The sequence below is a fragment of the Plectrocnemia conspersa genome, unplaced genomic scaffold (genome assembly GCF_051122295.1).
Source record: "Plectrocnemia conspersa isolate PC_06_02 unplaced genomic scaffold, ASM5112229v1 ptg000011l, whole genome shotgun sequence".
Lineage (NCBI taxonomy): Eukaryota > Metazoa > Arthropoda > Insecta > Trichoptera > Polycentropodidae > Plectrocnemia > Plectrocnemia conspersa.
Genome location: NW_028277175.1, coordinates 19,460,814 through 19,602,266, shown reverse-complemented (window position 1 = coordinate 19,602,266; position 141,453 = coordinate 19,460,814). Strand labels below are relative to the sequence as shown.

At 30.4% G+C, this 141,453-nt stretch overlaps 10 protein-coding genes and 3 long non-coding RNA genes across 17 annotated transcripts in view; 7 read left to right on the top strand and 6 right to left on the bottom strand.

The window, feature by feature from the left end:
* The first annotated feature begins 32,829 nt into the window (after nt 1–32,829).
* On the top strand, nt 32,830–43,990 carry LOC148229844 (uncharacterized). The gene is made up of 4 exons (XM_088197994.1): nt 32,830–32,986; nt 40,223–40,382; nt 43,182–43,416; nt 43,484–43,990. Exons 1-4 carry the CDS (start codon nt 32,968–32,970, stop codon nt 43,586–43,588), a joined length of 519 nt encoding a protein of 172 aa, XP_088054120.1. The 5' UTR covers nt 32,830–32,967; the 3' UTR covers nt 43,589–43,990.
* A 726-nt stretch (nt 43,991–44,716) lies between these two features.
* On the bottom strand, nt 44,717–47,953 carry LOC148229843 (uncharacterized). Its single transcript, XM_088197977.1, has 5 exons — nt 47,773–47,953; nt 47,329–47,580; nt 46,700–46,832; nt 45,433–45,590; nt 44,717–45,364 (listed from the first exon to the last, which is right to left on the bottom strand). Exons 1-5 carry the CDS (start codon nt 47,875–47,877, stop codon nt 45,128–45,130), a joined length of 885 nt encoding a protein of 294 aa, XP_088054103.1. The 5' UTR covers nt 47,878–47,953; the 3' UTR covers nt 44,717–45,127.
* Nucleotides 47,954–49,104: 1,151 nt separating this feature from the next.
* Nucleotides 49,105–51,728, top strand: RtcB (RtcB RNA ligase). The gene is made up of 6 exons (XM_088197934.1): nt 49,105–49,539; nt 49,601–49,731; nt 49,794–50,027; nt 50,457–50,927; nt 50,989–51,153; nt 51,221–51,728. Exons 1-6 carry the CDS (start codon nt 49,248–49,250, stop codon nt 51,446–51,448), a joined length of 1,521 nt encoding a protein of 506 aa, XP_088054060.1. The 5' UTR covers nt 49,105–49,247; the 3' UTR covers nt 51,449–51,728.
* A 1,750-nt stretch (nt 51,729–53,478) lies between these two features.
* Nucleotides 53,479–54,529, bottom strand: LOC148229841 (peptidoglycan-recognition protein 2-like). The gene is made up of 4 exons (XM_088197990.1): nt 54,449–54,529; nt 54,182–54,383; nt 53,999–54,117; nt 53,479–53,930 (listed from the first exon to the last, which is right to left on the bottom strand). Exons 1-4 carry the CDS (start codon nt 54,507–54,509, stop codon nt 53,743–53,745), a joined length of 570 nt encoding a protein of 189 aa, XP_088054116.1. The 5' UTR covers nt 54,510–54,529; the 3' UTR covers nt 53,479–53,742.
* Nucleotides 54,530–56,390: 1,861 nt separating this feature from the next.
* On the bottom strand, nt 56,391–95,685 carry ine (solute carrier family 6 member inebriated). Of its 4 annotated transcripts, none has more exons than XM_088197912.1 (11): nt 94,929–95,685; nt 64,373–64,563; nt 61,848–61,982; nt 60,526–60,748; nt 59,404–59,671; nt 59,084–59,312; nt 58,898–59,010; nt 58,693–58,833; nt 58,013–58,213; nt 57,763–57,939; nt 56,391–57,359 (listed from the first exon to the last, which is right to left on the bottom strand). In XM_088197912.1, exons 1-11 carry the CDS (start codon nt 95,495–95,497, stop codon nt 57,162–57,164), a joined length of 2,445 nt encoding a protein of 814 aa, XP_088054038.1. In that variant the 5' UTR covers nt 95,498–95,685; the 3' UTR covers nt 56,391–57,161. The 4 variants fall into 4 exon arrangements, with proteins under 4 accessions (XP_088054038.1, XP_088054039.1, XP_088054040.1 ...); XM_088197913.1 differs by lacking the exon at nt 94,929–95,685 and adding an exon at nt 79,032–79,231; XM_088197914.1 differs by lacking the exon at nt 94,929–95,685 and adding an exon at nt 76,781–76,814.
* Nucleotides 95,686–99,582: 3,897 nt separating this feature from the next.
* Nucleotides 99,583–100,352, bottom strand: LOC148229839 (uncharacterized). The gene is made up of 4 exons (XR_015811415.1): nt 100,222–100,352; nt 100,110–100,153; nt 99,764–99,864; nt 99,583–99,692 (listed from the first exon to the last, which is right to left on the bottom strand). It is a non-coding gene; the product is annotated as an uncharacterized LOC148229839 (long non-coding RNA).
* A 9,078-nt stretch (nt 100,353–109,430) lies between these two features.
* Nucleotides 109,431–112,322, top strand: LOC148229838 (uncharacterized). The gene is made up of 6 exons (XM_088197951.1): nt 109,431–109,568; nt 110,305–110,451; nt 110,517–110,759; nt 110,821–110,934; nt 111,276–111,594; nt 111,787–112,322. The coding sequence occupies exons 2-6, from the start codon at nt 110,320–110,322 to the stop codon at nt 112,065–112,067; spliced, it is 1,089 nt and encodes a 362-aa protein (XP_088054077.1). The 5' UTR covers nt 109,431–109,568; nt 110,305–110,319; the 3' UTR covers nt 112,068–112,322.
* Nucleotides 112,323–119,887: 7,565 nt separating this feature from the next.
* On the top strand, nt 119,888–126,993 carry Dronc (Death regulator Nedd2-like caspase). The gene is made up of 6 exons (XM_088197944.1): nt 119,888–120,097; nt 123,764–123,962; nt 124,814–125,112; nt 125,174–125,403; nt 125,476–125,624; nt 126,673–126,993. Exons 1-6 carry the CDS (start codon nt 119,954–119,956, stop codon nt 126,897–126,899), a joined length of 1,248 nt encoding a protein of 415 aa, XP_088054070.1. The 5' UTR covers nt 119,888–119,953; the 3' UTR covers nt 126,900–126,993.
* Nucleotides 126,994–127,607: 614 nt separating this feature from the next.
* On the bottom strand, nt 127,608–128,912 carry LOC148229836 (U11/U12 small nuclear ribonucleoprotein 48 kDa protein-like). 2 transcript variants are annotated; one of them, XM_088197978.1, is made up of 5 exons: nt 128,665–128,912; nt 128,435–128,600; nt 128,149–128,365; nt 127,919–128,078; nt 127,608–127,853 (listed from the first exon to the last, which is right to left on the bottom strand). In XM_088197978.1, exons 1-5 carry the CDS (start codon nt 128,791–128,793, stop codon nt 127,686–127,688), a joined length of 840 nt encoding a protein of 279 aa, XP_088054104.1. In that variant the 5' UTR covers nt 128,794–128,912; the 3' UTR covers nt 127,608–127,685. The 2 variants fall into 2 exon arrangements, with proteins under 2 accessions (XP_088054104.1, XP_088054105.1); XM_088197979.1 differs by having other exon boundaries at nt 128,435–128,589; nt 128,665–128,814.
* A 452-nt stretch (nt 128,913–129,364) lies between these two features.
* On the top strand, nt 129,365–130,107 carry LOC148229835 (uncharacterized). Its single transcript, XR_015811413.1, has 2 exons — nt 129,365–129,474; nt 129,549–130,107. It is a non-coding gene; the product is annotated as an uncharacterized LOC148229835 (long non-coding RNA).
* Nucleotides 130,108–133,137: 3,030 nt separating this feature from the next.
* On the top strand, nt 133,138–136,337 carry LOC148229834 (uncharacterized). Its single transcript, XR_015811414.1, has 2 exons — nt 133,138–133,467; nt 133,555–136,337. It is a non-coding gene; the product is annotated as an uncharacterized LOC148229834 (long non-coding RNA).
* abs (ATP-dependent RNA helicase abstrakt) lies at nt 136,265–139,488 on the bottom strand. Its single transcript, XM_088197927.1, has 11 exons — nt 139,224–139,488; nt 138,809–139,159; nt 138,553–138,742; nt 138,151–138,287; nt 137,769–137,866; nt 137,531–137,694; nt 137,195–137,400; nt 137,013–137,129; nt 136,710–136,903; nt 136,528–136,645; nt 136,265–136,455 (listed from the first exon to the last, which is right to left on the bottom strand). The coding sequence occupies exons 1-11, from the start codon at nt 139,435–139,437 to the stop codon at nt 136,367–136,369; spliced, it is 1,878 nt and encodes a 625-aa protein (XP_088054053.1). The 5' UTR covers nt 139,438–139,488; the 3' UTR covers nt 136,265–136,366.
* A 1,084-nt stretch (nt 139,489–140,572) lies between these two features.
* LOC148229832 (putative RNA-binding protein 18) overlaps nt 140,573–141,453 on the top strand; it is a 2,207-nt gene continuing 1,326 nt past the window's right edge. Inside the window, exons 1-3 of the mRNA XM_088197987.1 lie at nt 140,573–140,648; nt 140,831–140,919; nt 141,025–141,235. Of these exons, the coding sequence (XP_088054113.1) occupies nt 140,637–140,648; nt 140,831–140,919; nt 141,025–141,235 (312 nt within the window). The 5' untranslated portion in view covers nt 140,573–140,636. The remainder of the gene's footprint in view (nt 140,649–140,830; nt 140,920–141,024; nt 141,236–141,453) is intronic.

The following is a 141,453-nucleotide window of genomic DNA, read 5'->3' as shown; positions in this document are numbered from 1 at the left end:
TTATAAATGTTTGTAAACATTACAGCTGTTTTTAACAATGTTCTTATCTACTTTCCTGCCGTGGTTGTGATATAGGGTGACCGGTCGACGAATAAAAGGTAACAAAATTATATTTTATAAAAGCAAATATGGAAAATTGTTGTATAGCAAAGTTTCGATTTATGGAGAAAAAACAAAATTTGTAACACCGGACAAAAATACGCATCGCCTACCATATAAGCTTGAATCGTCCATTAGATAGCGATACGGACTATTCGATTCAAACCTTGTTTTATAGATCTTCGTAAAATGCTGCGAATGTTGAGAATAAAACGAATCATCTCTACCTTAATTTTACTATTGTTCAGTGCATCGTATTTGCACAGATATGCGTGTTTGTGCTAAATTTTTGTCTTAAACTATTTTATGTATTTAAGGTATGAAAACGCCTGATCAATTGTTCACAATTCGTTTATCGAAGCCCATTTTACTCTTGATAAAATGGGCTTTGTTTTATAATTACAGTATCTAAACAATTGCGTTCAGGCATTCAAGAATAACAAATATGTTTTACGACAAAGCATTTATTATTACTCAATTCATCAAAAGTAACTATTTTATTATTATATAACAATTATATATAAGATGATTTTTTATGTAACATATGGCGTGCAAATCTAGCGTCACCAAAGTCAATCCCAAAGTAAGTGATTTTTATATAAATGTTTATAATACTCGGATTATATTTAAAGTTTTTCCAGAGAAAGTACTACCATTTGGGAAATTATTAGTGTAGCTAAGTTATGTTCTTGCCTACTTTAGAGCTAGCTGCATACGAGTATAGCTGACCATGAGAAAATCAAGGGATTCCAAATTTACTCCAGTGACATTAAGATTTATTTGTGGTCATTGTTAATATAATTCTTGCGCGAAATCGCAATATTTTAAAGTTAAAAGGCACGTCGATCGGTATTTTCTCCTTTAGATTATATTTAGATTATAACTTTTTTTTGATTTTATGATATCAAAACTAAGGGCGATGATGTGTTCATATTATTATATATTGAATGAGATTGAGTGCTTAGTTTTTTAATTATATTTCTAACTTTATCAATTTCGCATTGATTCAACAAACCAGAGCTGTGTTACGGTTTGTTGTTACCTTGTCTATACCGAGCCTTTCAAACACAGCCAATCCACTTTTACCAATTAACAACAATAGTTTTCTTTATGCTATGTAACTCTTCCTATCTTTGATGATGAGTTACTACCATTCGGATAATAATAAGTCAGCCTATAAGTAAACATCGCATTCCTTTCATGTACGTATAGCATTTTCAAAACAAGATTCGTCGAATAAATTGTTGTAGGCTCGAACATCAATAATTACGTTACGCAAGTAATTTATACGTAACCCCGTGTAATTTCTTCTTCATATCTTTCAGGCCTAATCAGTATGCAAAGAGCTCCGTGAGCCCTTTCACAATACGAAATGACGAATTACTGTTCCATTTAAAATTTATCGCTTCGTTATATACACATTTATTATTTCATGGATATGCTGTAGAATAACTTTCATAGCTTTTCCTTATTCAGCGCGTGTGCTCCACAATTAATTGTTGAATCCCTAATTACACACTACAAACACGACCGTTTGTTAACATCCATGTTTCGCAATAGGTAACATGCGTTTGCGTTTGTCCGCTTTGGATTTTTACAAGCTTGCGTTTTTTATTCATTGGCGAATTGTATTTTATTGGGATAATTAGTTTTTATTCTCACCGCAAACCTTGGACATTGTTCGAGCTTATGGACTGAATGTGTGAACAATTGCATTGGCATTCACGCGGCGACGTTACATTTAGGCAATTTTACATTTGCTCTTTTTTAAGCCTTTTCTTTTGAATGGTGTCCAAGAATTATGCCCTCGATGGATACGAGAACAAATAATGTTTGCAAACTCTTAACAATGTAACACGAAACATACATTATTATATATCTACGCGGTAAATGGATAAAGAGACCATAGTCATAATTTCCTACACAAAAGTGGCCATGTTTAATTTATTTATTTAAATAAATATTTCGGGTTTTGGACCCGAGGGGTGTGTCGCAGCCAGAAATAGACGCTGGAAACTATTTATTTAGTATATCATATATTGAAACAAACTATTATGGAAAATTATTGCTTTTCTCCGGGCTCTGGTGGAAGAGCTGGCGTAGAAACAATATCCTAGAGATGGTCCTCTGAGGTCTCTGGTAGCAAAATATGCTCGTGATCGATCGTCTAGGTGTTTCTCGTGGGCCGCTCTGCAGTCGTCTCGTAGTCTCACTTTCTGCCTATATGACGTTGGAGACCGGCCTTATGTATCGTAGGTTGGGAAGCTCTCCAACGAATCGCACGTTTATTAGACCGACGAAATGTCTAATTTCACTCTCTAGAGAGTGAAATTTGCTTGATTGACATTTTTGAGCAGTAGTTCTCACTAAAACTTGTGTGTGGACCACACAGCTGATTTTTAATTCTTCCTTGGACTATAATGTAACTCGGAATTTAAAATCTAAACTCGGACAAATTTTCAGTAGCCTTTTAATGCACAAATTAAAAAATGATTAATTAATTAAAAAAGTTTATGTTGATTAATTAATTAATAAATTTAAGATATTTTTTATCAAAAAGCTGTTGCTTTTTGTGTAGCAAGCGTTTAATTGTATGTTAATTTAATTATTAATTATAATTTTACTTTTATATTTTACTAATACATAATCATGTTTCTAATAGGATGGGCGTGTTTGTGCATAAATATATTGTGCTCATTAAATATATTTTAATTCAATAACATATTAAATGGCATATTGTAAAATGTAACAACAATAAAAACATACATGTCTTAACCATTCCACCATGAAAAAAAGCTTGTTAAATACGTAATAAATCAATTGGTTATCAGTCTTCATCAGTCTTCACAAGTACGTTACGCTAACGCGCGTGACGATCGGAGATTAGGACGAATTATGTAAATGCATCCCTAAATGGACAAATGTCAACAAGCTGGTGAAATGCGTTTCCTGGAATAACATTTGCTGTCGCTAGGACTGTCGCGCAAAAGCGTTCTTTTGAGAAAGATTGCGAAAAGCGAATCCGATAGAAAAATTATTTCAGCGGGTTTCAGAACGTAGTTTATAGACTACAGAAGTTAATTTAACTCCTAATATAATTCTACAAAATTTAATTACATTTAAAATACTACAGCTGTTATAAATAAACATTTTCGCAATGAAAACAATTATTAGATATACCGTTATACAATTGAATGCTATACGTTTTAGTGTGTCGAATATTACGAAATGCTTCTTATTTTTTCTTTCTATTTTATTAATTTCAAAACATATTATGTATTCTTTTTCGCGACAATACATAATGAGTGTCAATTAAAAACAGCACAAATGCCCATCAGCCGTGCGACACAGCCTTCAAGTGCATGAGTCAAGAGCGTTAAAACGAAATTTTATGCATTCACCGACGGGACGTTTTCTTAGAAAAGAAAAATAGTTCTATTGAATTTTCGCAAATAAAAAAGGTCGAATGAAATTAATAATGTAAAATTACACAATTATATGTATAGAGAACGCCCTTGGCTTCCATCTAACGCGAAAAAACACATGCTGTGGAAGATTATAATTTTGTTTATCAACATGTGTTTTCTCGTTTCGCATAATTTGTATTCAGCTATGAGTTCAATCGGTCGGTTTTCACTAATGGTTCGAAAGGTACTCGAGGTCGTGGCACGGTTCGATCTGGTCTAATGAAGAGGTTCAAGAGTTTCTCCATGATGTGACCGCGCGGATGGTGCAAGAATCATCTTCCAATTAATTCCTTTCGCTCTTCGATTGCGTGATTCTGCTCGATTATCGGTAACGATTTGCACTGTAAAACGTAAAAAATGAAACTATTACGCCTAATGGATTGAACGACCTTCGGTGATCCCGATTGTGAAACATTGGAATTAATTAACATTTATCTGTTAAGCTGCACATATCCCGCTCGTTATTATTTTTGACGGAGAGAAAGGAAGTATTGTGCGATTGGGATATTTTGAAATTTAGTCAATCTGATCTGGCAATTATCTACCTTTTAATAATGTCAATTTCCGCTCTGAAAAAAATTTTGCCTTTCTTATTTAAATGAAAATCTTTGCTCATAATAAATTATACATATTATATTATATTATTATTAAAGCGATTTCCTATAGATATTTAAAAATAAAATGATCAAATAATTGTCTAAAATAAATATTTATATTATATTTTTAAATGCCTTTTTCTAGACTTGAATATTACATATTGACCAAGCATTTTCATATACTATTGTCGCCCGTGCAGATTCATTTATTAAACATGTAGAAAAGACAAAATAAAATATTCAAACTGTAATGTGTTTCGCTGGTCTTTCGAAACCAGATAAGATGACCTTACCGCGAGAGTCATGGTCGCGCGCGAATAAGAAGATCACCGAGGGAAGAAGTTAAACAACCAGTATTGAAATCTCCAAATTAAATGATGTAGCTATTTACACATTATTGCCATAAATAATACATTCAACTACAATATAAAAGCGTAGTTAATATATTCTTCATATACTGAATACCGAGCTGTTTTTTGAGTAGTGTACGTGTTCATGTGAAACAGCATATAAAACTTATGCTATAGTGAGATCTTCTTGAACTTCTATAATTTCTAACAACTAATTAAAAAAATAATAATAAAGGTAATGTTTATTGATTGTTCAAGAAGTTTGAAAACCACTGATTCATTTTATTTATTTTTACCTTAACGAAACATAAATATTATATTAACAGTGTTCCTAAAAATGAAAATTATTATTAGTGATAATTATTTTGATGTTTTATTAAACAAGATAGCACCTTCTTCAAAATCATGTTTTAGCCCTTTTAATTTATTTTCCGTCAAGGTGTACAACCTGCGAGTTCCTTGTATGGCAAGCAGTGACGTCCATTCATATGACGAAGTGCAATGAAATATAGTTCTTTATTACAAGAATAAAAATATAAATTAATGATGATGGATGTTATTGTCAAGAAAGGTTGTTGATGGGTGACATTTAGATGTTTTGAACGACAGACAATAATTTCTCTAAATTTCGCACGTTTAATTGGCGTCGGTTGTGAAGAGAGACATTGGCAAAGAAAAAAGAAACGAGAGCGGCAATTAAATTCGTATTATCGCCATTGCTGCAAAACGGTCGAAATTTGGCAACGGTCATATTTTATGCAGCTCTTGCATGGTTCCGATTTAAATATAAGAAGAGGACGCAACTCTGCGAGGTGTACAAAATCAGGGACGCAAAACTTAGAGTCGAGTTTTGATAAGTTGGTGTTTAAATACATACATATATTCATCTAAGCAGGCTCTCTCACCTCGGGATAAGTTTTTTTTTAATTTCTGTCCGAGTCGTTAAAGCGCGCACGAGATGGAAAGTTATGAAAGAGGTTCGGTCGGAAATGACGTCATTTTTCTTTTGACGAAAACAATAGTAACTATTCCGATGGCAATGCAACTTTTCCGACACAACAATGGGGCAATGGCGCAAGTTATTAGCGTCGTCGAGTCGTGAGCCATTTTGCGGAAGGAAAGAATTACTGGCTGTGCAATTAATTTATTTTGGCCAAAATCATATTCTAAATCTAGATTGTCTTCTTTCAGCAACCCATTGTAAAATGAGAATTTTTTATGTTTCCTATTAGGCAAGTAAAGATGTAAGGCTAGTCAATTTTTGTGTTAAAAAGTTAAAGTTGGTACATTGCTATTTCCGCTAAGGTTCGTGTGACGTAACAGAGATTAACAGAAGTGGTAGCAGTAATGTATAGTTGGTATAGCCCTATACAGGCAGCTTTTATCTCTTTTGTTTTTCTCTTTTGTATATATCAAATATTTTTGTTTTTGTTGATGATGATATCTCTAAAGATTTTATTTATCTAGCGTTTTTAATTATTTATTGATTTTTATAAAACAAATGTGAAACTTTATAAATTTTTACTTTGCGTCTTGAAGCAAGAAATATAAAAACTTAACACGAACTTCACAAAATTTTGCGACGCACACCTGTTTTTGAGATATGCGCTAGACGATAATATTTGAAATGTATGTCTGTTAATAGGTAGTCATGAAACACGTCATTCATCAAATGTTCCATATTTTTATGTATAATTTGGTTTCCTTCCAGATCATTTTCTAATACAGGATTATGATAAATTTTAATGTGTAATCATTGTCGAAGATAATCTTGACATATAATTATTTTTTTAAATATCTTTAAATATATTTTATTGGCTTGTAAAAAATAAATATATATTGATGAAATAGTCTAATCAAACCGGTCTATCTTTTTGAGAGATTCGGTCAGTTTTAATAGCTTTTCAGCAACTCTACCTGAGCGTTGCGATTGCGCGTTTGCTTTTTTTTTCTCTCTTCTCCTCACAAACAACTTTTTATCAGGAACCACTTGCGTATGCAAACGATGTCCATCAATCAGCTGAGCCGGCCCTGGCGTCTGATAAAGAAGCTTGTGGTGCAACTGCAGTCCATCTTCCATTCGCACGCACCGTAGTGGCTTTACGCAACTGAAAGCTATGCCGTTTTATAGATCTCTTACCACGGAACGCATGCTATGCAATTAAATTGATTAATATTTTCACAGCGACTATTGTTACGGTCTGTGCTATGGTTGCATCATAGTTACTTGATTTTATTAACACTCTTATACAAAAATAATTTGAAAGCAACTCATTCAATACTTTGGTCATTGAGAAACACGTTCATCTCCAAAAAAATCATGGTTCTAGAAATGCATCATCATCCTAAAAAAGTAATTGTATTTTCGAAGAAAAGTAACAAAAGTCTAAAAAAATATTCTTGATTGATCTGTTTCATCATATTATTACATTTGATGTAAACTCATGAGTTATAAGTACTTAAAAATATATATTATCATACCATATATATTCAACAAAAACTCTTTGAGAACGTGTATTGGTGATAAACATGCAAAAGCAGTTAAGAACAACAACATTTATACCAGACACCCAAAAAATTATGAGTGATGTCAAACAATTTCACTTTAGCCATTACATTTTGATATATATAAAAGTTGTACATTTTGAGAAAATATTTTGTTTTAAATTTCACTCGTCTCGATTAATTTAGTTTTATATAATATATGATTCGTGTATTGATTAAAATTAAAAAAAAAGTTTTTATTTTAAATCCATTATTTTATTGACTATTTTTTTCTTTTGTTCAAAATTTTATTTACCTCTTCATGTATCGCACATTATAAGAATTGTATATACGAAAAAAATGGGATACTCCTCAAAAATTAAGTAATTCTAATATTTTTTAATAAAATGAAAAATTAATGTAAATATCATTCTTTCAATAAATTGTATTATGATTTTATGATATGCAACTGAATGTGTTGTTGTAACGATTAATATATAGTACCTATATTGAAATTTTTTTCAACATTTTCAGAAATGCACATTTTGTTAAAAATCCGATAATAATGTTATTTTTTGTATAATACAATTTTTGGTATAACGTCTTAGGCCGGTTTCACACGTGCCGGATGGATTCACTCGGCACCGGGCCGGCGCCGTGTAGTGGGGATGGTGTTGTATGGGCTAGTACCTACCATTTCAGACGTGTCGGACGAATCCATCCGGCGCCGGCCCGACGCTGGTCATACAGCACCACCCCCACTACACGCCGCCAGCTCGGTGCCGGGCAAATCCATCCGGCACGTGTGAAACCGGCCTTACTGCTCTCGTAAAATCCCAAATTTATATTTCTTGTGGCCTGCGCCGCATTGTGTTTCTTTTTTAACTCTGTTTATTTATTACAAACGTCATGTTGCAATCAATCTGTTTGCGACTGAGTAAAAATCTATCACTTTGATGTGAAACAACATAATACTTTTAAGTCATACATCATTTGAAAATTTGACGTGATTCATAAAACAATTTCTAAAGAATTAGCATGTACAAATTTGAGTTATTTAACATTAGCTAATAAATAATAGCTAATAAATGTTTAATTATATTTAGCACCATATCGTTAAGCACTAAGCCATCTTTGGCACAGAAGCAGCAATAGCTAAGAAGTACGTAATAAACTTTCAAGTTTCAAGCATGTTTCCAATAATCGAGCTCTTCCTAAACAAAAATGGAAAAAACGATTTTTTGCATTTTTTTCAACATATTTTATAACCTACTTTTGATCAATAAAACGACCGTATGTTTTGCACCATTTTACGGTGTGTGCATACTAAAAAATATTATAAATGCTAACAACATTAATAAATCAATTTTGTAATAAATTATGTAATATTTTCATATTCTAAATTTTAATTAACTAATATAGAACTGATTTAAAAAAAGTCTTATTTTTGGTAAAAATAATATAACATTATTGATTAATGTTATAATTAAATTCACATTACCAAACATTGTTAGATGATAATTAGTTATACAAATGTATTTCATTTATTAAAAGTATCTGATTTTACATACTTGATTTATATTACATATTAACATATGGTCAAATATTTTAAATTAAACTTTTTATTATAGTTAGATATAATTAAAATGGAAAGTAATTTAATAACAAATTGAAACAAACATGGCTATAAAATTTATAAGGTTAGATGATTATAATGATGTTTTATTTATTATAGAATTTCATTTATCAAAGATAATTGGGTACTAATCAAACGCCATCAATTATGAATATTGTTTCTATATATATTATTTGAATAATACATTTTGTATTGCAATGATTATAATTTAAACGTTATTTTTAATTATAATAGGCATATTAAATATGAATGTCATAATATTTTTTATGAAATTTAATCTCACTTCTAAATATATACAGTTCAGAATTAGTGAAATTGCTTATATATAAATAATTAATTGAAACCTAATATTATTACAACAAATATTTATTACATATCTGAAGCCTAAATATTTTACATTATACGTTGCATAATTTATATTTGCAATTCGCTGATGTGCGAAATATTTAGCTATTTATTACGTTTAGATATATGATACACTTCAAAGAAATCAAAATATAATTTCCATATTCGTTGCGTAATATATAAGAAAAATCATTAGACAGCTGTTTAAATTTAGCGAATAATCGGTTATTATGTATCAACCGCTCCAAAACCGATGGTCTTAACATTGACATTTCCGGCCATAATTGATTAATCAACGAGGCGTTTCTATCCCCTCGGGATTACTCATGAAAATATAATGATCGATCAGATCCGTTCGAACGGCGAATCCCATTATGTCTTCCACAGTATCGGGCGCATTTTTCAAACGGCGCCCGGGGCGCGCCCGCCTCGCCACCTGTGCGGCCCTAATTAAGTACTTTCTACGGCACACTTTATTGATAATAATATCAATAATGCAATTTTGCCGCGGCGTCCATTTTTTACGCCTCGTCTTCGTTCGTTAATTGAATTCTCGCATCTCTATCGAGATGCGAGAATTATCACAATATTGCAGTGACGCCAAACACCAGTAGCCGATTTGCGTCCAGATTACGTCGTTATTTATTGATTTTTTATGCGGCGCTGTTTTTTCGCCGAAAAATTTCTCAATAAGAACGCTCGGAATGCTTAGGTAATTTGCTTGAAACCAATTTCGATGTGGTATTAATTAGTTTATAAGATATATGCTAATAAGAGATTTGAAAGGGGAGTTTAGTCGGGGTTATACCGAACAGTTGATTGATGCCAAAATTGAAATTTTAAAATATGTATTTATATAATTCAGGATTTTTTTGATTGAAAATAAGTTCCGATAGTCTTAACATTGACATTTACGGCCATAATTAATAAATTAACGAGGCTTGTCTCTCCTTTTGGATTTATTCACAGAAATGTTAAGAAGCATTAAAGGAGTTTAAAATTAAATCATTTTCGTATACTTGTCTAAATATAGACTAGTTTGGTATTTATAAGCAATAAATATATTAAATCCTCAATTTTAGTGGAAAATATATTGCTTTCATTTAATAAAAACGAAACTTGTAAAATTTGTGTTATGTTTGGCTTAAAATTTCAATAGATTTTCGAAATGTAGAAATCTGGAATAAAAGTATAAAACAATAGAGTAATACATATAGAAATTTAACTTTAAGACGTCAGTCGTTTAAAAAAGTCTTTGGTTTGACCTAAAGATATTTTTCCAGTTGCAAATGCAAAAGAAATATTAAAATAGAGAAAAGACATAACTATAATTTAATTTTAGCACTTTATATGAATTTATTAATTATACAACCAGGTCATAGAACCATGTCAACGGGAACGGCAGACGTTTTTATATTTATTCCCTTATGACATCGTCTCAATGCGTCATTTTAGGATACCTCAAAAACCTAAAAAAACTGAATTTTTAATTTGTTGCCAAAAAATAGACGTTAAATTAAGTAATTTAAAAAAATTTTATTAACTCTTTCACCGCGGTTGAAATTTTTGGTACCCATTCATGGCATATTAAAAAAAATATGGTTCAATAAATTCTAGTAATTTTAAGCCCTAAATTATACTAAGTATCCATATTATTAGGCTCAAATGTTTATGGCATCTTTAGGTGCCCAATGAGTACCGGTGATTTTCTTAATGGTCATTAAGAAAATCGCGGTGAAAGGGTTAAGAATATGCTTTTCAAAAAAGGTAAAAAAACACATAAAATACGGACCATTACTCATCGGGTCAATGTCGACACTTGTAGAGTCACGTTCACTAAATTAACTACGTTCGATATTGTTGAACCAAAACTCGCATACGTAATATGCGCCGTTTTAATTCAGTGAAAGCAAATTCTCAAAACGCAGAAGATTGCGCTTTGTATACGAATAAGATGATATGTTAACATGCGAAAAATCTCATCAACGAAACGCCGAGATTTATAAAAAGTCATATAACCATAATTTATCACAATAAACGCAATAATTTATCGATGTACCTATTTACAGAGAAGCATCCGCATAACTAGCGACAAGTTGTCGCACTTACAACACTTGCGTAACTCGGAGCATCTCCTGCATGACTATTTGAAGCGTCGGTGATCGACATTTTCACTTTTAACTTGGACATTTTATATTCCGCTGATGTATGTGTGTGGATACCTATGGATCAGTGTGAGACACGCACACAATGGAATTACAACATCTCAGGTAAATCTCTAATCCAATCCTTTCACCCAACGTCCAGATTATAGTTGGGCAATAAATCATATTAAATACTGTGAATCTACAGCGCTTATTACAAAATATTCCACACGGAACGTTTTACGTTACAAAATAAACTTAATGCACTATTTTTTAATTGAGCTTATATTTTTGGGTCAAACTTAATTGAGATTCCATCTTTCACGTCGGGGTGCTGCTCATCGCTGGCATATTTTGTTACTTTTATCGCTGTCTTCATTTTTTTAATTAACGTGTATAACTAAGTAATAGTTTTTTTTTCTTATTTATATGACTCTAATTGTGGGATGAACGGCTTATCGGATAACAAATTGGAGAAAGATCATTTGAATTCAAGATATCTAGTTGGACAATATAATGAAAACATACGTTATGCCAATAGGCGTGTGTTGAAATCTTAAATGGTAGTAATTTATTATTGTTTTGGTATTTAATAGTTATTTATCCCTGTTAATTAAATATCGTTTGTAACACAACGATAAAAATAATAAAAGGAAATCCTTATTGTCCATATTAAAGAACGATTACTAATAGTTCAATAAAAAAGACCAATAAAGTTCAGTTAGTAAAATTTTCACTTTTGCGCTGTGATTATTTCTAACCACAAAAGTGATTTTAGATATTTTTATAACTTATATAAAAAAACATCCACTATTTTAAATGCCGTTTAAATTGTTGTCATATAAAATTTATTTATATAAATAATCCTTATTTTGTATGTTTTCTATACTTAAATTAGTTGGTGAAATATTGTTTCATTGCATATAAAATATATCGAAGAGCTTTATATATTTATTTTAAACAAAAAATTTCGTCATCTTGAATGCAACATCTCAATTGAGAGTTAAAATACTACAATTATTACATTAAGATTTAACTATATACAATTAAAATTTCTAAACAATTAAGTTTTTTGCATACATTAATTAAAGCTGCAACTATTCGGCCAGACAAATTTCGCATATGTTGTCATGTCAAATTTTCTGGAACTAGAAGTTTTATTCAATATTTACGTATTTTTTATTCTATAATATTTACATAAACATTTAGAACTCAAATTTAAATAATATTACTTTTAGCATGAGTAGAAATATTTAAGTATATGAGAGATAAATCTTCGATATTCTAAAATAATTATTAAATGTGAAAATTATAATAAAATAATATAGATAAATCACAAAAAGATTACAATCATCAATAATATGATGTACTGTCACCGTATTATTTTTTGGGTGCAAACTCAGTTTCGTAGCATGCATTGGAACTTTTTTCTTGCCTAACCATTGTTCTAATATCTTCTGATAATTACAGAGAATCCACTTCTTTTCTCTATTGTTTCTAAGAACTTATGAAGACCATACTTTAAAACGTCTTATTTTTTACTTTCGGTCAATTCGTGCGGTACCCAATTGCCTATTTTTTCACATTTTTTGTGGCATCTAGATGTCGCAAAACAGTTCTTAGAGAAACTACTCAGTCGGCTGCTAGTTTCCAAATAGTTGTTTGTAAATGAATTAGTTTCTCAATATTTTTATAAAATATTCTCAAGTCCGATTTTTAAAGTACGATTTTTTAAATCAACGCCGTATAAGAGTGACAAGTTTGACAAGAGTGCTGTTAGTGCTCTGACAAACAGCACTCTTGTCAAAAACCAAATAGATATTTTTGTGGTCTGCATTGTATTGTGTTTCAGTTTGAACTACGTAAATATTTTCCCCAAGTCCCAAAAAATAGGAAAAAAAGTTTGAATGAACACTACATTTTTTGTATCGTGTTTATGTCCGTTTTACACCATTTGACGTGAAACAACATAATATATACATACATAAAAAATCAGTTAAGTATTTAATTTTAATTATACAAACTAGACCAGTTCATTGTAGCTGTAATTAAATATAATAACGTACAATCCCAGCGTATTAACCGCTTAATTCCCATGAAATACTCGCCAAAAATATGTGAGACAATTTCCCCATGGACGAGTTAACTCGCACGTTTTATTATATTGAATAAGAATTTGGTTTTCAAAATAAATATATGTATATTTTTAGTCATGCTTTTCACTTCCTATAGCTATTATAATTTTTTTGCGAAAAAGTCAGTCGTTAAACAAGGAGCTGGATGGTGATAGCCACACTCAAATGTCATATAGGACACGAATAACTGACGGATCAAAGTAAAACGGGTTTCTCATTTCTCATCTCAATAAAGCAGAGCATCTTGGAATATTGTACAAGGCACCTCAATTTGCTTTTAAAAGTTATCCCGAGATCTTTAGCGCCTCTATTATATAAACATCGTTATATCAAAGCTAAATCTGCCAGAGTGAATGTCTCGCCCAATCGTCAAATGTACAGTCCGGTGTTGCAGGGACCGTTCTAGTTTTATCGTTTAATTATTTTTTTAAAAGCTACATAATAATTTTAAAATATTTTTTAAGGAAATATTAAATTGCTCTAATAATTCTGGAGTACCTAGATATAAAGTATGACTTTTGAAGACATATAATATCTTTTTAATTTTAAGTTTTTTTTTCTAAATTTACATCACGTGTGCAAATTTCCAAGGAATATAATAGTTACTTTGACCACATATTATAAATTTCGTTGGCTAAAAAATTAAATATAAAAGGATATTTTTGCAGAAAAAGTTTGATCCAATATCCACTACTTTACATCATTTAAAGAAAATGAGAGTCAACGTATTAATATTCGTACGTTCTTTGCCATTCACCTCAATAAACATCACATGCTTTAATTTATTACATTTACTCATTACGAGTCTATCTCGCAATTCTCGTTTATGCTAATTCGATAATAAATATCTTTAAGCAACTTTTTTTCTCCGAGCTCAAAAGACGATAGTTGTTTTGGTACAGATAACAAATTGAAAGTTTTAATACCCCAAGATCATCGGATGATAATGGAATAAGAAAAAAAATACCCAATCACGATAATCAGAGTTCGATTCCACGAACCGATTAGCATTTTAATTGATCTAGAGAGAACAAGTTCACGGTTTTTGTCCGTGACAAATTACCCAACGTCTACACATCTTCCCTATTAAATATATTACGAAACTTATATATAAATATAATATATAAACAATGCATTATATGTATGTCTCCACGATGCGTGAGTTAATTCTGTGTGTACACACACAAGGGCTGTTAAAAAAGTTTTTAAACTAATATATTTTTAAAATTTATAGTATACGTGCTTTTTTATTATTTTTAAAGATTTATTTCTATTCTTAAAGTACGTTTTCCATAATTGAAAAAATAGGGTATGTTAAGGACAGTGTATATAATATATTTATGTTAATAATGTTGATGACTTTAGCCAAGGAATTCGAACAGTATATTAGACACTCTATAGTGTTGATAATACATCGTTATAAAAATCATATATTATATATTATTAATATATGTTATAGTGATTATCAACAGTGAAGTTATATTTTTACTAGCGTTTCATATTCTACATTTTCATTAGTAGATATCATTTTTTGAATTTTTAAATTAACTTATTCTGAAGATGTATATGTTTAAAAACTACGTATTGTATACAAAAGGAGTTGTACAAGACCCGTTGAAGGGGTCATAAACAGAGCAGTCTCCCCAAATTACACTTCTAAGGCTAAAACAGAATCTATCGCGCCGATAGATTCAAGAAACATCTTAAAATACAATTGATAGATGTAATTCAAAGATCCAAAATATCGTCTTCAAGCGAGCAGGTATTGAACCACTGTATCTAAGCTTATACAATATTCAATAAAATGTATCTGATTTAATAAGTATCTGAAAAGCAAACATTTAAATTTCACCCAAAAACATCTGGATTGGTTAAGGGATTATGTGAGAGTGGCGACGTTGGTCTCTTCCCTTTCCCCCGATTGTATAAGCCAGCACACCGTCACATAACTTCACTTTATTGAAATATTATATGGAATATTAATTCCGACTTTTAATATACGAGAGTTCAGCGTCATAAATCTAAAATGTTTTCGATAATCGCTTTGACATGCTATTAAAAAAGTTCGGATACTTTTTTAACAGTCCATGTATTTTTTGTCGTAGGCGAGAGATGATTGTGCGTGTTTGTCGGGTGGAAGAACTTGAACGTGAACCAAAAAAAAGGCCCAAACGAGAGGCTTTCTTCCGAGCACGTTCCCCGAGTAAATTTATTCGAATCGGTAGGCCGGTCAGCCGGTCACTTTCCATTTCGAAGTGTTCAAGGTTTACTAGAGACGGTCGCTTCTTGCGCAACGAGCGATCGGATGAGCCCATCGCAGCGACATGCAACTAACTGCCTACGAGACTAATGTGCAATTGAACCCAATGACCCAGACGGAGGGATGTCTCCAAACGAGCATTCCTCACTATCCTATTCGGCACGAGCACTAGTAAAAGTATGGTCACGGATCATGTACGTGTTGTACATATTGCAATAAAAACTGCACTACCGGACTTTTCATTTGCGAATCGCAAAAATGATAACTAAGTGTTGTGAGAGTGATGCTCTGAGTAAATGTTTAATATTGAAGAATGTATTGATATAAATATGTATATAAAGATTTTAAATGCTTTATTTTTCAACCCCTGATAATGAGTTTGTGAATTATCACCTCTAGCACTAGATTAAATACCATGATAGACAATAAGTCTTCTTGCTTAACTCCAGATTTAATTTCAATACACGCTTAGAGAATATTTTCTATATTTACCACTGCTTTTGAGTCCAACAGTGTGCTACCTATCAGTCTTATCTATATTATTAAGAGTCCCTATAGCTTCAGACACAATGGAATCTTTTTTCTATTCAAGCTATCGAACGCTTGCTTGAAATCTATTAAAAGTTGATAGAGTTGCGTATTATATTCATGTGCTTTCTCCATGGTTTGTCTCATGATGTGTATGTGACCTATGGTGGATCTGTTCGACCTGAAACCTTATTAACACACAGAGCCGGCCTGGGTCGCCAAAAATCAAAATAAAGGTGTAACATTTCATTAAAAAATTTTGAAACAATCTAAACTTGCTTGGTGAGCATATTTGCAACCACGTGCACACGATCAAAAATCGCTAATATATATTATTTTATTTTATTAATTTATTTAGCTAATATAGTTAATTGTTTATACACTAAACGGGCGACTATATATAGATTAAGCCGCTGCAGTTTATTAAATGTATATAATTATTAGTTGCATGTTTTTGAATCAAATGCTATTTTACAATAGCTGGTGGATGAGGCTCAGCCGGCCGGCGTATTCCCGCCGTGGTCCACCAATGATATGACGCATTCGATGCCGTTACGTCAGTGTGCTCCTAATATAAATAATATAATAGTTTTTAAATCATCAGTTTTTTGGCTACAAACACAAACAAATTTATTTGATTTTTAATAATTAGAGTACGCTCGGGATAAGGATTCCGGTTTGTTATTGTGTGCGTGAACTGTATGGCGCAAAACAATTTCGCTCATAATATTTATTTTTTTTATTTTAAAAGAAAATATATGTTTATTTAACATAAATACATCTGAGCTAAGTTGGAAATTTCAACGGACAATTAAAAATATATTATATAATCGAAGAAACTAGTCATTGATGTCATTAATTAAATATTTGCAAAATTCAAAATCTTTCACTAGTCAAAAAAATAATGAAGTCTTTAGCTATTCTTCAAAAGCAAAAAGATATAAAATGGGGAAAGAAATTATTCGCAGATTGTTTAATGGCTCGACGACTCTATTAAATCATTAGAATATATTGAATAAATTAAAAAAATATCATTGGCGCAACGATAAGAATAATAACTTTTTTAAGTCTTACAGAGAATAGTGTAAAAAAACCAACATCGTACGGATTAATGGAAAAATAATTAAAATATTTTAATCCACGGGTAAGAGAACGAATAACTTACAGCTTTGAAGCCTTGATATCAATTAACCCAGATATGCCCAAGAAATTTTGTTCTCTTAAAATTTTATTTATAAATAAAAAAACAGTGCCACGAGTTTAGTGACCTACGCATGGGACATTGGTCATATCTGGGATAAACCAATATCAACACAAAATTATTTAAAATAAATCACTAGAGAAGATCGAACTTCTGTGCCACACTGCACTTTAATTACGAATACCAGCGTTGACGAATCAGCGACTGTCCTTAAAAGAGAAAGCGAGACAACGAAGTACAGTCTACATCGCTTCTCCCTCTCATATACATGTACACGCAACAAACCGGCATCCTTATCCCGAGCGTACTCTACACAGTTTCATATAAATTGCAAAATATTGTTTATAGCTATATTTTTCGTGAATATTATATATTAAAAACCACAATAGCAATACAAAAGTTACAACGCAATTGTAAATTGCCATACAATAGTATTTAGAATAAAAGCAAACCATGCATGTCTTAATATAATAATTTATTTAGCATAATAATAATAAATATAAATAACATTGCTTTGAACCATTAGTATCATTTATAAAAACGAATTCCATTAATGTATTAAATAACACTTATTTTAAATGTAGCGTAACGTATTTATTATTTTATAATTGCATTATTTTTTATAGTTTGATGATTCAATTATCGATTTTACTTATTTATGTACGAGTATATATAATCGAATTTACTTTACAGTAACTTATGATATACTTGAAGATTAAATTACACTTGAATCTCATTTTTTACTGTTGAAGATTGAAGGTTTTGATGCATTATGAGGTCGAATAATTGTAGGTTCTACTGGTAACCTTCTTATAAAGGACACTGCAATTTATTTTTGTTATTATATCTGATATTTAATATAGCAAAAATCGCAATATTTACTTTTCAGAATATTAAACATAAGATTTAAATTAAACATACATATAATAATATACAGCTAAACTATAACAGTTAAATAATAACTTACATGTTTAATTTGCTTGATTTATATCAAAAGACTAAATAAATTCATATGAAGTATATAAACTATAAATATGTTCAGATCTAATTTAGATTATTTCGATTTAATGAACATTATATAATATGTGTTCTAGAGCTAATAATCTAGCTTAATGTTAATAATTATTATAGCAACATTTCCTCCACAAAATTGATGATATCTATTATATTTTACGATTTGGGAAGTGAATGGGCGTATTATAATATATTATATAATAACAAAAATTTGTCTGTCTATTTAACCCAAATTTTATTTCATTTACTAAATTAAACAATCATTATGCATTTTATTATTAGGTAACAATAGTTTTTAGTAGCACTTAGTTATGTAATTTAGTAAAAATATATACAACGAGTTCAGATTTTTCTGAACTATATCACTCATGATCAATGTCTAATTTTTGGCAAAATAAATTATCTTTATATGAAAATACACATTTAGAAAACAAGTAAGCTTCACATTAACTTTCACTGAAATACACGCTATAATCTCGTGCTACTCGCTCATAAGAAGGCAACAATAATAGTCTTTTTAAAATTAAGGTGCCCTTGCTCTTGAATTATTTCTGCGTGATTTGTACATTTGATATTCTATTAACACGATAGATCAATAGGATTGATAGGTCAGTTATTAATTACTAAGGGTTTGGTTCAAATTGTATAAGTAGCATCGTGTATTTTTTAAATTTATATCGTGTCTGATTAGTGATTATTATTCAAATATATTTCCGATCGATCATTACAGATTAAGTTTTCCTAGATTTTTCTAATCTCACAGATGAATATCATGGTTGTGCATATTTTGATTTAAGTCTGATATTTCACTACTTACTTAAAATTTGTTGATTGTGTCTAGTCTGTTGTAACACATTGGGCTAACGTCTGTCATGTTACAATAAATAATAATCGAGCTATTCTGTAGATTTTTGCAACTCTTTGCATTTTATTATAAACAGGAGGGGGATAATGTTTATTTATTATTCAATAATGGCAACATTGTACAACGCAGGAGCGTGCAAAAAACTACCGCTTGCCCGCCCTCCGCTCATCCCCGGAACCGGTGGCGCAGGTGAGAGAAGACAGAGAGAGAGTGAAAGTGGCGTTGTTAGGAGAGCCGAAACGTATGTCATCTCCGACGGGTTCCGCTCGCGACACACACGAAATCGTCGGCCATTGCCGTCGAGAGACGGTTCCTCATACCATGCGCAGCATGTGGTGTTTCTCTCGCCCATTATAAACCCACTAAGTATCCCTGGAAAAACGTAAATCATGGAGACACGCAATCCACGTCGCTTTTGTGGGCGCATTCCGAGCGTATTTTTTGTCTGTATGTGCTGCAATAGTTTCAGAGCGATTCAGTTTATGTCTTTGGGATGAATGGAAAAAATGATGATTAACAGATTAAGCGCACGCAATGATGGTCGTTTATAAGAAACAATGGATGAGTAAAATAGAAAAATATTAGTTTTTGACAAAAAATTCTAGTAGCTTAGTAATAGTTCTTCTTCCAGGTGCAATGTTTTGATATTTAAATAAATATGTTTTAAATTAGGGAAACTTTCATATGGCTTGGCATGCACTTTATATTAAACAAGCGGTCATCTGTTTGGTGGCAAAATTGATCAAAAGTTAAAAAGTTCTGTTTCTACCAAAGAGAATACATAATTGTCTATTATTATTATTTATCATTTATTTTGTATGAAGTACGCCCAGGTATATAGCACTCAATTTCCATTCAATACTGCTACCCTGTTAAAATTTTATAACAAAATATATTTTATTGAGCTAATAAAGTATTTTTTTATGGTTATTTTTCCAACTTATTACTTAAACAGTTTACAACAATGAAGTAATAAAAACATATTTGAGATCATCACATAAAATAAATTGGAATATCATAATTTTTTCAGTTATTGAATTTACAATTTTCACTGATTCAAACTCACTTGCTCAAAAAAATATGCAAAATATTACTATAAAAATATAATATTATATTTTACTCTTTACCTTAAAAGTTTGTGGGAACAACACAGGCTTCCATTTGTAGGGGACCCTATTCTCAATACTCAAAAATTATCATTCATCAATAATGATAAAGTAGACAATAGTGGATTCTCCGGTGCATTGAATGAATATTTCTTTGTTACTAAGCGGTAACGGGAAACAATATATCACCGGAAGACAATATTACACAATTCTTTTACCACAGTGATATCCACCAAGCAAATGTCACTTTCTTAAAGCTAAATATTTTATTAAAATCAAAACAGATTTTAATATAATATTTAGCAATTATTTTATTAAAATTTGTTTTGTAAGATCCGCTCAATCTGAGATATTTTCTCTGAGAAAGTTACGATTTTAAATAGATTTTTATTATTTTTAATTTACTGAAACCTCTTTCAGCAGAGGCTACAGCGACAAATAAAATTAAAATTATCCAAATTCGGATATGACTGTATTAGATTGTATTTATTTATTCGGACGAGAATGAGTGAGAGATAAGGGCGTGCGTTACATGCGTTCCGCACGCCCTTATCTTTCACTCACATAGCCATAAGGCTTCGAGGATGCTCCGCTTTGTTATGCGGAGCGCGTGTCACTTTAATAATTGATTGGCGATTCAGGTTCTGCATCCATGTCGGGATACAATTCATTGCATTCTTGGCGTAGCGTCTATTCAATGAAGCACTTTTTGTTAAGCGTCGGTGTCGACAAACCGTCAATGCTCTGTGACTTTCGGCTGCGGTATTTACAGTGTCCTAGAGAGTTACGATCGCGTCCATTATCCTTGCCCTTTGTGGCCAGGGCGGCAGTGCTATAGAACGCTGCTTTTACACGAATCATCCAGTCTCATGTCAAAAATGTAAATATTTTTAGTATATGTGTTACTTCATAATAAATTTAACATTTTGACATGTTGGGTTACATATAAATCAGTTTATATTATTTACTATTAGGCATCATTGTGTGGAAACAAGAATCTCACATTTCTATATCTAGATATTTCACATTTAAATATTTTTCTTGTGTTTCTTACTACATATTCTGGAAATATATTACGAAATTATAAAAAAGAGCAAAAGGACATTTTAAAAAAAATTGAAGGGTATATTAGTATGTGCATTTTTAAATGTATTCATTGAGCCCTTGAAAGTAAAGATGCAGTCGACCTTTGCGCCATTTTCGAACTGAAGAAGCGCAACCTTAAGCCATTGTACAATATAAACTTTCAGATCTGGTTTTGGCATTCCGGATCATGTACTTATATATTATATTATTGGCAATCCTTGATAAGACCTGTATAATGACAGTGAAAACGAATTTAAAATCAAGTGGCTTTCAGTTAATAATTCGAGTGTTTATTTTTTAACAACTCGCACAATTTATATAACAATATTTTTATTATGCGGTGACCATATCAATTACTGACACATCAACGCCGGATTAATTACTGGTAGTCATAAGGCAGAAATCGTTTTCTGATCGGAACAAAAACCGGTGGGCAACTTTCGATCTGCGTGAATATATTTTTTTACGAGCGATACCATTTTTTCGCAAAGTTGACAGCAGCGATAAATCTAGAAAATATTCTACAACTTGACGTTTATGTTTTTTACAATTACATTCGATGGGATTTGACGTGGCTTAGGTCAGATTTGTTCAGAGGTATATAACCTTCGACATGTCCATTTTTATGTAAACACTATAAAAAATCTCGTTTGATGATTGAGATTTTTAGAACGATAAACTTGTTAATCTTCTGATTACATTATAAGATTAATCGTTATGGGGTCATCACGGAGATTCGCATTAGATAGTTTGGTTTCGCACAATTACGACATCGCTACCGAAACGTTTTATTAAATCGAAGCATAATAATAATGCTACACTTTCGTTTTCACGCATTGATTTGATTGATAATAAAATTTTAAGGTTAATTTAAATCTGCCACCATTACTAATAATTACGAACGTAGCGCTAATTAGTCGGGCTATAAAAATCGACACGACCAATTTAAATATTTAAATTCAATATACATTTTTACGTAACATTAGCTATAACACTTTTTCATATAATCGATAAGAGTTTACAAATAATCGTTGTTTTCAACTATTCGAAATATACTTTGTAACTGCCGAAATTTCTCATATTTCCGAGTTAATAATGTGCAGCTCCGGATAACTCTAAAAAATAAATTAAATTTCTTCTTAATACGTATATTGTTTAATTTTAAGTCTATCTAAAGTAATTGCTTATTTTTAAATAAATGAGTACAGTCTTAGATACTTAAAATTAATCTTCGTACTGAATTAAAGTTTAAAACACTAAATTCTCTGCTATTTTTTAAATTAATATAAATAGTCTTGATACTAATTTGTTTTTTTATAACATTCATTATTAAAAAAATATTTTTTGATTTCGCATAACTTAAAAATAGTCAACCCAACGTTCATAGATTAAAACCAAAAAATGTGAGAAATTTTATACAGACATTGATACGATGTTGATTAACAAATTAATCATTTTAACACTGTATCTAATCATTGAATATCAATTTTATTATAATGATGACATGATCGTTTAAAATATGTTATATAAACCTATCCCCGACACTATCATATTGTCAATAATAAACACTCTCTCTTTTATAGCCCCGGATAATAGAAAACATATTTTGAGACACGATTGAGAAGAGAAGTATCACTTTGAGGAGTAGATATATTTTTCTGGTACAAGTTTATTACTATCTGGATCTATTGCGCGAGATCGATAAAGAAGCCCGATACGTGTCCAATTCGTTTATCGGTATGTCGCCATCGAACCGTTGGAAACGTTCCCATTGTAACGTAACAAAAACGTAGAAACGTATCACCCGGTGGGGTGTGAGGCAAGGTGGCACATAAATTATTCACGGTATTATTTCCCTATCGGTCCGACGTGAAAACGCGTAATGGAGCCATCATCCGATAATGACAGAATGGAAAGTTTAAGGTCTGGTGCGGTCAGATTTTTGTGACCGAACGTGACGAATCTGACAGAGCGCTCTCAATGTCGACCGCGAGATTCTCTATGACTTAATCGACGATTATCGACCGCTCAGGGAAAGCTTAATTACTCTCGAGGCTCGAACGATGATGAATGGTCTCAATGTATATATACAACGGTAGGGCCTCGACATACTAAAACCATTGAAAAATGCCTCGTGCGACAATGTTTTGCCTTTTTGAGGAGGAAAAATATTATGCTCTTGGTGTAAATAGCTCGTTTAATGTTTGATAATTAGTTGGTACAAATAAGTACTATGTATATTTTGTTTTTTTCTGTGGTTAAATTCTAAGGATAATGGATCTGAAATAAGATGATTTTTGATTGTTTAATTATTAATTTTAAGTAAATACGTAAATCAAGAATTTCACGAGAAATGTGCAAAATGATGATTTATTATTTCTTATAAAAAGTGTTTTTAGTAAAAAATACTATTTTCAATAACCTTTGCATTTTTATAAATAAGTAGTAGTTTAAATCTGCTAAATTCACAGCTGTATTCAAAGCAGGTAGCGATAAAAGATACAGGGATTTCTCATCAATACTGAAAATATTCTGAAATAAAATAATTTTCGTTTATTTAGTTATTAATTTACGGTTAATACTAATTTAGTATTTATTCTCAATGATTTCTTGAAAAAAATGCAAAATTATGATTAGGGTTTTCAATAATCTTGTAAAGCATTTTTTGTTGAAAATCAAATTTATACGAATATTTTTAAATAGTTTTTAACTGCTGCAATTAAAAGAAAAAGTAGTTGCTAAAATCTGCTAAATTCACAGTTACATTCAGAGCAGGTAGTGAGAAAAGAGACAGGGATTTTTGATAAAAATATTGTTTTACAGTATAAGTTGTAAAACTCTGACTTTCTTGAATGACAATTTTATCTACATACTATTATAAAAACAGATGATTTAAAAAAAAACAATGGAACAAAAAAATGTAACGTGATAAGCTTTATTTATGAAAATAGAGTAATTGTTTTTGTTGTGATAACATTTTAAACTAAGGGTTCAAAATTCATAATTTTCTAATTAAAATTGATTATAACAATAATTTGACACAAAAGAGGTTGACATGATTTTTATTCAATCAGCGCCTATTGTCGTGTAAATAATTTTATAAGCACTGTTTTTCATTTTAGTTTGTAATTAAATTCGTTCAAGAATCTCATATCTGCAGCAAACGCTCATTTCCAGAGTCGTTCAGTATTTTATAATAATAGCCGAGGGCGGGGTTTTCCGTTGAGAAAAACTTCAAACGCTCTTTTGAGTACCAATTTGTTCAATAAAACTTTACATTGACAGCCATTAAACTGCTGTATAGTATGAAAAAGAATATTCGGCTTTTATTTCTGATGAAAAAATCTGACAATGGTTAAATTTACAATAGCGAATATAGTTTAACTGGTTCAATAACACATATTTTCCACAAAATACTTACTGGTGATTAATACAATGAATAAACAGAGCGTTTTCGCTAGCTTAATTAAGTTTTAAACCACTTAATTTGCCTCGTTATTTAATTGCCTATTGATGTTACTCACAATGTGCTCAACCTTACAAAAAGCTGATACATTGAAATATATATATTTTCCCCAGGACATATTTATTCGGCAACAATCAAACCATTAGTACATGGCTTTCCTTTATTAGTTACTAAATTACCTACTCCTGAACTCACTTTCCTTTTTATATTTTCGCAAAAAAATGCGCTGTGATGAAAAATTCAGTTTTAAACTTCACAACTTTTCTGATCGTTGCTTTGTCTGATCATGTCGAGTGATTAGTTTAGTGATTGCAACGTTTATAGTATTATTTTAGTACAGTACAGATCAGCGCACAATAATAATAAAAAACATTCAAACTTCCCTCTCCTTCAAAAAGTTTTGCCAGTGACATGGTAAAAATTCACGGGTAATGTAATGAGAACAAAACATAACAAAAAGCGTTACACTGAAGACGCTGCCAAATTATAACTGCGTAACGTCACAGTAGAATGCAAAGCAATAGGAACACCACATGCAAGCATATCTCGCAACTTCTCAACTCGACGATTGGCCGTTATACAGCGCATACTTTAAAATTTTAGTGAGTTTGAACATATAAAATCCATTCTTAGTCTGTGGGCCGGATTAAAATAGGCAGCGGTAGTTAGCTCTCATGTTCTTAGATGTAAATGATTATATTATATTATATATCCTGTTTTTATGACGAGCAGATTTTCATCACTACATCAAGGTACATACTGAGAGATATGTTTAGCAAAAAAGGTTAAAAAAACAAGCTATTTTTAGAAGATTACTAAACATTTTGCAAAAGTGAAATTTTCATAGAAATGTATCAAAAGTGGCAATAATAAATAATTTTCACCCAAAAGTGAAGTCAATTTACACTTCAGTTTATCGATATATGCATTTTTTTATTAACACATAGACTCCTATTTAAACAATAAATAATACAATTATATAATATTTAGATCGTTTAACACAATTAGGTGTTTTTGTGTTAATAATTGTTACTATTATATGTAAATAATAATATTATATATCAGTTATTACTGATATTTAATAAAGGACATTTTAATAAAATTAAGGAAATTTTAATAAAGTCACTCAACAGTATCCGAATATGTTTTTAAATAAGACGTGTACAAAATATATTCGTACTATTTTTTATTTTGGAACGATTGCTCAATGGAACAATGCATGAGCGTGTTTCGGAGCAAAAAGCTGCAATTCAGCTAGAAGCTCGTGAGTGCTTTTAAAGTATTTACAAAGTTAAATACAAAGATTTTAATATAGTAAGGAGCAACGGGTCATCAAATTTAAATGTGAGGTTCGCACACCTCAGATTTTTCGATGCCTCCCTAGAAAGATTGTTTGTAGTTGTTTCCCTTTAATCATATGGGCCCTGTGTATCAGCTTTTATGCATATGGACAAACTGCAGAGATTTGTTTTTGCGTCCTTTTATTTGTTAGCCCACATTTTGCGTTCTTTTATTTGTAAAGATATATAATATTGTAAAGAAGCAAAGTTCAAGTTTATAGAATCATTTTATTATAAACAACAGTCGTTTTAAAGAAACATCATAGTCTCATACAAGATTATTTTCCACATTACTGTTCTTGCTACGCAGCGACAATTAATGATGCCGTTTACAGTTTTTGATAAAATATACAATAAAAAATTATAAAACTCTAAAATATGATTAGTACAGTAAAAATACTAAGCAGTAAAAGAAAGTTCATAGAAGATGTCAGCATTTAAAGCATCGTTCAGTTTTTTTGCCAGCGTGGGAATTGTTAAAGTATGTCATTATCTGAATCATTAACTAATATAATACATATTATTTAGGTATACATATACTTCAATAAAAAGAGTTCATTTTTCAATGAATAAATAAGCAAGTGTCAACATAAAATAAAAAAGTCCGAATGAGTAATTATTATGTTTATGTCATTTATAAACAATAAAAAACAGCAGTGGGCCCAGATCTTATCTTTAAAGCTTTTTCAGTGTATATTTATTACTCTTTTAAGTATTGCAAATCATTAATGATAAATTGCCGACTATATTCCATGTACATAGTTACGAAAAAAACTTGTTGTCATCGAAATAGCTGTTCAGTTAAAATTAAATGATACACGATAAATACTATATAATATATCTAATTGATAAATAATTTCTAGAGATTTTATCTTATATTTCGTGTGTGATCAACAAGAAGTTGGTTATAGTGATTGTGAAATATACCTATATAAATGTCTTATCTCATCTTATACATTTCCAAGCATCTGGAAGTGCAGAATTCTGCAAGGAAAGATTAAACCTGAACTATGGAGTTTTAGGAATACTTTTTGATTTTAATTTACTCAGCTCAAAGTTGTAAATCAAGACTGATATTTTCACGATAATTTGGAGTATCATATACAGTTTTATTGTAATCTAAAAATCCGATTACATCACTGTTAACTATGCGTCTCAAATAAATGTATCAAAATTGTTTCGGATTACTAATTATTGATTGCTTATGCGAAAGATAAAACCCACAAATAAAAACATTATAATCAAAAGCTTAGTTATCTAGTGCGATATCGGCAACAATTAAAACGAGTGACTTGAGAAGCGTTTGGAATCTCCTCACCTGTTTGAGAATAATGATTTGTCGAGTCGGCATGAGCTCGCGAGCGCAGGAAAGTCGCTTTGGCGCCATTGATTAACAAGCCGAGGTCGCGACTTCGTATCCAACAAGGTCGAAGAAATTCGGCGTCCGGAAAAATTAATTTACACACCGTTGCTCATGAAAAATTCCAAGTGACGCGCATACCGAACAAGTTCGGTATCACATAATAAAAAAAATATATGGGAGGTGGGACGCGATATTGAATTACACGAATGTGACGTTTTTATCGCATATCTTTTATCTTCATCGGCTTGTCGGTGTAATTACAGAGCGATCAATAATTTTTGCGCGCTTTCAATCATCATTAAGTTGTTTGCCAAAAAAAATGGATTAGAAACGTTTGAAAGTGCGTTAGACAAAAATGGAGTAGTTTTATATTTTACGGTGGCGTAACCGCAATGATGCTCTTTTTATTCCGGTAGTGCAATAATTTCTCAAGATAACAAATTCGTGTGAGGAAGTCGTGAAATTTAACAAAAAAGGATTTACGACAATTTTATACTACGTTATATAACCTAGTGTTAGTTATGTGTGTGTAAAACGTTGATGACGACCGTTAAACGAAGTGTTATATTATATTTACTTGTTATAATGTCGGTGCCCATTTATATAATAGTACAGTCCTCGACTTGATTAATTGCTTCCTAAGGTTTTTCTGAAAGTCGAAAAATCGTATTGATTATAATTCATTTAAATACGTACATAACGTAGTATAGGTGTATGTATATACAAATATTTAAGTACAAACCTTGTAGACATTTTCTTTTCTTCTTCACTTAATCCATAGCATACGATAGAATCATTCACTACTTTTGAAACTCTTGCAAATCATTCTTGCTCAGATTTAAAAATTAAACATATAATAAAAAGTTGTTGATAGTTCTCAGGTTCATTCAAATCTTCACTGTCATTTCCGTTGAAAACGTTATTTACTTACATATTTAAATTAAAGTAAGACACCGTGAGCTAATAAGTACCTTAATGCATCACAATGGTTAGAAAACATTACATAGTTTTATTATAATACACAAAAAATACAAGTAAGATAAAAAATAATACGAACCGGACCAGCTTCTCGTGGCTGACATTAAATGTGCAATGCCAGATTATTAGGGAGCCGGATGGTTGTCGCCATCCGGTCGACTAGCTCTAACAGACATTAAAAGAGGTCGTGATCATGGTTTTCATAGACGTTCCAAAACGTATTGCAACGCTCCTAAAAGAAAGGCGCTGAGATACAAGAACGGATTATTCCTAAATGAAGGTATCTCAAGAACCTTTTCTAAACTTTCCGATTAAGAGGGAGTATTTGGTTATTCGGGGATTACAAATTATAGAATGCTGCGAATTAAAGTGTCATAGAGACATGTCCGCATAGCCGACTCGCCTATGGCTGTCGCCATCCGGCTTAATGTCAGCTACGAAGAGCTGGTCCGGTTAGTATAATTTAATTTTAATATTTTACGATTTTTTTTATTGCTTCTTTCTATGTATTATTTTTATTAAATTTTTGTGTGCTCAAATAATACTACAATTTTTTTCTGGGGTAACCTGTTAGGTCACGATGTTTTAATTTAATTTAAATACATAAATAACGGATCGGCAGAGTGAAAGCCGAGCATCTTTGAAGATTTTTCGCAAATGTCGTTACGGGTAGAGAGAAGCTCTATTAGCTCTCAAAAGTATAATTTGATAGTGAACGAGATCGAGAATATACCACAAATATCACTCCATACAGAAGAGTCTGCAATAGATAGAATGCATTTAAACCATTTTAAATCATGTATATGTAAAAGAAAAGTCTAATTCGTAACTGCAATATTTTTGTTATTAATTAATAACATAAAAAGCAGAGGGTCCAGGTTTCCCTTGAGAGTCTTCGAAGGGGTGAAATATTATTGGATGCCAAAGGTTTACCAATAGCCGCGCATCCGAGGTTAACTAATATCCCATGACATACACTGTCAAAGGCCTTCTCAAAATCCGTATATTTGTATTCTCATCGAGAAATTTTGATACGATTTTGGTGAAAGACAAATGATAAAAAAAAGTATGTATTTGTAAGATGAAAGATTGTTTTTTTGTTTTCATTATAGTCAACAGCAATTAAAAATAGAATATTAAATATCAGCTTATTATCTTTGCAATAATTTTTCACATCTTACAAAAATGATTTAAAAAAAGATGTAGTCAATTATGTTCTTTAATTAGATTTTTATATAACAGGTAGCAATGTTTTGAAAGTATTATCTAAGGGACACAGGGTTTCACTGAAATAAATTAGAAATGATTTGATTTTGCAATCACAAAAATAATTTTGTAAGTGGGATATGTATGTATTTTGCTCTCTAATTCTCTAATATGCAATTGTTTTAGGGACATAACGTATTATTTAATGTTAAGTCATATGCAACGAAATTTAGGTTAAATACTCACTCTAACAGAGTTTCCCAAACTATGTTCAGTGGAACAAAATTCAAACATGTTTGACTTCATATTAACAGGCGAGTACTACAAAAGGACTATATATTTAGCAGATGGCGTATATTGTTTTTGTTTGACGCGTATATTGACACGACAGCCGATTGTCATTAGTCTGTCGACAGTTGCCAAGATTGCCAAGTCGGTAAACCGCGCTGATAAATTCGTATTCCAGAAATAAGTGTATTGTTTTAATGATTAAAATTTAATCAAATTTGAATCTAAACTATTTGTAAATTAATTACATGCCATTAGGCTTATATATAGGGCATCAAAATACCCGCCCAAATTCATTACCCGGTTATCGGGTAAATGTTATAAAGGATCCGGGTACCCGGTTCTTTTTCGGGTAATTTTTGTATACTGTTACTATTATATTTTACCCGGAATTCAAATTTATGTATTTTGAATTTTATCTTGAATTATCTTGAATTTCAATCATAATTCATTTTACCTTTTCGACCCGCTTATCACTACCTACTCTGTATGCAGCTGTGATTTTAACGGACTTCTTGAAAGCACCGAATATAGGCCTTAACCAATCTCTAGATCGGTTTTGCAAAATAGAAAAAAGACGGAAAATTTTGCTTCTTTAAAATCGTATGACAACAAATGTTTAATTAAAAAAAATTAAACATTATATTAAAATGAAAAGAACCGGTTATCCTCTAAAATCTACTCCTTTAAAAACACGCGAGTACCTGGTGGCCTGGTTCCGGTTCTTACCCGGTTTGAAATCCCTACTTATATAGTTTTAGAAGAATAAATTGTTTAAATTTGCGTAAAAATTACATTTTGACAAAATTGTATTTTTTATTGTATCTATAATAATAAATAATATTAAAAAATGCAACTTTAATAAATGGAAGACGTGTTTATTTAACTGATATAACTACGATTGTACAATAAAATGGTTAACTATAAAATCTATGATAAAATTAAAAAAACAAGTATCAAGTGAGACTTTAAACCGACCACTAATATACGGACTTTGTGCATTAACCCTTTGAGCGGTATCGCCGTACATGTACGGCGCTCGAATTTTTACTGTTTTGAGGTTCCCCAGATAGTTATATATTTACATACTATATAACTGAAGAAATAATAAATAAAAATATTTTATAATATTTTTTGTAGTTCGATTTATTGTAAATTATTTTTATAAATAATAATACCAATAAATTATAGAGTGCGAAATAAACAAACATACCAAAAAATATTTTATATTAATTTTAAAAAAATATTGAAAGCCTCTGAATTGATAAAAAATACACATAAGCTGATTAATATATAAAAAATATTTAAAATAAATAATAAATAAATAAAAATGTGTCTAAATAAATTATTAAAATATACTAATACAAAAAAGTAGTAAGATAAATCAAAGCAATTAAACAATCAATCAATTTGGAAGTCATTCATTTTTTTATTTAATTTAGTATAAATATAATATAAAATAATAATAAAAAAATAGCAACAGAAATAATTTTGGAAAAATACGTAAAATTAACTCACCCCCAGCTTAAATAAAAAATGTGTGTAAATTAACTCTTTACTGAAAGGGTTCATGCGTACACAAAAAATACGAATTTTAAGTGTGTCTCATTTGATCTCTGAACGTGACATAATAAGCAATGGATATTAAGTTAAAATTAAATAATATATATATTTTATTAAATATACTTTTATATGTTAGATATTAAATTAAGAGTAACAAGAGATTAGAATAATTATTAAAATATAATATAATTATCCCATCGATCATCACGGATTAGGTTTTCCTAGATTTTCTCAATCTCACGGATCTGGATAAATAGATTGCACATAGTGACATCTATTAAATGTAAGCTTAATATTTATATAAACATTCTGCTGACGTAAAATACTCAATGAGAATAATATCACCAGATGATGCTGAAAGAGATCCATAAAAAAACACTACGCTGTAAAATTCCGTATCGTTTTATATTCAATACTAGCCATTAAAAACGTGCACAGCTGCACAATATTAACTAAGCAATTTATGAAATTTCTGCAATTAGAATGTGTTTTTTTTTTCTATTATTTTGTATAATCAAGGCTGTTATGATAGAGTGGGATCTGATAACGGAAAAGTACCATAAAACAAATCTCGTAGGTTTAGATCTATTCGATTTTCTTGTGATACTTATTTTTTACATAAATTTTTGCTTGTTGTATTTTTAAAAGGTAAAGAAGTACATATGCGTACTTAAATACATTTTAATGATATGCAAAAACAGAATTTTTAAGCCTAAGCTTAATTTTATAAACTAACTATCAAACCATTTAACTAATTTTTAATAAGTTTTATACTGTTTGGTATAATTCCAACGTACAATTATCACTATAATGGTATTATTATTTATATTAACCATTGGTTCTATTTTTTTAAATGTATCTAAAGATGTGTTTCAATACGTTTGATAACATCAAAGATATAGTATGTTACACAATCGGTCAAATAATTATATTGAGTTGCGGTGACTCGCATATGGTTCGATTTGACCGACATATTTTTAAAAAATTGAGTCAATTTTCAGCGTCCTTGGTGGCAAAAGCGACCGGTCGCCTCGGGCGCCTTTGTGTAAACTTAACCTTACCACTCAATCAGCTATTGTGGCGACTGATGACCGTTTCTAATCGTCGCCATTTTCCACGGGATGATTTGCATCTAAACGCCGATTGAGCAACTGTCGCTGTACGGTTTCAAGGAGAAGTCTGGAACGTCTTCGATAAAGATGCGTTTTTGCTCACTTCCGGTCTTGGAATACTGCAAAGGTCCGAACCGTTGCCACTGTTGATGTTTTCGTTATCAGCTGAACGCGCACAGAATGGTAAATGCGGGGATAGAGCCGGTGGCATCACGCGCCGGACCGCCTCCCCCTGTCACCGGCTATATAAGCAGACTTCTTCGCCAAGAGTGCCATCAGTCGGTGCCAGTGTTCTCTCGGGTGTTCGATTTGTCGCCACTTTTCCTTTCGTCGCGATGCAGCTCATCCTGGTAGGTACAAACAGTTACGACCGGTACCGAATTCACTTTCGCGCGATCTAGATTTAAAAATAAAAACGAAATACGTACACGAAAGCTTCCTTTTTTTGTATTATACAGTCGTTTTGCGATTATCAAAATATTCGGCGTGACCCACTTTTGCAGTATTCTATATTATTGATTTTATTCAAGACATATTTAAATTTATCATCTATCCCATGATATTTTAATTAGCTTATAAATAATCATAATTATATTTTTTCAATTGTTTAATATATAAAATATTCAAAATGATTTATGTAAAATAAAATAATACATAAATAATTTAATTTCATTCTAACCCTATTATTGAAATATATTTTCTTTTTGTTAAAATAAATTCTTACAACTTTCGCACAATACAATCAAAACATATGAGCCAATAAATTAGGTAAACAAATAATTCTTCGTTGTATTATAATTTTTTTGCAAATAAATTATTACAGCATTGTGAAACAATTATTTTTAGTAATTAAAAACATGAGTCATTTCTATAAATAATAACTACAAGATATTCCCAATAATAAATTAATATTGTTAAGTAATTAAATGTCACAAATTTTTGTACATATATTCAAAGTGCAAATATTTTTTTAAATCAGTTTCATCACGATTGAGACTTACTTTTAGTCTATATTTCAGCAGCGATAGTCCAACCACGATTATGAGTAACTTTTAAATTTTAAATTACTCAAAAGTCTAGATTATCATAAATATGTATGTATACAAATTTTATATTTCAATTATACATATTTTTGAAAATTCGATTTTATCCCAATCGCGACTTATTTTTAGTCTAAATTTCGGTAGCAATGGTCCTGCCATGATCTTTAATTATTTTTGAGTTACTTAAAAGTATAGATAACTGCAGAATGCTGTCGAAATAAATACTTGAAGTATGTGATGCAATGAAATTTTATTTGCAAAAACAAATTTATTTTTATGAATCTTTAAAAATATACATATATATGTATATAAATGTTATATATATACATATATTTAAAGTATAAATATTTTTTTGAAAATTCGGTTGTATCACAATTGAGACTTATTTTAGTCTATATTTCAGTAACGATGATCTTGCCATGATCATGAGTTCAGAAAAGTCAGAAAAAATGCAAAATGCTCCTAAAACACGATTTTCAAAAATAAAATTATACTTCATATATTAAAAGTATTAATATTTTTTTTAATTAGGGTTTATCGCGATTATTTTAATATTTAATTTTAGGGTTATTTATTTTAATACTATTAATATTTTATTTAAATTAGTTTTACCACGATTAAGACTTACTTTTATCTTCGGCAACAATGCTCCTGCCATGATAACCCAAGAGTCAGAAGAAATTTGGTTTTGAAACACAAAATTATTCTTACGAACCTTAACATATATACATATGTATATGTGCATATGTATCATTTTCATTGAAAATACCTTGTAAATAAAAACGTAAAAAAATCTACTGTAATAACAATTTAAATACATTATCTAAGCAATCCTTTAAAAAACTTTTCCCTAAGTCAATATTTTTTTAAATGATTTTTATGTACATACATATATCTATTTTACAAAACTGTAATAATTTATCAAAAACTAATTATTTGATTTTTTATTGCTATTATTTTTAGAGTTCGTGTATTTTAATGTAAGAAACCTTATTTATGTTTTATATACAAATATATTTTTAAAGTATCTATATTTCAATATTATTAAGTAACTTATAATTAAAAATGGATTCTTAAAAAATCACCTAGTATTCAACCATTTCAATTGATAATCATAAATATTTCTTAAGAGAATATGTTTATAAATTTAGAAATAAATATATGACGATAAATATAAAATTTAAAAGTTCCTTAGAAAATATTTTATTTGCTACTTTTATCGTTCAAAATTTACTGTTTATTTTATTTTCATTTGAAATTTACATATTTTAAAGAATTTAAAATAATAATTAAAACAACATATTTTATGTATATATTTTATTTAAAACATATATTATAGCTATTAAGATTCAGATTTATTTTTATTTTATATTTAAATTTGTATTGATTCTTAACATATATTGTCAAGAAAAATAATATTAGCAGTAGTTTGTATAGGCAATACATGTACAATAAATAATTCTTTAAAAAATAAGGAAAAGAATTACAATCATTAAATTGTAAAAGTTGAATTTTTTGAGTTACTTTTAAGTTACTTAAAATATGTTGAAGCATATATCAAACTTATAAAATTAAAAAAAAATTGTATAGTATTACAAATGTAATTAAAAACATTTAGCTTATGTTCATTTGTGTGGTTTTAATTTGAAACAATACACGCATGCTACCCTTCAAAACTTCTCTCAGGGTATCTCATTATGATCTCTTATGATCAGGTGTGACCGCAAGATAGAAAGTGCTCTCCATATTTATTACGATCCACTCCAAGAACGCACGGCTGATTGACGAGCAAAAGCCTTGGGGAATATAATAGTAATGACGCCACGAGTGGTGAAAGAAAAAGGAATATAAAAAACACACATGTAGAAGCCTTATTGGCATTAGCATATTGACGGCTAATCAACGGCTTTATTATTGGTAACGAGAATGGACCGAATCCTTGTTTATTATACTGTACACCTGACCAGACATACCACTTTCATTTTTTGAAAGCGTCTAATTGCTCTGGATCAACTTTCATTTGAAGCGATGGGCCAAAAGGAGCAACTGGCAATTTTCGGTAGCGATGGACCATTACTTTTATTTTCTATCTAGGCTTGTATAATATCAAGTATAAATAAACACATTTTACCGAAAGTTTTCCATGCAATTATCACGTCTTCAAAAATATGACACTATCCAAGTTTCAGGATATTTACTCGTTATATATGTATATAAACACCCGTGAGCATTAGCACGTTTATACTTCGCATTTCTTTGCTCTAATAACCTATTAACAATAAAAAGTATTTATTGTGATATTATATCATATAATACATATACTATATTTATTTAAAATTTTCTTTTGCGACATTTTTTTGCTCGCAACTTTCAAGTTTATTAACAATTTTAAACTGCGATAATTGCTTCACATTTTTATCGCCTCGCGATTTCCGCGTGCGTTTTCACTTTTTTCATAAATGAAAACGTGAACATTTTGTCGCATGCTACCTGCTTTTCAGCTACAATGGAGTCACGCATTGCGGAAGGTCAGGGGTAGTCAATCGAGACGAACGACACTTGTTTTCCGACGGAACGCTTCACGGAGGCGAACATATTTGCATACATTCGTGTCGTTTTGATTTTGACACAAGAGCGCTGTCATTATATTTAGTACTTCGACACGCGGAAATATGCGAATGTACAATCGTAGACATAATGGAGGATTCATGAGCGAGCCGGAAATTTCAGATCTTGTATAATAACGATGAAGATAATCTTAATTTATATGATCGCTTACTTAACAGAGTCGTTAATGCTGTATTTATTTTTATATGCATTTAAATTTCATTCCAAAAGTATAATTTAGGATCTTATCGTTGTACAATTTTATTTTTATTATTTCTGAGCGATACAATAACTATTTTTAAACATGTTGAAGTGTGCTTTATACTGATGACTGTATAATTTTTAAAGTTATTGGCAACCTAAATAGTAATAAGATTTCTAATAATTTAAAATGATATAGCACATAATTATTGACTGTTATTTTGGAATCTTGTGCTTATTTTTTTTATCAAAAACCTAATTTTCTTACCCATGTGAGATTATTAACGAAATTTGAAAATGCTAGATTTTATTTATAGAACATTCTAATCATTTATAAATATTTGCTTCTTTCCATACCTAATCTTGACGTACCTAAAAGTACAAAGCGCGTATGGTGAGATGCTTTTCCTTTCGCTCGCTCGCGTGTTTAGTAACGAGAGCGAGCGAAAGGAAAAGTATCTCACCGTACGCGCCTGAACGTACCACAAAGGTTTTATCTTAATCCTATTTTATGTTTACTTATTATAAGCAATAAAATAATTTATAATTTTCTTATGACCTTAAGATTTTAAAATTACAGAAAAAGTAGATGTTTATTTGTGTCTCCAATGAAATCTAAATAAACTTTTCAATTTGTGTTTATGTAATAAATTTAATCTAGATACTTAAAAATGATGATATTTTTTAAAATTAAAAATGATTTAGAACACAATTATTTCATTAACGTCTTTATTTCGTATACTATGCAAATAACGTTTTAGAAATATATAATTTTATTTAAGAAACTTTAAAATCGCTTTAAACAATTTGCCATTTTGTATATATGTATAATCTAGAAGTAGCTAAAAGTACAGAAGAGATCTCATCATAGTTCCATTATATTTTTACTTTTAACTAGCGATATAATAGCTATTTAAAAAGTTGTTAAAAATTTACAATTTGTTTTTAAAAACATAAAAAAAAATTAAATTTGTTCTTAAAAACTTGAAAATCACTTAAAAATATTTTCCTGGTTGTATACATAATTTAAAAATAATTCCGCAAAGATCTCATCTTAATCCCATTATATTTTTATTTTTAATAAGCGATAAATATATTAAAAATTTCCAACATTCCATTTGATTTGTTGTAAAACTTTTACAAACTCTTTATTTTTAGAATTCAACTATTAATAGATTACATATTATTGGAAATACATATATAAACATTGCTAATGTTTTAATTCTAACTTGCTCTAAGTTTTTGTCTATAATTTATTTAATAAGACTAGAATATATTAGTTGTACATTATTTGTATTTATATATTTTCTAGGGGTATCTTAAAGACGTTGTTGTATTTAAATAAATAAATTATAAATTATTTAAGTGATATCTTTTCTATATACTCGTACGTTCTATACAAAAATTTGACCATTGATCGAAATGTTGTTAGTATACCACTTGTTAGAATTCAAGGCAATGTTAACTTTTGTGTTGAAAAGAAAAGACTTCGTCCATATTTTTTATGACTATTTTAAAATTTAAACATAAATATTACATAATACTTTATAAAATAAACATGAGTATAAAAAGTAGCATTTACATATTCGATCTATGTTTGAGTTCTAATAAAATCTTCATTCTTTCTATAGTGCTTAATGTAACTACAGGGTTCATTTGGTCCAACAACAAATTATTTATTTATCTCAATGATTAAAATGCAATTATTAAAAACGAGAAAGATATAACTTTTAATCTGTAATGATAGAAATCTCGAGTTCTTTACTCATTGTTCACGAAGATGTTAATTCGACCGCGGCCTCTACAAATGCATATGTTTTCTCGTGATTCAACCATTAGAGCGGCGAAAGTACAAGGAAGATGAAGTTCACTTCCTAGTGACGCTTCTATGTTATACATAACATTATATACAGTTTTAATGATAGTTTTTACAGTTGTTGTTTAAATATGCATCCGATTCGACTATTTGCATTTCGCTCGGAAAGTGACAGTCTAGACCAGTAGTTTCCAAACTATTCAGATCTTATGAATACTTACACTATATCGAAACCCAAATAAATACACAAATATAATATATTATTGTTGAAAGGTTTTTAAAAAATCTGATGAATCTTTACTTTCTTCTTATTTACATGAAAGTTACATTTTATAACTAATATTCAATCTTTATATTTTATTTTAGAATATTTAACAAATCACTACTTGAGTAAAATTCGTAGAATAGTTCTTCATCCAGTGATATTACAATTTTTTATGGAACAACTAAAAAATCCTCTTTGATATTCATAAAAGTCACATTAAAACGAAACTTTTATGACAATTTCCGTTTAAGAGAAATATTAATTTTGTCGCTTAATGCGACTTTTCTAAGTCAATCAGATATTAGTAACCTATTTATGATATTTCATTGGTGAAAAATACATTAACATCAACTGGGTGCAAATAAATGACAAAAATCTATACAGGTAATAAAACTTTCTGTGATATTTGCAGTTTTTTACTTACAGAAACCAAATTTTAATTAATAGTATTGTTTAATATCTTGAAAACTCATGAATATATATTCTCATATAACAATAATACATATTCATATGTAATGTGTCTTAAAATTATACAAATCAATACAAATTGGTTATACAATCAATATATTATATAATAATTCGTCCGAGAGATTCAATCTCATTTATAATAATTAATTTTATTTATTTTACTAGTTCAAATCTATTTAAATACTTGGCTATATATAATATGTTTAGTCACTTCACGTATTGCAGTAGCACGAAATCGGTCAGCACGTCGCTGTTCAGTTTCTTTAGTGATTTCATTTGCACGCCATTGTTCAGCTCAAATTTTAACTTTCAACTTAAAAGTTGAAAATAGCACAGTTAAGCCAAAATGATATGTGCAAACGTCACGTCACTACTGTTCACCGTTTGGGAGGAGATCTTGTGATATGTCTGTTATTTTTTATAAAAACATTTGAGTGCGTTTTTTATTCATAAAATTTTTTTGAACCAAAAAATTCTTAAATATACAAATTTTTAGAACTCATTATGAGGACATAATGAGTTCTAAAATATTTTTTATATACATACATATATAATATGAACATTGGTAAAAATATCCATGCTTATTATTTTGTCTTTTTAAAAATGGACTAAGCTAGTTAATTTTTAAAGAATATTAAATACCTAATATGTACGACCTAGTTCATCGTCATCATTTTTATCTGTACAATTATTATGTCACTATGCAAAACCTACCTCAACTTTATTTAAAATATTCCTCCGTGAGATTAGGAAAATCTAGAAAAACTTAATCTGTAAAGATCGGTCAGAATTATAATTATTTAATAATCACTAATTTCAATCTCCCAGACACCATAGTAATTTCAAAACACTATCGTATTGGTGTTAGTTTGTAGTTTTTTATGGTATATGTCAATGACAGTTTCACACAAACTTTAAAAGTGCCATAAATCTGTGATTACTGAACATTGCTTTAAATATGCTTTAGTCAAAGTCTGGTTTATTATTTTTATTGTATCTACAGATCTGCGGAAGAAATATCATATTCTACATGAGACATAATTTGTTCTATACATTTTCAGTATAAAAAATATTTGGTAGTATAAAAAAAATTCATTTGTTATGCAAAAATTCGGTAAAAGGATACAATGTCGTATTTTATTCAATTGTTCTCGATGTGTATTAACTGTGTTTTATATTTTTATAGGTAGTATTTGGGGCGTTGCTGGCAGTGGCCACAGCTAGGCCGGAACCCCCGACCAGATATGGACCTCCAGCGCCAGTTTACGGACCTCCAGCCCAAGCACCAGTGATTCATAAACACGTATACGTTCATGTGCCGCCGCCAGAGCCAGAATATCTTCCCCCTAGGTAAATAAATAGTACACAGTTCTGCCAACCATCTGGCAAAAGAGAATAATGCGTTCTAGATATTCAAGTCGCTTAATGCGAATTTAATTCAAGCCACGCATTGTCCGGTGACGTTGCGTAATTTAACGTAACGTTAATCGATACCCTTCTCACGGCTGTGCGATTTGCATAAGCATTTGCATTCTGGCCCAGAATTTAGATTACGACTTATTGCATAAAGCGGCGCTTTCACCGAAGACGACTCGCACTTATTAATCGGAGTCACTAAAAGGGAAAATTGCAAGGTGCGAATTGACGCGTCGGGGAAAGCGATATTCGCTAAGTAAGTTCGCTTTCCGCGATCATGCGACCATGCACGTTCATATATGCAAATTGGCAATTTTCCGCATTTAATAATCGTGCGAATCGGATTGAAAATTCGAGATTTTTGGCCATGGCTGGAAATGAACGACATTCATGCTTTGTTTTCGTAGCATGACAATTATTTAAATACAACTATTTTGCTTACTACCGAATCGATTTCAATATATTTGTTAAAAGCCTGCTTCAAAGGCGATACAAATCTCAAGACTATCAAAATCTACTTATTGAGTCATTGTCAATGTCTTATTAATGGCTTTTAATCTTTTAAAATAGAATTGTTTGTAAAAGTAAATGAGTAATTTATAATTTTTTGATATATAAGCCTATAATTAAAACAAAACTAGCCAAATCTTTACGATTGTAAATAAATTAACACATAACAACAAAGACAATATCTAAAGCTGGTTTATCCAAGAATGTACCATGTGTAGTCAGTTCTAATGATATTAAATTCTTGAAACAACGGGAATAATATTTTTTAAATCAATTTATTAAATTTCAAATAACTTCCTACAAATCTGATTTTGACTTTCATTTTCACACATTTAAGATATTACAATTCAGTATATCAATATAAAATATTTTTACCTTTTTAGCTAGCCTCATGTTTTAAATCATATTTGGAAAAGTCTGGCTTAAGAAATTTGTTAAAATACTTATATATGATTATATATGCAGTAGTTATTGTGTCCATAAAAAAATATGTATTAGAATTTTTTTTTAATTATAGATCAATTTCTATAACATTTTTTGGGTTCTTTATTCTCTTCTCTACGATTTTTTTAAGTCCCTATTTTTAAACAAGAAGACGGACCAAATTGGATAAAGTACTTAGCCAAGATATTTATTAGGTCAATTTAACTTATTGATTCAAATCAAATAAAAACTACAGCAGTTATATTGGCCACAAAAATCGTTTCATCTCATATATTTTGTACTAAATATAAATAGATTTTATTTAAATTTTAATATTCTTTACTTTTTTCTCTAGGATTTATTTTAACAGAGCTAGGAATTATTTTATTTTTCGAAAACTTGCATTTTGATACAAGATGGTGAATCAGGATGGCTAACAAATTTAGCCGTATTATGTGTTCGTCAGGCGTGTACGGTGAGATAATTTCCATATCACTCGCTCGCGTGTTGAATGACGAGAGTGAGTGAGAAGAAATGGGCGTGCGGAACGTGTAATGCACGCCCTTATCTCTCATTCACTCTCGTCACTTAACATGCGAACGAGCGAAAGGGAATGTATCTCACCGTACGCACCTATACGCGCCTGTACATCAGTTATACGCATACAATACTCGCTTAAACAAGTTTGATATCAAACACAATCACTTTAAGTAGAATAATATTATTATTTTAAGACATTTGCTTAAGATATTTATAATCAAAAACGGCAAACTTATATATTTTTAAATTTTGAACTAATAATGCAGTTTTATTTTACATTTACAGTTGATCTAGCATACATTAAAATCTATTATAAAAAATATATAGAAATAGCGAAAAAGAGCATTTAAAAATTGTATTTAATAACAAAAATGGCAAACTCCTAATAAATTAGAATCCAAAATGCTGTATTCTACATAAACCACGTGACTAAACCACTAAAATGTGATAATTCATAAAAACAGATAAAAACAATGACTGCAAACTCCATATGTCAATATCAAAAATGACTAAGTCTAATCTGATTTTGCCAATTTTAATTTTTGATTTAACTGCCTCATTTTAACAAATATATTTGTTGTCATAGCTTAAAGAAAATAGTAGTAAATTCTTTATGCTTTTATTAAACAATTTACTTTTTAAGTAGAATTTGCCATTCTGTATTTATTCCCTCGCAAGTTTTTCTAGTGTTTTCATCAGCGATAATTTATATAGACTTAATTTCATTAGTAATGATATGAGGCTTTGCGAATATTTAGGATAAATTCAACAAAAGCATGTCTCGATATACTCAACTTAAAGTTCTTAAAGCATTGAGAATATTAAGGGTGAACTAATAATAACCCCCACAATCAAGTATTTCAAAAACATGCATAACACAACTTGTCGAAGCCCATGTCATGGTTACTAAGTATAGATCATATGAGTTCATGTTTCAATATGAGTGCGTCCTCAATATTATGTCTTCGAAAATGGTCAACAATAATGCAACTGCAACATTCATGATTTTTTGCTGGAAACTGCATTTTACTGTTTTATGAAATAAAAAAATTACACATTCTTGAGTTTGCCCTTAATATTGTAAAGCTTAATATATTGTCAAATATAGACAAAATAGATCTTACTATAATATGAAAGAAAAAAATAGCAACTGGTGAAGTTCGTCTTTCATATTCTATATTTTTTTAAATAGTTGGACAAAATATAATTAAATATATATAAATTTGTGCATTTTAAAATTTTATTTCCTTATAATTTTAGGAAACAAATCGCAATCCCTCCACCACAAAAGCACTACAAAATAGTCTTCATCAAAGCACCAACGCCGCCTACTCCAACGGCACCAATCATCCCACTTCAACCTCAAGACGAACAGAAGACGCTCATCTATGTGCTCGTCAAGAAACCGGAAGAGCAGCCTGATATTGTCATACCATCTCCTCAACCCACACAACCTTCCAAACCGGAAGTTTACTTCATCAGATACAAGACACAGGTTGGTATAAATAAAATCAACCGTACATCTGTTCGTCATAAATTACATGTTCTTATCTTATTTTCAGAAACAAGAAGGATACCCAGCTGCTGCCGCACCAGCCCCAGAATATGGACCACCACCAAGCAACGAATACGGACCACCCTCAACAGGAAGCGAAGGACCTTATTAAATTATAAAAAATAATTCTACCAAAGGATCTTCATCAACTCGCAATCAAAGATCCTGATCATCGTTCTCATCTCACATAATAATAATCATCATTGCATTTAACCATAGTTCGGTCTCTCAGAATCATGCTAGTTTTAAACTGTTAAGTTTCTTGTTTTAAAAGAATGTGTGCGGTAAATTAAGATGATTTGTATAGTAATTCGACGAGCAATGCATAAAGAGGTTCCATCAATTCATTAGGGTCATTGAGTACAAAAATGTATATAACACATTCTTATTCCCTCTTTATACGTTGTTCACTACGTATTTATTTTTCTTAAAATATGTAATGTAAATATGAAATCGCATCAAATTGATGCAACATATTTTTTTTTTATTTTTATAATAAATATGCTTATATAAATTACATGTTTTTAATGTTGTTGTGTTAAACCCTTATCATTCCTAATTATTTATTCCAAGAATTGAAGCATAAATATGTTATTACAGTTTTTTCAAATATGAAAATGAAGAGGACCATAAAGATTTTGACTATTTTTAAAGTACAGAACTGCAATTTTTTTTATTGTCAAAAGAAAACTTAAGCTTTACCAACAGTTAAAAATTTAATATAATAGTAGCTTATATTTGTCTGTACATTGGGATATGGTTCGCTGAGTTCTCACAGAAAGTTGTATACCGCTAAACATTTTTTCAAATTACTGAAGGGTGCTGTCGACAATCCATATATTCTTGAGGAATTCCATTCTTGGGTTCCAGAACGTTTTCGAGAATCAAGATCGTGTCCTCTTTTGATGGTCGTTGCGGCTAGAACGTCTGCACTAGCTGACTCGCCTATGGCTGTGGCCAACCGACTCTTTAATACGGTTTGTATTATTTAAATTTGATATTTTATGATTTTTTATTGGCTTCTTTATGTGTTATTTTTTGTGTATTGAAATAATACAATTATTTTTTTCGACCATTGTGACGCATTGGGGTAACCTATTAGGTTACGATGATCTTAATTTAATTTAAATAAATAAATATAATCATTGCAATGGGAACGGCAGGTGTTTCGAAAGAACATCATGGCCTCATCCACTTCATATATCATTTAGGTACACATTTACATAAATAAAACTATTCATCTTAATTAAATATTTATTAACTCTTTGGTATAAAATTTGTATTATCTTTAACAACTGCAAATAAATGACACTGGCAAGTACATTCATGGAAGGCCACAGATTAATATTTAAAATAATTCATGCAATTTCACATTATTTATAATAATATATATTTAAAAATCATAAATATATTAGTAGAAAAATATTGTTAATATCAAACAAAAAGCCCTCCTTTAAGGGCGCAGTCATAAAAGCGATGATATTAGTCAAGAGTTAATGATGAGACCCTCACTTTGGTTTCGGTAGACATTATCGCTAAACACATAAATACCAAAATTAAAACAAAACAATCAAATATAGCAGTCTTATCTATGTATATCAAAAAGTATTGCTTGATGACTTAATGAATTTAAGAAAAGCAAAAGCCGAGTTTAATGATCGAATCGGCAAATCAGACCGTCGTTGCCGCCGACGAAGATTTGACCGCCGCTTCCGATGCACATCGTATTGATGCAGACGTTCACGTCAAATGATTTGACAAATGTTATTTTTCCAGATTCGTTGATACTCCATATCTTCACAGCCTTGTCCCAGCCGCCAGTATATAATGTGACAGAACCATCGTCGTTAAGTTTGGAACACATTGAGTTTATTATCATACTATGAGCCTATAAATAAACCATGAATCTGTATATAAATATATAAATTTATGGTATCACAGCAAGCTGAAACTTACCTCAACTTCGTCTAACAGTTTAAAACGATCTTCTTTATTATTATGATGACACAAAATTTTTTTACCGCACCTGCTAGCAAAACATAATTTATCACCAGCTAAACACAGCGGTGACTTTCCGACTAGAGTTTCTCTAGTCATATACCTAGTACTTTCCTCTGAAAATAAATCAGATTTAATAGATTAATTATAATTTGTCGGTTTGGAAGAAAACTGCTTTATAGGTTAATTTAACACATTGCATACCAGGCATACATATTCCTACAATCTAAACTTAATTTTTTTAACGTTTTAACGTCAAATTTAAAATACAGTTCCGTAATTATTGTTTTTGGTATTCACAATGATAAAATCAGTAAACGTCAAACTGTGGATCCCATACCAATAAAATAAAAAATAAATTTATGTTTAGAATCACCAAATATATTTTTTTAAATAAAAAATATACAATTATTTTTTTTAACTTTAACACTTTACGGTCAATTCAAGTCAAATTCACCAACGTTCAACTTTGATACTGTTGTACCGAAAACATGTCGTTACATATTTTGATCCCAGTTTCTCAGGGATCATATCAATAACAATGGCCTACTTCAGTGATTCCTAACCGGTGGTATGTGTAGCTCCAAGTATTGGTGGCGAACCTCAGATTAGAGAGTAATGAATACGTTCGAAGGTCGTAAGTAATAAAAAAGGCCTCAATTTTGATCTAGTCACAAGAGAATTCTTTTTATGCAAGGACGGAAACTAAAATTTATAGGTATATCCCAGACATGTAATAAGAAAACTTATTAACAATGGAAACATTTTCTTCGAAATTTGCCTTTTTATGGTATCATTGCTGATCAATAAGGGCGATGTAGTTCTTTAAAACGACTAATCAAGTAGATGCTATTGACTGGTGTAGCCCGTTTTAGGAAAGCCTCGGATATTTTAATTATTTTCTGGTCGCTACTACATAATAAATAAGGAAAAGTGTGCGTACAGTGTTAAAAATTGTTTAAATACACTTTTATTTTTTTGGAATAATATATGATATAATCATAAAAAACTGTAAACACAGCCTTGAAATGAATTTTTATTTAATCTGAATTTTGAGCCTCTGGAATTTTGTATATCGATTTTTTCAACTCTTTAGCTCAAGTGCTAAATCAATACGTTACAGTAAATATGCAGTTTAACGTGTGATTTTGTTATATGAAGTTGAAACGACGAAACGCACAAATTTGTGCACACGGTATTCAACGTGTTAAGAGAATTGTTATACCTGATAAAAACTCGGTGATGACAACATCCAGATCTCTAACGGTATACATTAAATTATCTTGTACTATCAATCCTTTAATTTCTTCCAAAAGCGTAAATATTAATTTGAGTTTATCGTCTTTGAAAACTCCGATCTATAAATTCATATATAAACATTATATTTTATTACTAAATATGGATATATAAACATTTATGACGCATAGAATCAATATCAGATTGCGATTTCCGACTTTTTTAATAAGCCAAATTATTATTATAAAACTTAATCTTGTCCAGTCTACATACGGATGACATTTTCATAACAATTAGCTGATGATCATTAAGTTTATTGAAAAACGCATTTTAGGCAATGTAAAATTTGTCTGATTTTAAAAGCCTAGTCTAAAATGCTAGTTTGCTCTTCATTTCTGCATATATTTACAAGGTGACCAAATTTTGAAAATATGGACACTGAAGTAAAAAAGGCTATACTGAACATTTTTATTTGAGGATAAATTGCTGAGAGTTAAAAAAAATGTTTCTTCCACGAGGACAAAATTTTTTTTCTTAAAGGCGGACGTCTATTCACTTTAATATAGTACATATCTGATATTGATCATAAAACGTCACACATAATATAAAATATCTTACACTTCCTTTGTCGTCTCCCGCATACAATATTCCATTGTACACATATAAAACTTCAACTTCATTATCGTAATTGATTAAATCAGTTTTGAATTTGCCAGTTTGAGCGCACCACGCTTTGATGGTACCGTCGTTAGAAGAAGAATACAAAGTTGGAGTGCTATTCGAGTTCGACGAAGGCGCTATTGCGATTGCGTATACATTTACAGGATGAGCTTCAATGTCGTTTAATAATTTCAGATCTTGACTCCATATCTGGCAACAAAATACATTTATAATTACTTTTAGAATACATATTTATATCGACGTCGATATTAGCGTATTGATTTCAGATATTATGTAGGTAAATATAACAGTGTACAATGAAAATAAACACAGGCCATCGCCGGTACATATGGCAACCCTGTCATAGGTTATGCAGAGGTTGAAAAGTTATAAATTTCGTGCCTTTAAGTGACCGTCGTCTGCGCCGCTAAAAAGCTTTCCGTCGTAGAAAGCGAGCGCTGATACGTCGGCCGTGTGGGAGCCATCTCCTGCTTTCGCAGATGCCATTTCGTCAGATTGTACGCCAGCAGATAGACGTACTTTCTTCAGCCCCTTGACGGGGTTGCCATGATTCGCTGTATGTACAATTATTTTTAAATAAAATCACACTTAACCGATAAAAATACGACCATATTTTATACTTCGGGAAAATTAGATCAAAATTCATTAGATAAATGCAAAGAAACTTTACTTATTTGTAGAGAAATACATATTATTTGAGATTCTGAAAAGTCCCGAGTTGCATATGGTGTGCTCGAACCTCCAGCTCATACGGTCCGCATGGATCTAAAAATATTTGCTCAGGTCAGTTGTGCTATTATGAACGACGATTGAAGGCAAATTTATATTCCGGAACATGTCGAACAAATTAGAGTAGCAGCTACAAGAAGTGAAGAAAATCGAGCCTACGGCTAGCTTGTAGATGTAATATTTTAATATGGTCACTCCATAGAGTAAAGAAATATATAGAAATGGTGACGCATATTAAAAATCGTAGCGTATTCTGGATCGCCAACGAATAAAAATGACGTTAAACAAACGTCACAAGGTCATACGAATAGGGCTGTCAGATTTGTAATTTCTTAATTTATATTTTCATTTATTAATTTACTTTTATCACCAATTATGATTATATCGTTACAGTCAGGTGAATATGAAAGTCAAATCAAATTTGAATAACGAATATTTACTAATGAAATGTTATTTTCACTATTTATATTTAATTTGATATTAAATATAATGTATTATAGTATTAAATATTTTGTATTATTTATATTTAATTTGATATTACAAATGCAATGTATTCTAGAGCTTCAACCATTTGATTTTAGCAGACAGATTGTGACGTGTGGCAATTACACGCATATTGAGCTGATGCAGTATTATTTTTTGAAATATAGTTTAGTTACATGTTGAAAAATTAAATATGTACATATGTATATGCGATTGAACGGTGTACGAGGCACCACCGGTCACTACTTTTCCGTCGAGGTCCACCAAAAGAATGGGCCGACCAAGTGTGCCGCTTAATTTTGGCTATAATGAATAAATAGATAAATAGGCCCTAACAAGATATTAAAATATTGATTATTTAATCACTCATATTAGTCATTAATTAAAATTAAAATATTTTTACTACAGTGGCTGAATTAAAATAAACTGGCATCAGTATAAATATTGATGTATACATATATACAAATTTAAATAATATTTTATTATTTTAATTTATCTAACACAGTAGTATGTTCGTAAACCACATTGACAGATTATTAGTGTTCGCGATTCCTTTGCACGCGTGTATCAGGTGTAAAATCGCCGGCTGACGTTTAATTGTAAAATAAGTATTTATTCTTGCGGAACACATTTTTAATCCCAAAATGGTTGTCCGCCAATATGACGAAGAGTTGAAGTTTCTGGAGAAACTGACTCCGCACTCATGGAGGATAAAAAAAGGCTTCCAACCCAATATGAGAGTAGAAGGCATCTTTTATGTCAACGCTTCGCTCGAAAAACTTATGCTGGAAGAGCTGCGCAACTCCTGCAGACCTGGCATGACTGGTGGCTTTTTGCCAGGAGTGAAACAGATAGCAAATGTGGCTGCCTTACCAGGAATAGTCGGTCGTTCCATCGGTCTCCCTGATATCCATTCAGGATACGGTTTTGCAATTGGTACGTTTTTATTGCATCATTATAAATTTGCTTCTTTACTGATGATTGATTTTTATTATAGGTAATATGGCTGCATTTGATATGAACGATCCTGAATCTGTAGTATCGCCCGGTGGAGTCGGTTTCGATATTAATTGTGGAGTGCGTTTGCTTCGTACGAATTTAACTGCCAAAGACGTTCTACCTATCAAAGTAAATATGCATATTATTATTATTTTTTATTTTTTATTGATTTGAATTTTTTTATATTAAAGGAACAATTGGCGCAAAGTTTGTTCGATCACATTCCAGTGGGAGTTGGATCTAAGGGTATAATACCGATGAATGCTCGCGATTTGGACGAAGCCCTCGAAATGGGAATGGACTGGTCACTTCGCGAAGGTTATATTTGGGCCGAAGATAAAGAACATTGCGAAGAGTATGGAAGAATGTTAAACGCAGATCCTTCCAAAGTCAGCATGAGGGCTAAAAAACGCGGTTTGCCACAGGTTGTATAATTTTTAATGTAATAAATTAATCCAGTGCCATAACTAGCTTTTCATGGTTTTATTAACATGGTTTTATTAACATCCTCTCCGTGATCGAGTCTGCCATTAAAACTAATATGGTTACTGCCTCATTGAAATATTTCAACGTTTACAGGATTTCGAAACAATTTCATTAAAAAAATGAAATCGTTTTTAATCCCTAAAATTAACAATGATTTTAGAAAAAGTATTTTAGTAAAACTAACTTTGAGAAGCGGGCCGTGTGTTTGTTACACAGATGTATTGTGTTTCGCTGCTTTTTTTGCGTGCTGACAAATATAATTTTTTAATTGAAGATTTTGGAAATATATCTACCCTTTTTATCTCAAGGATATTTTAAGATTATATTAAATTATAATTAGTTATATAACACAGTTTATTTTATTTTAGTTGGGTACACTAGGAGCCGGAAACCATTATGCCGAAATACAAGTCGTCGATGAAATATACGATAAGTACGCTGCGAGTAAGATGGGAATCGAAACTATAGGACAAGTCTGTGTAATGATTCATTCGGGCAGCCGAGGGTTCGGTCATCAAGTCGCCACGGACGCTCTAGTAGAAATGGAAAAAGCTATGAAGCGTGACAAAATCGAAGTAAACGACCGACAATTGGCATGCGCCAGGATCAATTCTAAAGAAGGCCAAGACTATCTGAAATCAATGGCAGCCGCGGCGAACTTCGCTTGGGTCAATCGTAGCTCGATGACCTTTTTAACTAGACAGGCTTTCGCTAAACAATTTAAAATGGCGCCGGACGACCTAGACATGCATGTGATATACGACGTATCTCACAATATTGCGAAAGTTGAAGAACACATAGTAGATGGAAAACTAAAAACATTATTAGTACACAGAAAGGTAATTTTATCACTTCTAAAACAATTATTAATGTTGAATAATTGCCATTTAATTTTTATAGGGTTCTACTCGAGCTTTTCCACCTCATCATCCGTTAATTCCCGTCGATTATCAATTGACTGGTCAACCGGTATTAATCGGCGGAACTATGGGTACTTGTAGCTACGTTCTTACCGGTACCGAACAAGGAATGATCGACACATTCGGTTCTACTTGTCACGGAGCTGTAAATATTTTTTTTGAAATGCAATTTAAATTTTTATATATATTTGTAAATATATTAATATTTTTAGGGAAGGGCTTTATCTCGTGCCAAATCTAGAAGAAATCTCGACTATCAACAAGTTTTAGATAAACTCAACGATCTCGGCATTTCAATTAGAGTCGCATCACCCAAACTAGTTATGGAAGAAGCACCTGAATCTTATAAAAACGTAACAGACGTCGTCGATACTTGTCATGCTGCTGGTATAAGTAAGAAATGCATAAAGCTCAAGCCGATTGCCGTCATTAAAGGATAGTCAAAGCTAAATTTAGGTTTTTATGTATTATATATATATATGATATAATACATACGAATCTCATAACATTAAAAAAACATCTAATTCTTATGAATATGCATAAAAAAGTAATATATAACTGTGAGTTTACAATTTTTTGTATAATTTTTATTAAATTATACCTATATCAAAAATAAAATATGTGTTATTTTATTTTTACGTAATTAAATCGTGTATGTATCACTATTTTGCATTTGTATTTTTGGAATGTCATGTGTAAATAAAATGACTAATAACCAAATTGATTTTTCATTAACGCTTATTCAACGAGTCGTTTATTCGCCATCTGCTCAATGACAATGGGTAGTTTTGGAGAATTTCGCGCAATGCATACAGGCGGCCCTCGACTTTCGCACATAATTGGTTCCTGAAAATGTGTGCGAATGTTGAATGTACGAAAGTCGAGGGAAGTAAAAAAAATTGAAATTGTGTGTATTTTAAAATATTTATTTATCAAGTAAATATAAGATGTTTAAGAGGCGTTTAAGAGACACGTTTAAGTGGGGTTTGCGGGTGTTTCTTTTGAAAAGTTATCAAGAGTTAACTTTCCTTCATATAGTATTTTATAACATGCTATGTTTTTATTGATCGCCCCACGCACTTGATATATGCGTTCTCCATTGGGATCACAATCTTCCATAATATTTAAAAAATTGGCAAGGTGCGTGAAGGCTTCATTCATATTTTTCATTGTTAAAGAGTTTTCCAAAATAAACCTGTCTCATCTACATTAAATATTTGGCTAGAGGAATATTCTACATCTTCAATAATTTTGGATAATTAGGAAATAAATTCTTTTGCAGCATCTTTATCTGCATCAGCCGACTCTCTAGTAAATTTAATATTATGAAAAGAATACCTCATTTTAAAATTGTAAAACCAACCGTTACTTGCTTGAAAAACCGTGTTAAAATATTTTTTTAATCTATCCTTCCAATCTTTGTGCAAACTAAGAGTTTTTGCTTGAATAATTGAAATACTCAGAGGGACATCTGTTTGATGTTGGTCATCGATCTACGATGACAAAGATTTTCCATTTCATCCATGTTTTTTTTTGCTGTGTTTTTTTGGAAACATATCATTAAAGATTGTGGAAATATATCTTTCTTTTCCACAATTTTGAATGTATTCTTTAATAATATTTTTATTTTGAAAAATTGAACATATCGTAAACCTGCTTGTATCATACGAACGTCCGATTGAAGCAAAAGATTCACCGCTATCAGAACGTTTTTTAAAAAGAAAAATTAAATTTAAAAAAATTGTTTTTTTTTTTAATTGTGCGAAAGTCGAGGGCCGCCTTTAGTTAAAAGATAAAATACAGGAACTTTGGTATTAAAAAGTGAAATAAAAAATTTAGTCAATATTTTTAGACTTGTTTATCAATAGTTTTCAATCTGTGGGTTGCGTAAAATTAAAATTTTAAACCAGTTAATTTACGATTGTGGGTATTTAAGAATTTATAATTTATTTTTTGTTGTGATTTTTTACGTGTGAAATAATTTAAAGAGTACACAGTAGTGTATAAAAAACTAATATCAGATTATATTCTTTAACAATATTATTTGATAATTTTAAGTGAATATTGCGCCTTTATTTGGTATCACGGCGCCCCACAAGATCTAGCGCCCCAGGCGATCGCCTGTACTGCCTGCCCCTCGGGCCGGCCCTGTCGGCAGGTTATAGCAACTAATGTGGGTCAAATTAAATTGATGGCTTTGTGACGCCGCTAAAATACTATAGTGTCATTTTAAAATCTCCATGTGTGTGTACAAAAATACACTTTGATCTCATGTTTGATTGATTTTCATGTTTATATATTACCCCTCCCTTATCTTTATACCACGGTTTCCGCTAAACTCCTGCATTTCTAAAATATGTTCTAGTAAAACATGTTGCCGATCCCTACCATAGATTAACATCAGCGAATATGACCTGACCCATCGGTTATTTAATTTTAAGTCTTACAATAAATTACTTATACCAATAAAAATTCCAGCTATTATTTTATTGAAATCATATTTTTACATTGTAATTTAACAAAAATAATGTGCAAAAAAATATTTTCTGAGAATTTAAACTTTCAGTACATTTTACATATAAGTTATACTCATTTTTATTTTGATACCATATGCGATCGTTTGTAAGGAAGCTCTAATAACTTCAAGTTATTAAAATTAGCTATCAAGTAATATTATTAAGCATATATAATTTTCCATTTAAGATTCAATTAGTACGATAGTAAATACTTTCATTTAAGACGTGTCTGTCGAGAAATGAGGCCAAGTTGTTATATCACGATAGAAAACTGTTCCCGGACTCAGAGTGGGAATCAATTGTCTATGACCAAAGAGTTTATAATGCGAATCCAACTTCCCGCTTTGGACGCCGCATTCTAACAACTTTTTAACGTTATCAATCGCTTTTGCACTAGGCATCTTTTCTGCAAACATATTTTTTACGTTAAATACATACGTGCTAATAATAAATTATATTTTTATTATTTATTACCTGAAAAATCTCCAATGAATGAAATTCCAATACTCTTTGTGTTCCAATGATATGTATGAGCGCCCACTCGAAGCCAACCGACACCTTCGTATATATTTCCATCACCGCCAACAATAAAACTAATTATTTGTTTATTAATAAACTTTAACATATTGAATAAAATATAGAATAAACCATACATACTTATAACCAATATCATGCCATTTCAAATTATCTATATGATAATTCTGAATATTTAAAACTGTATCGGTACAAGTAGTCGCAGTGCTACATTCACCACCTGCTGTGTGTTGTATTATCACATTTTTGATCGGAATTAATAAATAATCAACCTCTTTATTCGGACGACCGCCCCACTGCAGTTTAGATACAATACTTGGACATTCTATATATTTATAAAAAATACCATTATGTTAAAATCAACTAATATTTAATAAATATATATTTTACCTGAATAAATAGAAGTTATGAACAGTAACAAGGTTATCGTTTCAAACGTCAGTACTCTCATGTTGAAAAATAACTAATGATGTCATGTGTTGTTAAAAAATGCTCAAATAAATATTCTCAGAATTATTGCATCATCCATATTGTTTGTGAATATTATTAACCCATCTGACATTGAAAATTTAAATATTTTATATAGTACGATATTTGCAATTAATATTAATTTATTTATTGGTTTATTTATACATATTATAAAAATATGTATATGCATACATCTATTTAATAATTAAAATCAGACATGTCCATGTTTTTTTTTTTATACAATATATGTATACACTGTATACATATATTGTACAGAAATGTAGAACAAATAAGCTAAATTTATTTTTTAATGTTTGCAGCATGTGGTCGCGGTATGACTTTTTAATGTATGCTTGGAGCGCAAGTGCAGGGCCAAATTCAGTCTCAGTCAACAGGTACAGGGGTAATTAGAAAGTGTCTTTTTGGGTCGGCCGGCCGATCGACTAGATGTGGTGTTTCGTGAAATAACGACTGTATGTCGAATGTCTAATGCTGAATACTGACCCTGGAATGATTTTGAAGCATTCTTGCTTACATCATGGTTTCTGATATTCTTTGTTCTCTAATGACGAAACTGTATTTAAAATGTCCTATGAAGTTTTCATGTACCGATTTTTTGATTCACATATAAATTTTTTTGTTTTCCACGGAGAAGGGTAAATAATTAAAAACGACAAAATTTTAATGTGTTTTCAAAAAGTAAAATAAAATACTTTAAAGATATCGTTAATAGAAAAATACGATAAGAACCTAGTTATTGATTTGTTATGAATATATTGTATTTTTATAAAATATTTATTAATTAAAAAGAATATTTTTCATTCTACAGTGAAAAAATATCAACGTAAATTATTCCGTTTTACATTCTAAGTAAAATGTTGAACTTCCCATATCCGTTAAGGAAAGTCTAGTACAAAATCACTCACACAAATGTGTGCAGCTCTAAACTTATACGTCGCAAATACATAACTAAATATTCATACACGTATCAGTACATAATTATATTGCTAATCAGCAATTCATAACACTTCTTATGATAACCTTAGCTTGTTATATATAATATTATAATTTATTTTTGAATGATAAATAAATAATCTTGTTGATAATTAATTATTTTTTACCATTGTTACTTGAATGTTTATTTACTGTATAAATTGCACAAATATCATATCATGACCAATATAATAAAATTAGTCTTGGTACTACTATAGCATAAATTATTTGCCTATTCTATGTTGATGGTACACAAAAAGTTTTGGTTTATTGCATCTATACTAAAGATTGTCTTCCTGCTTGCATAGTTAATGTTAAATTCGATGAAAGTTCTTGATTCAAAAGATGATGCCGGATGCAGCACATTCATTTTACTCAATTGATAAGATAATGGCCGAAAAATTAACTACCATTTATCCAGTTGACTTAAATTACTCTAATGTATGTGGACTATCACAACACAAATTCACCTTCAAAGTTGGTAGCTGTATTATGCTGTTAAGGAATTTGAACTACCAAAAATTTGCAATGGGACGTGGTTGGTTGTAAAGGTATTGAACTCATCATTCTGATTGGCACATTTGAAGTCGAGAATATGCTTATTCCCAGAAATCATTCAAATGAGAATTGAATTCGCTGTAGGCGATGTTGCATTGCCTTTGCTATGACAAAAAATATGTCACAATGCGTCATTCAATGTAACAATAATTCACTTGGGAGATGAATGCTTCTCTCTTGATCATGAATGGAGCATCCAAAATATGTACATGTGCTAAAAGATGTAAATAATTCAGAACGTACTACTTTTATCGTCAAAGACTAATCGGCGCTTTTTATTTATTATAATTATTTGTAAATAAAGTAAACATAATTTCTAAACATAATTTTATTGACTGAGCTGAATAACAAACAATTATTGCTTATAAATATTAATTATACATATAATAATATTGTTCATTAAATCTTTATATAATAAACTATACATCACTAAAAATGTTGCTAAAATTCGATTCTATATATTATAGATTATGAAAAAATCAAAAATAATATACTAGTTCGTTACACAACGTTGTATATTGCATATCAAATGTCGTACTTCGTTAAAAAGAGTATTTCATTTATTTCTTATTAAATACTTAAACTTGTGGAATGTTTTATGGCATATAATAAATAATTATTCCTACACATTAAACTATTATTCTATTGAGCTTGAAGCTATGCATGGGTTGTTCTTATTTAATATTCACAATCATATTTATAACTATGTAAATAGATTTACTACGCATACTATTATTGTCAATGCATTATTGATTGAATATCTAAAATAGTAATGTCATTTAAGTTATATAATACATTATAGAAAAAAAATGCAATATATTATTTGTCTTTTTTAAAAGTAAAACTAATATTTATTTAACGGCCAGTGGTAGAAGAGTTTGAGGCAAGAGTATAAAGTATTACTTTAATAAATCATACATATTTTATATAATATATATATTAGCAAACTTAAATCCAATATCAATGTTGTATAACGTAATCAGACAATTAATTTATAATTATTCATCTGAAAATATCACATTTAAAAGATATGTTAAATTTTTAACAATTAAAATACTGCTGATTGGATGACTATTATCGTCGATCAATGTGGAGTCGTTGGCGAGCTCGGAGTCTGCGGTCCCATACTCATTGGAGAAGAAGTACTCAAAGTCGTTATAACCGGTGACAATTCCCTAATCACGTCGGGCCCTGTCGAAATCGTATCATCGTAGTGTTCACAATTGTGTTCTCCACAAATTTTGCATTCAAAGATCACCGGTCGGATTGAATTTCTTAATTTCTGCAATTAAAATAGTAATATCATTACAGACTTATACATGTAATCACATAAAAGTTAGGATTTCTCTAGATATAAATTCATTAATTAAAGATGCTAACATAGTACAACAAATTTGTACAAATCCTCATATATACATTTTATATATTAGCATAATTCAGATTTTACTAGAGTTTTAATGAGTAAAAAGCAAAATATGTAAGGGATCCTGCACATATACAAATAAATTAGTATACTTTCGAGAAATCAATAGCTTTGTATGAAAGGGACCTTGGTTATTGTATTATTAATGACGTCAGGCAAAATAAATGGGCCAAGACTTCGGTATTTGGATGATGTGAATAAGAATGTCAGTGTCAGCCTGGCAAAGGAAAGGAGACTCGTCTATTACAATAAAATGAAATACCTCGGCAAACGTGTCCCCTTCAGATCTTGTAATAATGATAGCTGCATATCCAGGAATGCAAATCAATGAAAGCGAAGCCATGATCCAGCCGATGGCTTCGGCCCAGCGGGGATAATGGTAATGACCGTTCTTGTAAGTCGGCGGTTCATAGTCAATCAAGCTGAACACCCAAACAGACTGTAACATATATAATATATTATTTCTTATTTATTCGTATTAAACAATTGGATGTATGATTCTATTAACTTACAAATAGTAAGAGCGGAGCTGCTATCAACCAACAAGTTCTGAAATATAACGAAGGCGTTTTACCCGTCATCTGCTTGACGTTCCTCGAGAGTCTTTTGGTACCATAAAACCATGTTATAGCTATGATTTCAAAGAAGGCTAGGTATGTGATAGATATTGAGGCGGCATAGTGGTCTATGAGTTGAAAATAATAGATTCCGCTCTGAAATTTTAAGACATTTTGATTTGAATATTAAAAATGTACGAACAATATGATTTGTTTAACATGCCTTTTTTTTTACATAAAATAACTTATAGTCAATTATCAGCACTCTTGTTTTTTTAAATATTGAATGAAGTCATTAGATATATTATAGCAAAATACAAATATATTTAATTCTTTGAATGATCGGCTGTCTAGTTTTCAATAATATAACTGTCACTATTTCAGAGATATATTACAATCAATCTGAAAGTTTTTATAGATAATTTCTATTGTATTTACTCTGTCTTCTGTAATGTAAAACTATAAAATATTGTTTTAAAAATACATTGTGATTTTAAGAGACTAGTTTTGGAGCGGTCAGATACTAATCTGTTCTATACTTTTGCATATATACAGTAAAGAAACCATATTTTAACGGACATTTCTGATATTGATTTTAAATGTTGAATATAAAAGTAGTATATAGTATAAAATACCTGAACTATATTTGGCAATCCGAATAAAAATGACACTACACAAACAATCAACACTAGAAGCTCATGATAAACAAGCCTCTTTTTGATCCATTTTGGAAAACCATCTTGGATGGAAGTCACGACGACTTCAACTATTGCAAACTAGAATAAGCAAACATATGGTAATACATATTGATTAATATAAATTAATAATTTATAAATTTACCTGGCTGTTGAGTCCTAAGCATAACAACATGAAAAAGAACAAGACGGCCCATAATTGTGACGCTGGCATCTTAGCAATAGCTTGTGGGTACACAACGAATATTAAACCAGGACCTGTACATTAATATAATCGTAATAAGCTATTCTAAATATTATATATTTATAATAATAAAAGTTTGAAAATCACCGTCTTTTATAACGGCTTCTACGTCTGTGTTTTGCTCGGTCGCTATATTTCCTATTGTGGCAAACGTAAATATGCCTACTAGCAAACTGGTAATAGCGTTGACAAACGAAACGGCTAGGGTATCATGCAAGAAGTTGTTGTGGAACCGATTGTAGCTGGCGAACGATATCATCGATCCGAACGCGATGCCTATTGAGTTAAAGTTCTGCGCTACCGCATTGATCCAGACCTAAAAATTACATCTATTTTAAAGTATGACCTCGTTGCAATACTCGATTTTATCACGTCCTTCGCAGTAGTGTAGTCAGCGATATTTATACCTTAGCGTCGCCCAGCAAAGCCCAGTTGGGTTTGAAAAAGTATCGCAGGCCTTTGTCGGCGCCATCTAGAGTGAGCGACCTCCCCAAGAATATGATTATGAGAAGAAACGGAAAAGTGGCAGTGAAATAGCGAACTTTGGCCGATGATTTAATACTTTTCCATATAGCAAAGTAAACCAACATCCACGCGCATATTAGACATGCCACTAATTCCCACCGTAACTCTCCAGGATGCTGTATACCTTCGCTCACTTTCAACACCTTATTTCTGATACAATAAATTATCATTAATATTATGTTAAATTATTTATATGCAATTAAGGTAAATAAAAAAGTAAAGGTATTTGATTTAATATTATTATAATACATCAGATTATTCTTTTAGCGTCTAAAAAAACTACTGTGGTACAAATAGAAAGTACATAAAATTGGTATAGATGAACCGAAAGTTTTCTATGGTACCCACGGCAAATATAATGAATTTATAATACACTATTAGTTGTATTTTGTAAAAAAAATGACTAAATATGCGAGTGTGTCAAATGAAAACATTAAATGTGTGTTTACAATTCAAAACACCATTCCTATAAATTAGCAGTACTGTTACATATAGTTGACACATTAGCTTAAAATGGTTACCGCACTATAAAATACACCAAGTGAGCGCTCATTCATTTTTATGATAGTAAGATATTGATATCCATTGAAATTCATTAACTAATATAGTGATGCATGTCTTTTACTTCAGCAATTGTACGAGTGTACTAGAACTTTTTTCGACCATTCCATCGCAGCAGTTTAAGGCATCGGGGAAAAAATCACAAAAATAATATCGGTGCACGAAATAGTGTCATGGATCAGCGCAGATAAGTGAATTAACTACTACTGTCCGAAAATCAAAATGATATGGACTTCTGACTGTTTCATTCCAATGTAGTCCGACGAAAAAGTGCAAAAGTTGGTGTATGAAAACCCATAACTCAATAGCCATAGTTTACAAAAAATATGTTGTAAATCTCTAATAAGTTGAATTGCTAGCCGATACTATTTACAATTAATATGTAAAAGGGGCAAAATACCTTTACTTTCTGATATATCCTTATAAATAAACAATCAAATTACTCGAAGAATTCTTCCGAAGGCGTTTTCGAATGAGCCGGTCTAGAAATATTGTGTTCTAAACTTTCGGGCATCCAACAATCAGGCGTGTTCCATCTATTCGAACAATCCGACCATGGCATTTCCGATTTGAACGATGCAAAGAAATAATAAATTGCATAAGCTATTATCACACAATAATACGTTGACATTAGGAATGATATAACAACGCTCGCCAATCCAGCACCTAAAAACATAAACAATAAAATAAATAATTAATATACATATTCAATCTAGAATCAAGATCAGGCATGTACATTTTTTTATGAATTTTACTAAATAGCTCTAAGACAAGTTTTTAATAATAATACAAATTGTACATTTTATTTTTATAAAATCATTTTAAAGTGATACTTTAATGAACGTATCCAAAGAAAAGTTATATTAAACCCAGATAAACATAAATCACTAATCAGAGGTCAGCGTTTGACTTAATGGAACTCAGATGTGTCCAGAACGACACTGGTTGTTATCTTGATTGATTTTTTATTTTTATTTTGGTAGTATAAGTTGATTAGTGTTAGTTTAATTCTAATCTCAGACTAATATTAACATAAAAACATCATTTGAGATTACTATATCATGATTTTTTTGGATATCTAAAAATTTATGAAAAATATATTTTTTTATGATCAATAATGTACATTTTTGCATTTTAATCAAAAGTAAGAATGTAACATTGAGTCTTATATTGATTCTAGACGTCTTAATTAAATTGTACAATAATTTATTTTCCACAAAGATAAAATAACTCGAGTTTCATGTATTTTTTTATTAGTTTTACTCTTTCTCGTTTTTATACGTCATTGACTTTATTATTGAAAACTGTTATATAAACATTTTTATTATATAAATAGTACAAATTTAATTATTTTAATGGAAAGCTTTAAACTCTGAATTATAATCATGGATTTTTAAAATATAAAAAAGTTGCAAAAAAGATTAGTATTATTTTATGTTTATATACATAGTAGTAGTTTTTGTAGTTTATTTAAGCATTTTTAACGGTTACACGTGGAGTAATATGCATAATAATATTCACCGTTATATCAAAAATAACAGCGTATACAGTCGTAGGATCGCATACCGCGCAAAGAAAGATTTGAGATAAGAGAATTTATTTATACCTGCCCCGGCCGTTTCTAAGAATTCAAATTTCAAGTATACAGTTAAAATGTTTTTTGAGAATTTTGTCAGAGCAAAACTGTCGAGATTTTTATCTTTCATTTGTGGTTAAATTATTTTGTTGTACAGTGTTGTTCGATACATAATCTAAATATATTTACCTTTAAATAAAGGGCAGACTTGTCCTAGAGCTCCGATGGGTCCTCGGCCTGTAAACTGTCCTACGGCTAGTTCCATAAAAAGCATAGGTATACCACACACTATCAATACTATAAAGTATGGTATTAAGAACACACCTGCAAACAATAATGGATGATATAACATGATTTTAAACTGATGATTGAGAGAAAAAATATATCACAAAGTGTCACGGTGATGATTTTAAAAAACATATGTTTTTTGGCACATAATACACAATAACAATCGTGTTCCTGACTTTGAATAATGAAATTGTCACAGGAAACGAAGATATGATGATAGTCGACGTGTAATGGGGAATAAACATGGTCTAAATACAAATTAAAACATGGAAATTGACCTTGGAAAGTGAAATGAAAATGAGTTGATTCCGTTGAAGATTGGAAATTGAATGATAAGAATTTATACAAATGTGTTAATACATGTTAACCTTAGCGACAATAAAACATGTATGAAAAATAGTATGACCTTATGTAATGAACATTATATTTTATATACAAAATTCGAAAAAATAGAAGGCGGTTCTTCAGAAAAAAGTGCACAAATATAATCTTACTCGGTGTCATCATGATGTCATTGCTTTGTGCAAACCCTATTGCATAGGTAATTTATTCAACTAAAAGGCCTGAAATACTAATGGTATCGCTGGTGACCAATATATAAAAGACAAGGGCTCGAATCCCATATGAACTCTAGTGTTTTTCGATATTTCTATCGTGTCTGGGAGATCAGAATTGCTGATTATTATATAATTATAAATCTGATCGATCATCATAGATTAGGTGTTTCTATACTTTCCTAATTTCGCGAATAAATATTTTGACTACTAATTAGAATAAAATCGAACTAGGTCGTGCATAGTGATATTTATTTATTATACGCTATAATAATAGTTTATAATTAATAATATATGTCACTGATTTATAGAGTTCAGTGTCGTGTCTCACTATTTATTAGTTGTTGATTGTGTTTATTCCGTTGTAACGCATTGGGCTAACGCCTGTTATTTCAACGAAAGATTTAAAATAAATTGTTAAAAAGTTGACATGGCTATGCAATATACTTTATTTAGATGTTTATACTTTGATTTAGATATTTAATAAGTATACACATAGACTTACTTATAATGACGCATAGGGGAAATCTGTCAAGTCATGACTATCAGATTTCTAATAAATAAATAATGTACTGTAAGTGTATTTTTTCAAATATAGTAAGAATATTTAATAAATTAATCTATTACCGGCCAGGCGTTGGCCATGACCCTATAATCTGTTCTTGTTTTTCTTTTAGAACACTCAATACTCAAATTTAGTAGACAAAACATAATAAAATATGTTATTTTTTTTCATGTTTAAAATTGAGTTTAGTATCCCATTAAGTAAGTTTATTGATTGACTATTAGATTTTGGCACGAAAATGTAAAATTCTGCGGTTGCATCACGAGCCAAAAGGAAAAGTCTAAATATGTGACGTCATAAGCGAAAGTAGCGACAACTGGTAGATGCGGCTAGTTCGACAATTAATCGATGCCAAAATAATTTGCTTCAAAGTTTTAAGGACATTTTTTTTTGGCAACGTTACAAAATTCTTGTACGTCTTTCAGCACCAGCTTAGAAGATTTTCGTTATATTTACGTATTTTTTTACAAATCTATTGTTTCGTGCCCTAGACAGAAGCGTTTCCGTATAAATAGAAAGCAGTAACCTTCAAGGAGCCACTGGCCTTACAAAAAGTTGGCTACAAGAAAATTTACATAATCGGTTCAATTTCAAAGATACACAAATTCAGTATCGTATTACTACATTAAACCGTGTTTTGTTAGAATATACATATATTGCAAACTTTATGGCCGCGTAGCGGAACATTTTATGATTAACCTTTAAAAAATCATTATTCGACTATAAACTAACACGAAAAAAAAAATTCTATTGTTGGCGAAACTTATTCAACCAATAACGAAAGCACCAAATCATCCAGTTAATCGCAACCATCAGATCTTTTTTGAGTATCACTTAAACTTGAACTTCCAACTGGTCTACCACTTCGCTTCAGACTCGATTGATTCGAAAGACCCTTTAAGGAGTCGGCATATTAAAAATAAACAATATACGCACTTTCAAAATGATTAAATACAAAAGTTAGTTCGTTGCCAAGATTGACTGAAATTTACGAAAAATATTAGCATGGAACGCTAACGGTTTTCGCAATAAAAAAATGGAATTTTAACAGTTTCTAATCGATATATAGTTAGTTATTCCAAAGACCAATAAAAACATAGATACATATATACTTTGCTAACCTTAAAATAAATTGTACGGACTAATTGATTAGAGCATTCATAAAATCTAGTACAATGGAATAACATATAATTTGCCAATTTAATTCATAGGATGTTAATATAATATATAATATTAAAAAAAAAACAGAAATCATTTCCTTCCGTGATTTCAAAGTCAAACATTACAAAACTAGAACGAGCTCTCACCTCCGCCGCTTTTGTAGCACATGTAAGGAAACCGCCAAACGTTTCCCAAACCGACTGAGTATCCAACGCACGCAAGTACAAATTGCATTTTGTTAGCCCAGTGTTGGCGCCTGGGTTTCAGGTTTAATCCGTCTCCATCGTCGGAGCTATCGTCGTAGCTATCTCCATCCAAGCTTCGTTCCTCGGGAGGTCTGGAATTATAAAAAAAACATTATCATTAAAAAATCGAGTAAAATAAAAATAGTAAACAATATTTATATATAAAGCACCAGAAGCTCGCGTGTGATTTATTTAATTGTTTACAGAAGCCAAGATAATTGGTCTATGGGCAATGACATTATCGCCATATTTACCAGCAATAAAAAATGTCACGCACTAATGTGTTTTATGAGTTTTTTAATGTTTGAAAACACAAGATTAAAATGTTTGCTTAATAAACTTGAATAATAATGTTAGACTTTTTAACATATAAATTATATAAAAAGCTAGTATATATGTATAAAACTAGTATTTTTCAAACTAGAAATAAATAAAGTCAATTTGCTTATAAATAGCTAGTTTAAAAATAGTTCTTTCTATAAATGAAATGTGTATTTTCACACAGTTTATATATATATATTTATTTAATTCAAATCTTGCGTTAATTTTGGGACACCCTTTATTAACGACTAGTGGCAACACTTTGTTTAAATGTTAATTGATTAAAGAAAAAATAAGCCTTGCAGTTTTGAAGTTTGTTGTGTAAACAATAAATTTATTAATATATATTGTATTTTATTTTGATTAGAAATATTTTTATTGTACTATATATACAGTCTTAACGTCACGCCACTAAAAACATAGGAATAACATTAATTTATTCGAGCGATCGATAAATAAACAACTGCGAACCATCTACGAAAAACGTGCGTTGTCTAATAATATATAAAACAAGATATATAATCATCATATATATTAACTAAGAAATAAAATTCTGTTCTTCAGGTAACATGCCACACTGTCAGCGCCCGTCGTCGTGCTACGACAAGGAATATTATTGTTATAATTTATTAAGGTATTTTTAAAATGTTTTTTTTTTTATATTTACTATTCAAATCAAGGTTGTTATTGATTGATTTTTAATTTAATTAAATTTTAATTTTCAACTATATTTTGTATGTAATAATTTAAAGATTTATATCAAATAGTAGTTAATTACAAATAATTCACTTTTAATTGAATATATTATTTTACAATTTTTTTCAAAATTTACAATTCTGTTAGATAATAACATATAAAAGATTAAAAATACAAAAAAATAAAAGAAAACAGTAAAAAATATTCAGTCTGGTGGTTAATATTATTTACTTGTAGGTATTCATTATGTCTGATGACTTATCTAGTTGGTGTATCCCATATTTATCATATGTCAGGTTACAACGGAATATTTAAAATTAAAATAAAATAGAGAGAAAGAAATAGGGGGGAGGGGAAAGACTCAGAGAGGCAGCAACATTAGCTCTTTAAAGACTCTTATACCACTTCTAATTTTATTCTGACACTTCAAAGACAGGGATGTCACTTGGAGGAAGCATTTGCTCTCCTTTGAATTTGTCAAGAAAAATGCATGTATAAATTGAAAAAAAACAGTTGAATCAATCCCGAAAATATTTTTTAAAATATGTCCTTTCAGTGAAATCCTATCGGAATACATTTTCACCGGTAGATATATATTTTTACATTATTGTAATTTATCTAGCAGTTGCTAGTGTTTTTTGCGCTCTCCTATTGGTCAAAATTTGGTTTAGATATGCTTCATTTTAGTTTCACTTGTTGTAAGTCGTAATATTGTTTTAAAACGTCTTATAATGAATGCTAGATAACCGAATGTTTTCTCTGTGACGGCAACGCCACGATTTTATTGCTTTTGACGTGGATTTTTGACTTCTGAGATAATTGTTTTTTAAGCTTTCCTATTGGTCAAAATTCTGTTTAATGTGCTTCATTCGATTCTTACTTATTGTAAGTCGTAATATTGTTATAAAAATGCTTAATATTAACGTTAGATAACCGAGCGTTTCTACTGCGACGACGACAGCACGATTTCATTGCTTTTGACATGGATTTTAAAATGGATTTTAAAATAATATCTGAAATGACGTCCCAGACTCTACATATCGCGCGATCACACGGTTAAACTTATTAAAAAATAATCAAAAATATTTAAATGCAATTTGTTGAAAATATTGATAATCCCTGTTTTCTAATAATAATAAAAAATATAAATGGATTGTGCCATAGAATAATAATGTTTGACGAAAACATGAAATAGGGGTTTTCTCTGTGACTGTTGGCGGAAACATGACACACATGTTGTGCCATCGGCCTGTGTTGTGCTAATACAGTTTTACCAACATAAATCAGGATCTGAAATATGGTGATACGAGACCTTGAGCTATGAGCATAATTGTTATAACCTTACACCGTCGGATAGTTTCTTATTTCCCGGTATTTTTTCGATTCCAATGCGACTTGAACGGCACGATTTTATTGCTTTTGGCGTGAATTCTAAGTAGGGATTCCTTGAATTTAGGCATAAAACTGCATGTCATTTAATGAAATACAACAAAAAAAATTTGAAATTGAATAATAAAAAAATATTCGATTGTCTGTTGCTATCATTTTTGACCAGCTTGAATTCTTCCGCATTCGACACTGTCGCCCGATACTGAAGCCTGTATTATTTCTATACTATGCTTCGGCAAAATAATTAAGAAGACTCTTCGATGTCAGGGAATATTTTTGGTCTTAACAACCATATATGTGGTCTGGTCGTAAGATCGTAACACGTACTCCGGAACATGTACATATATTAAAAAAACATTTTGTCACTTTGTGACCCGCGGGTCATAGGTTGCCAACCCCTGATCTATACAATGTGTAAATACTAACTTATACAATAAAAAATATATCAAACAGGTCATGTCACACCCTTCCATGATATAAAACAAAAGACAAAATTATTATAAAACATAGCAAACTCAAATAAAGGATCTAAAAATATCTTGGAATAATGACAACAGTTCAGTCAGGATTAGTGGGGTCAGTAGTACAACAACAAATAGTTGAAAATAGCTTTAATCAATGTATAAATATTAAAAGGACAAATAATAAAATATGCTATAAAAGCGAAAATTAAAATAAAATATAAAAAAAATACTTTTAGTGAAATTTAATTAATCTCATGGAGTGCTCCAGGGAACTAAGTTAAGTCCATTGTTGTTTGTGTTATATATAAATGCTATTGTGGAATAATATAATTAATCTTGCAAGTAATATTGTACGTTTATTTATTATGAAATATCAAACTCCACGAATGACAATTTTTATAACTTTTAAATGCTTTTGCTAAAAGTAATTTAGAATGTCTTAAGTAGAGATTATCTAACTTCACAATTAAAAACTTTACAGAAATGAAAGTAGTCTGGATCTTTAGGAAAAAATTAAAAAACACAGGCAAAATATTAATTAGTTTATCTGAGTACATTTTCTTTCCTGATTGATGTTGCTCTTACAGTGTCAATGAAGTTTTGATTTGTTGGTTTGTAGCAAATTTGATAGTAAAACCCAAATAAGTGATCAAGTCTAGACTACCAAATCATAACATATTTTTGCGGATGGTAACACAACCATTTCCGCTAAAATATCAAAATGCAATCAATACGTCACACGAAAATGTAGACACAATTTTCCAGCACGATCCGGTCGATGTTCACGATCTATTTATTTAAAAGATATACTATAACACAGTCCTCGACACAAAAAAAAGTACACGACGAGCCAACATTAGTAGTGTAATAAATTAATATATTGTAATATCATGAATGGGTTACAAATTATGCACGTAGCTTGGGCCAAGGCAACTCGGTTCTCGGTTGCGATGGACAGGGATCGGGAATTGTTGTCCACGATCCCTTTGATGGGATAATTGTTTGGATCCTCGTTCGTTATTCGCGTTGCATATGTTGATGTTTCCTTTACCGGTGCCGCAATCACTCCACCATGACCATCCATCAGTCTAATCTTCCCACTTATGTACTTATTGAACGGACATGCGGCTCTCACGTTGGGACCCCGATGCCAACAAGGTTATGCTGCTGAAGGAGATCAACGTACGACATTGGCAATGAATTTTTGGTCACGCTATATATTAGTATAGTTAATCGAGCGAAAGTCCTGACTATCACCTAGCCTAATTTTGAATTTAAAAGGTCAACAAAAGATATCTTTATTGTCGTTAAAGATACTGCTTTGGCCAAAATAGTGGGGCAAGGATTTTTACACAATTTATTTAAAACATCTTTTTATTTTATCGTAGCCCTTCTTCTACTGGCTTTACAAACCCTTTTTGGCATATTATCAACTAACCAGCACAATATAGCAGCGGTGAGTCATTGTTTATATATTTTTTTTATTTATATAATATATGTGATATTTTCTATGAGTTATTTGAGGGACATATATTAATCCGCGAGATGAAAAAACTAGGAAGTGATGATCGATCAGAATTTTAATTATATAATAAGCACTAATTTCCATCGCTCAGACACGATTTAAATTGAAAAACACCATGGTCCAAAAAAACATCAAGGTTGTGTTTGCAAGATCAGAGTTTATTCTTCCTAGCTGTTGCTGATATTATGGATGAATTTTGAGTTTTGGAAGTAACTTATACAATATGAAGTCCACTTGGTATTTGTATTTTTGTGAAGCTCTATTAAATTTATATCTAATGCCTCTGTAGGCAAATTCAAAACCAGAAACCCTAGATTTATTGCGAATTATGACAAAGATTTTGTACAGATTTTATTTCTATTAGAGTTTTAAATAGTACCCTTGCACCTGAACACAATTCCTACTCCATTATATATAGTGAATATATTGCGCTGTAAAGCCAAATCCAGACTTTTATTTTTATTTCTTTCTTAAAACCACGGCTTGGTTCTTTTTTTCACTATTTTAAATTAAATATAAGCTACATGCTTGCCGGTATTTCATTGCGATTTACGATGCAATCATCTTCCCTAGCAGTTTACATACGTTTTTTTCTGTACCTAGTATAAGCTTATATGTAGGCTTTCTGATTTCAAATAAGAATTCCAGACTTCACTTCTCAAACTTCAACAAATTTTGATAAATAAAAAATGTATGTAATATAGTTAAGTATTGCAGATACATTATTACATATTATTCTTGAAATAACCCTATAAAAAACACCTGTCATCTAAAGTAGAATCAAACATCGTCGTTTTTTATACATATAAAATAAAAACTTATAGTGAATTTATATATTTATGACATTTCGCTCATAAGATATTGGTCTTAAATGTACTTTTGCCGCATCTTGTATATGCAAACTGTGTATTATTCATTGATTATTGATTATCTATATAGTAATATAGTTGTGTTTTACTCAACATTACTGTATATATAGTATAAAAACCACGATAAATGAGCATGCGTGATATTGATTCTAAAAGTACATAATTAATTCATATTATTTTGTCACGAAGTTTTCGCCATTTTTTTTGAGACCTTTTAAGATAGTGTTGCGAAAGACAAACGCCATTATCAGCCGCTCTGTAATGTTTGAGTTTCATCTTAATGTTTCATACGAACGTGTCATGAAACTGATTTTTCTTTTCAGTCTATGCATAAACCGTAAATCAAAGGTGAGCGAGGACGCGTTCGCTTGACGATATTAATTACAAAGTCTGAATTATGCAACTGCTCGCGCTCGCCATGTTAATTTGAAAGTTATTATATAGTCGACACCGTGATTAGCGCATTCTGGTTATGCATAAAGCATAAATCAATATGCAAATTTAAAGTGATGCACAACTAGCAGTGGGAATCAAAGCTGATTTATTGATATGTCATCAAATCCAGTAATACTATTTCCTGAACGCATTCGCCTAGACATTTATTGATCGTCAAAGAATGTTTAAGCCAAATGTATAAAGATGCAAACATAGAGGCGACCTGTCTCTATCACCGCAAACGTGCATTCTACCTAATTTAGTTATTGAAATCATAGCGATTATTACTCATCTGTGCGATATTTTTCAATGAATTAATATTATTTCTGATTTTAAATGTAATATTATTATCTATAGTAAAAAAAACAATGATAGCCTTAAGGATTTGAAGTATAATTTTACATGGGAATCAAAAAATGTATGAGTACTATTACAAGAAAAATTTGCATTAGGAATACCTCCTATTTTTCTGATCGTACATAAGCTACAAAGTCATAGGACATTTGCTCGAAACTTTCACTTCGCTTCCGACTTGGAATATACATATGAGAATACATCTCGTTTTTCCATATTTTTTTCATTAATGGTTACTGCAAAGTCTTATTTATTAGCTGATCACTGAAGAGCGCTTATTTTTTCATGCTAACAATTTGCTTTCAATTATATTTTTTTATCGGAAACTCCGAAAGAGTATCTTATTACAGATACGCTATTATTCAACTAATTTATCATTTCAATAATTGATATACGATTGTGTAGAGTGGTTTATTGGTTAATCGGCGAGTTGCACAGTGGGCAACGCAGGCACTCCCACACCGTCGTCACTAAATTATTCAGCTACAATTTTGTACTTACATCGCATCATCAGATATGAGACGATTAAATGCGTATTCATTGCAAAGTGGAAAATTGTATTAAAGACACAACAATTGTTTACATACTTAAATAATAAATTGTAATAATAAAACACGCGATCGAGTGCGATACACTTGCACGAACGCGATTGGAGGCGAACTTGATAGATAAGTTTGACATTCGTCGACACAAACATATTTTATAATTGGCAGTTTAATATATTAAACTAAGACTGTATTATATATATTGATATAAATGTAGATGCTCATATATAGCTTACATATTAATATAGTATAATAACTGGAACAAGTATTTATGACCATGTCTAGAAATATTGAATTCATCGTCATCGTCAACTCTTAAAAAGTCGTCGTTTTTGTCTACCTATTTCGTACAACCCTCAAGGGAAAGCCGTCATATCAAAATTGAAAACACAGTAAAAATGCTTTCTTTGTTTCAGTCTATCTCAATGTCGGCTTATCCCGCGTCCTAGCTTCTCAGAAGCCCGCGGTATGAGAAGGAGCTTGAAACTCTCGCTTGGGTTAATTTAAGCGTCATGGCCGTAACAAATGTTTTACCGGGCATGTCGCAAATAAATTAAACTAATCTATATTGCGCATTTTTAAAAAGAAACATATTTTGTAATTATATATTGCACTGTACGATTTTCTTAATATTGTGACATTAATAATAAAGCATATTCAATGAACAATATACGCACTTACTTAACCCTTTGAGAAGTGAGTTAATTATACGCACTTTTTATTTTTATTTCTGTTGTTATTTATTTATTATTATTTTATATTCCATTTACAATAAATTATAGAAAAAAATCAGTAACTCTCAGCGTTTTATTGTATTGATTTATTTTACTTTTAATAATTTCTTGAACACTTCAATTATTAAATTTCGTTAATTTAATTAAAATATTTATTATATATTATTTGCCTTTTGTGATTTTTTGTATCAATACAGAGGCAAATATTTTATATAAAATTCATATAAATATTTTTTGCTATGTTACTTTATTTGCTACTCTATTTTCTATAGATATCATTACATTAATTTAAATTCAAACAAATATTATATAGTAATAATGCAAAAATATAGGCAAATTTTATGTCTTTGAAATTAAATTTATGTTAGTAAACATGTTTTTGACTTAAGTTCTCAAAAGAATAAAAATATGAATCCTGGAAAAATAATTAAATGTTAATTCACCACGACAACGCACACGCACATACATTTTGCTTTTGCTTCAAAAAATATACAACTATGATTCTGCAACCATATATTGCCTATTTTCAAATTAAAAGCGTGAAGTTGATCTTTAATCACTATTTCCATATCAGTTTTCTTTGTGTATTCAATATTTAATACATAAATATATCAAAGCTCATTTAAAAACAACTAGGTTTAATTTTATATTTATAATATACTAAAAAGTAAGCCGCGTAATTTAAAGTCACGAAAAACAAACCCAAACGTCAGTAATTTGTTTTATTTCATATTAGACTTTACAGTCATCATATAAGTTATTTTGAGAAATACAAGCTTTTTATATGTACTTGTAAAAGTAAACTGAATGTATTATCATTGACAAGTTACTATCCATGATGCTTTGTTGAATACTAAAAATATAATATATTTTAAGAAACATCATTATAAATAGATTTGATCTAAGTATGTCAAATATTTTAAAATTAGATTAAAATTAATCTTAATATTTTTTCTAAGTTTTCCATTTCAATGTATAAAATACAGTATTTTTTAAGCAAGGTATTTTATGCTAGATGTGCAATAAATCTGCCAAGTCTCGAGGTGAACGCTCAAATAATTGCCATTCTTCCACATACTGACATTACTGACACAGTGGTGGTAGACTTGTTTCTGTAGACACAAGATAAGCAAAAAAAACTATGTTTTTCATCTTGTTTTACGGACGATTGGCTCTTAATTGTGGATATAAGAAGTACTAAAACGAGCGTGTTAATGTAAAATTAATGATGTAAATAACACAATGTTTTGGCCAATGAAAATAAATAAAATGTATATTAAAAAAATATATCAGACTCGACCTCGAATGGACCAAAGTCAAAGCCCTGAATGTATAAATATGTCACGCTGGTTAAGTTTTGCATTTGTATTAATTTTACGGTTCTTTTCGGACAATGTAAATTTATAAAAAAAATAGTCGAGAAGGACGGAAGAAAATACTATGAAAAAATATTTATTTTAAATCAAGAGATACAAATTATCACCTTATATGAATGAAATGTTTAAAATTCAGGTTGTTGTATATTTATATACTATATGTATAACTAAATAAATTCACTACAACAATTGAGCTTTCAGTTAAAAATGTGGTAATGCAAAATTATTTCAATAATTAATTTCTCGAATTTAGACTTACATGTTCTATTATGACCAATATTTTGACATCTATGAAAGAGGTTAAACAAAATCTCAAAATATTTTTTATGACATATTTCGAGAACGTCTTTGATAATGTGAACCCTAATCGACAATGCTGTGTTATTTGTTTTTATATTTTACAACGGGTCAAATATAATAAACAACTACTAAGTAGTGAGATATCATATTATATTCAAAAGCTGTAAATCAGTGATAATCATTATGCTCTATTTTATTTCAATTATTTATTATAAATGATATAAACACAACCACCGTTCACTCAAACTTTTAATTGTATTGTGAAAACTTACTTTATTTTAATTTTAATTATTTTATTCATCCGTGAGATTAGGAAAATCTAGCCATAATTATTTGATACTCAGTAATTTCGATCTCTCAAACACAATAAAAATGAAAAAACATATGAGGCTTAATCACTAATTTATATAAATGGTTTATCCTAAATGGTGTATTATGATTACGTAATTTTTTTTAAATTTCAATATTTAAAAGTGCAGTTAAAATACTATGGAGTGCTACAAAGATTAAATCTTGGCCCACTATCTTGTTTGTAAGTCATATAAACACAACAATTTTTCACTCAACTCTTAATGTCGGAATCCATTAGAGCGACTGTTAATAGTTTATATAAATTTTTAAAATAGTTTTCGGTAAATCGTGAGATTTTTCTTTTTTCCTGAAAGTGAAAAATTTACTAACTTGACATTTTTTAAATAATATATATTTTGAATAATCATTAAAACTATTATATAGTATGTTTTTTGTTGTGAAATGTAAGAAAAAGATGCAAAAAAAATTAAATTTTGAAACTATTTTTTTTTAATAGGCTTGCATATAAAATATGAATCAGTGATACGGAATCTTAGTATCATGTTAAATTATTTAGTAATAAGCACACAAAAAAATCTTAATATATTTAAATTTAAAAAATATTGATACTATTATTTTAAACATCTTGAATCACTTGCTTGCTCTTTGCTCCGGAACAAGCTTAAGCGTTACGACATTGCACCGTTACGAAATCAAACACGTATGGAGTATTTGCAAATATAGATACCTAACTAGTACGGTATAATATTGGTACAAATCGGTGACTAACACTTGTAAGATCTGGGTTCGAACTTCATACACAAACTAGTGTTTTTTAAATTGATATCTTGTCTGTGAGATCGGAATTAGTTACTATTATAAAATCATACTTCTGATCGATCATCGCTGATTGGGTTTTTCTAGATTTTCTTAATCGCACGGATGAATATCGTAATAAATATTGTGTCATATTGCTTACAAGCTGTCATAATAGATTTAGCCTGGTGTATCAATAATTATTTAGTAGTTGTTGATTGTGTTTACATCGTTGTAACACATTAAGTTGACTCCTGTCATGTTTCAACGAATAATTTAAAATAAATAAATAAATATCTCATATTTAATACATAGAATTGAAAAGTCTTAGCTAACTAAACTGCAAATCAACTTATTTTATATATTTCTCTAAACCGATTATTTAGCTTTTTGATTATATTTACAACATATGCTTAAACATATACTTTTTAAATAATTTGCAGTGCAGTCACAAGAGCAACGTCTTATGTTTGGAATTATTTTAATATATTATTTATTTCCGATTTTCTTAGTAGAATAATAAATAAAAATGATAATTGAAAACAGTCTGTATTGACTATTTTATCTGTTAAGTATATTATTTTTACTCTATTTTTTTTAAACCAAAGGACAGACAGTTAACGAAAGTCTATCTCCATAGAGAATCTAAATCACTCGGTAGATAGGACGGTTCCCGGGTGCTCCCACCCGCTTCCTCAGGTCGTGTATAAGCCGAGTTTGGCTCATTAACGACCCTAGCTCCTGAGCACATGCTTTTCATCGACATAGGGCCGATGGTACGCGTCCAGTCTCAACCTGGGTAGAACTTCGCAATAGATCGAATACATTTATACAATTTTAAATCATTTGCATACAAAAGAAAACTTGAATTTATAACTGCCATATTTATGTCATTAATTAATAACGTGAAGAGCAGAGGATCCAGGGTTTATTTAATTATTATATATATATATATATATATATATATATATATATATATATATATATATATATATATATATATATATATATATATATATATATATATATATATATATATATATATATATATATATATATATATATATATATATATATATATATATATATATATATATATATATATATATATTTAATTCCGATCATTACAGATTAGGTTTTCTCCGATTTTCTTTATCTCACGGATATATATCGTGATGAGTTATAAAACGGAGCATGCATATATTAATTGTAAGTTGTAATAATACTTTATCCTTATTAAAATATATGTCGTTATTTTGACTGATCTGATTTCATTCTGTTGTTTTACTACTTAATGGTAGTTGATTGTGTTTAGCTCGTTATTAATATTTTAATATGATTCAAAATTTGTAATATGATAAAATAAGAGCAATTTATTTTATTAGATAAAAAAAATAATAATATATTAAAACAGTGAATATGCATTGCTCTTGGGAATGAGCCACTGGTTTCGAGTTATGCAAAATAAAAACAAATAAAATAACAAAAGATGGCATTAATTTATTTACCGCAGATAAGCGAATTGACATTCGGAAACAACTTCCTCCTCATAAATTATGTCATTTAGAATATTTAAACCATTCAAAATTAAATGACACTGGCAACAAAGCGTAACAATCGAATTTCGAACAGTATTAATTAAAGTGTTGAAGCCAAAATTAACCGCATTACATTTGCAGTGACGGCACGTAACGTGTTCGAATATTATATTTGCTCATATTGTTATGTACATTTTTTGTTTGTCAATCGTTTTAGTTACTCTTTTTTTACTACATAATAACGAGTAAATGTTTTTCGTATTAACACTGAAGCAGCACGATTGACGTGTTAATTATTTCAATGGCAAAGACTGCTCTTTGCTCATTGTGTGCGCAATCTCTTATTAAGATATTTTAAACAAAAAAATTAAATATCGATCACGATTTTATACCTTTTTATTGTGTTAATTCGTAACATATAGGATGAATAAATATTTATAGAGCTGTGTTACGTAAAGGTTCCATTAAAAATGAATTGGCTTGAAAATTTGCCTTCTCTACTGCTAATAACCGAATAAGTTTGGAAATGGATAATACGTTACTAACAATGAAAAATACTTTAACAATAATAATAGTTTTCAATTATAATAATATATGTCAAATATAAATCTAACACTAAATGTAAAATGTATTAAATGAGCGATGAAGTGTCAAACCTGCTGTAAGAGCCGAAATCCATTTCGTACTGCGTTCGTCACAAAAAGTTTCTTTATTATGTTAATTTTGAGAAAAAATGTGGCAGCGATGGTGAAACGTTGGTTTAACGTATCAATTCTATTTTAAAAGCTTTTTAGATCAGTGGTATAATCGAATACTAAAACTTGTGTTCAAATCCCATATAGACCCCAAAATATTTCAATTTCTATCGTGTCTGAGAGATTGGAATTAGTGATTATTATATAATTATTATTCCGATCTATAATCACAGATTACACACTTTACAAATTGTCTTAAAACACAGCTATATTTTAGTTTGTTAATCAATTTCTTCCATAGTTTAATTCGAGATATTCTCGGGTTGAAATTCAGGTTGTAAAAGTACGAAAAAATCTCGGGCAACTATCTGTTGATGATTGTTGCGTTTAGTTATTTATTAGTTCATAGATTTGTCATGTTTGTGCAGAAGGTTGTGAATTCAAGAGATATAAGGGCTTATAATTTTTTTTCTAAATTGTATATAATATCAATTTTGTCACAGAGAAATTTTATTTTTAATTTACTGCTTATGTTGCTATTAGAGTAGCACACATTTAATCAATTCCAGAATACCAGTGTTCATTTCTGCAAGAACATTGAAAAAATTGTAAAAAAGATTTCCGTCAGAAACAGTAATTATTGTAAATTTATTTTATAACGACGCTGAACCAAAAAATATCATTAGCTATTCGTATAAAAAGTTTTACCTTTGTAATATATAATCATAAATTTTCACGTCTTATAATAACTTATTATTTTAATTATATTTTTAGAGTGAGTTTTTAACTAACGATTTCCTTAATAAAATTATTAGTGTTCTACTTTATTTTATGATTATTTAGCGTTAAATATTTATATATTTTGATATAGTTTTTTAGTAACCAAGTATATAATTTTTGACAAAGCTGATTAATTAATAAAACTAAATATGTCTCTTATTTATTTATTACAGCTGTACCATTACTGATTGAAGCATCGACACTTTTTTTATTATTAATAGTGAAAACCTATTTTTCAATTACAATTTGATATTTTTAGCGTTTAATTTTTCTTTGCTTTTCATTAATCCCAAGTCAGATTTTAAATTAATACCAACAGTTACAAGAGGGTTTCAATGAAATATATGTAAATAAAAATATTTCATTACAACTACGAAAAATTACTTCTCGAGTTTAATTAAATGTTTAATATTAAATATCTGACTTTTGCAGTTAGGAACAATTGTATGTTAGGAACAATTGCAGTTAGGAACAATTTTGCACTACATGATTTAATATCATATGTTATTTATCAATTAAATAACAAAAAAAATATCACTACGTAGCTTAATCGAACTCGAGATTTTTTTAAGTGAAGAAGCAGTTCTTAAACATGTATAGCATATAGTTCGATTTCTATATGCAAAATAAATTTTGATTTTTTTGTACTATAATATTACAAAAAATCAGAATATATTAACGCTTTACTTTTTTCTCTAGGAATTTTATTAATAAAATTAAGATTTTTTTGAATACCGCTATATTGAAATTTTATGGCAGAACAGTATGTCTCAAACTGTTCTCCCTATTTATTTATAGGGTTATTTTTTCAGAAAAATTGGATTGAAATATAATTAAAAATACAGAAGTTATCGTGTTTTAAAAAGCTGTTCTCAAGAATAATATAAATATATATTTTGATTAAAACTGTATTGTAGTTACGATAAGAAACTGTTGAATATAAGTAGTAATTAAATATAAATAAATTGAATTAATTTTTTTATAAAAAGTATTAAATTATAAATAATTAAAAAAATGCACACTTGACATTTTTTATAATTAAATTAAAGGTAAATTTTATTTTAGATTTCTACTCTTTCTAAATGCTAAATATCGTGTGGTTTTATGAGTTTTTTTAATAAAATAAGTAGTCTTTCAAAATAAAATTACAGTTCGAAATCGAAATACTAAAAAAATTGAGCCCCAGTGACACGTGTAATTTTTCAAAAGTTGGCTAAAAATACTGGTCAGGGTAGAATTTTTAAAACATAAGGAAAAATAGATTAATAACAATAATGTTTATAAAAAAATAATAACTTCATAATTAAAAAAAAATAGTTTTAACTTAAATTTTCTAAACGAATATTAGGGTAAATAAAACATTTCTTATGGAACTATTATTTATAACCAAATTTTTGGTATTTTAAAAATTATATACAGCTTTAAAATATACCTCTTGGAGAGTATAGACCGAGGCTGGAAGAAAGTGAGGAACAGCGACTTTCGACGTTCGTACTTTCCAGTGGTCGTTTTCGTCATTTTCGTTATGTACCGCTTCCTCTCCCCAGTCCCGTCCATCTTCCCTTTTCCTCCACTCTCCCTTCCTAGGGAAGTGAGGTGGATGGCGCCTGCCGACCGACTGGTCACGCGTACGTAAACACCAGCCACTTTATAACGTTATTGCTATATGCAAAAGTCAAACACATTATCGAGACGTAATTATCGTGAAAAATTGTTTGTGCTAGCTGTTTTTAGAGCGTCAATTGCTAACGTCAACATTGGTATTCAATTCGTTCGACGAAGCTTCTCAAAATGGCCCCGCGTCGTGTATTTTTCTCAGGTGCGGATATAACCGGGAATATTCGGATTGTTTCAGAAAATTATGCTTTAAATCCTATCGTATCATAAGTTTCTGATAAACAGTGGCGTTGAAACCAAGTTATGACTATATTTCAGAAAAACACCGTTGCTTAATGGACTATAATGATCCTATAGGTTTTCTAAAGATGTTGCAGTAGGATTCAGACTTTGCCACTACCGATTCGATGTCTGTCTTGTCGGTAATGTTCCTCATTTGTCTAGAAAAATCGCACTCATTAAGAGGCGCCGCTATTTTGCGACAGTTCTTACGCATGTCGTGCACCACATGACACATGAAATATTTTTTTATGACTAGGATTACTACCTTATACTATTTTCTAAATAATTGTTATCAATTTTGATAGCCGGTCTGATCAGCCATATTATTTTATAATGGCCGCTATTAAAAAAATATTTTTAATATGCAGAAATATGCATAGTTCTTGTTTGATTCATTTAATGTTTATTTATTTATTTGTTGCAAAATAACAGTCGTTATGTCCAATTACTCTAAAGAAACAAGTTTACCGGGATCACCCATAATCGTTGCGATGAAATTTGTAGAAGTGCTAAAATTGTATCATAAAACTATTATTTGTGTGTCTTGGATCTTTTAAAAAACGACATTTTTCGTTGGCATTATACAAACGATATTTCATATGTGAATTGTTACAGTTTTTAAATCACTTGCATAACATTAATGAATATAGGTCGATGCATATCTCAAACGAACAGGTAGCAAATGCAGCATCCCCGGATTAACATTCCATAAAATGACGATGTTACTATTACGTTCAATTTTACTTTTTTTTTAATTATTGTTACGTAGTGATATGCTTAAATGTATTTATTATAAATCTTTCATTTCAATGACAGGCATTAGCCTAATGCATTACAACGGAGTAAGCACAGCCTACACCTACTAAATAAGTAGTGAGACATCAGTATGAAAACAGTCTAGTCAAAAAATGGCATGGCCATTTTTTTAATATTTCGGACAAATGGACAAATGTCAATGGTCATTTTTTTAATATTTCGATTTCATTAAGATTCATAGTATTTCATTGAATAAGATGCATTTTTCTGTCAAAATTCAAGGAGTGAAAAATGATCCCACCTGTCCCTCCCCCAAATGACGTCCCTGACAGCTACTGGTATTATACAAAATAATCTTAAACCAATAACAATATCAAGAGATGAATTATTTTATCTAGCAACTGTTTGGGAAAAATATTTTTTATTTCAATATTTGCATCGTATATTAACTTTTAATGTAATATTTATTCAGATAACAACCCACCAAGATCATCATTATATTTGTTTCGTAGTATTTTTGCCTTTTCCCGGATCTTATCATCATTCAAGTCGCGAAATAACCACATGAAACTAAATGCATTATTTATTTATTGCTGCAGCAAATCTAGTTATTAAATTACATATAACCCAATTTATAAAAACATTACATTTATATAATTCAGCTGGTGTTGTTGTTAATTCTTTGTTATTTCTTGGCTTGTTCCTTTTTCGTCGATCTAAAAATTCAGATCAAAAACCTTAATTTACTGATAATAATTTACATTCGTCGGATATTTCCTCCCAACTAAGTGTAATATTTTATAATATTTAGAAAGCAATAAAATCAACAATAATTTGCAAATAAATTTTAACACAAACAGAGCTACATAAAAAAATACACTCAGTTTCTTTGATTAATAATGTACTGCCTATAAAATGGATGCTTTTGAAGGCAATGTTTTACTCCTTTTATTTCTTTTAGTATGTATATAAAAGGCAAAAAAATGGTTGAGTTCCGATTTATTATTTAATGTCTGCTTTTAGGTTTTTTTTAAATCTATTCTTGATATGATATTTTTAGAGTTGACAAGCCCTAGAAATTTATACCGTTTCGTCCCCCTCTCGATAGGTCTGGTCACTATGAATGACTTGTGTTTCACACATAAATCACGATATTCATCCTTGTGATTGGGAAAATCATAAAAAAACTAATTCATATATAATATTAATTAATTCTGATCTCCCAAACACGATAAAAATTGAAAAACACTATGGGATTTGAACTCTGGCATGCTGATAAACACGTGTTCTAATTTCAGCAGTACTTATTAAATTATGTATTGACTGAATTATTACCATGTGAAAAATACCATTGAAAATTTATTATTTACCTGATTTATTAATTATTTATTGAACACAGTTTGATGTCTACTTGCTTGACTAACAAAGTTGAAGGATATAAAATACGTATCAATGTATGCAGTACAGTTATAATATTTGCATTTTATTTATAGTCAATATGTGTAAAATATACATATTTATATATGATACTATTTTTTAATTATTCTTAAACTATCCATTAAATATCAATAGTAATTTTTTATTTTACATATTATTATTTTCATTAATATTTATATATAGAACTTCACTCAATTGTCAAGTAAATATAATTATGTTTTGAAGTATACTATCTGTATTCATTGTAGGTCTAAAAAGTGGGCAAAATCTTCTATTGTCAATGTAAATTGCTTATTACAGTTTAATATTGTTAAAAGTGATGTATTCACTATATTGTAAACTGACATATTTTTATATTGTATAGATCTGATAATTTTCTATTATATCAATATTAAATTAGAAGTTCAAGTTTATAAAATTACTTAATGTCAAGACTTATAATTATCTATATAATATAATCCATTCACACTTTATGACTCTTCTGTGAAGCTCAACAACTGTTCTTGGGTTGATATTGATTTATTATGCAGGACCGGGACTCTTAAATTAAAGCTACCGCTCTTTAATGGGAATATATCTGATAGATCTATTTGAATGATTCGAGGTCTGAAAAATAATGAGTTGTATTATAAAATTGAGATTAATCATGCATTAAAATATTTTGTTAAATTACTACTTAACCTTCCGCTGTGTAAACTTTTTAAGTGTTGATACGCGTATATATTTGTAAACAGTTGTATGGTAAGTGAACAATTTCAAAGTAGTATTAATAAATTCAATAAATAAATAAATATGTTTTTATCATGCCTGACGTGTGACTAATATAGTTACTTACACAATATGACTAGCCTTAGCTTAGAGTTAAAAACGTCATTTTTAAATGTTATTATGTATTTAACGATTATGTAAGTTTAAGTAATCTTATCTTTGATCATAAATCCACATGTTCATATACAGTACAGCGCAAAATAAAAACATTATTATATCAATTTAATTTATAAACCATACAACTTATTAATAGTTATATAGGTTCAAAGCTCACAAAATTTGCAATGAAGCGTCGAGGATGCTCGGCTTCGTTACGCGGAGCGCGTTTTATACAATAAAGCTTCATTATCTGAAATCCGAATGAAGCGAAGTACTCTTTGTCGAGGAAGATAATTCAAAGCAATTTTATAAAATATATCGACATAGTTTTTAAAGTTACTTAGAGGCGGTGTCGACAATTCGTATGCTTGGCGATTTCCAGCTGCGAGCTATAGAATGCCATAGAGAGTCACGATCCCGTCCTTTATTCCTATTCACGCGTCCAAGACGTCAATGCTTGAGAACGCTTCCAGCTCCTCAACGAGCTTATCAAACACAATTTATATGAAATGTGCATATCTCTTTTAGTTATTTTAGGTACATTAGTTACTACAATTATATATTTCGTGTGAATTTTTAATATTGAGTTTATTTATAGTATGTATGCATGTGTGTGAAAAGACGAATTGTGGAAACTTTTCAAGTCATGATGATCAGATTTGTAAAAAATAAATTTGACGTTAGTTTTGTGATGAATTTATATGTTATATTATATTACTTTAAGTAAATTGGCTTTTTTCCATCAAATTAAAATTGTTTTCATTAGTATTATTTCATATCTAATTAATGGAGCATTTTTTGTATATGTTAAAGTGAATTACAAAAGAAAATATATTTCCACTGAATTTCAGTGAAATCATATTGAAATACATTTTCACCAGTGAAAATATAATTTTACTGGCAGGTGCTAGCAAAATTATATGCCGCTTTAAACTGTCAATTTAGTTTATTTATTTTTAAAGTAAAAATATTTGTAAGTCGACTTATTAATAGAATAGTGCATATTGTTTTTCTATTTTTCTGAACCAATATATAAACTATACAATATTTCAGATGCACTTTAAAATTATAGACTCTGATGAATTTCGTTATAACAAATAGTTTAGCACCTCACATCATATGTTAAGGCCAAAATGTTCAAACCCAATAATGAAAGTTCAAAAACTTTTAAAAATCCACTAGTTCGAGTTAGGTTTCATTAATTAGATTAGGTTCGGTTTTGGTTTCAACAGCAAATTAACGTTTCACAATTGTAAAACTGAGTTTACAACAATAGTGCGACATATCTGTTTCGAACGCGCGTGTAACAATATATAAATCAATTGTTTGGTACATTTTTACTGACCTAATTAGTAAAATTATATGTATACTAGTGAAAATATATTTTCACTGAAAAATATACATTCACTGTAACATATATACTATTATATAGTATTTAAAGTTATATATTATTCTTACTGACAATTTAATACTTTACCGTCCGCTCACGCGTTTTCGCGTGATTATCGAATTAGGTTAAATAAATGTTATTTGAGTTTGTAAAAATATCGTGCAAAAATAATAACAATTTTATCTATATATATTTATAATCTTTTTGGTGGCGTAAAAAATATAATTTTTGTCAAAATATAATAAATTATTTTGATTGTATTATGATCATTGTCAATCATTAATCAATCAAATCGAATAAGTGGAATAAATATAATTTATTGAAATACCATGTCTATTTTTCAGGAAAATATTATGCAACTTCATTTAAAGCAACAACGTCAACGTCAAAACAAACTTTGTTTTAACGTTATCGTTTTTAATCGTCACGTGACGTATTATGACGATTAAATATTCCATGTAACTATATATTTTGCAATACAACTCTAGGAATATGACTGATTACGAAACACATAAGCAAACGAACTGTATTTATCTGATTTTTATCTTATGTTAATGTATACTGATTTAAAAAAAATATTACAGAGTAAATAATATTATAATATATTTAAATATAATAGTGCAAGCTTAAAATTATATATTAGGTAGTCCCGAAATATACGTAGTTTTTTACTGATAAATGTTAATTTTAGTTTTAATGATTCAAAATATAATTTCATTTTAAATATAAAATCTTCTCCCACCTCTCTGTTATTTTTTAAATTTTATTAGCATAAAATGCAAACTATTTCGATAGTCCCATTTTTTTATCAGCTGATTTATTTTTGTCTAAGAAGTGTTGCATCGATCGAAGTAAGTGGTAGTCGAAAGGAGCAAGATCTGGAGAATAAGGTGGATGAAATAAAATGTTCCAGCCAAGTTCCTTAATTTTAACTTCGTCACATGGGGATGCGCAGTGTATTTTTTCACTTCCTCATGCATACGATTTAGCTGATCACAATAGAAGCTTGCTGTTGTTTTTTGAGTTTCGTACAGTCCCACCATAGACACAAATAACTCTTTTTACAATGAGCCCGAACTTCGAAATATGTTTTGTTACTTGTCTTTTGAATAAGTACTCTCTTCCATGATGATTGTGGTTATGCAACACCCATTTTTCATCTCTTGTTATTAAATGATCAAGAAAATTCGATCAACTTTTTAATCCAGAAGCTCTTGAGAAATACGCGCCGACTTTTTTTGTCTCCAAATCTTCCCAATCTTCTTAATGTATCTTCTAAATGCATTGCTAATCGATAGTTTGAGTACAATTTGCTTTCATTTCTGCAGCCAGGATATCATCGTATATCTCTTTTTGTCTCCCACTTCTATTTTTGAAATCGTAATTTTTCTGATTAACTTTACAAATTGCTAAATTTTTTAAAGTAACTTATAAAAATTCTGCCATCGTCAATTTTAAGCCCCAATTTTATTTTAAATATTATAATATAAAGTTTAGATGTGCATCAACACAGATTTAACTTTAACTTTAATTAGACTTTGAATGAAGAATATATGCTAGTTAATCATAATTTTTAAACCAATTAAATATAAATATAAACTATACTTTTATTAATTATAAATATACACACAAACTGTCGAGTAAACGCTAGAAGAAAATCATACGAGATTACATTATATGACTAGATATCCTGCATTTAGACATATAGTGTTGATATATTGTTTAACTAGTTAATATTCTGCATTCCAAGTTTGTGGATTCAGATGTAAATAATTTGAAACGATTAAGGATAATAAAATAGTAGCGTCTTCCACCGCAATTCCCACAAAGATTGCACTCCTGAACCGTAAATTGAGCCCGGCTCCAAGTCTTCCGGTCCAAGAATTGCCATCATCAGTTCGTCTCAATGAAGTCATCCTCAATTTTCATTCATTCAGTCGGAAGTAGGACTAACATACACTTCTTGTCCGGCATCGAATTTCGTATCGGTTTACGTTATGTCATGTAATTTATTTGAAACGCTCCGACTGTCAAATCGACATATTTACATAAAATTGTTCGTCTTACACCACTTTGCCTGTTGAAACAATGATTAGCCATTAAAGCATTTAGTCACAGTTTACCGAAGGAAATATTGCCATGGTCAAAATTAGTCAGACTAATCTACTTACAGAAATTATTATTTTTTTGCGAAAAACCGTACTAAAACGTTTTAAGTATTGGTATATATAGAATCTAATCTTAGAGTTTGATTTCTATGAAGTTAGTGTTTACATTGATACGAAATAATATTAGCATCAGATTACTACACTAGTGTCTCAGAAAATCGTATTTTTGGAGAACAAATCCAATTCAAAAGCAAATCTTATGTATAATACAATAAAAATCATTTGCCATGATCGTTTGCTTTGAGGAGGTTGCTATGTCAGATATGCATTTTCACAGTTTATACATTATGCAATTTAAGGTCAGAGGATGTATGCCAATTGCGTCCTTGGTTCCTTTCGAAACGAGATACGCGACCGCAATGGAGATAATCTGCCACGATGCCAGCAACCTTCTCGTCCCGAGCGCGGACCTTAATTTGGATTTTTATCAATTATCCTTAATATCCGGCCCAGGGTCACAGCGGACCTGTGAGACGTACAAATAACAGTTTTTAGTACACAAAAAAGAAAAAAAAACATTCTGAGGTCAAATTTTTGGAAATCAAGGCGTTGAAAAAAAAACCGATTAACGATCGTTTAATTGTCAATAAAACTATCTGTTTACATATAGAAAAAAAACACATACAATTTTTTAAACATTTTTTAGTTTCACATAACAAAGATATATTCATAGTGAAATTCATGGAAATTTTTGGGATGAATTTTGCTACGTGTTTAATTTTACACAAAATATTAAAAGATCAATTTAATTGCACTTTTATTAAAAAATATGATAAACAATTATATATTTTATATAATATACACATTTAATGCTCCAAAAAATTAAATATATAGTAATATTACGTATAATATTTTTTGTTGGTAAAAATTTTTGTAAAGTGAATAAATTTTATATAATATTATAGTAATTTTTACGACTTTATTTAAAGCAAAACTATATGCAATATTTTTATAGAAAAACAGATCATAAAAAATACAAAACAGATTCAATAATATAATTAAAAGTGAATTTAACAATCTGTTGCGCTAGTTTATAATCTGTAATTATTTTTTTAGCAACTACAGTTTTTTGTCATTAATGATTTTATTAAATGGCAAATTGTATTGTACATTAAACTAACATAATCAATAACCGTATAATCAAAAGTCAACTAAAAATACAGATGTATTCAAAAACTTGATAATTAGAACTTTTATATAAAAATTTGCTTTTACTGTTTAAAAAATAGTGTATATCATGTTTAACTAGATGATCTCCTCAGTGGCGTAGCTATGGGGGGGGGACGGAGGGGGCGGGCCGCCCCGGGCGGCACTTGCTTGGGGGCGGCATATTTGCGATGGAATTGTCTAGTGTGGTTCTTAACCCTGAATAAACTAAAATTTATGTAAATCTACGAATAGCAAGTTTAACAATAATAAATTTATTATTTTAAGAAATGCTGATTTTATCACCCTGCAAAAAAATGTATGGGGGAGGGCGGCAATTTTAAGGATTGCCCCGGGTGGCACATACTCTAGCTACGCCACTGGATCTCCTTAAACTATTATTACTTTCCCGTGAGAAAAATACGTTTTTCTCGTCAACGTTATACAAACAATATTGCATATTTGAACCAGTTTTCAAAGCTCTTGCATAACATCCATGAACAAAGGCTAAAGTCGGTGTAGATATATGTATATCCAATAAACAGCTAGCAAACGCAGCATCCCCGGATACACATCCATAGAATGATGAAGTTGCGATATATTACTGATTTTGAATCATCGTTACGCAGTTATATGCTCTAATTTATTTGTTGTAAATCTTTCGTTGTAATATATCATACGTTAGCCCAATGCGTTAAAACGGGATAAATATAATCAACACCTACTAATTGAGTAGTGAGATGCCAGATGTTTTTCTCCAAATAAATCTGTAATTTTAAATTTAATATTACCAAAAATATTTACAACGTCTCGCTTATGTTTTGTATGAGCTTAACGTCTTTTTTGTTAAAAGTTTGTCCTAAGCTCCTAATGGATCTTAGTGTTCATCAGTGATTATATTATAATATGATAAATCAAAATTTAATTTTTCCTAGATTTTTCTAATATCGCGAAAAATAAAAAAAATAAAATTTATTGATTATAAACTGTTTTGGCGGATGTACGGTGACGGGTGGCAATTATTTATTGAATGATATACAGTTTTATTCAATTAAATGTTGAATGTTATATGTATGTGAGATCGACGGATGAGGCTCCACCGGTCGTAGCCTTTCCGTCACTGTCCACCAAGGAATTTTAGCCCATCGCCGCTGTCACGTCAACAGAGTACCGCCTAGTTTTGGCCATAATGAATAGGCCCTCAAACAGTTTATAATTCGATCACAATTGTTTTCGGATTTCGGTTTGGTCAGTCAATGTTTAAGCTTGTCATTTTACAATGGAATATTTACATACAAATTAATAAACAAAATTTGCGGTGTAAATCTTTCATTGCATTATGATGTTACAATGGGGTTAACATAATCAACACCTAACTGTCAACAGTAAGTAGTGTGACACCAGACTAAAATCAGTAAAATCCGTGTAAGTTGTTATTATTACAGTTTACAATCAATATATGTTCACTTTGCATTACCTATTTTATTTGTAACTATTTATCACGATATTCATCAGTAAAATTAAAAAGTAAATGAAATGTGTAACGATTGACTGAAAATATAATTATATCATAATCACTGATTTCGATCTCCCAGACATGATAGATTTTTATCTTAGATATTTATTGCGATATTCATCCGTGAGATTAGAAAATTTTAAGAAAACCTATAAAGAATAAAAAAAAACACTTGGATTCATATGGTATTCAAATCCGTGTCTTTCAGATATTAAACACCACCTTTACCACTAGCATTTTGTTTGGATGACCGTCCAATAATTATTTTTGATGCAATGTCAAGGATAATGTTTCTAGCACTGTGTCACAAAACCTTTTAATATTGTGTAATGTGCAATTCTGGGTGTGGCTATTGTGCAATTGTGGGTGTCCTGCCGATTTATAATGTTTATTGTTGAACGCCCAACCATTTAATTTTCAATGATAATATCTAATTGGTTAGTTTTGCCCCGAATCATCGAGATTAGAAAGACGATCGAAGGATCGAACTGGAAGAAACGTTGGACTTTCCCCTATTCTAAAGAAGCCAGAACATGGCTGTACTGAATCACTCTCTTTAGACACTTTACTCAGAATCTACTTGGGGTAGTCAACCGAGACGATCCTTAGAAACCCTAGAAAGTAACCGCTGTTCGAATAGTTCCAGCTATAGCTCAATTCCTTGACTGATCTTCGATACGATTTGAAAACTACATAGCGTATGAACTGTATTATATATTTATATTATTAAATCAACTACAAAATTGTTGAAACTTATAAAAATTATACGCGTTCATTGTTGTGAATGAGCAATCGATTAAAATCATCGCCATTTTCAATACAAAGCTATCTAAACAATTTATTATTGAATTATTGATTTATAATTTTGTCAAGTCCTATAATTAGAAATTTTAATAAACAATACAAGCGATCATTTTTTTTTGCAACTACATATATCCGCAGCGTGTTCAAAATACATAGCAAATACATTTGACAACAATTTTTCAGCTTCTTATTGCCCACTCTTGCTCATCAAAGCCCTTTACTTCCCCATGGGACTGTAGAGCCTACTTTGATATAGTCAGGGTCAAATCCCTTGATTTAAAAATGCTTCCAACTCTAGTCAGAATATTTTTTTATGTAAAATACAGAAATTTTTATGAGCTATCAAATTCATTCAAATTCGACATTTTTATGTGGCACATTAATTATGTGTCACTATCGCATAAATATGCGCATGATAATTAATGTTTTAATGCGATAATTCGACGCAATGGAGTAACGTTATAGGTTTTAATTTATAATCATAACAAACGAGCAATCTGCTACGAAACGGTATCATTTCAGCAATTATTTTATAATACTGCCGACATGTCGGTAATGCAATTTGCATAATGACAGGCGGACAAGGCGATGAGAGCTGATTATCGTAGCGACGATTGGCTCAATTCAGATTGTTATTATAATCGCAGTTTAAAAATGTGTATGTTTTTTTATATAATGGGAGTGCAGGGTTGTCATGTTATCAAATATATTCGGATTTTACTTAAGAATATATTTTAAATGACTGGATTTTTAAATATATTAAAATCAATTAAACATTCCCCGTTGCTGGCTAACTTTTTACAAAAAAAAAAATATTTTATGTTTACAACCACCCACGTAGGAAGTCTAGCAAAGTGCTTCCATGCTAACACGGCTACGTATATTATCGATATTGAAAGGATCTTAAGCAATAATGGAACAACTAAAAAAAAATACACTAGAAACAAGAATTTTTCAAAGCTTTCAAAAGCTATATATTTGAGTATACTGTATGTATTCAAGTAAAGAAAAAATGTTATAAACCGCATATACCCCTGAAAAAAGAGTGACTTTTGTTTTGCTTCCAGCCCAATATATCCTATATTCTTATTAAATCTTCTGTTGTAACCTGACAGGTGTAGGCGCAATGCGGTACAGCAGTCAAATTTGTACCAACTGAACTGAAGTCAATCAGACCTACAAGACTTAAAGTTTGGGAATCAGTGACATCAATATTATTAAATATAAATTAATATGTACTATACAATTTATAATCAATAGATGTTATTGAAGCTATGGCCGGTTTTCTTTATTAATAACGCAATTTTTAATAAATACAAATTTGAGTGCCGCTGCCGGTGCTCGAACCCGCAACTTCAGAGTTGTCTAGTCTGAGACGTCACAGACTACGCTATTCCGTCCTGTTGTATATTATATAAAGACTATCAATACAATAACTGATACACAATGAACAAGGCTATAATATGTAGAGTCGATTAATAAACATGTAAACTGTATTTTTAAATGAAAGATAAATATTTAATTAAACATGCTTTCTGCCATTAAGCTCCATGTTTATTTTTTTATATAGAAAAAATAGTGTTTATGTAGTTGTGCAAAAAATAGATAAGACACGAGTTTATTCAATTTAAATCATATTAGAGTGAAAAAATATGATAAGTATACTTTAGATAATATATTTTTTTATTGATTATATATAAGATAATCTATATTAACTGAAGTATGGCTTTTAATTGTATCAACTCAATTAGGGATATGCATGCACAGACGTTTTTAAAGAATCATTTTACCTACAAAAAATTTCTGTTAATCTCGAAAAATGATATATAATTAGTTATTAACAATTAAACCAACGTAGCGTGTTTAGTTTGTAAAAATTCAGTAAGATACACTTGACACATTGGTCTTTTTAAAATATCATTTAAAAAAATAAAATAAAACGAAATACATGCCTGTATAATTTCTGGTTTTAATGTCGTTTAATTTTTGATATTTTCCACGGAATTTTGGCTATGTATAAAATATTAATCCATTTGTATTTTTCTTGTCAGTAAGTTTATTTTTGTCCATTATAATGTATTTTATTGTACATTGTTCTCAATTTATTATTTATTTTGTACATCTACTATGCAAAAAAAAATTTAAAAAAATATTTTCAAATATAATACATATTTTTTTTGTACATTTTGTGAACCATTTCTGCTTATTTTCTATGAATTCTATATTTATAAGCAATGATATTTAAAAATATTGCCTAATTTTAGACAAATATTCACATTTTTATTTTTTTAAATAAAATTTTAAAACATATAGGTTGATTAAAATTTGATTTGGGAAAAATTGAAAACAGTTTTTTTTTGGCGATTTTTTGAAAGTCCTAGAACTGAAGTAGCTTATTATAAAAGAATTTTCAATAGCTTAATTTTAGTTAATTATCAATATATTCATCCGTGAGATTAGAAAAATCTAGGTAAACCTTATTTGTGATGATTGATTGGAATTATAATTATATAAACACTCATGCCCTTCATGAATATTTCTATACAATTTAAGGAAGGCATAAAATTTGTTTTACATTTCATTAAACATAAAACATTTTTAAAGATTAGTTTTGGTTTTGGGATTAACCACACTTTTTTCTTCAAAAATAAGAATTGCGTGCATTGTAATGCCTGCACTACACTCTCTGGAAGTTGGCCAAGGTTGGCGAAGGACGGAGAATATAGTGGGTTATTTCGGTCGAGTTCAGTTTTGCCCGCCCTAAAATCTCTGAGGTTACCGAGAACGGGAAGTAAATTGGGGGTAATTCAGTCGACTTGGCCAGCTTCGAGCGCTTCCGAACATTGTCGGCAAACGGACCGAAGTCAAAGGAACCGAAGACGGAGCTGCTTTTTCGAGCGCGAGCGGTGAGATACTTCCCCTTTTGCTCTCTCGCGCGTTAAGTGACGAGAGTGAGAGAGATAATGATATGTTTTTTCGCAAACTGAGATAGAACGAGTAACTCGGTTCAATTTCAGTATGCGCGTAGGCGTCCTCTGGTCAATACGCATGTCAAGCACTGCATCGGGGTCACGTGGTCAAGTTATAATACCACATGCTTATCGGGGACTTCAACAGACTCTTACTGACATCTTTGAATATTTTAGGGCACTAAAATAGATTAATTATATTTTTGATAGTATATTCTTCTAACAGATATCGTTATTATATTTTTTTCATATAAAATAATTAGTGGTACTTGATTTTGTTAAAAAAAATCGTTTCGAATATCCTTATGTATTTTCCTAGATCGGTTTATATAAATGTCACACCATAACGAATTCTTATTTAGAATCAATGGCGACAAATTCTAGGGTAATCACAGATGTGGTGTTCGTATTCTGAAGTATCATTTTTATGCCTTATGGCATTTTGCAAAAGCCGACAAAGATTTTGCGTAAATTTAATATTTACGACCGAAAAGTTTTCACTGATATTGTATTGGTGAGTGCCCACACAAACTTTTATAATTATCAGTAGCGTAATTTTAATAATATGACAATTAAAAAATTGCGATTATTTGGCACATTTTTCGATCGCGCGAAAATATCAGCTGTACGTGACAGAAGCCGCCGTCCGGACGGCATATGAAATTTGCGGCAGTGTTGTCGCTTACTCGAAGTCGTAGGTCTCGGCCGACTTCAGTTGTAACTTCGGTTCGGACAACTTCCAGAGGGTGTAGTGCAGGCATAAAGTTGATGCATTAAATAAAATCTGATTTTTAATATTTCAATCATTATTCCCATAAAAAACTGTACCAGCTATATAAATTCATTTTTTTTACGTTTTTCGTATTTGTGTTTTATTTTTCACTTATTTCTTAAACTTTAGATGTTGGTGTAAAAATATCACGTTAAATAATAAATCAAAATTGTTACATAAATTTTAATCAATTATTATCCTCGGCATAAAACTTTTATTTTTATTATGAATTAAATAAATATAGTTTAATTTTATGAAAATAAAGTTATTTAACTAGGCTAATCTAAGAGTAAAAATATAGTTATATATCTAGCTGTATGCAAGTAACTAATTCGTACCTTGGGTTCTTGTTATATTAATGAATATTTCTAGGTTCATAAATTTATTTATATAATAATCTTATAATTAACTTAAGTAAAGCATTCTTAGTTAAGTTAATTAATTGTGCTAATCTGATTTACTCCATATATACCCATAATTCTAGTCGTAATTTATTAGCACCTATTTTTTTATGTATATCTAGTTGTACTGTTATAATTTTATTTGATTATACATACATATGTATATAGCTCAATTTATCTAAAAACAGATTTATGTTTTTAATGATTGTGATATAATTTTAATATTATATAAAATTATTTTAATTATTACACATTTATTATTTATTTTAGAATATCTCAAAAATGTTATGTTTATACCTCGCTTCTACTTTCAAGCAATATAGGCATTTTTGTAGTTTTAAGCCATAGGGATATCGTTTACAACAAATAAAATGTACGGGTTTGAAAACAAATTCGGTATTACCGGTATTTTATTTTGTAATACCGGTAGTATCGAATCTAGATTTTTTTTCTCCAATATCGGTATTACCGGTTTTGCAATCCCTAGAAAGGACTTCAAATGGTTAATCACCGACTTATACTATTATGCTGGTGGATAATAAGATATGTATATTAACGCACGTTTTTTAGTTAATAATAAATTAAAATAGTGGCATGCTTCTTATTCCCTTTAACATATAGAATCATATTGCAGTTTATCTTGTGGTCTATAAAATTCTTACTACGGCCCTGAATCTGATCTATACACAGGATTTGAAACAAAGCGACCGTGACCGTCGTCACTTTCCTGATAATGGTCGTCGGATGTTCTCGATTGAAAATGATTTACTGCCAACAATTCAACGGTCCTTATTATGTTTTAATTTAAATTTGGCAAAAATCAAGCGAATGCGATCGCAAATTACATAATTAATTGGGGGGAGATTTTATATACATAAATATATAGCACACGGAATTATTTGGGTCGAGCAAACATAGTAATCGTAAAAGTGACATTGAAAAATGCTTATAGACGATAAAACACGCTGAAAAACTCAAGAAATCACTCTAGATAAAGCGTTGTTATCAAACATACATACAGCTGGAAACGTACATTTTATACGGCTGGATCAAATTGATTTATTAGTTTTATAAATATTTTTAGGGATCGAACACGCGTGTGTGAAGTTAGTGTAATTGAGCGTTTAATTAAGCACGTGCACGCGACAGTAGCCCACGCATTTTTATAATGAATGTGCGAATTTAATATGATAGGAATACTCACGTCGGCGGGTTGACTAAGCTGAATAGTTCGTTTGGTGAAGTAGGGACTCTTCTGATGACCATCTTGCGGCCGTCTGTGGATCCCATGCCTATGGAGGCCAAGGATCTGACGGACATGGCGTCATGGAACTTGGATATCTGGCTGGGACAGTCGGAGAAGACGGCAGAGCCGGATCTGACCATCGGCGAGGATAAGTTGGAGTCTTCTGGTTTGAGGGACCTCATGCTTAGATAGTGCTTGGCTGGTAGATCCGTATTGAAGACTATACCATCGTCTTCGATAGCTCTTTTCGATCCGTTTTCGCAGATGTTTCTCTTGAGGTTTCCCAGAGATAGGCTTCCGTTGGGGCATACGGGAGAGACTCTGTATCGCTTGGGCCTGTGGCGTCTGGTTTCTTCCGGAGAGTCTGGATTTTTTATTTGCTGTATTATGAGAGGTTCTAGTTGCTTGGTCCGGTTGTTCAAGGCGCTCATGTAAACCGAGTTTGCGGCTCTCCTGTTCTCGTGCTTCTCCTCGCCGTTGGGGAGAGCCAGGTGGTTCATGTTCTCGCAAGGGCTCTCCAATTGCATTTGGTCGAAGTTGTCTCGATGCGCTTGCGCGTTACTGGGCAAGGGTTGAGTGCCGGTGACTTGTGGGGTTTGTAGTTTGAGTCATAGCGTCGTGAAAAGACCGATAACATGTCATGAAAGGCGGTTCGAGTGCTGGAGCGCGATGAGCGGCCGCGACCACTACGACTGACACACTGACTCGCACGTTTCGCTCTATCAAAGTTTAAAAACGTACGTCATGTGCGCGAAATCTAGGGCCCGCTGTGCGCTAAACTGATCTAAGATTAAATAAACTATAACAGGGCATTAAAAACGCACCGTACAATGATTGAAAAGCAATGGAATCGATTGCTTTATTTGGAAAACATTTGCATTGTTGTTATAAGCATACAATTTATTTCCATTTAATTATATAACACAATAATAACTATAAAAACCCAGATGTTTATACATATAGATGGGGCATTCCCCCCCCCTTAAATTTGACAATGTCATTTAATGAAACACTATGAATCAAAATATTAATAAAACGACCACTGACTAGCAGATGCTAGTAAAATTATATGATTTCAACTTTTCCATATGTAGTAATATATACATTTACATACTTATTTATCTATATATGATTTATAAATGTTACAGTGAATGTGTATTTTTCAATGAAGCTATATTTTCACTAGTGAAATCCAAATACATTTTCACCAGTATATATATATATTTCTACTAGCAAAAATATAATTTAAACAATAGGCACTAGTGAAAAAATATGCCGCTCTACAATGTCAATGAAACTCGATTTGCTAGTTGCGAAACGTTCATTTTCTGTTTAAACCCAAATCTAACCTAATAATGGAAGTTCTAAAGCTAATAATAGTTTTAAAGTTGAGTTCAAAGTATAAACTAATCCAACTCGAATAAGTAGAGGCAGATGTTGTATCTCGCATATTGCTTCATATTTTGTCTGTATTTCGATATTACAGTATGATTCAAAAATATAATAGCTATCCTTACCGATATTACTACGGAGCTGATCAAAGTATTTTCAAACTGAATTTTGGTCAATAGGAGGACGCAAAAACAAGTATCATTTCTCAGAAGTCAAAAATTCACGTCAAAAGCAATAAAATCGTGTCGACGCCGTCGCAGTGGGAACGCTCGGTAACGAGCGTTCCCACTGCGACGGCGGCGCCACGATTTTATTGCTTTTGACGTGAATTTTTGACTTCTGAGAAGTGATAATTGTTTTTTGCGCTTCCTATTGTTCAAAATTCGGTTTAGACGTTCTTCAGTTGTGATTGTAATTTCTTATCTTTCCATATTTTACATCAATACTTTCCATAGCTTCTTATCATACCAATATTTCTATATTTTCTGTCATCGTTTCTGTAATTGTTTTGGTCTTTTTTTTAGTGGGACCAAAATTTAGGGGTAGTAACCAAATTTTCATTCATTTTAACGCTTGGGGTTAAACTTATACACTTAAAAATAATAATAATGAAAATAATGACGTATTATTTACGTAAAAATAAAGAAAAAAAATGTTACGCAGATCCCACTGCGACGGCGGCAGCACTATTTTATTGCTTTTGACGTAGATTTTTGCCTTCTGAGAAGGCATACTTATTTTTTGTGCTCTGCTATTAATCAAAATTTGGTTTAGATGTGCTTCATTCGATTTTCAATTATTGTAAAGACCACTGACTGATCAATTTTGCCCCCCCCCCCTCCCCTGGAAAACTGAAATGCCGTCCCTGAATATATATATATATATATGTATATGCTACACCAAATCGGTGAAATCGCTTATTGCGTAAATTGCCAAAATAATGCAAGCTCGTTGTTTCATTCATCAATTAGGGAAATTATTTGCCGAATGCGTGAAACTGGCAGGAATTGTTTTGCTTATTTCGTGCATTAGGTAAAGTAAATAGTAGCGCTCCTTTGGTGTTTTTCAAAAAAGCAATCAAACATTAACTACAGTGATGTTAATCTTCATTTAGAATGGCAAAAAAGTCTAGAACTATAAATATGATTACGTATAAATTTTATCAATCTTATTCACTGTGCTGACCAACGCTCGCTTATGAAAAAATTGTAATAGTTAATAATTATTTTATTTCAGCAAATTACAATATATCTGCTAATCTTCCGGCATTAGTTACACGACCAGATAAAGCACATGGACCAATAGTTTTAATGCCAATATTATTCATATAGAAGCAAAAAACTTGGACATTTCAATACACGTGACGTTTCGCAACTCTCAAAAATGAGTTTTGACTTAGTTCCAAAAAACTCAAATGGGGTACTACTATATCATTTGCTTAATACATACATTCGATGGATATTTTGCCTTATTCATGAATGAAGCAACGGGCTTTTACTATTCGTGCATTGGGCATTTTTTTGCCTATTTCATGCAATAAGAGATTTCACCAATTCGGTGTAACATATATATGTACAATATAAATATATATTGACAGCCTTTGACAGACAAAAAACTATATGATTTTTTTATTGAATTAAAATGATGGGATCTTAAAATCACTATGGATTTTGCTAAAAATACTTTTGAACAATTCTTATTGCTTTAAAATGCGGTAATATATCAGTATTATAGTCGTTGTATAAAATTAATAAATTAAACCAATAATTTAAAAAATATTTGTCTGATCCTAAATAGTAAATATATTAGGTACTGCTCGAATATTATTGTATTTTATATAAATTGTTCAAAATCCGCAAAATCGATTATAACACATGAAAATAATATTGTTGTAGTTTATAAAAATAGGCAGTAAACTTTGACGGAAATGCAATTTATTTGCTTTTAATACGCCTTTTTATATATATTTTGCAGCCTTGTATTGCAAATTTATTTTTCTGAATCTATCGAAAATTTGTCGTATGGACTTGCATAACATAAAAAAAATAATATTATTTATGGTGTGATTTAAGAACTATTTTTCGTGATGCACTAAGCAGCGCAACGAATTTTTTTCGTCTGTTTTTAAGAATTGCTTTTTTAATTTAAAAAATAGAATAACTATGAATGAGGATTTCTTATGAGAACTAATTATTTGCTGGAAAAAACGTTTAATAGTATATGCAGATTTTATTAGGTGTCACATAATCTTATATATAATTGTTCTAAGCCGTCGTCGCTTCCGGACGCGCATAACTTTAAACGAAACATTCTCCGTTCAATTCTATACTCTATAAATCGTAACGCTTTGTATGAACGGTGTGTAACAATACACGTAAACAAAGGAAATATATTTAATTATAATAATAAATAATAATAAAAATTAAAATTTAATTTGTTCCGATTGATTTTCGAGCCGCCGGTAATGCGTTCTGTTGTTTCGACCAATCAAAAATAAGCATTCAAATATTCAAATAGCGTCGACCAATGAAAAATAAGCATTCAAATTCACATAGATAGTACCGTGACAACACTTTTAAATAATTATTATTTAATAATAAAATTTTGCTACGCGACAATAATTTTCATTAATTCGTCATTTGACTGAATAAAAATGAAATATATACATAATGTGTTGAGGATTAGAAGAATACATTGATTAAACTAGATAAACAATCATAAAATAATCTTCGTAATGAAATTTTCAAATTTTGAATTCCCGGCGACGGGCTCCGAGGCCTAAAAGTGAGTTTTTGCTTTTATAAATAATCGGATTGCAAATTAACTAGATGTGTTATAACTATGAAAATTAAATATATACATAATGTGTTGAGGATAAGAAGAATACATTGATTAAATTAGATAAACAATCATAAAACAATCTTTGTAATGAAATCTTCAAATTTTGAAATCCCGTCGCCGGGCTCCGAGGCCGAAAAGTGAGTTTTACTTTTATATTACATAAACATTATCATTGCTTTCCGATTTAATACATATATACGTTAGATTTTAAGAATTTTAAATTAACCAGTAATGTTTTAAACATGAACGTGTAATATATCCTTAGTATGTGAGGATTGAAAGTTAACGTCGATCAAATCGGCGCTGTCGGACAGCTTATAAATGTGTAGTTTCTTGGATGTTATCTAATAAACGACATTTTACAATGATTATAAATATGTGATTGCATACCTGGAATAATCGATAGCCAAAATATCTAAGAGTGGGTTATTTTTAATTCCGATGTGGCAAAATAGGTACAATTTTTGTTCTGTGCCATCATTCCTCTTTCTGAATAGCCAAATTTAAGATATTCAGTTACATCAAACTTATGTAGTATGTTCTTTATAAAAAGATATTACTTGCTGACAGTGACTTCAACACGAGAAGATTAACTCTTTGTTTATATATACCAATTCTACGTTGTAGCCATATAGGTCATCAAATTGTTCCATCATTGCTTCTGAAAAATAATTAAGAAACAATAAGACTCTTATCAAGAGTAAACATTGAACACATTATTACTACTAATATAATCCATAAATTAAATTTAAACGACAACCGAAGAACACAATTGATGGATGTACTGTAGAGGATTAAACACGTAGATTGGCATCTTTTCATCTTCTACAAAATTGTCACAATATGTCATATATTTTTTATTATTACTAGCATTGTAATATGTTTAATTAACTTCGGTATGTATACCTTTAATTGCCAAATCACCGCTGTTTGTCTTTTAATATTAGATCCTGGAAAGTCAATAGTAATTTTGTTAGAATAACCGTGTTATATTATTCATTTATAACTAAACACTTACTGGCACACCCGCAATTTATAGTTTTGTCTATAATTTCAAATGCTGCATCACTTGAATCATCTTCAATTGTCACTTTGTAACAAAAATGCCACGATTATAACATATTTCTTGCCAGATGTGACAGAACTGTCAAAGCAAATTTGGGAAGTCCCGCGCTTGAGAACGAACTAAATTGATTTTAACGAGCGAAATTGATTTTAACGAGCGAAATTTATTTTAACGATTTAAATTGTATAAAATTTATTAAAATATGTATAAAATTCATCAAATACAAAAAAAAATGTTTTTTAAAATATTTTTTTAGTTTACAGATTTAAAATATAGTATAAATAATGTGGATATGTATTAACTTCTCTATACAGAAAAAATATGTACCTAAATTTTGGCGAACGTTGGCAATTTAAAGTTTTAGTTTTTAGAGAATTTTTAAAACTTTACTTTAAAAAATATTTTAAACAAAAAGGGGCAAAGTTTCAAAATAAGTACTATTCATTACCAACCAACTACTAAGCGCACAGTATTGCAAAAATCCATCTTACTGACGCCTTTGAAACTAAACTACACAAAAATGTATAACACTAATTTAAATATTTTTTAAATTAAAAGTTTCAGAATAAAATTTCAAGATTTATTCAAAATATTTTTTTCAACATTAAAAATATTTTTTATTTTATTATGGATTTTAAATATTAATAATTTATTATAGATTTTAAATATCATTAGTTCATTATTAATTTTAAATATAGTGAAAACTTTTTACACTCATTAATTATTAAAATATATAATGCTGCGCAGAAAAACATTTACTTTAAAAAATATGTAAATCAAAATATTTTTTAATCAAAAAAGACAAAGGTTTCAAAATTATTAATATTTTTAAATCGCACTTTTGGTCTAAAGTAACAGATTAGGTGCTTGATATCTTTAGTTTATTGTTTCTTTCTCATTAGTAAATGTAATTAAAAACTGACTTTTATATTTACACATAAAACATAGAAATATTTTTTTTAAATTATAAAGTAACTTATGATGTCACCAAAAAACTTTTATATTACGAAAATTTAAATTTATGATATAATTGTGTTATGCAGCGTTAAAACTGGCACTCAAACACATAAAATACGCTAAAACACAATTAATGACTTATAATCACTCACATTGCACTAACTATATATGATCGATTGTGTTGTAGCGTTAGTAAGGTGTAACAAAATATTTTTTCATATCAGTAATATTTTTGAGCGGATGTGTAACCGATGCTATTTATTATTATTATTATTTATTAAACTGTAAACCTACTTTTAAATGATACAAAATGTTACGTTTTAATATTATTTTTTATGTTGAAAACATTTTGATATTTTTTGTTTTAATAATATTTAGTAAAGTTACAAACCTATTTTAAAAAATATTACAACGAAATCTCTTTGTAACGAATACCGAAATAACAAAATTCCCAGTATAACGAATCTTTAATTTGTCCCCGAAAAACTTGCGTACAAAATGTTTTCATTATAACGAAGACTGATCTCAGTATAACGAAATATTTTGATCTGAATTTAAGAATGACGTTGCAACTTTACACAATATTTCTCCAAATTCAGTTCGTTCTTGACGTGGTGTGTGACAGATGTGTTCAAAAGCGACATTACAGGTGTTTCGCTGACCCTCAAACTTTTTTTATAAAACATTTTTTTCACAAATTTTATTGTTTCATACAGTATCCTTAAAAATGGGCAAAAAACTATCTGTCAACCTTATAAGAGGTTATTTCGATGTTGTAGTAATGTGATAATTAAAAATAAAATATATCATCTTCCTTACGTTCAATATAACGAATTTTCAGTATACCAAAATTTATTCATTGGTTCCGTGAGCTTCGCTGTATTGAAATTTCATAGTACAATTTTTAATTTATTATTATCTAGCCAAGTTTTAAACCTATTCATAAATGATATACAATATTTAGATGTATCATTAAATATCTAAGTTTCAATATAACGATAAAATCTAACGTTGTAAATCTAATAAATAATATAAAATGTTTTCTTCTGGAAATATTTAGTCAAGTTGTAAACCTATTTTCAAATGAATTGAAAATGTTAAGTACTTTTTTATAGATTGAACTATTTTGTCTATCATTGAAAATCCTAAATAGTAATGTCCAATTTGAACCATTAAATTTTAAAAAATGTTTAAAAAAATCAGAACGAAGCAAAAATTATATTTAAAACCCAAAAAGTTGAGGGTCCGGTATTCGCACACTCGCTAGCTATCGGTACCTCACGATAGTGAGGTACCGACAGCTAGTTTAAATAAATTGTGACACCTAATAAAATCTTTTTTTCTCCTTCTTAAGCGATAGTTACGCACTATTTGTAATTAAAAAAAATCGATCTGCTGCATATGATTTATAATATAAATATAAAAATAATACTTATTAGGCATTACCGCTTTACATAACAGGTGTTAACAGTGTGTATAAAAATATTTCAAACAATAAACAATATTAATTGGATTGTACCGATAAATTGTGAATTATTTATTATATAATTTAATTATAAATCCGTTATTACGGTTTCAGATATAATAATACAAGGAAAGGTATTCCTTCAATCGGGTTTTCCTGAGTTCCTGTTATGTTTAAAATAAAAAGAATATCAGACAATTCTACAAAAACGGTGTGACCCATTTAGGTATATAAAATTGCGATATTATTTAGTGTATCAAATTAATTTTATTTATCTTTAGCAATAATTAAACTTGATTGAAAATAGAAACACTGAAAAACATGTGTAACCAATATAAACATTGAATACAAAGAATGTACGAAAAAATGTAATACGTCGATTATTTATTTAGTGTTATAAATAAATCAATTAAAACAAGATTGTTTACGTTGTTGAATCGATACACGCATATCTAAAAGTTGATTGGCACGGACAAAATTTTGTAACACTGTAAATAATTATATAAACCTTATTCGTGTCAATGTTGTCGAAGATTTTGCACCTAACTAGTGTAAATTTTCGTCGCTTTGCGTCATCTAAGCTGTTTTTGCGCTCTGTTTGTAGAAGGGTTATGTGACAGAACGTTTCCATGACTATTTGTTATGAAAAACGTCGTAAATCTATCAAACAGTCTTATGTTTTGACTTCAATTAATGCGTTCATTATCGAGCGAGGTCAAGTTCGTCTTTCCCCGATGTCACGACTCTATCCTATTTATAAATTAAACTATTTACATGACGCGACATTTCTTTTCAGAGTGTTTTCCATTGTGTGACACAGATTCTAGAACGAATATCTAGCTTCTGGCACCAACCACTTATTTTACTATAGCGTCTCTGAAGTTGTTAACCGGTATATATCAAATACAAAATCTGGGTTTGTAGATTCAATATATTATAAGTAATTGAATCTGCCATAGGCAACTTTCCCTCTAAGCCTGTATAATAAAAGGTGTGTTTTCTTTATATATAAACTTCTCAATAAAAAAACAACAGCAATTATTTATTTTACCATAGAGGTATTATTATTTTTTCTTAAGATTCAAGGTTACTTAAAACATTATTAAAATTTGACTTTTTTCTTAAAAATTAAAAAAATATAATATGAATATAATGTACACTTATCCCTTGATTTATGCGGTAGATGCATTTCAGGAAATTTCGCGTAAATAGAGGCATACAGTCAGTTCTCGAGTTACGATGGAATTCCGTTCCACCACTTTGTTCGTAACTAGAAAAGGTCGTAAGTCGAAAATCATACAAAAAATAATTTAAAACAATGCATACATGCGAAATACAAAAACCACTTTTATTGCTGACTTCAAGTTGTTAACTAAATACTTTTTAGCAAATATCTACATAAATAATTTATTTATAAGAATTGATCTAGAGTATTTTTATCATCTGTGCTACTGATATCCATTGTTAATTTTTGAGATTTTTCAGCGAGTGCAGTGATAGTGCTTGTTTTTCTTAAAAAAACGTCCAGGTTTGTTTGTACAGTTTGTTGTTTCTTTTCTCTATAAATTTCATAATAACACGCAAGTGCTTGCTGAATAAGGCCGTGTACCCTCGAAGATCTATCGATGTCTTTGTCCATATTTTCAATTTTTTTAAAAGCATCATTGATTTGGCTAAAAGCTGCAGCCATGTCTTTTCACACAAATTTTTTTGGTGGTTCTTCGAGTTCATCTAATTCTTTTAGCTCCATTACATTTTTTTCTGCAACTCGTTGTTCACCAATCTCAATCAAATCTTGGTTTGTGAGTTCCTCAACATCATTTTCCAAAAGATGAATTACATCTTCATTATCAACTTTCAGATTAAGTTGTTGAGCACATTTTACAATAATATTTGCTATCTCATCTATTTCCCCTTCTTTATTAAAATACATATTGTCATCATATCTTTTTAAGAGTTTGTTCCATATGCCGTTCATACAATTCGTCGTTACTTTGGACCATCCTTATGAGATATTGTTTATTGCATGAAAGATGTTGTAATTTTTCCAAAATTCTCTCAATGTCTGATGTTTGTCTGTTCCTGCAATTGCTTGGGCAAAAGTGATTTTTAAATAATGGGCTTTGAAGTTAGCAATACCCCCTTGATCCATCGGCTGTAGAATGCTGGTGGTGTTTGGAGATAAATAAACCACTTTTATATTTTGATGTGATTCCCCTAAGTGTGGAGGATGCCCTGGAGCATTGTCAAGAATCAATAAAATTTTAAAGACTATGTCGTTTTCATCACAGTTCTTCTTTACTTCTGGAATGAAATAGTTATCAAGCCAGTCTTGAAATTATGTATATGACATAAAAAAAACATTTTTTTTACAACTTTTATTTTCGTTGTAACTCCGAATGGTCGTAAGTCGAGGTGGTCGTAGCTCGAGAACTGCCTGTATAACGAATTTTAAAATAAAACGATCGAATAGTTACCATGTGTACTTTTAACGAGCCAAATCTTCAGCGACACGCGTGCATTCCAAAAAGTAGCTCTGACTCACTGCATGGGCAGTGGAAGAGGTCCCAGATGTAGGTCAAGTACAAAAAGTGGGAGTAAGCCAATAACCATACATTTGTGCATCAGCAAAATATTTAAAAAAATGTTTTTTTATTAACTGCATAAATCGAGAGATAAGTGTAAACAATTTTATTTTGCTAAGTTTGTATTTATTAGGTCATAAACAATCGAAAATCAAATAGTATTTTTTCAGTTTTAACCAACGAAACATTGTATTATTACTACGTGTAATTGGATGTATAAAATATGTATGTGTGTGGTTAAAATTAAAATTAGTATAAAAAAATATTTTATGTAAATACAATAAGGATGTAATAACGTGTTTTTAATTATTAAAAAAATATAGGAATTTTTAAATTTATTTTTATTCATTTGTCAAAAACTAACTTATTATGACAATGTGACCGTTATTGACTAAAATGTGCATACATTTATGCGTTTCGTCATTTCAACTTCATACAAAAGATGTTAAACTGCATATTAACTGTAATGTATTTCTTTAGACATTTATTTAAAGATGTAAGTAGTATAATATTAAATGATATTATCACTTCATCTCTTTTGTGTCTCTAAATATATTTCGAGTCCATTTGATATTACTTACGTCACCACCTATCGGCCTTCCTGCGCACATTCATCAGTCTCTAACTTATCTTAAATAAACTTGACTTGCTTAAACTAGACCAGTGGCTCCCGACCTTATTTTTAAACACAAATATATATTTTATTTTTGTTGTTACCGATCTACAGTTTGACTGATACAATTGGGAATACAAAAAACATTACTTAGAAAATTGCATTCCAAATTTGCTTTAAAACGTACACTTGTGTCACTTTAAACATTGATATATTTGTTTTAAAAATGGCGAAAAAATTTATATTTTTCTAAAAATTTGTTAGGGCGCATTTAGCCACGTAGCGCAAATAACGATATTATTTTTAAAGGCCGCCCAGTGAGAATATTTTGTGTATTTATTATTAAAAAAATATTATTATTTAATTAATTAATTATTATTTAATTTTAATAAATATACGAAAGGTTTTAAAGGTAAAACGCGATATTACCAGATATTAGATATTTATATTTTTAAATAAATGCTTTTGGTACTATAGTGGTGCCTTGAAGTGAATTTCGTAACTCAAATTACTCATATGTCAAATCAATTTTCCCGATTGAAATGAATTGAAATACTATTAATCCAATTCAACGGAGAAAATTGAAATGGATTAATATCAATTAAATTTATATATTCATTTACCTAAATTAACGATAAAGGGATTTTAATTTCTACAATACGTTGTTTCGCTCGTATGTCAATTAAATTTTTTTTAAATACTCGTAAGTCGAGGTTCAACTGAATATTTTCATAAAATTAAAATATATCATTTTTTATGCACTACGGTCTGAACTTGTTTTATATACTTAATATAAAAAAACATAGTTCTGAACACAAAAAGGATATTCACAGGGCTGAAATTTGTTTTAAAAGTATATATGTATATAAAATTTTAGCAAACAAACTCTGCGCACGTTTATAATTTAGCGCAAAAATGTTATTAATACCTGACGATTAATGACCTCCAGCGTTGCACTTGTTTAAATTTACTACGAACACATTTCCGCGCTGAGTATTAGATGATTTGATAACTTTTGTGTTTTTATTGTGTTTACTAAAAGAGACGACGACATTTTCTTTGTTGTTATATTTGACGAATCAGGTCAAATTAAAGCAGATTAGAACCAAAATTTGACAAACAAAAACTTTTACCACACATTCATGCAGACAAATAGAGTAACCATTTTAACGGGTCAACACTGGCAAGTCTGTAATTGATAATTAGAACCTGTTGAAAAGTAATTTTGATCGCCCACGATCTAAAACCATTGCGATAAAAATACAGTGTAATATATTGCAAACACTGAATATACACACTTCATTTTATGTGCTTATTGCAATTTATACAATAATCGTTATGTTTTGGTAGAAAAAAATATTTTATAAAATTTTTAGTATAAGAAAAATATATGTTATTATCTACGCATATTAGATTGATCGTACATTACAACCAGATAAATTGTATGTAATATTATCTATATTAAAAATTAATTCGATAACAATAGAAGTAATACTATTGAATTAATAACATAGTGTTTTTATATAGTAATAAAAGTTTTATAATACTAAATGCGATTTGTTTGCAGATTATATTATCGATATAAATTTTGATAACAATATCAGTTATATAATAAATATAAAATAATATATACCGATTATTAGTCATATATAAGTTATTGATAAGTAATTCATAAGATAATATTAAACCCCAGTGAGTAATTTAATTCAATTGATTTACAAACGCAATTTATTCCAAATAGATTATTATTTAGAATGCACTGGGTTTGTTTCTTAAAACTGATGCTAGTTTGGGGAAAAGTTGAAACTTATTTGGGGCGAAACTGTAATATTTTTGTTTTGTCTTATTAATATATTATTTGACTATTCAAGCTGCTGAGCAGATGCATTTGTTCTGGGTTTTCTTAAGTCCGGCAACAATGGAATTTGTTTCATTTTTTGATATCATCCGGAACGAGTTAGTGTTATATTTTCGTTCGTTATTTTTGAATAGGACGCTAAATTAAAAGGTCAGAATTTAAACGAACTTTGGGTCAGAATAAAAAACAGTCTGGTCATAATTATATTATTCAGGATTATAATTAATATCAAATGGCTGGAATAAAAATAGCATACGGTCAGAATAAAAATATAGAACGATATATATATATAAATAACAGATCGACCAGTTGTATATTTCATTAGTTATGAAAAATAATATCAATTAAATGGCCGTCTCTGGACCTTTTGCAGCAGTTGATCCTTATCTCGGCTGTAACTTGACGGATGTTAGTTTTAGGTGCTCCAACGTTTCCATGCCGCATATGAGGCAATTTTGTTTATTAACATATCCAGATAGGTTTTAATGTGCCTCATCAGAGAAAAATCAGCATCAACTGCCTGCTGCTTTAATACACAATCTGTGTAGTTCTTTGCTGTCTATGGTCTCTTGAGTTCAGTTATTGTGTTATCTGAACTTTATACGGATGTATATATAAGTCCAGATGCAAAATGCGTCAAAGGGAGCCATAAAAAAAGCCCAAAAACTGCAAACGCCGACGAATCGATAATTCCGAGTCTTTGGCCACACTTTTACTTACAGTGAATCTATATGTTGTGAACCTGTGTAGTATAATCATAATATATAACTATCAGAATTAAAATATAGGACGATTATGTTACCAAAACTGTTAGGTGCGAGCGAGTATTGGTCTGACTATTGAATATGTCATGAATAACTGTTCGCTAACTCGTGTGCACAAATCAGGTTCAATTGTGTATTTTTTTCCTTGCAAATGTGTCTCTATGTAATCACTCTGTCTTAACCACTCAGCTAGCAAAACTTATATTTTCACCGGCGTATACCAGTGAAATTATATTTTCATGTATATTAATATATTTAATTATTCACTGCTAGTCTAAAATGACTGTAACATAGTATGTATATAATATTACATTGTTAAGGTTTTCTAATGCTTCTGATACTTTTTTTTCGGTTTTTGAAGCCCGGTGGGGTTGACTTCGCAGCCAGAAATAGACACCGGGAAGCTGATAACAATTTATTTAGTATTACATATATCGAAACAAACTATTGTATAAGTGTATTACTTTTCTCCGAGCAGTGTCAGTCTATTGTGTTGTCGTTCTTGCGGATTACATTTTGTTTTTACATAGGTTACATAGGTTACAATTGTCAAGATACATTATCGTTTGATGTGGTATTTACTGTGCGAGTGTAAGAAGACCGAAGATTTCATATTTATTTAAATTTCATTTTTTATATATAATATATTTTTAAAAAATTGCATTGATATTTTTTTAAATTTTTAATCCGTTTGGTACTTAAATAATGTATAATATTTTTAATATAAAGATAGTTTTATTTTATTTTAACATCTTAGGAATAATTATTTTTTTTCTTATAAATCAGGAAATTAAATACATGTAGGTATATTTAAAAAATATCGCCATTCAAAAATCTAAATAATAAATCTAAATGATAATATAGTGTAAGCAAAATGATATTTTAATTTATTTTCAGCAGCGATAATTAATAATAATAGTGGGCGGTTGTTTTGTCGATATTGATTTTTACGCAACGCTTATGGCAACACCGTATGCGGCATCAGTACGTTTGACAGGAGCTATTTCGACTATCGAATAATGCAATCAGCAGTGATTAACCACGTCGGTTACTTCAGGTAATTACAACAATTAAACGCATAATCATGTGTGAAGTCTAAAAGATGGTTATTTTAACAACTTTTCTCATTATCTCAAGTATGTCTAAAAACTAAACCTTATATCTAAAACTTATGATTTTAAATAGCTGTTTAAAAAGTTCACAAAATCATCGCATGTTTAATTACTTTTTTACGCTGAAAGTCTAAATAAGTATACTGCTTTTTTGATTCTTGAATTAGGACAAGTTTTTGTGCCAATCCAGTGCTTATCTTAACCCAAATCTCGGCTATATATTTTCGCTTCTATTATCAATTGAAGGATGACTAATGTACTCCATTTGCTTAACCCTTTGGACGCGTTAATCAAAAATAATATTTAATTGTTTTTTTTTCTTGGAAAAGGCAAATTTTACCTTGATATTGTGTTTAAATGTTCTGATTTTTTAATTTTTATTTATTTTAAATGATATTTTATGTTTATTCACAAAAAAGTTTTTTCTTGAAAAGCATTTTTTACTGATTTTTGCGTAGAGATAAAAAAATCCATTGGGTGACTAGTCGATTTCCGCGTCCAAAGGGTTTATTTATTTAGTTTATTTTTTAATTGGAGCTTTGAAGACTTTATTTTTCACTGAAAATAAATTATAAAGTTCATTCTTTTACACAATCCAGCTTTTTATTTGTCATTCATACGGCTTAAAAATATTTTAGTTTATTTTTGTACTGATATAATATATTCGATTTTTGATTTCAGATATGTATTCTAGCCATGAGAACCAAGACCTTTCTTATATTCTCTTTCCTAGTCGGCGGGTTGGTATTGATTATAATCAATTCGCAAAGACCTGATTCATTACAGAGCATCGTATCGCAAACGCATCAACAAATTAAACATTTTCAGGTTATTCTGAAATACAAATTGACTTCATTTTTATTTTTATTGCATATTAAATACTGTTTTTGTAGGAAAATTTAAAGGAGGCACAAGAAAAGCATTTACAAGCAGATAAAAAATACTTAAACCTTCTGGGACTCATCGGAAAGCCTAACGATGATTGGCAAAACACGTCCATACCGTCCATTGTTAGTTACGCATTCGACGGACAATTTGCTCAAGTCATAGGCTTAATACGCAATGTAGCATACAAATTACCGAATCACACTTTGATCATATACGATCTTGGTCTATCAAAGTATTCTTTGAATAAGGTAACATTGATCTATTTTAAATCAATCAGCCTTGTGTATTTATTATAAAAAAATATTTCAGGTTCAAACTTATTGCAACAGCACCAAATGTATGGTGATAAACTTTGATCTCACAGCTTTTCCGTCGCACATCTCAATTGAACGGCTCCATGCTTATCGACCGCTTATAATACAAGTAAAATTTTGATTTTTTAAAACAAAATATGCATCACCTACAAAATCATCATATTTCGTACATAACTAAAGATATGTTGTATTTTTACTAAATCTATAATAAACAAAGAAAAATCTACAAATCATAACAGTAAAATTTATCTTATATTTACCATGAAAGCTTACAGTTATTGGCTAAAACAATATAAACCTACCCCTAAATGAGTGATAAAATGTTAAGATAAATCCAACAAGGGTTTACCAATATATTCTTATGATTTCGAAAAGTGATGGGTATTTTTTTTTTGCATGCTACTGTAACACTATATAATAATGTATATTCATAATCGTTATACTTTATAGGATGCTTTAATTAAAGTGAAAGCTATCGTGTTCTTGAAAAGCAATCAAAGATTTGTTGGAGAGCCACACAAGATAACCGAATTGTACAAATCAGCGGCCGCCGGCGTAGGAGTCATCGCTATGCAATCTAGACATGCAGTGTCGTCTTTAACACATCCGAAGATGTTTGAGTACTTTCAAACCGATGCCGACAATTTTCTATTTTTACCTATGGTTGAAGTGATCCAATTAGTGTTAGTTCGATCGTCTACGATAATCAATAATATTATGTTACCTTGGGTGGAGTGCGCGTTAACCCAAGATTGCATATTTCCTATAGGTATGATTGCTTAGTGTGTATTACTTTATCCTGTCACGAATACTGTTACTTAAAAACGTTGTTATGAACAAATCTGAATATTTATATTTAATTACTAGGCATTAGTTCAAAGCATAACAGTATTTATGACAGATTTATGAAAACAAATGTGTTCAAATACATAATTCTAATAATTAAATGTGTATATTTTAGGGGCGCAGTCTCAAGGCTGTAGGTTTGATAAGAAACCTCAGTACCGATATTCAGGCTGCCACATGTACGATGAGTCAGCTCTCAACATTTTGCTAGGTTTAAGATACAATTTAGACGAAACGAGATACACGTACAAGGCGTTAAGTAGCATGTTCAAAGCGGCGACCGACGAAAGAGCCGAACATGAGTTTCTGCAGCTAGAGAAGAACTCGACTTACATCATATCCGACATCGTCGACGAGAACAGCAGCGACAAAAGTGAACAAGCCACTTTGCAGTAAAGAGCTTCATATCAGTGTTCGAAGGACTCGCGCATACGTTGTAAAAACGCTTGAGTATCATTTAGTGGTGTTCAAACTGTGTGATCGGGAAGAACGGGTATTTTGAATAATTTTATATAAAATGTATTCAAAAGACGTTTCGATTGTGTTTGAATTATTTTTTGATGTGCACATATCTCGTTTTCTGACCTAATTTATTTAATTGAAACATACTTATATCGATATGTACTTAACCCATTCCTAACTCGCAACCCTTTCACATGTCAGATTATGTAACACTTCAACTTTGTTATATAACGTGTTTGAGTCATTGAGTTTTTACGCCTGCTTTAACAGATTTTGACAAATATAGCGTTGGATTAAAATTTAAATGTTCACTAGTGTAATAGATATTAGGTAATCCCGGAATTAATGTCGTTTTTTATTAAAACTCAAACTTATTTTTTTTTTTCAATTATTTCATATTTTTTTAATACAAAGTAATTTCTAGTGTTATCTACGACTCTTTGCCATCTTGTTACTAGATCTAAAATTCCTTATTCATTAAAGGCTTTTGGTTTAGATTTGAAGAACTCCGAAAGACCCGATTTCAGTTTTTGTCGAATTGTCGAATTTTTTGTTCCCTAATTGCGTTTCTAAAAAGCGAAATAAGTGAAAGTTGCTCGGTACCAAGTCCAGAGAATAGGGTGGATGCAATAAAACATTCCAGCTAAGGTCCTGGATTTTTTTACGGGTAATATCGGCAACATGCGGCTGGGCGTTATCATGTTGAAGAATGACATTACTTTTATTCACAAGAGCAGGTCTAATTTTTTGTAACGTCGTATTTAATTTGTCCATCTGTTCACAATAGAGGGCTGCAGTAACAGTTTGCCCTTGTTTTAAAACATCATAATAAATTACACCTTTCGAATCCCACCACACACACAATAATGCTTTTCGAGGATGTAGTCCTGGTTTTGGTGTTGGAATTGGGGTTTGACTTCGATTTAACCATTGTTTCTATTTTTTTATATCATGATAAAGAACCCATTTTTCGTCTCTGGTGATAAGGTCATGGAGAAACGGGGTAAAATGTTGCTTTTCTTGCAGTATTTTGCATGTGTTGAGGCGTTGAGCTTTGTTGCGTCGGTGAGCGCGCGAGGAACCGAGATACCTTATTTTTTAACTTTTCGCAGTTTCTCAAGATAACGATGGGTGTTCAACCGTGATGTGCCGACTTTCTTCGATAATTCATCAATGGTCATAATCGGATTTGCTTCGATTTCCGCCTTTAGAGCTGGACTATCCACTAGACTGGGCCGTCCACTTCGAAGCTCGTCCTTCAAATCGAGATTGCCCGTTGGAAATTTTTTGAACCAACTTTGGCACTTTCTTTTGTCCAGTATATCATCGTAAATGTCATAAATGCATTCTGTTGCTTCTGTCGCAGTTTTTTTTTAATGAAACGAAAACAGCACACAGCTTCTTAAATGTGTTTCCGAAGAACACGTCTCTGCCATTGTTTGTAAATGGGGTAGAAAAGATTTTTTTTGTTTAAAAGAAAGGCAAAGGATCACAGAGAAGAAAAAAATTACAGCGCACGTCTTTACTGCTCATCGGACCCAAAAATACTAAGCCAAAGTTGCCTATTAAAAAAACGACATTAATTCCGGGATTACCTAATATATATTTATCAAATAATGAATGATTTTTTCACATTATAAATAAATAAAGTTAGGCTGAGTAATGAAATGTGCTGTAATAATGACCAATTATAGGCGAGCTATAGGCTAGATTATAATTACCTTTGCTATTTTGAATTAGTTAATCATTATAATTTAAATTTAATTACCTGTATCAGATAAATTTGTAAGAAATAATATTAAAACAAAAAATCCACAATAAGTTTCTTTCCACAAAAATGTGATACACGTGTATTGTATATAAAACTACAAGCTGATTTTTTTTAGCATGTATATGTTATTAATAGATTAAGTTTTTGATAATTTTATATTCAAATTGTGCATTTTTTTAATAGTGATTTATAATAACGAAAATTCTACATTTTTCCAACATTCTAAAGCCCAAATTATATACTCAAAGAGCATTTTGTCAAAGCAAGAATTTTATATAAAAATATTAAAAACTCAATCTACTTAACGAAATATATATGTGTTAGAATTCAATGCGTTTTTTATATAAAGAAAGTTGATAATAACAGGTTGTGAATCTTAATGACTCAATTCTTTTACATTGATAATATGTTTGTATGTTTTGTTTTCATTCAAGGATAAATATTATTTTATAAAATAAGTATGTTTGAAGACCACTGCTTTAGAATAATTGGTTTTGCTCAATTATTTTATATGTTCAATTCTTGTGAGCAATTTTTTGTTAATCAATATGATCTCTGCATTTTTAAGTTTTTTTGGCTTATAACCTGCTTGTTAAAATAGTAAGACAACTATAGAAACTTGGATAGGTTAGGAGTGCTTCTTAAAAAATATTTAAGTAATATTTTACCTGATTAATGAGATTTAATAACAGTTTGAAGATTTAAGTTGACGTACACATTTTTATAGGCACACTGTGCCTCTTAGAAATGCAAATAACTTCTGTGCAATATTATATTCAATATTATTAATTATATATATTACAATATCTAGTGTGTTAGTGTTAAGCTTGTATTATATATATATATATATATATATTTAAACAATTTAAAAAACAGAGCTGATAAGATTTAACTATAAATAACGCGCATTATATATTAAACATTTTTTCAATGGGAAGCTATGTATTTTCGTGGACTATCTAAACTTAAGACATCAAACAGTGTATTAGCAATTTGATACTTTGCGCTTTCTATGCTAAATCAATCTAGTCTTTGTTTACCAAATCGGTTCTGCTATTGTATTTAGTGATGAAAAGTTACTTTTTTTATTCTATGGGACCATGCAATAAAAATAGCTTCTATTTGAACGTTCTGACTTTTTTTATTTTTGATATATCTAAATAAATGTTCTTAATAGTAAGATTCGGAAGCAAATTACGCAATGTGCAGCTAAATAATTGTGTAAAGTTCATTAAAGTTAATGTTATTGATACTATAAATATTCGATAAGAATAATGAAAATAAAAAGGTATGTGATTTGTTATTTATGTTTTATTTTAATTTTTGTTGGGCTTAATGGTTTCTATGTTATTTTTATTATGTTAATAATTGGCTTCTGCTTTATAGTTATTATGAAACATTTATTTGATTACAGAGCCATAAAATTGTATGTATTATTTTTCTAAAAGCTATTGTACCCAAACCACACATTTTTGTTTATATAAATACAATCATTGACTGATCTAATAATGATAAAAATAAGGTATATATTTATGTATAAAATTGCACTTAATCTAATAATGTATGTTAATGGCTGTGGTATTTTTGTTGATGTTATAATTGCTAAAACTGTTTTATTATTATTTATTTTGCAGCATTCTATATATCATTTTTCGATTGCTTAACCTAGTAAAAATATTACAAAAATATATTATTTTTATTTACGATCCGAATCATTTTGCAAATTATTATTAGTCTTTGCTAAATCATTTATAAAGTACTTGTACCTGAAATCAATCGTTTGATGTATATATTGTTTTTTTTAATAATGTCAATGATTAAACTAATTAAAACATTTTTTAAATGTTTAAATAAAGCAATAACTTAATTAAAAGTAAATTTTAGTAAAATGTTGTAATGGTTATGCAGTGCTTTCTTGTCATGCAAATAAATGTTTTCGTTTTATACTTTTTGCTACAGATTAATAAAAATATTCATTATTATATTATAATATTAGTAATTATTAATGTTTATAACATTATCATAACCCCTTTCAATTATAGAATGTGAAACATTTTTCATATTGAAAACATATAAAGTGTACTCACACTCTGCTCTCGCTCCATAGTGCCGTCAACGATCTTATCTGATCCAATTCAATGAGATTCTTAAAAATAAATGACTGGATTTTGTATGCTGATACCGAAAAAGCAGTTAACATTAATAATAAAATAAAAGGCAATTTCAGCAACTACTTGTTCCATTTAGTCGAAATAACAATGTTATTTAATCATTTATATGTGCCGCTTGTTATGTCTAAGTATTTTAAGTTATTTTTACAGATTTATTTTGGATGACTTGTTTTTTATAAAAGTTAGTGCTTACTGAATATCAGTCGAAGGGCCACAATGTCATCAAAACTTTTAGAACAAAGCTCTGAAATGTGTTTATTAAATTTAAATACCAAGTCTATTTAAATACCAAGTTACTTAATGCTCGATTTGTATGCAATACTGCTACCCTATTTACTTTGAAGATGCTTAGTAGAGTTCAGCGTGATTTAGAAAATGAAATTTTGATGGTAAAAATGTATTCCGCTTCTGATGACCAACAACAACGTTAGTCGAAAAATATTACGATCAAAAGCTGAGTGAAAAATTACAACCATCGCAAATGCTAGATGGCTCCCAAATAAGGTAATATTGTGGAATTGAAAGAGTATACTAAAAACTGCGCACAATTGACTATACTTATAGAAGTTATTCAGATTGGGAAAATAGAAAGATCATTATGTTTCACTATAATATTGCAAGATGTTTATATGAAGACTTGACAAAAAATGATTGGTGGCATATTAGATGATTGTGCCATTACTGCACCTTCAGAACTCTCTTAATGGTGAAAAATTACCAAATTTGAATTCCTGCCAAAGCCAGTCAGATGAGTTTTACACTTATCCTAGGAATTCTTCATTAGAAAAAAGAATAATATTGATAATCAATCATAATGGCACATGCATAATTGAAGAAACGAATAACTAATTTTATAAATAAATGATTCGGGATCACCCACAATCATCGCATTGTAATTACCTTGTACAAATTACTTTATATATAAAACTAATTTATTGTTGTTTCTTCTGCTTTTTCAAAAATAATTGTAGGCACAAATACTGAAAAAATAGTTTAAATTTTAACCCATTACATGCCATGATTCCCATTTAGGGTATCCAACTTTAATTGCTCTGTGGTTGATGGTATTTGCTGAAATACAGGTACCCCGCCTGGATACAATAAGAAACCTATTATATTTCCAATCCATTTTCTATGGATTTCGCAAAAGCAAGATTGTCTTGCAGAAAAACACGTGCAGTTTTTTGTGCGTACATAAACAATGACATAAAGGTATAGCATGGTCTCGTTCTACGCTAGATTAAAAATATTTCGATCTCTCGACAGTGAAATACACACAGGCCCGATCGCTGAGATATTTTCCCCTCCGCTCACTCACATGCTAAGCGACAAGAGTGAGTGAAAAATAAGTGTGTACAATTGCACTCAGTCTCGTCACTTAACCTTCATCCGTCCCTCAAATCGACTGTACACTAAAGTCCCTCGGGTCTTTTTCGACCCAGGTAGAAATTTTTGACTTAAAAGAAACAAAATGCAAATTAATTAAATTAATTTTATTAGTAACGGTAATATTGACTGTTTACGAATAATAAAGAGCGATTTATGGGTTAATTATTTGTTTATTACATTTATTACATACATTATAGGAAAGTGCCTTACAAATAAATCTTTTACAATATTTACATTCTAATGCATGTTTATTGTCCGATTTTGGGCAAATGTGACATCTACCTTTTTTTTGAACACGTATCCTTGCTGTTGGTACTTCTAAAGGAGATGTAGTTGTGCATTTTTGTTCTAATATAAATTGTTGTCTTTTATCAATAATTTGCCCACGGTTTCAATGAAAATTCTCCTTTGATAATTTTTTTTTATATTCCAATCTGGATAAACTCATGTAAATATAATAAATGAATTTGATATAGATATATCTAATATATTGGCAAAAAAAGTAATTGGTCGTCTATTTGTTTTTCTTCGAGTACTGTAATTGGCTATTTTTGCCTAAGGTATCAACTCCTCCTTTCGTTGCATTATAATCTAATATAATGTTTGGTTTATTTTCAGAACCACCTGACAATTCCTTCCTTATGTGAAGAGTGCTCTGAAGAACAACACATTTCTTTTTTTTAGGAATGTATGACACTAAAGATGTATTCTTTGTAAATGCAAATTTTGAAGTAAAAATTGCTTTGCCTTTTACTTCGAGCAATACGGGTGGAATTGACGTTTTATTTTTTTGAATAGTGCCAATCATAGTATTTTTTTTTATAAGTAACATTTGACCTTGTTCATAAGAAGTGAAAAAGTTGTCAACTGTTACATTTCTCCCATCAAGTTGTTGACACAAATCTAAAACCGCTCGCCTTCCTTGATTCCTTTCAGGTGCTTCACCAGCTACTTTTCCAGTGTATATATCTATATTCCAAACATAACTATTTTTGCTAGCACCCAAAATGTAATCCCATATTTAGCCGGCTTTTTTGGCATGTATTGTCGAAACGGAATTGTATGAAATCAATTGCTCATCGATTATTACATTTTCGCCCAGATTATAAAGGTATGGTAGTATTTCAACCCATTTATTCTAAAGTTCTCGAATTGGGGCTAATTTGTCAGTATTTCTTCTAGCAGCTCGTGTACTACGATCATCAAATCGAATGACTCGATATAATTTTGAATCGTTTTAGTGACATAGTAGCCCTGAATATATGTCGACCCTTTGTTTCGTGCCATAAATTTTCCAAATCCTCATTATTCAATTTATATATACCAGCTAACAACAAAAGTCCAATATATGCATCCAATTTGACAATATCAATATTTTGCAATCCTCTTTATACACGATTTCCTTCCAAAATGGTATTTTGAATAATAATAGTTTTTATAGAATTTGTAAACAATAATTGAAATGCAGAGTTCTGTTGATATGCGAGAAACAGCATACCTTGTGATTCCAGGGGTAGTTCTAATCATGTTTGATGATGATTGACGGCTATGTTGAAGGCTTTGATCGCCATTTAATACCTTTTTCTTTAGAAAGATATGATGTAGATCCAGGAGGTACATCATCTATGTCACTATCAGAAGTTTCAGTCAATTCTTCAATATGATCTGACGTCTCTGAGCAGGTATCATTTCCCGATGAAAATTCAAGTAAATTATCTTCTATTATAATCACTTCAAAAGAGTATTTCTTAGAAGGTGATAAACAATAAACATCTGTTTGCGCCGGGAATTCCAATAATTTGACCTAAAATAGACTTGGGTCATTTTCGACCCGAGGGACTTGAGTGTTACTTTTTTTACAAGAGATAATCCAGGTAACATATTTATTTTTTCTTTTCAAAAATTAGTTTATTATCTCAACAAAATCAAAGTCACCAAATTACAGATATGTAGTATTAATATTTTAAGATATATTTGCAAAACAAAATCGCTTCGGGTCGAAAAAGACCCGAGGGACGGATGAAGGTTAACATGCCAGCGAGCGAAAGGGAAAACTTGGCCTGTATGTATAAAGTATTTCTTAAGAATATTACCATGCGTATTCCGTATATACAAGTGTGTAGGTATAGATACGGGTTTAGGCAACGATGGGCTGATTTTAATAAGCTAAGAATGGCCAAACCAATACTATAAAAAAATAATATAAATTAAAACTGATTTTTTTGTGTGGCTAATATTAAATGTAAACATTACTAGCAACGTTAAATATTTTTGGGTCACATACATCTTAAAATCTCACTGAACACGGCTCCCGTGTTGACCGCGCAGCGACAATGTTTGTGTGTAGATTTTTAGATTTATAGATTGGTTTTCGTTCAGCGATATTTTTTATTTGGCCATAGCAGTAACGTATGCTCACTTCATTGTTGTTCGAATTTAGAGCACTGGCAACACTGTCTGTCATTACTCATAGTTGTGTAGATCCAATCATGGATCAGCAGCATAGAGAATTGCTGAGGAAGCACCAGCCTACTCTAGTAGCCAACACGGGTAAAGAAGATCTGGACCTACTCCTGGAGAAACTTACGACTGAACATGGAATATTTCAACAGTCGATGACCGAACGCTATCAGGTATTTTTTTCTTTGATGAGTAATCGACCACCGAAGATCGGTTTTTCCCTAGACAGTGTTATTTTTTTATATAAACACAAAATTTATGATGAATTATCATTTTTAGTGTGATTGAATTGATTAAAAATAAATAAAAAGTATGATGAAATATATAGTTGGTTAAAATTTTTGCGATTTAAACTAGTTTTTCTAATAAACACTTTAAAATATGTTTTTATTTACATCTTTATCTGGATAATGATGTAAGTGTAAATAAAAAATATAAATTTTGTACATAATTTACAGAACTTTATTCCGTCTGGTGTTTCACTACTTACTTGTAGGCGTTGATTATGTTTACCCTATTGTAACATAAATATTTCCTCCCCTTAGTTTTCAATTTAAAAGTTTATCAGTTGCCCCGATTCATATTTTCTTTGCATAAGAGCATTTTCTTGTTCTATTAGACTTATTATTCTATCAACTTGTTGTTTTGTGCGGTTTTTGTTTATGCTTCATTTGTTTTTCTCTTTGTATATCTTACTTTTTAGTCTGAGACGTAGATAGTGGGGGCGCCAAAATGGGGTGTGAAAATCTTGAGGTCTTATTTAAATTTAATTAGCATATAAAATAAGTTTTCATTTTTGTATATTAGACATGAGATAAAATATTTAACGAATGTAAATTAATAGCAGTAAGGAAGAAACAAAGAAATAACGAAAAATCAGCAACAGCACCAACTGAATTATATAAATTTAATATTTTTATAGATTGTATTACTGGTAATTTGACAACTGGATTTAATGCACCAAAATAAATAAATAATACATTCAGTTTCGATAATTGCTTATTGCGCTCTTCTATTGGTCAAAATTTGGCTTAGATGTGCTTTATTCGATTCTCACTAGTAATATTCTGGCTCTGAAGTTAACCTAGCCAGGACCAAGCGGGGTACTCGAAGTCCCCTAAGTCGCTATTTTTAGCTGTAACTTTTTAATTACTAATGTTAATAAGTTCATATTATATGTATTCCTGTATTAAATCATTACACATATGTTCTGATAATTTTTAGTAGATTTCATACATAAATAAGGATTAAAAACAAACATTTGTGATGAAATACATTGTTTTGATATTTTTGCGTGCATTCGTAACATAACAAGAAGAGCAGTTGGGATAACATATTTTGTTTCGCTCACACTTACGGTTATAAATGCATAAAATGTGTATTTCATCCATTAGGTGCGAGCGAGATATACATATATCGCTCTGGAATGCGCACGATTTCCGGTGTCGCACGAAGAAACGGATGACGAAACTGCGCTTCTCAATTCGCGTGGTATTTAGTTGACGGCAAATTTACTTTTTTCATCGTGTTTTTGTGATTTCATCGTTTTATATATTAGTGTTATAATTATTAATGAAATTTACATAATTACATAATATTTAGGTATGTAAGAAGTTTTATTGTCATCATTATTTTTATTACATAGTGTTTTTTTAGTGTAACATGTAAAAACAATAATAATAATAATGAATCAAAGGCAATATAAAAATTTAAATTAAACATTTCCGATTAAATCTATTGTTTTGGTCTTTTTGCGTGCATTCATAACATAACAGAAAAAGCAGTTGGGATAAAATATTTTTGTTTCGCCCACACTTTCGGTTATAAATGCATAAAATGTGTATTTCATCTATTGCTCTGGAATGTTTATGATTTCCGGTGTCGCCAAGGACCTAACGGATCTCTTGCAATTTTTGAGACAGTGTTTATTCAATACGCGCGGTGTTTATGTTATATACTCTGATTTTGAATCTATGAATTCCTATAATTATATAATTCAATAAGATTGCGACACAATTTCAACGATGCAACGTAATTAGTTCATCGACCTAAAATCGTGATATACGAACGTTTGTTTATGTTAAAGCAATTAGAGCAAACAAGGGGTCTATTCGGTATCATTCGTTTGAACGAAACCATAAATCGATGGGACACTTGAAACTGGAAACAGTACTACACTTGTTCTCTTTGTCACAAAGAGATGATGCGTCACATGTAGTCAGAGGGTCGATCGAAGGGACAAATCGATGGTGTACATGTTACCTTATGGAATGTGTCATAAGGAAATGCGTCACGTGTGCAATGTATATAAATATGGGAATCAAATAAAGAGAAGACACTTGATATTGATCTCGGAGAGAGAGAATATTGATGTTAATATGTAAAGCCCTGCACATAAATTTATAAATGAAAAAATAAATATGTAGTAAGTAAATATATTATTTTTAATACAATAGTTTGAGAAACAGTAGCACTTGTCGCAACATCGGGTAGTAGTGGGGATAGCGGACACTGTTCTGCCCGCCCACAGTGATGAAAATGACATGCTTCGATGATGACGCTTCTTAGTGTAATTTTATTTTACGTAAAAAAACGATAAAATGTTATAAAATATAATAATTCCATGATATTAATATATGTAATGATTGTTCAAATGCATATACTTGATTTTATGCTATTATTTCTTGTCGAAAAGGTCTAAAAATTAGTATGAAGATCGAGGGTCTTTCCGTACCCACGTTGGGAGCGTACGTTTTTTTCGTACACTCGGTCCGGTAAAGGTTAAGAGCGCATGTAACGCATGCCCTTATCTCTCACTTAAGGCTCGGCCACACAGAAAGCGGTCTGTCGCGGCAATCTGCGATATGGGGACGTCACATAGGACGCGATACCTTGTGTGAGCACTTCAGTCCCACAGAATTAGTAGTGCATTTTCAAAATAGTTTGTGTTTCATATTGCTATTGAGTATGAGCTCAGATGAAGAACAACTCCTTCTGCTGTTAGCTTTGCAATACAGAAAGAATAAAAGACGATGTTGGGTGCATGAAATCAATAAAAAAAGAAAACAATTGGGTGAATACCACCGATTATGTATCAAACTGGAATCACATGAAGATAGATTTTTTAAGTTTATTCATATGAATAATTCAGTTTCGTCGCTCATTTTTAGGCAGTCACTAGAAAAGTCTGTAATTTTGTACTACCAAATCGCTTGTCGCCGCAACAAGAGTGTGGCAGTGTTCTGTCTGACAGAGCTGATGCAACATCTCATCATTCAACCAGACCGTCAGATATCGTTTTCTGTGTGGTCGTCACTTAATACGCAAGCGAGTGAAAGGGAAAGTATCTCTGCTAGCTACGCCTCTGTCACCATTTACTTGTTCATTGTTGTTTATGGCTAATTGCATTTCACCCTAAAAATATTTGGAGATATGGCTGATTCCTTCTTCACGATTTTAATCATAATATCAATGCTGCTATGTAAATAGCTTTACTGCAGAAAGGACAGTTGTGAAATATTGTATACTCAATCTCTAACAGACACATAGACACAGTATGTGACATCTCTAATACATAAACATAAAATAACAATAATACCTAAAGCACGTCGACAAAGGCATAATCGACAGTAGCCACACAAGCTATAAATCCCTTTATACCTTAAAACTGCTGTTATTTCGCTCATGGAATCCCATAGCCATTAATGTATAATATAATATAATTATTTAATATTTATTTTTTTGAGCAGGTTGCATTGGCGTAATGCTGTTATGCCCTGCACGTGTATTTAAATAAATAAATAAATATTTTATATAAATTACATGTGTTCATTTTTCAGGGATCATCAAATGCAGATTTACAAGATCGAGTGCGGCGATTCTACAAAGAAATACAGACTCGGGGACCCGAAGCTTTCGAAAAACTTGTTGATTCGCTCATATCCATCGGAAAATGGGATCTCGTTCGTATGCTATCCCCTGGGGATCCCTTAAACTATACGCAACCAACAGAGTTCATCAGCTTAAGACAACATTCTGGTAAATTAATGTGTATTGTTTTAATCACTGTCTCTTATAAAAATGGTTTTTCACCTTAAGCAAAAAATTATAATGAAAATATCTCCCTCCGTTAAATGATTTTTTTGTCTTTCAATGTTGGGATGGCTTACAAATCAACACAATCAATGAGAAATTATTTGATTAGCTGCTTTATTTACTTTCCGACAATAAAGGCACTTTTTTAAATATTTTGAAAGCTATGGAAATGGTAACTCTTTTTTTATGATTATCCTTTGGTGGAATCCTTTACTAAAATTTATAATGAATGAAATATAAATAGAAAGCTAGAAAACATTACTTATTTTATTGATTTTCATCATAAAATGGTAACTATTTAAAATCTATTAACCCTTTCACTGCGGCGGATATATTTGCGCGCCATTTTTAAAAAATATTATTTTTCAATATTATTAGGCTCAAAGGTACTGACGATTTTCTTGATGACTTCTATAGAAGCCATCCACAGTGAAAGGGTTAACAAAACTAGTTTACAGCGATTTTGACCCATGACATTTGACAGTTATATTTTGTGTAAAATCGCACGCTGAATTCGAAAATAAAGTCTAAAATTAAGACTAATGGGTCAGAAAAGACTTGAAATCTGTAAACTAGTGTAATTTTTATAAAACTATTTAAAAAATAAACTAGAATATAGTTTTCACACAGAAATTGACCTGATATTACACATAATGTATAATGTCGATTTTTTAAATATCTGTAAAGCAAGTTCTTGTAGCAAAAATTGTAAATATTAATTTATCCCTAATATGTACATAACATTTCCCGTCAGTTCTTAATGGCAAATTTCACAAACAATATTTTTGTTTCAGAGGCCAGACAAAGACTAGAAGTTGTAGTCGAGCAACCTAAACTGAACGAAAAACTCGACACATTAAATATTAACGTTAACAAATCGACAAAATTCAATGTAAGTCATCACGGAGCGATACCTTGCTACAGCATGAAATCTAAAAATAGAGGCATATGTTTGATGATCAACATGATCGATTTCGATAATAACTTAGAGCCACAGAGAAAAGGCGCCGAGAAAGACGAAGAGAATTTAGAGACTCTCTTTAAACAGATCGGTTTCCACGAATTCATCAAGCATAGGAATCTTAAAAAAAAGGTAACTAAGAGTCATATAACAGGATGTGAACTTGAAAATTTATTCATTTTTTTTTGCATAGGAATTAGAAAGTGTGTTGACTGACTTCTCTAAAGATCCCAAGTTGAAGCAAACCGACTGCGTGTTTATCATTGTGGCTAGCCACGGTTACATGATGTCGTCGAGCGAAACGTCGGTAAGATGCAGCGATATTCTTACAGTCAGCAATAAACAAATAGTGGATTATTTTAATAGTGAAAACTGTCCCAATCTCCACAACGTACCGAAAGTGTTCATCTTTCAACTTTGTCGGTGGGTCTTGGTATTTTTTAATACTGTGATTTTTCCTCCTAGTCTATTTGTAACTTTGATTAAATTTTTCAGTGGCGATAAATCTGATTTTGGACATGTATACGGCGAGAGTATAGCACCAATAGGAGTCTTATCTTCACGCACACAAACCGACGGCAGATGCAGTAATGTAATAATGACTCATTACTCCGACATGTTGATTGTTCATTCCACAGTACCTGGTAATTATTAATATGATTGCATGTTAATTAATATTATAAATAGTTTTATCTTTATTTTTACACATTGAAACTTTTTTTAATAATCATAAATTTTTTTATTAATCAACATTTTAAAGTCAAAATTAAAATGCAAGTTTTCAATGATTTGTATTTGCAATGGTAAAATCAATAATCGTCAAACTGTGGATAGTATACCAATTAAATTAAAATAAATTTATGTTTAAAATAAGGTAAACTCTTCAGAAGAACTTTAATATATGTTAGGGATTAATGAATATATTTAGGAAGACTGACTGGTGATGGATGTAAGTAATAAAAAAGAGGCTTGAAATGTGTTTTATTACTTAAGAGACAGGAGATGGAGAGGATGATATAGATTTTTTGAACTATTGTAGCTAATATGATATTAATGATATCTTTAGCTAAAGTGCTAAATAAATACATGGTTTAATATGGTTTTTTGTATGAAGTTGACACTTAATCGACGGGTTGTTTTCCCGGCCTACTGTATAACACTGGACAGTTTTGCGAGAATTTCGGTCAATACAAAAGTTGAAAAAATGATAATTATATGATAAAATATTTGTGTATACAAAAAACACTTCATCATGTTTTTTTTATATATAATACAAACATTAAATCCGTAGATGGTAGCACAATAAGCTTTAGTTTTTGCAGATAGATGGTACAGAACCCGTCAAGCATCAGTGGTCAAAAAGAGTAGATTCTACCTGTTCTGTTGATTACCATCAGCGAACATGGCGGGTAGGTACTACCTGACCCGTCGGTTAAGTGCTAATAATGTAATATACAAAGACCTGATGGCAAGAACATGTTTGACATAAACTTGATAATTTTGTGATATATTTGTGTTCATTTTAAAGCACAAAATTTCGTAAAATGTTAGTTAACATTTTCTTGCTTTGGTGATAATTTATATTGAGTGTTGATTTGTAATGAAAGATAGGAATAATTGATAATTCGGCACTCAGAAAAAATAACTATAACTCATTGATATGCATAAACATTTAATCATTCATTGTCCTAGGTTTCCTGTCGCACCGTGACATTGTGATGGGCTGTTGGTATTTCATATCTTTATGCAAGGTCTTCATGGAACACTGTCATAATACTCATTTGGACGATCTGTTTAAGTTAGTCGATGTGGAGTTGAAGAAAATGGACTTGAAGTCATTCCAAACTTCTTCAATTGAAAATCGAGGTTTCAATAGATTTTGCTTTTTGAACCCAGGTCTATTCGAAGATACTAAATGATGTTAACAGCTAAGAAAAGGACCGCAATACATTGATGACGATTCTATTTATGTATTTTTTAAACAATTTTTGATCGATTAGATGTTCTCAAAAAGTGCCTTATATAATATAAATTATTATATTAACACTATACAGGCCGATGGCACAACATGTGTACCAAGTTTTCGCTAGCAGTTACTATCTGGTGACACAATTTTGTCAAGCGTTATAATATTAAGTTTATAGCACAACCCATTTATCATTTATTGTTTAATTACAATGCAGGGATCAACATTAACCTTTTTTTATTAATTCCTAAAACAAGTTGCGGTCTACTACTAAAGTTTAACCGTGTAACCATGCGGCCTGTGTAGTGTTAACGTAAAATATAGATTTAATAATCGAATTTAATACTGCCAAATATACATTTACTATGGTTTTTAAATACTTTTTAATTACTTGTGAGATTCTTAGCATTTATTAACGTACATATTATATATTTATTACTTTAATATTTCCGCAGAAAAAATGTGATCAGAAATAATAAAAAAATTTGATACTTTTTTATGACTATTCCGTGTATGTGTATGTCTCTATGACTAATTAGTAATTTTATTATATACATATATATTTAAGAAATTCTTGTCTCAAATTTTATATAAAATGTATTTTCAGAATTTTTTCTGAGATCTACGAGAACGTTTGGTGCTATTGATAATAAAAAAAATATTTTATGTATTATTTTGTAGCAAATATATATTTATATATTTTTGAAATCAGTCTATTTTTTACAAAATGGTTTTAATATCACCTTTTATAGCTTTTCGATTCTGATCTGTAATCGTAATCATTGGAACGATGACTCTTATGTTTCTTACTATTTCTATGATCGGTTTCTTCGTATTTTTTTCTTTTATGCAATTCACCTTGTTTTTCGTTCACTTTCAGCCTGACGTCGTCTTCGTGTGATGTCATCTGAATAACATAAAACACGTTAAAAATATTGTAATATATAATTTTAACTAAAAAAAAATATTTACTAAATTTCCTATAACGCTCTTCATGATTTCGGTATATGATTTTGACTTAGTAGATACTTTATATTTAGCTCTCCGTCTTTTCATATCTCGCAGCATTGCTAGCTCTTCCAAAGAAGATGTTCCCGAATGATGTTCTCTACCGCTTTCAGTATCATCGCTTCTATACATAAATAAAATCAAATAAATTAGCCACAAAATAATTATAAAACAATTAAATTTAAAATACTAACGTTAAATGTAATTTTTCTAATAGTTCATTATTAGTAGAAGTTTTTGATATGACAAAATCATACAGAGCTCTTCTTTCATCAGTTGTATATAAAGATACCAATTGATTATATGATAATGGCACTGGACGCTCATCTTTTAATTCTTTATCAATACCTCTAACAAAATCGCTCTGTTTTTCTGCAGCCTTGTTTAAAATAGTAGAAGATAAATCTTTATCTAAAATTAGATAAAATTCAAATAGTTTACACTGAAAATGAATATATTTGAAAAAAATATTATATATACCGATTATCACAGAAGTTTTCTGATCATTGTTCAAGCTTTCCGGTAATTGTTTGTCTTTACGGTTATATTTGAATTGTCTCATATTGCATATCTCTAAATGTTCGTTCATTTTCGAAGGACCAATTAAGTGGGAAGAGTCATTAGGACAACTGTACCTTAAATGAGACTAAATTAAATGTAATATGCGTATGATTTAATTCCATAATTGACGTTAAAATTCGGTCAAACACCTTATTTTTTATGTGTTCTATATTCCATCCTAATGATTGTAAAGATAAAATTACATCCTGTTCTTTTTCGTTGACAAATGTATTTATTTCGTCGAGAATTTTTAACCTTTCTTGATTCGATATGTTCATTGTTTATCGCGAGTAGACGTCAAATTGACTCGAAGCGAAGCAATGTTGCCAATGTAATAAAATATTATGTAAAAGAAACGTTATATGCGACCATGAACAATATTTAATATCCATGTATGGGAAAATAATTTATCGGTTACACTTGTGAACCTTTTCATGAGCATAACAATTTTAAAATACTGAGTAAATTATAAGTATTGTAACGCAAAGATTTGTATTTAGTAATTACTCTTATATATCATTATGATTTTTATAAATATTTTACCATTGTTTAATCTTCATTTTTAAACATAATTCAATTTAAAACTTTTCCAAGCCGTCTGTGCAGCCAGCTCTTCGAGCAGGCGTTTTATGTAATCTGCTATAAAATTATATTTATAACTGTATATTTTTCTCTTATGATTATATATACTTTCATAGTATAGTATTTGCGACTGATAAGTCTGGCACAATATAAAATCTTGTAATATATGTGAAAAAGTTTTAAATAAAATAATAATATTAATACAATAGTTAGTTAATTAATTATCTTTAAAAATGAAGATTAACTCAGTGCATAATAAAATATAAATAAAAACATGATAAATATATTCATGGCCGGTGTAAAATTGTGGTTCAAAAGCTGCGATCAATAGGCGACATCAGCGTCCTAAAATGGCGAGCGGTGAGAGTCGCGTTTGGGTGAATAATTGAAATTATGCGAAATAATTGCACTAAAAGTTGAATCTCTAATGGTGTTTTATATTTATTTACAGCCATTCAGGATCAAACGTTAGCTACGCTCAGATGCTTGCAGCCCGCTTTGGCTAAGCACAAATCCTGCCAAGAAAACTGGCGGACACAACGATTGAAAACATCCACATAAACATGGTGTGTCGCAGATGTAAGCGCGAGTGGCCTGAAATACATCTCCTACCCGAATTTGTACAGCTCTAACTCGGTTAGACGCTAGTGTGGAGTACGTAGCTGCAGATGTCAAAATGTGATAGATTACCAAATAAAATATGCTTACACAGCATACGGCAACTGTCAGCAGCGCTTGCGTTTAAGCAAATGTGTGACCATTTTTTGCCTGATTATACTTTGCCACGATGAAGAACGTGCTGAGAAAATGAAAACGAGTTAAAGAATATCATCAGTGCACGAGCCATTTCTGAATCAGCAAACAGAGGAGAATCCGGTAGCCAATGGACCTTTGCAGTGTCCCGAGACGGATATATCAGCGTGTTTGCATCATTCTACAATTATTATTTTATTTTTTCAGTTAATAAATTTAATATATATACATATATATGTATATTATATTTTTCTTTATTTTTTTTAAATTTATTAAATATGTTTAATCTACATGTAAATGTATATGTTAATTTCAGCTGCAGTAGTTATTTTGCAGACTTTTAAAAAATAATTAATTACGATTGTATTATTGATTATAAGGAGTAAACGTAAATGCTATTGACAGTTGTTGTGTCCTGTGTAAGCATATTTAATTAGATAATCTATCATATTTTGATATCAGCAGCTGCGTACTCGATACTAGCGTCTGATCGGTTTATAGATGTACGGATTCGAATAGGAGACGCATCTCAGGCGCCTCGCGCATACGTCCGCAACATACCATGTTTCTGTGGATAATTTCCATCAATTTGTCCGCCTAACTTCTTGACAAGAATGGCGATAAAACCAAGTGGGCTACAAGCACATGAGCGTAACTAACGTTTGGTCCAAAAAACCTTACTAGATATTTCATTTTTGATTTTGTTTTATAGTATTATTATTATTATTGTCCCAATTGGGCTATTCAATTTTCTGGTCATTTGCAGGCCTGTCGTAAAGATCTTATTTAAAAATCATTAATGCAGATATTAGTTGAAGTTTTGACCCCACACTCGATCTTTCTTAACCAATAGCAGGCAATCCTTATATATCTTCGCGGGTCAAACCTGACCGTCCAAGGGACGTAATCAGCTTCTAGAGACCTAAAGTGGGTCTTCTTATCTGTCTCAGCTAAATCTACTTATCGATGAGCCTTTATTCTAAGAGCGAATGAAACTGTCTCTTGTCGCAGCTAATAATACTCAACGATCTGAGGATGCACTGGTTTCACTTATTTATAACAAATTACTTAGTTAATTTTTAAGTTTTGTATTAGTCGAGTGTTATAAGCACGTAAATATGACATTTAATTTGGGATTACTTATTGTTTAACCATATTTTTAATATTCATACACGGTATTATCATGTATACAAGTAAATAGTATCATATAAAGTAACTGATTTTCACATAAAAAAATGTTTTAATGTTAATTTATTTTTTAATTTTCTTTTAATATTTCAATTATATCCTTATATATTGGGTTAATGCAAAAGTTTTGACGTTTTTGTATGATCCTAGCAGAAAAAAATGTTTTCTCGGAACTGATGATAACATCTGTTTTTAAATTGTTCTTTTGTATAAAGGATATTTCTGCTCCAGTTTCTATTCAGTTTTGGTCTAATCAGCTTACAGTAGACCCCTTATAATTTTTCAAAATGTCAGTCGATAAAGTGCATTTTTGTCATTGTGTACTGTATAAATATCGTAAAATTAATACTGCGACCGTGGCAACCGAAAACATTTGCGATGTGTATGAAGAAGATATCTATAAGTTCTACTGACACATGTGGTTTGCAAAATTCCGTTCTGGGGATTTTTCATTGATTGATAAACCACGGACTGGGCTACCTTTGAAGTCTAATGACGACAATTTAAGTCATAATTGAAACCGAACCACGTCAAAACAGGGGAGTAAAATCAAGCGTATTGAGACGTTTACATCGTATAGGGATGATTTCGCGATGTGACGTTTGAATTTTTCATCAATTAGTTGCCAATTTATTGGACTGTGTTTCAACGTGTTATGCTTCGAGTGCGAGACGAAAGCACGCCCCTTTTTGCATCGATCGGTGACTGAAGGTGATAAATAGGTAGTTTAGAATAACGGAAAAGGCGTTGGAGTATACTTGGACAAGCCCCATTAACAACTTCGAAGGCCGAAATCCATAAAAAGGCAATGCTTTGTGTTTGGTGGTATTGCAAGGGTAATGTGTATGTCGAACTCTTAGAACGTAATCAAACCATTACAGCGGAACGATATCGTCAACAATTGACAATTGAATTAAGCATCGCCTTGAAAAATATAGACCAGAATTGGTAAATGGAAAAGTGTAATATTTCATCACCATATCGCGCGACCACATGTGGCAACATAAGCTAAATTAATTGAATTGGGATGATATCAAGCATCCATCCTATTCTGCAGACCATGCTCCTTACGATTATCATTTATTCAGATCAATACAAAAAAAAAGATTTAACAGAACAGGTAAAAACATCCCCGAATGCATTTTTTGCATCAAAGTCAAAGGAGTTTTACTCCAATGGTATTAATAAGTTGATAGAAACGTGGGAGAATCTTATAAGAATCGATGGAAATTATATAATTAAATAAAAAAGTTAAAAAATATTTTTTTTTATTTCATATAAAAAACATCAAAAATTTTACATCAACCTAATAGTTGCTGTTTTGTAGGTTTATTAACTATTGAATATAATCGTTTCTGATACATTGTGGACTGTAAGTTGTTTGTATATAATAAGTTGGAAAAGGAGATTTATTTCAACTCAATTTAAGTTGATGTAAATTTAAATTAAACACTTTCTTACTATTTGTTGGAATTTGCTATTAAGGTCATTAGTAGATACGCTTACAATATCCTTTGAATTTCAAAAATGTTAAATTTTTATATTCGGGTACTTCAAATCTTTCACAAATTAATAAAATCTTAACGTTAATTTTTTATTATATTATTTGTGTTATTTTTACTATTGTTGTATATTGGCGGTTCTCGATGAAGCTCACCGCTTAACCTTAGGTATATTTATTTATTATTTAAAAATATGAAAGTTTCCTCTAATTATTAATATATCTTCCAATGTATTTTGATTTAAATTATTTCGATTGTCTCGCAAAATAAACTAAGCCAGAGATAAACCTTTTACCACTAACTTGTGTTGCTGTAGTTCTTGAAGACACCATTGCAATTTTGTATAAACGAGAAAATGTATTTTTATGTTCCTCCCAGAATTTTTTTTTCTAATATTTGTACAGCTTGCGTTTTTTGGGACTGCGTGCTTGAACATGGATCGAACAAAAATAAACCTATATATTTTTCAATATCGCACTACTTCCCCCCCCTGTTTTCGGTCCTGGAATTAACACGGAGACAACGGTAAAAAACAAAGTTTTAAATTTTAAAACGTTGTTATGTAACAAAACGTTTTTGGCCACTTTTGCAGACGTTAGAGCCAAAGGCCAGAGGAAATGTTCATAACAATCTGATTTCTGAGCGTTGCATCGATATAGTTAACAAGTGCCGATTCTAACTTATATTTTGTTTATTTCAATATAAATTTACTATAAAGACAATTTAATGGATCAGATTGTGGTCTATAAAGTTTGAGTATAATATTAAAAACTATATTGCTAAATAAAAATATTACATCTGTTTTTGACATTAATTTTTTTGTTATGGCAATCTGTTGATGCGGCACATAAGTTCCGCAAATACATTATCAATGTTTGCCAACGAAAATACCGCTAATTCACATTGTTTACATATTTTTATAATAAGGTATGGAGTTTTAACCTGTAACTACTATTTTAATTTATAACATTAACCTAAAAATGAACGATTTGTAAATTCTTATATGATTTTCAGAAACGTCAATAATATATTAGATTTGGAATCAAGGATGAGATAAAATCAACATGGACATGAAAATTATCATAACGACATGCCTAGTCTTTTTCGGCTGCTGCGTGAACGTCGTGATTTTAGAAGAATTAGTTAGTAATTTGTTAGGCGTAGCGAATCTAATAACTTTTCTTCAGTTCTTCTTCATTGCGATCGAAGGATTCATTTTCACGTCAAAATGCGGCACGAAAAAAGCAAATATACCGATAAAAGATTGCGCATTATTAGTAATTTTATTTTTCATCACTAGTGTGTGCAATAATTATGCTTATAATCTCCATGTTCCTAACGCACTTCACATTATAATCAAATCTGGTTCCATCGTCGCCAATATGGCAATGGGAATCACGTTCAAAAAGACACAATACACTAAAGAGAAATACGCTTCAGCTTTATTCATAACCATCGGAATAATATTGTGTACCTCAGCTTCGGCCAAATCTACGCCGAAGGTTCCGGTCGGTCAACATTATGATTTTTTTCATTGGTGCTTAGGGGTAATGTTGTTAATATTTGCTCTATTGATCGGTGCAGGGATGGGGCTTCTTCAAGAGTCACTGTACAAGCGGTGCGGCAAACATTCCGATGAAGTATTATTTTATACTCATATTTTACCCTTACCTTTGTTCACATTTTTATATAACGATTTGACGGCCGCTGTTAAAGTTTGCTCCGAAAGTTCTTTGATAAATATACCTATTTTTGGTGTAGTACCTTCGGCTTGGTTATTGCTTGTAGCTAATGTTTTGACTCAGTACATTTGCATACGTTCCGTTTACACTCTGACTTCCGAATGCAGCTCGTTAACGGTGACTTTAGTTTTGACACTCAGAAAATTTCTATCTCTGATACTTTCGGTGCTATTTTATAATAACGCTTTCACTTACATTCATTGGATCGGCTCGTTGTTAGTTTTTGTTGGTACGCTTTTATTTTTTGATGTTTTCAAAAGAACGCCTCGGGGAATACTACGAGAAAAATCTGAATAATGTACTTATTTTTGTTTTTAATTTTATTATCATTGTTTATAGTTCAATTATTGAGGAGTATTGTTGAGTTTATGTATAAATATTATTATTGAATGGAAATTACTATTATTATTTGTTATGAGATTAGAATGTTTGACTTTAAAGATCTAGTCAGGTCAATGGAAAAATTGAACATATGTGCTAATAAAATATTTAAAAGACTGAAAGCAAATACATTTTATGTATTTTTATTTCAATTCTAATCTTTAATTATTGAATCTCATTTTATTTTTTCAAAATAAGTTCTTGATAGACGCACTATTGGATTTCAGAGAATGTTTTTATTTAAAATACCTTTAAATTTCTTAAAAATATATGATATATGAGTCAAATGAAAACTATAAATAATTTTTAACCAAAAATGTGCATAGGAATATATTTTTTCATTTAGTCTCAATAGCATACAGTTATAGTATTGTATTTCAGTGCAGGAGTATCTCTAAAAAATAATATTTGAGTGCAGCCGCTCGTGCATCACCTGCTGCACCTCTTCATAGATCTGAACCATAGAGCAGTTCACATATGTGAAAATCTTTTAGGGTGAGATATAAATAGTGTTCTTGCATTTTGTTATTCTCCATAATTACCTCTCGTTTGTCCCAAAAGAGAGTATCGATGAAAAGATATGGCGAAATTTATTGATAGTATTGAACTCATGTTGCATCTTCAGTAACAATTCTTCTTATGAAGCCATCAACTGTTTTGAAGCGCTGTAAAAGTGCCTGACTAATATTCTTTCGATTCTGAAGACATCACGTGTGGACATAGTGTGCTGATTTTTGACACATCTCCTTAAGTGAGAGTTTAATTTCACAATGCGCACAACTGCTGCAATGGACTGATGTCACTTCTCAGTATGTCTGACCAGTTCACGAAGAGTGCTACAAAACTTACTGTTTCGGAATATTCTAGTCCACCCGTACACTTGCTGAAGTGACCTATATATGTACATCACTATACCGAGTTTCATTTGTCGATAAATTTCAACGCTTACTGCTGTGCCTTCGTGTTGCATGCCTGATTCGTACTGCCACTCTAAACTATATTTTATCACATTGTTAAAGCTTACATTTGGCTCTCTCTTTATAACTTTTCAAATGCAATTTTGGGTGAATGTAGGTTGTGATTAGTACTTGATGAATATGTTCTTGCTATAATGAAAATTTATTGATGGTTGAAGATTGTTTTATTGATTTAGAATTAATACATGGTTGTAAAATGAGTGTAGTGGTAAGACTGTCTTGAAACAAAGGAAGTAATCTGCGTAATGTATAAAGCACGTGACTTAATTATGAATGATTTGGTTTTCAAAATTCTATAAATGATTTCAACCTTTTCTTTGTATATGAATTTTTGAAGTTTTAATAAGGAATGTAATCCTTACAATATTATGATATTAATTAATTCTTCATTGGCAATGAGCCTAGAAAATATGTTTGTATAATTTGTTCACTTTAAAGTAGGACTATCATTCATTTTAAATCAACGTATGTGATTTTGTTTATAAAAATACTGAACAATATTATTATGTATTTATAAATATATTATATGACCAGTATTTGAGATTGTAAAATAATTTTATTGTTAAAAGTTGTGATTTTAAACTGTACTCATGTTTGTTTAGGCGATTTTTAAATTCAAGGTCATTGAATGACATTTTATTTTATTAAAATATGTTAAATTTTATAATGTACAAATCTAAATACACATGTTTTAAAATACACTATTTTATTTATTAAGTAAAACAGTTAATAATCAGCAGCTGTATTCGATAGATAATCTCGTCTCCCAATATTTGACGCCTGTTTGTTTTGAACAGCTTCTAGTTTCGGACAATCTATAAAAAAAAACATGCATAAACAATTGTATTTATGTATATGATCCTACATTTAAATTATTTATAAATTACCTGTGATTCTGTGTCCCAACCCTCCGCAATATGAACACCCTTGAGAATCAGCATCGTCGTCAGCCGGAGTCGGATAAGTATCTGTTTCGTTTATCAACTCCAATAGAAATTCTGGCACCTGTTTATATATTTACATTAGTAAAAAAATTCTACAACTACAATAATAAAAATTAAATATTTACCTTTTGTTTGGCCTCTCGTAGCAAATGAGCCAAATCTCTCAGCACGCTCTCTTCCGTAGCTCGGCTGACTAGAGTCGTTGCTGTGCCGCGTCTTCCGACTGCTCTACCCGTTCTTCCGATGCGATGGACATAATTTTCAACATCGCCAGGCATATCGTAATTTATCACGTGTTGAACGTCCGCAAAATCAAGACCTGTATGAAAATATGATAAAATTGTAATTGTATCCCATTTCAGTTACTCTAATAATAACAATACCAGTTCAAGTACTTCAGTTACTCTCATACAAAAAAATAAACAGACCTTTAGAAGCGACGTCCGTGGCTACCAAAACATCTTTTTGACCACTTCGGAATGCTTCAACAGATCTGCTTCTTTCTTCTTGGTCTTTCCCGCCATGTATAGCAACAGCCTCGACTCCTATAATAATAATAAAAAATATAAATACGTACTACTTGAACACAAAAGCTTTAAATCTTCCATACCTTTGAGTAACAGGTATTCGTGTATCGCATCAACATCTTGCTTCCGTTCCGCAAATATTAATACCGGTGGTTGTGTTTTTTGTAAGCATCTCAATAGATGGACAGTGCGAGCTTCAGCTCGAACAGCTTCTACTTCTTGTTTGACGTTTAGAGATGCAGCTCCGGCTCGACCTACATTGATCGTTATCGGTTTTACTAAAGCAGATCTGAAATATGAATAATACAAAAATGCATTCAATTTGTTTGATTTTATTGGATATCAAAAAAAATTCACCATAAATTATATACACATTGGGTAGTCTAATACCAATAAATACAAATTAAGATAAATATTACCTTGCAAAGTTTTGGATTTTCTTTGGCATAGTAGCACTGAATAGTAACGTTTGCCTTTGGCCTCTGAAATACGAAAATATTGTTCTGACGTCTTCTTCGAAACCCATATCTATCATTCGATCGGCTTCGTCCATGCATAGATAACGGCAAACGTCCAAGCGTACCTGAATTAAATAAATAATATATAATGGGACGTTATTAATGTGTATCCTAAAATATGGAAGTATAAATATCATACCATTTTTTTATCTAACATATCCATTAACCGCCCTGGAGTAGCGACCATAATATGTACTCCTTTTTGAATAATATCCATTGATTCCGATACAGGGACACCTGTTAAAAAATGTATTTAATGTTAGAATTAGAAATGACACGTAAGTGCGTCAATGGCCTGTAATATATTGTAGATATGTAGAATGACAAATTTGTTTACAATGCTGAAATATTAATTAGGATATTTCTCTTTCAGATTAACTAAATTTATCTAAAATAAATAAATTCCTGTGATTATATCTATAACGTATTAAAAATGACTGATAAGAGAACAGTAAATTTACAATTGAGGGAGTCTACGTTTAAACATGTTTCAAGAAATCAGCAACATAACGATTGCATACCTCCAATTGCTAAGCAACTTCTTATTTCTGCATGACCACACTTGCGTAAATGTGATGTGTAATGTTGTATAATATCAAACGTCTGTTTCGCCAATTCTCGTGATGGGCAAATGACGAGTCCATAAGGTCCTTCATTTCTAAAAAAAATACGTTCGAATTTAAATGAGCAATATACAAAAGACTTTGTTCCATAAAACGAATTGTTTAAGGATTACAATAATAAGAAATTAGCATTAAATAACACATGTTTTTAGCATTGGAATAGATTAAAAAAAATATATATATGAAGCCAATTTATTTAATCATAAGGTGTTCGCCGTTCTAAACAAAGTATTTATTTAAATGCACATAACTCTTACAATAATTTGCTGTTATAAATATGACTAATTAATAAAAACATACTTAACAAAAGGAAGCAACGTTTCTTGCTCCAAGCAAAACATCACAATCGGCAGAACAAACACTAATGTCTTTCCCGAACCAGTGAATGCGATGCCAATCATATCTCGTCCCGATAAGACGGTCGGTATTCCTTGAACTTGAATTGGCGTCGGATTTGAAATACCCTTTTCTTCCAAACCATTCATGATACCTTTGAAAATAATATATTAATACTAAACTAATATGATAATTATTAATAATAAACAATCATAAATACCTTTAGGAAATTTCATGTGTGCAAAAGTCTTCAGTGGTGGCGGTACAAATTCGCCTTCGACTAAAATACGCATACTTTGCCTGATTCTTTCGTGTCTCGATTCCGGTTGAGCTAGAACGCATTTGGGTGCGGTCCACGACGTTTTTATCGGCTCGTCGTATTGAATACCTTTAGCGAGTTCAGCGACGCCCATGAGCGCCGTTCTTTCGGCGACGCTCTCTAAAATCTTTTGCTCCTCTCTTCTTTGCTTCTCGGCCGCGCTGACTTTCTTCGCCTCAGCCAATCTTTTGAGCTCTGTGTGCTGATCGAGTAGACTAACGTTGAATCTGCGTCCCCAGTCTTCTTGCGAAGCTATAACGCGTAACAAAATATTAATACATTACATCGAATCGATACACTTCGTGCGTTGATCTACCTTCATCTTCTGGGTCGTTTTCGCTCGAGCTTTTTGTTTCGGCTGCCGCTTCGGCAGTGAGCTGAGTGATTCTACCTAATTTACTCAACTGTTGCTTTTTTCGCTCTTTGACTGGTACATATGGAACGTAACTGCTGTTATCTTCTGAATCGGAAGATTTTTCTTCTCTCCTATACCTTTTAGATGGTGGTTCCTTATGTTTTTTATCGCTCATCGTAAATACAGGCGTATATAAGTCAGGTTAAATGTCAAACTTGTAAACAGTGCCTTAACGCTTCATAATTTGACCATAACTCGTTTAATTTAAACGAGAGAAAATATATATTTTTATTAATTGTTGTGTAAAATAGACACGGATATGTGACTAGGCAGGTTAATGAACTTCAATTCCTGCATTTTATTATTTTTATATAAATACAATTTTACACAAATTATATAAAAAAATTACAAAGTACGTGATCTTTTAACCACACCATTCTTCCCGCTGCATACAATGCATACTTTTTTTGCGCTTGGATAATTTTCTAATCCCACTATTTTGCACCTCTAATATTTGATTATTTGCGCCAGATGGATATTTTTTTCCATTTTCGTTTTCAATACTCTTTATTATTTGAGATATTTATTGATTTTTCTATAATGTTGAATCATTACTAATATCTTTATTTATAATATAAGAGTTTTAAATTATTCTTGGTATTATGCTACTGAACACAACTTTTTCCAATATTACACAGATCTTCGTTCATCCATACATACACAATTCATCATACTTGATATTTCTACACCCCAATACCACATATTTACTTTCACATCTTTTACTGTCTGTTATCATTTTGAAGGGTTAAAATAAATTAAATACTTTTATAAAAACAATGCAAAAACGTTTCCAATCGAGACACGACCATCTGCGATATTGAATGCATAAACTAAATGTTCTCTATTACAGCTAAAAATAAATCGCAAGCTCAAAAACTATTTGAACCATATAATTTGGGTTGTCATACGTTCTTGGCATTGTATTTTATTACTCAGTACCGTATTACTATTTGTCTCATTTTTGTCTTATTTTTTCTCTAAACTTTGCATTAGGAAGAAGTGGCATTTTAAAGACGTATATACCAAAAATTGGACATATATAAATATATTATTATCTTATATCGTACAAGCAAGGCTTGAAGATAATTTAGATTTATTTGATATTTTTGTAACGCCAGATATTAACTACATATAATAAAAATAATAATATTTATATTTTAATATGTTTATTTAAAACACAAAGTTGTATTATGTTATTATTAAAAAATAAAATAATATACCAAAATATAATTAAATAAATCGATAATTTTTGCGCTGGCAATACGTTGGTGGGCGTCGCGCGGTGGCGGGGCCTCGGCCCCGCACCTTTCTAGAATGGATGCTTCAGTAAGTTTAACCGATTGGTTGTATATTTTTATTTTATTAAAAAAATAATGTTTATTTAAATTTGTTCCTTGTTATAAAAATGACGTCCTTTTTTCTATAAATTGTATAGAAATGGGAAGTACATATGTGATACAATATAAATAAACGTCATGTCACAACATAAACATAAGTATAAATTTTAGTTGCCGTTAAGCTTGGAGCCAGTAAAACAAGTTGTACCTGATGACGGCAGACTGTGGATTGGGAATCTCGACCCCAGGATAACCGAGTAAGTAGCATTTTTCACACCTCACTGACAAAATTCGTCTTTACGTGTCTGGTTATACCACGATTAAGACGAGAAAATGATTTTTTGCTGTTTTTTAACTTACCGGTATCAACTTCTGAAACTGGTCCGCTCGTTTGGTGATATTGACAAGTTTGACTTAATGTTCCACCGAATGGGACAACTCGCCGGTCAACCCAGAGGCTTCGCTTTCGTCACGTACAAGAAGCGGAACGAGGCTATCAGAGCCCAGGAGCAGTTGAACGGAATGATAGTCGGTTGCAGGAATATATCAGTAAAATGGGCCAAAAATACGTCTAATGTAAGTACATATAATTATCAGCGTTAAATCTTTGGGTCTGGAATTTCACAAATTCATTCAAAATCCAGTTCTTGGGATCCTTCGCAAAATTCGCAAGCATGTGTTGACATTGAACAACAATATATTAGTATGAAAGCATAAACTTAGCAATCTTAGCTATCGCTAGCGAGTGTGCGAATACCGGACCCTCAACTTTTTGGGTTTTAAATATAATTTTT

Bases quoted from the DNA above. Each gene is read 5' to 3' on its own strand.
- LOC148229841 (XM_088197990.1), bottom strand. From the start codon at position 54,509: ATGAGAGTACTGACGTTTGAAACGATAACCTTGTTACTGTTCATAACT. The intron at 54,384-54,448 runs GTAAAATATATA...ATAAATATATAG, and splicing joins CATAACTTCTATTTATTCAG to AATGTCCAAGTATTGTATCT. The intron at 54,118-54,181 runs GTATGTATGGTT...ACAAATAATTAG, and splicing joins TGGCATGATATTGGTTATAA to TTTTATTGTTGGCGGTGATG.
- Dronc (XM_088197944.1), top strand. From the start codon at position 119,954: ATGGATCAGCAGCATAGAGAATTGCTGAGGAAGCACCAGCCTACTCTA. The intron at 123,963-124,813 runs GTAAATTAATGT...TTTTTGTTTCAG, and splicing joins CAGCTTAAGACAACATTCTG to AGGCCAGACAAAGACTAGAA. The intron at 125,404-125,475 runs GTGGGTCTTGGT...TAAATTTTTCAG, and splicing joins TTCATCTTTCAACTTTGTCG to TGGCGATAAATCTGATTTTG.
- RtcB (XM_088197934.1), top strand. From the start codon at position 49,248: ATGGTTGTCCGCCAATATGACGAAGAGTTGAAGTTTCTGGAGAAACTG. The intron at 49,732-49,793 runs GTAAATATGCAT...TTTATATTAAAG, and splicing joins AAGACGTTCTACCTATCAAA to GAACAATTGGCGCAAAGTTT. The intron at 51,154-51,220 runs GTAAATATTTTT...TAATATTTTTAG, and splicing joins GTTCTACTTGTCACGGAGCT to GGAAGGGCTTTATCTCGTGC.
- LOC148229838 (XM_088197951.1), top strand. From the start codon at position 110,320: ATGAGAACCAAGACCTTTCTTATATTCTCTTTCCTAGTCGGCGGGTTG. The intron at 110,452-110,516 runs GTTATTCTGAAA...CTGTTTTTGTAG, and splicing joins AACAAATTAAACATTTTCAG to GAAAATTTAAAGGAGGCACA. The intron at 111,595-111,786 runs GTATGATTGCTT...TGTATATTTTAG, and splicing joins AGATTGCATATTTCCTATAG to GGGCGCAGTCTCAAGGCTGT.
- ine (XM_088197912.1), bottom strand. From the start codon at position 95,497: ATGCAATTGGAGAGCCCTTGCGAGAACATGAACCACCTGGCTCTCCCC. The intron at 59,011-59,083 runs GTGATTTTCAAA...ATTAATGTACAG, and splicing joins AGAAGCCGTTATAAAAGACG to GTCCTGGTTTAATATTCGTT. The intron at 57,360-57,762 runs GTATTTCATTTT...TTTTAATTGCAG, and splicing joins AAGGGGACACGTTTGCCGAG to AAATTAAGAAATTCAATCCG.
- abs (XM_088197927.1), bottom strand. From the start codon at position 139,437: ATGAGCGATAAAAAACATAAGGAACCACCATCTAAAAGGTATAGGAGA. The intron at 139,160-139,223 runs GTAGATCAACGC...TACGCGTTATAG, and splicing joins AAACGACCCAGAAGATGAAG to CTTCGCAAGAAGACTGGGGA. The intron at 137,130-137,194 runs GTATGGAAGATT...TTATTATTATAG, and splicing joins CGAATACCTGTTACTCAAAG to GAGTCGAGGCTGTTGCTATA.
- LOC148229844 (XM_088197994.1), top strand. The intron at 40,383-43,181 runs GTAAATAAATAG...TTATAATTTTAG, and splicing joins CCAGAATATCTTCCCCCTAG to GAAACAAATCGCAATCCCTC. The intron at 43,417-43,483 runs GTTGGTATAAAT...TCTTATTTTCAG, and splicing joins TCATCAGATACAAGACACAG to AAACAAGAAGGATACCCAGC.
- LOC148229836 (XM_088197978.1), bottom strand. From the start codon at position 128,793: ATGAACATATCGAATCAAGAAAGGTTAAAAATTCTCGACGAAATAAAT. The intron at 128,366-128,434 runs GTATATATAATA...ATCTAATTTTAG, and splicing joins GAAAACTTCTGTGATAATCG to ATAAAGATTTATCTTCTACT. The intron at 128,079-128,148 runs GTTAGTATTTTA...ATTTATGTATAG, and splicing joins TTAGAAAAATTACATTTAAC to AAGCGATGATACTGAAAGCG.
- LOC148229843 (XM_088197977.1), bottom strand. From the start codon at position 47,877: ATGGCATCTGCGAAAGCAGGAGATGGCTCCCACACGGCCGACGTATCA. The intron at 45,591-46,699 runs GTATAACAATTC...ATTTATTTTCAG, and splicing joins CATCACCGAGTTTTTATCAG to AGGAAAGTACTAGGTATATG. The intron at 45,365-45,432 runs GTAAGTTTCAGC...GTTTATTTATAG, and splicing joins AACTGTTAGACGAAGTTGAG to GCTCATAGTATGATAATAAA.